The sequence below is a fragment of the Artemia franciscana genome, chromosome 21 (genome assembly GCF_032884065.1).
Source record: "Artemia franciscana chromosome 21, ASM3288406v1, whole genome shotgun sequence".
NCBI lineage: Eukaryota > Metazoa > Arthropoda > Branchiopoda > Anostraca > Artemiidae > Artemia > Artemia franciscana.
In genome coordinates this window covers 30,095,435-30,239,613 of record NC_088883.1, presented here as the reverse complement: position 1 = coordinate 30,239,613, position 144,179 = coordinate 30,095,435, and the positions used below count along the sequence as shown (strand labels likewise).

Below are 144,179 nucleotides of genomic sequence, written 5' to 3'. Positions count from 1 at the left end.
TACAACTACTCCTTCTATACAAAGTACCCTGGTCTAAAAAAATACATTATGCACACATTTCTCTTTACTCAGGTAGTACTAATTTCCTGCCCATGATTATAATCTATAATTGTCATAGCAAAAGTTCTATATTCTAACATTGTGTCCCAGACAAGGCAAAAATAGTACTGAGCAAAGAAAGGGTATGAAAGGGTTTTCACACAGCCTCTCAGTTAGAAGTATTGTTTCAGTTATTCATATGCAGTATTATATTTGTTTCCAGACTCAAATCCAGTCATAAGAACAAGGCAATATTCAGAGAGGGAGGGGATGGGGGTTAGCCCCCCCCCCAAAAAAAAATGCGATATGTAAAAACACAACAAACATATATAGACAACTTTGTATGTGTTTTTGAGAGATTTTGTGTAAATATACTACCTCCCAAACTAATCCTTTTGTAAAACCCCCCTTTGAAAAATCCTGGATACGGCCTTGCATACAAAAGAATCTTTATTATAGATAGCCTATAAAATAAAACTAACGACTACATATTATTTCATACTCTTACATTTTATATTAAGATCTTAGCCATTAGATCTACTCCATGTTTGTCAACGAAAATAAGTGTAGGGTTGTCCATTACTTCGGCAAAGTAGAACAAAGTTACCAATACCATCTTGCTGGACATTCAATCTTACCTGTTGAAAATGTCCGTAACCTTGGTGTTCATTTTGATTCTAGTCTTAGGTTTGACAAGCATGTCTCTGAAGTAACTCGTAAGGCAAACTATCAGCTATTATGTCTTAGACGGAATTTCCGTAAGTTTAATCTCCATTCATTCATTGCCATTTATAAATAAACAGTCTGACCTATACTCGAATACAATTCGTCAGTATGGTATCCATTGAATAAAAATGACAGAGCAAGGGTTGAAAAAATACAGCAAAGAGCAACTAAGCTTGTACCTTATTTGAAACATTTGCCGTATGAAAATAGACTGCACAGGCTAGGATTGTCAAGTCTTCAATTCCAAAGGGATAGGGCAGACATTATTAACACATTCCGTATAATCAAAGGCATTTATAATATAAGTACATCACAGTTCTTCACATTTAATGACACTAACAGGACCCGTTATCACCCACATAAATTGTACCCCTCACTTTCAAAAAGGAAAATAGGCCAACATTCATTTTACAGCAGGGTGTGGAAGCCATGGAATGACCTTCCACCTAAAACATTTCTAACAGATGACATAAATAAATTCAAAACAAGACTAGCAGAAACAAATTTTCAAAGTAAATCATTTTTAAATAATTTATAGTATTATTTGTCAGTGTTTGTTGTAGTCGTTATTTCCATCGATTTATATGTGTGTACTATGTTGTCAGTTGTATTATGTATTATGTTGTCATAACTTCTATTTATTATATTTATTGCGACAAGCTTGAAAGCTTACCATATTTGTTATCAATAAATAAATAAATTAACTTTAAAATGCTTGACATTATGTAAACATAACATTCACAAAGAAAATCCATTCACAAAATTTTACTTTTGTGCTCAGTTGCCAACCTGAGCAATTGCCCTAAATTTTTAAACCTTGCAAAATATTCACCAACCACCTCTTATGACCTATACTCTTGTCTGTACATCAACAATTCATTGAAAAGGAAGGACCTTACTGGCATTTCTTCCTTTGTACTTATATTTAATGGGTTTAAAAGAAAGCTTTTATGGCTAAGTCAGAAGCCCACTAAAGGATCAGGGGGTCCTTTAGCCAGGATGTGCAATAGAAAGCTAGGGGACAGTCATCCTATGCTTTTGCATGTCCTTCCTGCTTACTGACCCCAGATTTCTCTAGGTAACCTGTTAGGTTTGGGGCAATTCTGGCTGAACTTACAGAGTTACATCACTGACCTTTGTCCCAAACCAAATTAACTGCTAATGCCAGGAATTAATCCTGTTCCCTTTGGATAAAGGATTCTCAGCCTAGAGTGCCAGCCACTTAAGAAGGAACACAAATGTCACCAGAGAACAAAAATTATTTGGAAAAAGAAAATGTTAAAAAATCTTTGTATATATATTGAAAAATGAAGAATATTTGTTTTCCACCAGCCCATTTGAGAAAAAACATTTGTGATGACTAAAAATCAATGGTTGTCTCAGAATCTATCAAAAATGTTTTAAACAGAAGGGAGTTTAAAAACAATTATACAGATCAGCAAGAAGAATATTAACATAACTCTCTAAACTTGGCACTTTTTAAGACAATTTTTAGCAAAGCAAATGCAAACTTTAACAGTGTCCTATGTCATCTAAAAAAAAAAAAAAAACAAAAAAAAAACATTAAAATGTGTCAGATGTATTTTGATATAAGATGCCTCAAAGGCTTTTAGTTGAATCTATGAAATGAAGGGCCAAGTATTCCTTTACATTTTATACAACCTATAAAAAGAAAAACAGTTCAAATTTTTTCACAAAAGAAGAAGCTTGATGTAAAAAATGAATGTATTTTTAACAGAAAGCAACTGACATCAATGAAATCAAATAAAACAAAAATTCATTGAGAATAAATAATATAAGCAGGGCTTCCACTCTCGAATCTCAAAATTCGGGGACAAGTTTAAAAAATTCGGGGAGTTTTCGGGGACAAGTCTTCAAGATTGGGGGAATTTTCGGGGGCAAGTTCAAAATGGAATTTTGTTACAAAATTTAGGAGCCAAAATTGGTTATAGCTTCGTTTTCAGGCTCAAGTAGGGCTGGATCCGCGTACTAAATCAAGTTTTTAACAGATTAGGTTCTAGAGCTAGAGTACAGGATTGGAACCCATAGCTAAAAACGATTTTTGCTGGTATTATAGACAAAACCTCAGAACTATTTTAAATAAATTAAAAAATAATAGGCTGAATGACACTCTGGAACTTTGTTGCTTTAGGTTCTATATTATCTTTGCTGCTTTATTCCCATAGCCCGAAAACGAGATTTTCATGTCATTTATTTTCAGAAAGACGACGAAAATAAAGCAGCCTATAGAAAGGCAATAATCTCATACAAAGCAATAACATGTGCAATGATTTCTTGAAATTAACGAATATTCTTCAGCAAGCAAACATGAACTTACACCAGAAATTTAATTTTAAAAAATCACCTGAAAGCAAGGAACAGAATTAAAACTGAAAACGAATAGAAACGATTACATAGTAAGAGGACTGTCCCCTTCTAAACGCCCAACTATTTATGCTGAAGTTTTTCAGTACTTAAGCTTCTCATTTTTCAATTATTTTGGAAGTTGTTCTTATAGAATCGGGACTAAATCTGAACTTAAGCGCAAAGAAAAAGTGGGCTATCCCCTTCATATATATATTATTTTTTGTTCATTTTAACGTTGCTCCTTGGGCGTACTTTCAGACGGAAAAAATCTTTTATTTTATTTCAAACAGTTTTTTAAAAATGCCAGGAAATCCAGCTCCATCTCCACAGAAAAATTATTCCTCTCCCCAGAAAAATCGTCTAGAGCTCTAGACAATTCAATACCGTTAAAAAATTTTCCCGGACAAATACCATAAAGGTCTCCACGCGTAAGATTCGGTTTACAAAGATAAACTTAAAATAAATAAAAAGAATTTTGTTTAGGAATCCTGGCCAATCCGTTTTTTCTCTGATTGGTTGAAAATATATACAGGTTTTATTTTCTTGACTGGTGTTTCAAAAGCCTTTTCGGTCCGTAAGTTTTACCTAGCTTCAAACACTTAGGCCTGCTTAAATCCTAGAGTGGAAATCAGCTTTTTCAATTTCTTCTGCACCAAAAAGGCAGTATTTTGGGATAGGAAAGCCAAAAGAATTTTCGAATGATCTAGCATGTACTTGCAACAAACCTTTTTTGTATTATACTGTGCAGGAAAAAATAAAGCCTTCAAGTTTCAATTATATTCAATTATACAAAAAAAAACATGTCATTGAAAATTACCACGAAGAGGCTCAATACCAGCTAAACTAAGCACACTACCTACAACCTAGGGAGCCACAGAACTAGAAATAAGCTTAGCTGCTTCTTGAGCAGTTGCAGAAGCCTTAACATTTGACAGAAGCTTCGTCGTTTCACGGTCAAGCACAAGAGAAGAGGAACTGAGATTGAGTCTCTTCATTCCCATTTTAGTCTTAGCCCTATTACACGCAACCGATATTGTCGCCACACAGTTTCGTTTATCTGTTTTCAAATCTTTGAGGGTACTGAACAAGCGTTCTGCTGTAACGTTAGAAAATGGCAGTGCACATATGTAATTATTATTATTATTAATTTATTACACCTAAAAACAGAAAAGACGGAGTATATAAAAGAAAAAGAAAGAAAAGCACAACAATTTAAATACACTTCCACTACAAATATTATAAAATAACACTAGTCCAGGGGTGGTTGGCTCTTAAAACATTGGTACTGAAATGGAGATTCTTCTCTCTATGGCCATGGAAGGGTAGGTGACCTTATATTTCCTGGAGATGTTGCCATTGCTGTGCCACAAAGGGAGACGCAGGAGAAACTTAGCATATCTTTAAAATGCGATGCAAATGGCTTTCTTTTCGGTAGCTGTGAATATTTTCCAGAAGGGAACCAGAGCAAGCAGATTGGGGGTAGTAAAAGCATTGTATAGCCGGGCAAGGAAAGGACGGTTGAAACGATAGTTATTGGCAACAAGTAATCCGTAAGATGCTCGTAGACGGGAACAGAAGTGGTTTGTCAGTGCTGAGCGTGTGTCCTTCAATGTAGAAGAAATAGGAAGGCCAAGATACGTAAGGGACTCACAAGGCTTAATCAGAGTGTCGCCAATTTTAACGGAGAGGTTAATTGAAAGCTCATTTTTTGAACCATTGAAAAAAAGAAGTTCTGTTTTAGATTCGTTGAAGGAAAGTCCGATCTGCTTGTATGCCACTGCAAGTGAGTCGTAATTTTGTTGAAATAAAGATATCGAACGAGAAACATGAAGAATGTCATCAGCAAAGTTCAGCAGCGAAAGATTAATCCCACGAAAAACGTACGACGGCTTTATTACTTGCTGTGCTTCGATAATAGCGTTATTAAACAGTGATGGAGAAGTTTTGCCACCTTGACGTACGCCTTTCTTGACACTCAGCATTTCTTTAGAAGGGAAAATGCCGGACGGAGAGGGGATCAGGATGACAGCCGAGAGCTTGTTGTACATACTGTAAACAGGGGAAAGGATGCAAGAGGAAACACCTCGCTGAAGGGCTTTGAGCAGGATATGGCCATGGATGCAAGAATCGAAGGCTCTACTAACATCAAATGCTCCAAAGACGAGAAGATCACCATTTTTATCTGCATCAGTAAGAAGATTTGCAAGAACGCTGTGAACGTGTTCCCGTCCTGAGTGGTTTTTGAACCCGAACTGGTCGTCCGGAGTAGTGCATCGAAGTGCAATTTCATCAAAAATAAGGGATTCAAATAGCTTACAAAAAGTAGTTGAAACGGTGATCAGACGATATGAAGCACACTGGTCAGCTGGTTTACCTTTTTTGAGAATAGGCTGGACCAATCCAACACCAAAGCTGTCTGGAACGATGCCAGTAACGAAACTCATTTGAAATAGCAGAGAAAGTTGCTCTAGGACAAGATTGCTGGCAAAGCTTAAATGGGTACCAGATATACCATCGATGCCCTTAGATCTCTTTTTTTTTAGCTTATCAATTTTGGAACGCATCAAGGACGGAGTGACCAGGACACCAATATCCTTAACTGCAAACTGAAGCTCCTTATCGAGGGCTTGGAAAAGGTGTTATCTAGATAGGAATTAGTGGCTGAAAATTGGTCTCTGAAGTAGTCGCACCAGTCTTTTTCTGGCATGCAGGGCGGGCCATTGGAAGATTTGTTCTTAGCTCGAAGATGCCGTAAAGCAGGAGGCAAATTATCGACAATCTCGCTGGTAGGGGCAATTTCATTAGCCTTATGCTATGCGATGGCTTTGGAAAATTTACGTTTCGTGTAAATACGAACAGCGTTGACTACTCCGGAGCGCGGCTTCCCTCAATCTGCCCATAATTGTAGCCACAATTTTGCTGAATCACATGCTGCCAGGAGATTAGGATTATTCCGCAAGTTACACACTTCCGTGCCGTGGCGAATTTTCCGGACCGGAACAGCAGTTTTCTTTGCTGTATGGATAGCATGCGTTATCCCAGAACAGTAGATGTTTAGTAGGATGTTTTTTTCTGAGTCTACTGTCATGTTCGGACAACAGAGAAGTGTGAAAGGAATTCGGATCTTTGAGAGTATGTGGTCACATGAACTCTGGTAGGAATCGATGTTAGCAGCTTCCCAGTTGAGGCTGAACAACCATTTAGGTGGGAAATTTGTGGGTGAAGTTTGCGGCAAGGGCTTTATTTGAAAAGAATTACAGATCGGCATGTGGTCGGATATGGAGTAATCAAGAAGAACCGTAGTAGTAGAGGTAGGTTTAATCATAGAAGAACAATAGAAATAGTCCAACTGAGACGCGGAGCCAGATTGATGCAGAGGCGCCATTTGGACCAAATCTTGGGGTGGGCATGAACTCCATCTTGTCCCCCCTCCTCAGACTCACTTCGTGACGCGTAAACGTCTAGGAAATGGGCATTTGACAGAACTCGAGAATTTTATTATGTATCTTACCTACTTTCAAAGTTTACAATGATTAATAGTAAATAGCTTAATTACCCCATGGGTCGTTAAGTAATTACGCTCTTTGGTTAATAGGCGTGCAGTAATTTCAAATCAATTGGACAGAATGGATTATATTGGACATAATGGATTATTATGGGCGACAAAGGGCCCTTTGTGGTGGAAGCTTGGGCCCCCTGGTAAATCTGGGGTGGGCATTTGCCCCCCCCCCCAGATGGCGCCTCTCGATTAATGGATGTACGTAAAATCACGATCATTTCCAACATAGGTGAGACTTGGACAAGCATGGAGCAAGATCTGATATCTATTGTTTTCAGGGTCAGACAGTTCACAGTTAAAGTCACCAAACAGGAGACAACTTAGGCCTTCATCTTCCTATTTTGATACTAGCTTGGCAATAGAAGTACATGTGAGAGAGAAATTCCTCTCAGACATATCATTATGGTAATTAGTAGGAAAATAAACGACGAATATGACCGCATTCGAAACTTCAACCGCAAGGAAACTGTCAGACTCAGCAGCTAGGTTACCAAGTAGCTCTTTTCGTATCATCAGAGCCAAACCACCTGAAGGCCTACCGCGAGTGGACTTAGCATGGTGGAAAAACAGATTATGAGAAGACGTGAACTCCAACAGTTGACGACTATCGCTTCACAAGAAATGTACTTGAAGACCCACCACGTCAAACCACAAGCAAAGTTCAGACAGTAGGTGATGTTTCGGTAAAACTTTCCCATTGATTTTACACGATACAATTTTTAAGGTTTCTTCAGGCATTGGAATTCTTGAGAAGAGACTGAGCGACAGGACATTTAAAAGTGTAACATGGGTGGTTGGAGGAATTGCAAAGAGCACACTTAAGTGCCTTGGTACAAGGATTGTCTTTGGTTGTGGAGTGGCCAGCCTCACCACACCTGGAACATTTTCGGGTACCTGAGCACGCAGACGCAAATTTTTATTCAGATCTTCAGGAACATAACGGATAATACTGAAAAAGGAGGGGCATTGGAGTTTAGGCTCGACTTCAGGGTTATTCCCGGTTATGCGTCACATAATAGATTCGGCACCACTTTTATTCTTTGTGACTACTTTCCAGGCGTCTCTACTGGGACGAAGCTCGATTATATTCCCACTAACTTCTCCACAAACATGCTCCAGATAAGCTTTACGGGAGTCAGGCTTTTTAAGGTCTAAGGGGGGGCTTCTTGAGGATAACTGCATAGGAAGGCTTGGCCAGCGGAGACTAATTGATTCATAGATGTAGCAAGTTTCTCAGCTGCACGGGCTTTTTTCTCACTTTCAATAAAGTCCTTCAAATTATTGGAGATTTCTGTCACTTTTTGAGCAACAATAGTGTTACGGGGTGGTTTTGTTAATTAATGGGTCTGAGTTGTGATTTTATCTTGAAGGGGGTTTGCGTTGAGTTGCTAGGGACTTTTCTAAGTCTTAATAGCTTGATGTGGATATGGGAGCTAAATTATTAATAAAATAAAAAGGCTTCGTATATAATCCCCGGTAACCTGGGAGACAGAACCATCTCGGTGTTGTTCAAGGTCTCCTGAAACAAATATAGATTCCCTTGGGACCGTACCTGAAAGCTAGAGGAACTGTACCTTATGCCCTAATACATAGACAGAAGATGATTAAATACAATAAGGTTTATTTACTTACAATATACAACTATTGACAAAATAGCTTCAATGACTTATTGCATGAAAAGGAACATGAGCAATTGATCTAATGCATTCGACTCTCTCCATAAAACTGACTATTCGCCCTTGCGTTGGGTTCATATATCCAACGCGCGATTTCTCGGAAAAAACACCCGCCGGACAGGCTTGGTGACCTGTGCAAGTTGACCTCCACTACTATTGGTAATATTTAATCATGTGACTAGTCTCGCATCCAAAAGTTGTTTTTATGGCAAGGATTTCCCTTTTGATTTTGAGTTGAAAAACCCAGGGGTCAGAATAACTGGTTACTTAACTTGTTAAGTAACATTTAACTTATCTAAATGCACGTAGTCCAACTGCGTTGGATTATGCAGACTGTTAAATTTAGCAACTGTTAAATTCTAAATGATTTTATTCAAACCTTTTACTAATTGAAATTTACTAAAGGGGTGTGACTGAGAAATTTAGTCCTGAATTTAAGAATTCCTAGAAGAGTATGGATGAGAGATTTTTTTATAGAGGGGAGGGGGCTGGTCTATATGTTACATATCCCCTTTCCCGTTGCAGATTGATGTCCCCATCAATCAGCCTAATCTCATTCTTTAAATATTGCATTTATTCCTTATTGTCTATAAATATTTTATTATAATCCCATAACCTTGTAAATGATGATTTAAATTCAAGAAATATTTTCCTTCACCTTATATATATATGTCCTGCACCTAGCACTAAAAAAAATTATTTAACCATAACACTTGACAATAAATGTTATTAACACGAATACCTGGTTCCAATTGTTTTTTTTTTACTTGAAGTTTTAACTGTTATATTTGATTTTTAATTGATCCCAGGTATTTTAACAATAAAAATAAAAATACACGACGTAATATAAAAAGATTTCCACTGGCACTTTTATTTACTTAAATTTATAATTCACTATTTGGCACTTTTTAAATGTTCATCACTTATTAGTTCTGGATATTAGTTTCACACCAATCACAATTTTCGTGTCCTTGCCCTATTTACTGATTGAACAAATATAATGTCATTTTTTAATTTATCACCATTTAGCAAAAGTAAAGACTTTTTGTTTTTTACACTTCTACAAAATGGGAAGCGCGGGACTCAGAATCACCTATCCCCAGCAGTTTAAGTACAAAGGTACGGCCGGTACTACAGTTCTTCTGTCCTGCTCCCGCTCTCTTCTGCATTTAAGCGTTATCTTAATTGTCTTTGGCGTTATCTTAATTTAATTCAATAGACTGAAGTACTATCTAAGACCTTACTTGGTAGTTGATTCCTAAGTTAAAAAAATTAGGATTTAGGATCTCCTGTTCTAAATCTTCGTTAGGTCTGTGAGGGTTTCCATGTTGAATTGGGTTCACTAATGGTGTTTTTGTGGTGGGTATGTTGTGGTTGTACCCACTGGCTGGATATTTCGTCTTCTCTAGTCTACATTATTCAGTCAGAAATGAAAGATGATAGTAAGTAGTTGGTTTTATTTGGGATGTCGCTTGGGTGATAGTTGTACGGTTGAATCAGACGTGTCTTGGGCATTCTTCGGTGGTTGATAAATCATGATAGGTGTTTTGTAGTCTTTGACCATGATGTTTGTTGGCCAATGTTAGTAGTATGCCAAATTCTGTAATAAAAATTTCCAAGCAGAATCATGTTGTTAACATATAAAACGGTACTGGCGATACGATAATATAAAGCATTATTGTAATATGAAATTGCATAATAATAGCACATAATTGCATAACAGTAATATTATTTTCTTCAAACATTCAAAGGGAAATTGAATGTACGATTTCTTAAAAGAAGTTTTAAATTCTAATAATTTCCAGGTACATTTGAAGTAACGTGAGGTATGATTGGTCATATAGCAATTAAAAATAGTTTTATTGGTACTACACTATTACTATATTATTATGATTACATGTAAATATAAAATTACGGCACTAAAGAGGGTTATATATATCTATATAAGATTATATAGAGGTCTTAATTGTTCTGGATCATACTTTAATCAAAAAAAATTTGAACCTCCGACGCGTGATTAGTCGAAAAGTAATACATTTTGCATCATAGCCTTTCAATTATCACGCCTTGGAACGTTTTCCTTCTTGGAATAGATCAGCAAAATTACAAGAGATGACCTCTTAAATCTCTTGCACATAAAAAGATAGGAACGAATTTTTTCGTGCTTGTTAGAGGTCTATATTTACATAAAGATTTTCTGCCAAGAGTATTTTTGATGTATATGCCAAAAAGTAATACAGTATGTTGTATCATAGCCTTTTAGCTGTTATACACCAACAATATTTCTACAGTAGGGAAAGGATGTTACGTACGGAGAAAGACCTCTCAATTTCCCCGGATTATTACATCCTCCCTGTTAAAATGGCTTAAATATCATCAGGAGCAGTAGGGTTCAATTGATGCATCTCTTGTGCCTCGATTGCATCAGTATTTATCCTTTTTCTCTTCAGTAGTTTCCCATAGTTAATTGTTAGTAGCGCTCTTATTGTTAGTGAAATAAGAAATACCATGAATATAGTGATTATAATATTATACCATGAGTTTGGTGAGAACAAACCGTATTGGCTCTCCACGTATTTCAATCTTTGGTCTTCGTCAGTGAATAAGGGTATTTGCATATCTAACGCTTCCTTTATTTTTGTTAATTGCATTGTACCTTTAATCTTTTCTATTTTTGGCCATATGGATGTTTTAGATTGTTCATCATTTATATTCGGAATCGTGAAGGACAAGTTTATTCCTTGAAAATTTATTATTTTTGGGCTCATGACATTAGTGCTGGTTGTGATTAGAGGTGTTTGGACGGTTGTTTCTTTAGTTACAAGTCTGCAACCTTGTTTGTTTGTAATAGTTCCAACATCCTGTAATAATATTTCGGTTCGATAGCTGGGGTCAATTTTTTCTGTATTGTTATAGCAGGATAGGGTTCCTACCGTCTTTTTAGGCACTGTAAATAACCATAAGTCGTTCGGTAAGTTAATGAAAGTTTCTCTTTTGGTATTTCCTATTAAGGCTTCACAAGAATCAGGAATATTTTGTTGCTGCGATTCCTTTAGGAATAGATCTAGCATGCATGATCCTATCTTTACGTTATATATAGGTAACGTAAGTTGGCAGACCAAATTTTTAAATGACACGCATTCTTTTAATTCTTCGGTATTTGCTAGTGCGTATTTTCTTCTATCTTGATCTATTAACATATATTCCGCTTCTGGGATGATGCTCATGAAGGAGTTTGTCTCTTTAATGTTGATGGGAAATGTAGATATTTTGTGTAGGTCGTATATTGATTGTTGATTAATCAAAGGAATTGTGACTACAGCAAACAGTTGCTCATTGATCTCGGTGATATGCACCTTTAGTTTGGTATAATATAAAAACAAGTTAGCGACTTCTGGTTCAACTGGTAAGTGGAGACCAAATGTTAAGTGAGTTTTTATTTCGTTTAGGATGTTCTTAAGATCCGAGGGATCCACTAAGTCGTAAGAAAGAGTTCCTCCTGTTAATTCAAATAACGCGAATTCAAATTTACTGACGTCAGTGGCTAAGTTTAGCAAAGACATAATAACAATGTCGAGTGACACCATCGTTAGGCTGGAATCAGAGATTACTCTGTCTACTTCATTCTTTAAATAGTTCATTGTGCTGACTGTTCTTGATATTTTTTTGGATATAGCCTCGATTTTGTCTTTTTGATAATTGGCGATACTTGCTTGTATTTTTTGGACATGTAATGTTGTATTCATGGCTGTGTTGAGTCTTTTAACATTATCTCTTAGTATATTCAAATCTTCTTCGGTTGACAAACCGAATAGTCGGGAAGCAAGCTCCCCTACTATTGGGATTAGACTTGTTAATCGTTTATATTTACTTCTTCGGAAAAATACTTCGAATATACGTGTAGTGCTTTGTTTAAGTTTTTGTATTTCTGTATTGAATAGTTCAAATAACGCCTCTAACCTTTGTCTATATAAGATGAGGAATGCCTGATGAGTTGAGATTTTATGAGCATTTTCCATGGTTAATTCCGGGAGGGGTTCTAATTCATCCTTCGCTGGTTCGTCAGCCATGGCCAGTCGCGCGCAAGTTTTCTTACCATCTATTGTCCAACATTCTCTCCAGTGACCTTCATCTTGACATTTTTTGTCTCCATCCACACATCGTGTTCTACCATAGTCTGTCTCGACAAAAGGGATTTGCCATCTAACTTGTATTCTTCCCTTTTTCGAAGAAGTCCATATCCAGCTAGTTGATTGCCATGGTTGCCTTACTGTTATTAAAATTTCATCGTTTCTAATTGGCATTAGTACACCAGGGATAGTACTTGTAGTAATTTCTGATATTGAGGTGTCTAACTCTATTGGTTGTGGGTCAGTCGTCGTGGGGTTTGACGATGGGAATGTTTCTTCCACTTCTGTTATTGGGGTATGTTCAGTTTCAATTGTTGTTGGAGTAAAATCAGTTTCTGCTGTGGTTTCCTCGTTCTGAGTATCGTATTTCCAGAAAGTAGTCGTTTCGTATTTTTTTGAGGTGCTTTTGGGGATTTCCATTAATTCGTTTAATGGAAAGCTATGAATTTTTCTCCAGTTTCAAATGAGAAAATTTTTGATTTATGGTTTAAATTTGAATTTAGTTTAAATCCAATTATAGATGGCTTAATATAGTCTAAAGCTTAAAATGAGGGTTTGTTATTAAATAATAAGATTATAAGACCATAAGTAATTAATATATATATTATCTGTGTACAGACTTTGGCATGGGTTAGGACAATTTGTCTCTAAGAAAGACTTCTTGATGTATACATCGCCAAACAGTAGGTGTATATACTGCCTTGTTGGTTACAGGGCGGTAGGCAAAATTTTCAGATGCATAGTTGAGCAAAAAATAATTAAAGAATTTAATAGTATGTGTTTTTTACAGCGAATAATGTTAGGCTAAAAAAAATTAGTTCAATAAACCTTAATTTTTTTGTTTAAATTGGGGATATGTAGTTTTCAGAATCGTAATGGTCATATTACTATTAAACAAAAGAAATGAAATAAAACCTTAAATGATAACAAGTTATTAGCGATCTTGGTTGAAATTTCGTTTTGAGGTCTGGTGAAGGATTAACTTTTATTTCTGTTAGTTCTTCATTTCCATCTGTTAGCTAATATAAGGAATTAGGGCAAAGCGAGTAAACGTTACCATATCAGTTCATAAAAAAATTATTATATATATATTTTTTTTAATTTAATAAAATATGGGGTAGGGGAGTGGTAAATGCTATTAGGGTTATACTACTTGATAATTTAGTATTTTGGTTAAAAGTAGTATTCTTTTTTTTTCTTCTTTTTTTTATCAGATAAAATTATGAAATAATTATTTGTTTATTATGGCCTAAAGCTTAAGTTACTAATTTGTTATGGAGTAGAAATTTATTAGCCTATTTTGTTACAGAAAATTTTTGATTTATGGTTTAAATTTGAATTTAGTTTAAATCCAATTATAGATGGCTTAATATAGTCTAAAGCTTAAAATGAGGGTTTGTTATTAAATAATAAAATTATAAGGCCTAGTAACTATATCTCAAAGATACAGATCACAGCTTTCCTGGTATGCACTTTGGGAGATAATTATAGCTATGCCAAACTGGCACAAATTGGCTGAGGGTGTTATATTGAGGTATAAGGGTTTGAATTCCGACATGTTAGCGTTGTTTTGTGCTTGAACTCCTTTCCGCTGAAAGTTAAGTAGCCTAATTGGTAAAAAAAAAAAAAAAAATTTTAACCACTAATTTAAATTCGGTCGAATTTTAGCCTAGTTTAATTGAAAAGTCGTAGGTTATTAGTTGCTTTGTATTCATAAGCTTACATTGTCTCATAATTAAGAAGAGATTGTATCATAATCATTTAAGAAGAGTTAAATTATTAGAAAAAATTTAATTTTTTTTTTTTTTTTTTTTTTTTTTTTTTTTTTTTTTTACAACTTTCCCCCTTTTTTTTGCTTTCCAAAAATATTTGTTATAAATCACACTTTCCAAACCGAGTTTAAATGTTGTTCATCATGGCCTATAGTTTAAAGTAATAACATTTTTTTTCATTTAGGTTTCCTTGAGACAATTTTTGTGCTATAATTTTATGGAGAATTTCGTTTAGGCACTTATGAAAGGGGTGTTGAATCAATAATGTTGAGGGAAATATGTACCGACCATGAATTAAGTTCCCTAGGCCATTTATTTTAAAATGATAAAAATGTACTTTTCGTAATAGCATACAAATTATGCCAAATTATAGCATATACAAATTTGTACGTCGGTTTTAACTTCTAACCAAAAGTCATATTTCCTCAAATAAGACCTCTGCTAATGGGGCCTGCTATTGCTGGGTGACATTCTCTCCGTTGAAGATTATTGAGAAACATTATTGTATCAATTTGTTTAGGTTAAAAGGAAACCAATTTACCTTATTACTATATGCACAGTTCTTCAGCACAAAGTGTATTTTGGTAAACACAAATTTAAAAAAATAACTTGTTTTTGTTTTGCTAGCGCATCTAATTTTAGTCTTATGCGGCGCATAGCGCAGCGCGTAGCGGCACATTCTTATCTTAGTTAAATTTTACTAACTAACATAGCGCAATATGGCGTAATTTTATACGGTTTATTAAATGTTTCTCATTAAGTTTTTCCTTATATAAAATTTTCAGTTTAGTTAGGAAATAGATAAGTGTGTTATTTTCAACTTGATTGAATAAGGAAAAAAAATAAGTATTTTTTCATTAGGTAGAAATACTTTCCTATCCCAATTATCTTGTCGGTTGAAGATGTGCAGTATAATTATGGCTTTTTCGAAAAACCTTTAGATTTGAGGTATTTACTACCTCAAGTAGATGTAAGTAGATAATAATTGAGGGTTTTATTACAGCACTTTGCATTTGGAATGAGAGCTAGTCAAATTAAGAACAATGTATTACTTTGTAATCTGATGTAGCGATGTTTCAATAGGATGATGCGACTATGTTGGCCTTAATACTAAAGGTTGTTTTCGTTTATCGTTATATAAAAGTCTCGTCTTACAATACATTGTTCAGTTGTTTAGATGGGAAGACTATATTCTGTTATCTAAGCGGGATATATAAGTATACTTTGTGAACACATGCTTATCAAATATAGTTATTATGTTTTGATATATTTTCAAAGCTTGATATTTGAAGTATTTTTCAAAGTTCGGACCGTGTCATGAATCCATGTAGGTAAGAGATCGCATAAGGTAAGAGATTGAATTTTGTTAAATGCTTTTGGGACATTTTTTGTTAAAATTATGAGAAGAGAAAAAAAATTATATATTTTTTTTTTATTTATGACACGCTATAGTCACATATAGTCACTCCGATTCTCCAAAAAAATTTTTTTTTTTTTTATTAGCCAGTCTAATTTTATTGAATGTATATATTAATATTATAAGGGGTCAGTAGGCTAAGTGTTAAGTTTAGATTTTTCGTGTGGTATATGCTATTACACTTATTTATAATAGTTTGTAAAGTTCACAGGTCCGACGATTTTGGTAATTTTTAACATATTTGTCTTACTATAAGTATATGAATTAAGATAGTTATACGGAGGTTATATATATATATTTTTTTGCAATGTTAGTTTTGGTAAGCGTAATTTATTTTGAAAAATCGTTTCCTTACCGCCATATATTTCCTGTTTCGTTCTCCTTCCTGTTCCTGAAACGTTTTTACTTCATTTGTTTTACTTTTAGTTGCATTTAGGGGTGTTTTGTTCAAACGTTACTTCTGCTATTATCTCGTAATAGTTTTCTTGGCTTTTGGGTCCGAAAATTGATAGTAATTGTAACCCGTTTACAAGTTCTCTTCCAAATTTCATGTTTTTAAAATTTGAAGTTAACGAGGGGTGAAGTTTTCGTGCCTCTTTCCTTAGCTTTTTTACTTTTCTTAGGTCAACTAACGTTAAATGTGGCTTCCAGTTTTCTTGATTTACAATTTGTACTCCGCTTTTGGTAATTTCTTTCGAGATTTCTTCTATGATTGGATTTAAGCGTGTTTTAACTACCTCTTCGTTCTCTAATTTTGCATATATAATTTGCTTAAAGAAATCCCCGATGCCTTGAAAATCAAGATAAAGTTTTTCATTTGTGAAATTTTGTCTATATTTTTCTATGGTCTTGACAAAAGCACTTTTTACATGTTCAATTTCAGTATTATTTTTCAGATGCAATACTTTTAACGTTAGATGGAAAGAGTTTTGTTTGATTAAGGCTTTTGTTAACATAGGGTTTGTTTCAATTACGTGTTTTTGCATTAATGAAGCATTCATCCTTATCTGAGGGTTTTTAACTTGGATTGCGAGGAAGTAATGCGGCCGAGATTCCATTACTTCAAATCTTTAGACCAGTCCAATTTCTAAAAAAAATTAAATTGGGTTATATTAAGAGTTAGGCATGTTTTCATGGATAATTTCGCGGGATTAGCTGTTTGTTACTCGAAGGTTTAAAATTTTTGTAAAGTAGACAGTTGATGTCGAAATTATTTTGCACGTTGAAAATTGGTCCGCCTATATATGTTAAAAAATCTTTTGATCTAGGAATATGAGCTGACCAAAAGGTTAATTCAGATATTTGACCTTTATTTTCTGAATTGTCTTCCGCGAACATAAGATATTTTTGTAAATTTTTAGGTATTTGAAGGCTCCGCAGGGTATAATTTATATTTCTTTTCCGCATAAGAAGTCGGACGTGCCTTCTGCACTGTTCTTTTAAGGTTAAGGGTCCTGACACGTTATGGATTACTTTGAAAATTAATATTTTATGGAAAAATAGGGGGTCCCTACAGTTCATTAATTTTTCAAATACGATTATATCTGTTTGAGGTGCTATTTTTGACGCAAAGTTGTCATCGCATTCGTTACAGGTAAAGATTATTTGTTTCAGTTCATTGTAATCTGGTTCATAAATATGGAATTTTCGGCCGTTTCTTATCAAGTTACTAGCTGAATAATGGTTCTTGTAGTCTTTATAAATTTTGTTTAGTATGCTTGGTTTTTCCAACAAGACATTTGTATTTCTTTTTATCAACATTGACAAAAATCTGAGAGGCCATATGATTGTATAGCCTCCTTCATTATAGATTCTCCAGAAATTTTCGCTGATCAATGTTGCTACTAGAGGGTATTTCTTGAGGGGGATTTTGTTAAGTAATATCGTAAAAGTCCGAGACGCAAGTAGCTGTTTATATTGGAAGTTTTCTCTTCTTATCTTGCGTGTAAATGAACAAAATAACAAGATGAACAAAATTCTTGTTATTAGCTTATTAGTGATGCTTACAGGAATTTCGAGAAGGTTGTAGAGAGTTTGGTATTGTAATTCTCTTGTTGCTTTCTGAACGGCATTTTCTAAATCTTGGTCTGATAATTCGTGTTCACTTTCTGACAAATTTGGCAAACTTTGTGTTTTACACGGAAACCAAGCTGTTCGGTTTTTCAGGTATCTAGAGGGAGTTTTTATGGTTCTAGTTTTTATATCAAAACTTTCCCCATTCCTCAACCTGGTGAGGTTGGGATAACTTAAGGTTCTTTTTAATGGCATGATATTTCTTTTTCAATTTTTGTTAGTTATAAGCAGGTTAGTAAGTTAATTGGCGGTTACCTTGACACTGGTTTCTTCTAGAATCGCGTATGACGTGTTTATTAAGGTATTGATTTCTATTCTCTGCCAACCAAATTTTTCTTTTATTTTACACGGTTCTTCCTCGTCTACAAATTAGAAAAGTTACATAAGGGGGGAGGAGAAAAAAGGGTAAAGGGTAAAAAAGGACCGTCAATTTCATAATTTTCTGTTATTCTTAAAATTGGCCCACTATTGGCCAGTAAATTGTACTCTGACTTTAAAAGATAGGGGGTTTTAAATGTTAACTGGAAGTCCTTTTCGTTGATTTCGGGGCCGTTTTCCATGTACATTATATATTTCTTTAATAATTAATGTCCCTTTTCCTTAATACTTGTTGTATTTTCTTCCTGCATAGATCTTTTAGACTGAGTTTATCTGAGGTCGTGTGAATTATTTTATAAATCAATTCCTTACGAAAGCATAGCGGGCTAGCTGTGTCTAGGAATTTCTCATACACAATGATGTCTTTATCTGGCAAAATTTTTGATCCAAAATTTTCATCATTCATGTAGAATTTTGTCGTTACATTTATTAACTCCATATACTGTTCATCATAAATATAATGGGTTGAATTTTTTACAATTATTGGGTCAAAATTGGTACTGTATCTCAAATAGTGTTCATATATTCCCAACAATATATTTTCATCTTCCACTATTTTGTAATTCACATTTAGTAGTAAGTCCAGGAACTTTAAGGGCCATAGTATTTTGAAACCTGATTCTTGTTCTATGTGCCAAAAATTTTCGCGTATTAAAGATGCTATTAAAGGATACGCAACGGGGGGCATTGCTTGGAGTAGGGCTGCGAAGGTGTATGAAGCATTTTTGTGCCTATAATCGTAATCTTTGCTCAATATATCTAGTGAAAATGATCCGTATAATAGGATGATTATTCCGTGTATTATGAGATCCTCGTTAAAAATAACGGGAACTTGCAATAATGAATATAAGGTATTATATTCCAAGTTCCTTATTGCATTAGTTATTGCGGATTCGAAGATTATTTCCCGTAATTCATAGTCTATTACCGAGAGGTTTGGTAAACTTAGGGTTTTATTTGAAATCCAAAATTCTGGTCTCGCAAATATCAGGTCTTGGTCGGGTTCTAGGGTGTCGGTATTACTTAAGGATCTTTGTCGCGGCATTTTCCCGGTTAGTATTAGTCACACGTATAAGCAGGCTAATTATCTAATGAGTAATTACCTTTTTCCGCCTTGAGTCCTTCTGGTGTTTCGTCTAAAAAAATTGTAGATTTTGTTTATTGTTTGAATTTTCTTGATTTTAATTTACCTTTATATGCGTCTTTTTTTGCTTCTACCGATTTTTTTCTCTTTAAGAAAATGTTATTTCCCCTTACTGCGTAATCTTGGGACGTTGGATCATACATAAATTTGGCGTAATGTCGGATTTCATCTAAGGGGTGGTGAATTCCTTCGTACTTAATACAATTTTCATTTTCCTCGATCTTATAACAAATTTTCGGTGGTCTACATTTATCAATTAAAAGTAGATCAGTTTGGTTTGGGCCCTTGCAAAACCAATAGCTTATATTAAATTTTTGTTGTAGTTTTCTTATTAATAGTTGAAGGCTTGTCAAGTTTTTTCCTTTCTTATTTTTATTTGAATACTTTATTTTTACTTCTCCTCTCGCGGGTTGATATTTAGGAGTATTCGCTAATTTTAAGCCAAATCTATATGTATGAGGTTCAAATTTTGTTAAATCGTAATTGAGGTACCATGTTTCAGCATACACCTCTTTACCATTCTTATCCTGCACTAAAATCGCGGCCGCATATATAATGTTTTCCTTAGCATGGATAATTGAAATAAATTCTGTATCTATAATGGCTTTGGACATATTTTGGTGGTAAATGGGGTAGTTAATAATTTAAGAGGGATTTAATAACTTGGGGAAATCGGAAGCGAGAAATAAGAAATGTTTTGCAAGTTACAAATTAGAAACGTCAAGTAATAAGTGGAGAAATACAATGTACAAGGATTTTTACTTAAATTCGTTCAAAAACGGGCGAATATTCTATATAATGGGAAGAATTAATTGGTCTAACATGGGTTGAGGCAATGAAGAAATAGTAATGGGGAAATCGAATTAATGTTGTCAACGAACTCAGACGAAGTTCGTAAACAACACCAGCTCCAATTACCGATTATTGGCTTACGGGGACTTTGGGTTTGTCAAAATTCAATTTACAGTTTGTTGCGATTTACTTTTATTTGTTCACTTTACCGCTGGCTGTAGCAATGAAGAGGTAGCTTTTAAGGAGTCCTTTAAGGCTGTTTGTGGTCATGCAAGTTGAAACACGACAAGCCTTGCCACTACAACCCGCAAGGGCGCCTTGTTTTCTCTATTCAGGTTTCGTGTATAGTAGACTTCTTGTAATTTCGAATTTAATTTTAGTTTCCAAACCTAGTCTGTCTGTCTGTCTATGCCTCTCTGTCCAAGTCTGTCTATGCATAAGCTTTAGCAATATTAATAAGCTTTCTAATTAATGCTTTGTTACAGCTGAGTTATACTTGTGGTAAAATATGTTTACCAAGCAATGGGTTATATTATTAGAGAAATTAAAGTTCAAGAATCAGGAAGTGTCTCGCCTACTAATTTGGTGAAACGTTTAGTCGACGGGGCAGTTCTAATTTTAACCCTTAAGATAATCCTTAACTTAAAGGAATTATTTTAAGAAAAATGTTAATGAAGTAGTTGCACTCTTGCGATTAATCTTAGCAAAAATGTGATTTTGAACTTACTTAGAATAATGAGCACTCTTTGAAGATAGGCCAATTTTTCACTTGGAGTCTTTCAGTTTTCCTGAAAGGTACTTTCTTTTAAGGATGTTTTATTACGGGATGGTTTCTTAGGGTTACCAATTAACAATTAGCAAAAAAAAGACTATTTTATTTTTTTATATATATTTTTTTTTATTAAGGACTGGTAGATTCTTATTTTTCTTTTATTAATAATCTAATATATCTGGTTTTTTGACAACTCGGCCTGACCTTGTTGTTACCTTCTCTTCGGTAGACTCGGTTTTTTTCTTTGGCTTTGCTAGCGATATCAAGTCAAACTTTTTATATTGTTTTTTAAGAAATCTTTGACCTTTAATTTGTGCCTTTTTAGCCTGGGCAGTTGCACTCTGTGGTCTTGTTCTTTCCACATCTTTGGGCTCATTTGTGCCTGATTCACTCTCAGTATCTGAGGAACTAGTTGTAGATTTAGTATCTGGTTCTCTTGAAGTAGAAGTTTGAGATTTAGGTGTAGATCCAGCCTGACCTTCGTAAATTTCTTCTCCTCGTGAAGTGGAGGGTTTATTGATTGACTCGTCCTGTTGATCTCTGGGCTCGGGAGAATTGAACGATTCTTGGGAGCTTTGGGAGGATTCAAATGTCTTCTTGGGGTGTCTCCACTGCTTGAAAGCCATGTCTTCCGGGGGGTGAGGAATAGTTTGCATTAAGGTTTCCTTCCAAGATACCCAGTCCTTTGGTTTTGCCTTTGAGACTGTTATATCGTGATTCTGTTGCTCATCAGTAGATGGATTAGTATAAAATGTACTCTGTCTAGTCTTAATTGGGTAGTTAATGATATCCATTGCTTCTCTTAATGTTTGTATTTGGGGTCCTTTGTCCCTTTGTGACTCTATATCCCCAGGAGTTTGTATAGCCTTATTTAATTCATCATGTAACGATAAAGGTCTGTCTATTGGTGAAATAGGTTTCACCAAATTGTCGGGGAAACGTTTTGGGGGGTAAGGGGTTGACATTTTATCTGGGAAAAATTGTGACTTTGGAGAAATTGTATAGTCCAATTCTTCTGATTCCTCACTGGAAGATGAGTCGCTTTTTTTCCGTCTCCGCGCGACGGGGGTACTTTTTGGGGGGGTAACCATATTTGTCATGGTTAGAAATTCATTAAATTTTTCTTCGTCACTACTGTTTTCAAAATACCCTTGTTTAAAATTAAAAGGTTTAAGCTCACTTAATCTAGAGCGAGGTGGTTGATTTTCGTCCTCCGAGGTATTTGATGTTGAAGGTTGAGGGGTCCATGTTTCTGTGAATTTTGCCCTTTTTATACGACTAACATGGGTTTTATAAATTTTTCCTGTTTTTGGTTTTAATAGTTTAAATGTAACATTATTATCATACCTTTTAATTATTCTTAACGGTCCTAGGTACCGGTCCGAAAGTTTCTTGCCGTCTGATTTGTTTTCATTTTTTAAGTAAACGCAATCTCCTACTTGGAAATCGAGTTTACCTTTGACATTAGGAATATTCTTTGCTTCTTGCTTTCTTTTTGATCTTTCTATTTCTTGTTTTACAAGTTTATAAGTTTTCCTCATTCTATTGATAAATTCCTGTTTATAATCTTGAGAATCATTATAAAATTGTCGTGACTCTATAATTTCATTATAAGGGATTCTAAAGTCTCGTCCGAATAATATATAAAATGGGTTATCGCGAATGACATGGGAGTAAGCTGTATTTATTACATTTGTTAAATAAGGTAAGGTTTCATGCCAATCCCTGCGATTTTCTTTTGTATAAATACTTAAAATATTAGAGAATAGCTTGTGTCTGTTTTCGATTTTCCCATTGGCCTGTGGATGATAGGGGGTCGATACCAATTTATTTATTTGAAGGAAAGACGTTAAATCCTTGGTTACTTTCGATACAAAATTAGGGCCGTTGTCACTTAATACTGTAGTGGGGATACCGAAATTAAGGAATATTTTAGCGAGAGCTTTCGACGTTGTATAGGCGCTTTGATTTTTTAATGGTTTAGCAAAAGTGAAACCAGAAAAATGATCTATTACTGACAGTACACAGGTGTGTCCTTCATTAGACGTGGGTAGTCCTCCGCTAGTACCATATAAATCAAAAGAAACTATATCAAATGGAAACCGGGTCATAGGCGTTTTTCCTATCGTTGGATTCGGGTAGACTTGAGGATTTTTTCTTAAATTACAGGTTTCACAATTAATGACATAATTCTTTAACTTTGTTAAGGCTGAAGTAACGAAAAAGTATTGTTTTAATCTATGGAATGTCTTATCCAATCCCAAGTGACCTCCTACTTCAGAGTGAAAAAATTCAAAAGCGGGTTTTTCCAAAATTTGGGGTAAAACTGGTATAACGGAAGTTTAATTTCTTTTATCAGTATCGGTCATTATCCTACATAGTATTTTTTCGTCGAAATCAAAATAATAGTTATCAATTTCTTTTTTAAAAGATTTCATTCCATCAGGTAACTCTTTATCATATAAGAAATATTCTATTAGAGCAGCACAAGTATTATCTTTCTTTTGATATATTTTTATAGAATTCAAGGAAAGTGGGCTGTTTTTCTGTTCCTTCTCAACCGAATTATTCTCAACCGATTTCATTTTTAAACCTTTCTTTCTTGGAACATACTTTGCTTTTATTGTGTTGACTTCTTCATTTTCATTTTCTACTGGGGTATTATCTGGAAATCTACTTAGATAATCACATGGGGCATTTTGTTTTCCCTTAAGATGTTCAAATTCATAATCTAAGTCTTGGATTTTCAAAATCCATCTCGCGAGTATTCCCGTTGGCTTTTTGAAAGTTTGCAAATATTGCAGGCTTTTGTGGTCCGAACGCAGTTTAAATTTTCTGCCTACCAAATAATGTCTGAACTTGTCCAAATGGTGGATAATCGATAATAATTCAAGCTGTGTAGCAGAATAATTACTTTCTCCAGAAGTCAGGGTGCGAGAAGCGTACGCTATTACTCTTTCTTCCCCATTTATTATTTGGGAGAGGATCGCCCCAATTCCCTTGTTTGAGGCATCCGTTGTAACAACGAATTGTCCTGTTTGGAAGTCGGGTAGCGATAAAATAGGTTCTGAGGTTAGAGCCTTTTTTAAATGATTTAATGCATTCTGAGCTGTATTAGACCACACAATTTTTTGTGGGTTGCCTCTCGTGAGGTCCGTTAAAGGTTTTGCAACTTGTGCGTAATTTCTTATAAATTTTCGGAAATAGCTCATTAATCCTAAGATTCCTCGTAATTGTTTAATTGTTTGGGGGGGCTTTATATTTTTAACGGATTTTATTTTTTCAGGGTCTGGGGAAATTTGTCCTTGCGTTACAACTACTCCTAAAAATTTTAGTTTTGTTTGAAAAAGATTTACTTTTTCTGGTCTACATTTTAAATTGCCTTCTCTAAATTTCCCAAACACTTTTGCTAGGGTCACTAAATGGTCCTCCGCGTCTTTGTCCATAGCTATGACGTCATCAACAAAATGAATTATGTTATTTAGGCCTCTTAGTAAATGAAGGAGGGGTCTACACAATGCACTTGAACTGGTTTTTAGTCCAAATGGTACCCTTAAGTATTCATAAGAACCACATTCTGTTGTTGAAAAAGCTGTTTTAAAAACATCGCCCTCAGCTATTTTTACTTGATGATATCCTTGTGTCAAATCTAGGGAAGTAAATATTTTATTTTTATTTGATATTGAATCTAGAATTTCGTCTATTCTAGGTAGGGGAAATTTGTCATTTACTACTTGTTTATTTAAGGCTCTATAATCTACCACTAATCTAAGGTCATTGTTCTTCTTCGGGACTAGAATGACGGGGGCAGAGTATGGGCTTACGCTTGGCCTTATGATTTGATTTTTTTCGAGTTCATGTATTTTTTTTATTAGCCATTCTTTATGTTTATAAGGAATTCTGTATGGTTGTTTTGCAACTGGCGGCCCCGTGGTTTGTATTGCGTGTTCATAAAATGGGATAAGTCCTATGTCATCTTCAGATGTCGAAAAGACATCTCTATATTCCCATAATAAGTCGCATAATTTTTGTTTTAATGACACATCGGTTATGTGACTTAGTTCGAATTTTTCAAGGAATTGAGATCGCGTCAGTGGATATTCTGTGTCAACGTGAACATTAATATTATTCACGAAGTTTTTTTCCAAATTTTTCCAATTATTAATATCGGATTCCGATACTACTTGTATCTCTACTAAACATGTACCTTTACTTAGGGTAATTAGGTCGTTTTCGTGGGTGTTCGTTACCCAAATGTAACCTTCTCCCTTTTCGTAATTTATAATTTGTTCTTCACAAACTACATATTTCGGGAGATTTTCCGACGGCGATGCTACCCAAATTTCATTTTTATCATTAACTGGTTCTAACATTTGTGATATTTGGACCCTCTGCATTGATTTAGGGGGAATTTTTGTTTTACGCACTACAAATCCATAATATTTTTCGTTATTTTCTTCTTTTATTGAATTTAGAAGATTCTCCGCTGGTTTTTTTCCTGGAGTTTCTATTTTTTCAAGTTTTTTCCATAAATAACAAATTTCTTGAATTTGTTTGTTTCTATACTCTTTCATGTTACCTATATTTTCCCTTACTTTGTTTGCTTGTATGTTATTTATCATTGATATGGTATCCGTTGGGTAGATAAACTTTGAATTTGCTACATCTATATATATAAAAATAAGTTGTCTGTGGATCTGTTGATCTGTGGATCAGGTGACGTCATGTTTCGGCTGACGTCATGAAATTAGTTGCCACCATTTTTGTTATGACGATACTTAGTATATTGTAAAACACATTAATTTGGTTAATAATATACCATTTAAAACACCAAAATGAACATGCTGGAGTAGTCACTCGGTGAGAGAGGGTGTCAGAACGGAGAATGAAGGTCCCAGGTTCAAATCCTGGTTAGGCTAAAAAAGGTAAAAAACTAAAAACTAAAAAAAAAACTGAAAAAACTAAAAAAAGGCAAAAACTACAAAAAAAACTAAAAACTAATAAAAAAATAAAAAAGCCGAAAAACTAAAAAAACTAAAGAAACTAAAAAAAAGGAAAAAACTTAAAAAACTAAAAACTAAAAAAAACTAAAAAAAAGGAAAAATGAAAAATAGAAGAGAAAAAGAATACTAATAAAATTAAAAATAAAAATAAAAAAAATAAAAAAGATAAAAAGCTAAAAAAGGTAAAAACCAATAAAAACTAAAAAGAAAAAAAGGTAAAAAACTAAAAAAAAAAATTCATCTATTAATATCTATTTATTAATTAAAAATTCATTAGTTTTTAGTCAAAAACTAAAAAAAACTAAAAAACGTAAAAACTAAAAGAACTAAAAAACTAAAAAAAAACTGAAAAAAGGAAAAAACTGAAAAATAAATGGGATATAAAACAGGGGGATATAAATGACGACCGGGACACCGGGACATAAGGAATATAAATGAATCAGAAAATACAACTCATGTTTCCAAATGACGTCGTTTGGAGCCCAAATTGAAAATCCAGATCAATTTATGTCTACTTTCAAAGTAAAAGGGCAAATTTATCATAGAGCAGGGTCTGTTCTACCATTCTCAGGCGAGAATCATAAATTTTTACAATTGTACTTCATCAGTGATAGAAATTCTGAATTGAATGCACATTGCGAAATTTCTCCCAACATTGAAAGGACAATCGTTTCCCAATTACAACATCTTTTCCACGAAAATAATAATTTAGTGCGTCTGTTCAAAACAGCCATCGATTTGATGCCTACTTATACGCATAAAATTGTTATTTCCGCTGACAAAACGCCTCCTGGCCAACATGTGCGTAGATACAATGCTCCAACTATCGACGAAGTGGCCATCGTTATGGTCGGTGATCAGTTTTTACCTCGAGATATTATTCTCAGGGTTTCCACCACACGTGCTACAACTAAAAATAGGCCTACCAATAATACTTTTAAGAAATATAAACCCACCAAAGCTTTGCTATGGCACTCGACCTGCCGTAAAAAAAAACAATGGAAAACCTAATAGAGGCCACAATCTTGACAGGGCCTTTTGAGGGTGAGGCTGTTCTTATTCCTCGCATTCCCAAGATTCCAACGGATCTGCCTTTTCAATTTAAAAGATTGCAATTCCCAATTCGATTAGCATTTGCAATCACCATTAACAAAGCTCAAGGTCAATCATTAGAAAAATGTGGTATAGATCTTAATACTGATTGTTTTTACCATTGACAATTGTACGTTGCATGTTCGAGGGTCGGTAAACCTGACAATCTATTTATATGCAGCGACAATTGGACAGCGAAGAATGTTGTATATTCGCAAGTTTTACGCAGTTAATTTGTATTTTATCTATCTATCTATCTATCTATCTATATAAAAACGAGTTGTATGTATGCATGTTTGTTTGTTTGTAAAAAGAGCGTTTGCATATGATGTCATTATTAGTACATACGGCTTTGTATATGCAGAGACAATGGGAAAGCCAAGAATGTTGTATATTCGCAATTTTTACGTAGTTTAACTCCTGCAGACGAAATGAATGCTTGCCTAAAAAATTTTAATTTATAGGCAAACGTAAAAATATTAAAATTAACTACAAATATGCGTGTCCGATTGCAAAACGATGACTCTGGTCAAACAGTAGACTCAATTTCAGGACGTATACAACTACCTGCTGATTTCTGTAATTTAGTGACGTCCAAAAATGAATTGATTGAAAAAGTATTTCCGAATATTCTAAAAAATTATAAAAATAATAAATGGCTAAGTGAAAGAGCGATTCTCGCACCCAAAAATATAGACGTCCACGAAATCAACAATATTGTTTTGAACAAGATTCGAGACCAGGCAGTCCTTTACAAGTCAGTCGACACAGTTTTGGAACCAAATGAAGCGGTTAATTATCCATCTGAATTTTTAAATTCCATAGATCCTTCAGGGTTTCCACCACACGTGCTACAACTAAAAATAGGCGTACCAATAATACTTTTAAGAAATACCAACCCACCAAAGCTTTGCAATGGCACGCGACTTGCCGTAAAAAAAAAACAATGGAAAACCTAATAGAGGCCACAATCTTGACAGGGCCTTATGAGGGTGAGGCTGTTCTTATTCCTCGCATTCCCATGATTCCAACGGATCTGCTTTTTCAATTTAAAAGATTGCAATTCCCAATTCGATTAGTATTTGCAATCACCATTAACAAAGCTCAAGGTCAATCATTAGAAAAATGTGGTATAGATCTTAATCCTGATTGTTTTTCCCATGGACAATTGTACGTTGCATGTTCGAGGGTCGGTAAACCTGACAATGTATTTATATGCAGCGACAATTGGACAGCGAAGAATGTTGTTTATTCGCAAGTTTTACGCAGTTAATTTGTATTGTATCTATCTATATAAAAACGAGTTATGTGGATGCATGTTTGTTTGTTTGTAAAAAGAGCGTTTGTATATGACGTCATTATTAGTACATACGGCTTTGCATATGCACAGACAATGGGAAAGCCAAGAATGTTGTTTATTCGCAATTTTTGCGTAGTTTGAAACACATATATAAATCTATCTATATTCACAGGTGGGACACAGGGACACAACTACAATGGCGCATAACTAATATGGCGCGTAACGACTTACGCGCGCGGGGGGGCTTGGGGGGGCGCGAAGCGCCCCACCAACTAGGTGTTGGGGTGGCGCGAAGCGCCACCCCAACAGCTAGTCTAATAATATTTTATTTGATTTTAAAATATTTGCGCCTATTATCGCTTCGTATGGAAAATTCTTACAAACTATAAATCGAGTATAGAAATTTCTGTTATCCTTGCGCAAGGCTAGGTACACAGTGCCTTTCACATCCAGGTCGTGTCCGGTTACACTTGATAAATTGGGACAGATATTGCTCATTCGTCGTTTAATATAGTTTGGTAATTTATTAAATACGGATGTATTTATCACATTTACAGTTGCTCCTGAATCTATAAGGGCTGAGAAATAAATATTCCCTGCGTTAAAATTTTCAAATACTGGTAACATCTTTTATTATTTGCACTTAAAAATGGTATTATTACTGGGGGGACCTATAAATTATCTTGCCACCAAATTTTGGTCCTACGAATTTTGGAGGCTTATATCGTTTCCCTGGGACTCCCAGATGTTAGATGTAGAACTTCCATTTGTTCTGTTTTGGGTTCCTTGGTTATTATTTGAGATGGAGCTATTATATGGCTGCCGTCGGCTGATGTAATTTCCTCTTGTATTTCTGTTCCAACTATTACTGGGTTGATTTGTTCTTCCACGATACCCTCCTCGATATTGATACGTATTGCGTTGGAAATTTTGATTTTGGGTGGGATAATTATTTCTTGTTACAAAGGTGTTCCCTCGATTGCCTCTAGGGGCGTACCCACTATAGTTTGTCCCCCTGGACAAACGGTTACCCGTCCCCCTAATGTTTGGTCGATAATTATTGTTTGCGAAACAATTTCTTGCGATATGTCCTAACCGGCTACATGTGAAACACCTTAATGGTTCTTTGTTAGTTTGTGCCCTTAATAGGTTATTGGGGGCAAAACGTACTTGTCTTGGAGGTGTGGTGGTTCGAATTTGATTTCGAATAGGTTTGGGCGATGATTCTCGGGAGAAAAATCGCGGAGAGGAATCTCTTGACTTTACAGGGGCTTTGTTTTCTACAGCATTTATTGACAGTTTTTGATGCTGCAGGACAATCGAATCAATTTCTACGGCTCTTTCTATTTCCTGAACTGCTAGTTCTAGGTTATCAATATTTTTAGCTATCAAAAGGCGGTATAACTTTGGGTTTAGTCCCTGTTTAAATGCATTTAGTATGATTTTTTCATATAATTCCCCTTTTCCTGGACCGTATCGCGCTTCTGTTGCGATTCTAACCTTATGTAAGTACTCACGAACGTTTTGGGTCTGTTCGAAAGTAACTAGGCCATATTTCAGTTTATTCAATGAACTTGTGTCAATGAATCTTTTCTGGAAGGCCTGTTGCAATAATTCTATTGAGTTAATTGTTGAGGTTGCTTCTGTACCTATCGAGTTTTCGATTTGTTTTAGGAATGTTAGCGCCTGTCCTTTCAATCTTAAAAGTAACATATTTTTTAATACTTTTAGGTCAATTTTTGTCATTTCCACAAATTGTCCTAAATGGATGTTGAATTGATCAACGTCCGTATCTCCTTCATATTCTGGTAATGATTTTGCAATTTCTACTGAAGTTGCAATAATTTGTTGCGCTTTTAATATTTCATCTTGTTCCTGGTCCATATTTATTGTAGTCTTTTTTTTTACGTATGCGGTATAAAATAATCTCCAAATTTTTTAATTTTATTACTGTTTTATTTTAATTTCTTAAAGATTTTGATTTTTTTTGAATGGGATATACCTATAAAAAAAAATGCAAAAATAGAAATAAAATCGCACTGCACCTAAAAATTCAAAAAGCGAGATAAAATTGCACTGCACTTAAAAATCAAAAAATAAATGTAAGTAATCATACTTGTCTATGTTAGTAGGCATTTATTACGCAGGTACTTTCAGTTCCTTTTGCTGCTTTCTTTTCCCGACCGCGCCATATGTTACGGGGTGGTTTTGTTAAATAATAAGTTTGAGTTGTGATTTTATCTTGAAGGGGGTTTGCGTTGAGTTGCTAGGGACTTTTCTAAGTCTTAATAGCTTGATGTGGATATGGGAGCTAAATTATTAATAAAATAAAAAGGCTTCGTATATAATCCCCGGTAACCTGGGAGACAGAACCATCTCGGTGTTGTTCAAGGTCTCCTGAAACAAATATAGATTCCCTTGGGACCGTACCTGAAAGCTAGAGGAACTGTACCTTATGCCCTAATACATAGACAGAAGATGATTAAATACAATAAGGTTTATTTACTTACAATATACAACTATTGACAAAATAGCTTCAATGACTTATTGCATGAAAAGGTGAACATGAGCAATTGATCTAATGCATTCGACTCTCTCCATAAAACTGACTATTCGCCCTTGCGTTGGGTTCATATATCCAACGCGCGATTTCTCTGAAAAAACACCCGCCGGACAGGCTTGGTGACCTGTGGAAGTTGACCTCCACTACTATTGGTAATATTTAATCATGTGACTAGTCTCGCATCCAAAAGTTGTTTTTATGGCAAGGATTTCCCTTTTGGTTTTGAGTTGAAAAACCCAGGGGTCAGAATAACTGGTTACTTAACTTGTTAAGTAACATTTAACTTATCTAAATGCACGTAGTCCAACTGCGTTGGATTATGCAGACTGTTAAATTTAGCAACTGTTAAATTCTAAATGATTTTATTCAAACCTTTTACTAATTGAAATTTACTAAAGGGGTGTGACTGAGAAATTTAGTCCTGAATTTAAGAATTCCTAGAAGAGTATGGATGAGAGATTTTTTTATAGAGGGGAGGGGGCTGGTCTATATGTTACAATAGCACTTAATTCACCAGGCGTAGTTGGGACCTCCGTAGGATAAAAAATTACGAATTTCGGCACTTTGATCGGTTAGTCTCACATAACTGGATCAGTTTCAGCATATCTAACACATTATCGGCAATCTTTTGGCGAGCAACGTTGTGACTCGAAGTATTCGAATAGTGCCAAAGTGTATCCTTAGCTTTTACAATCGTATCCTTGTCATAAAATCCCACTGCCTTTTCGCAAATTTCATCAGTCTTATTTGCTTGGAGCGCTCGCGATAAATAATTTAGCAAAGCATTATGCACAAGTCTTTCTTTCTCATTCAACATTATGCTAATTTAGAAGTCCAGACACATTCAATAGGAAAAAATAGCTGGTTACTTTTTGGACGCGACAAGAGCTCATTAGTAATCTAGTACTATAGTCGGTAATCTAGTAATCAGTACTAAAATCAGTAATCTAAAACCTTTCTTAGGTTTTCAAACCTCGGCTTTCTACATGGGTATGTCTGCTTACAGATAAACTTCCAATACTCCTCCATGGACATCATACATATGTCTAAACCCGCCAAAGAAACAGTGCTCTGTTCACGCCCTTCCTGTCAATTAGAGCCTTGTCCCACAAAGTCAACCCACGACTTCTTAGAAAATTTGCTAAGCTAGGTGGGTTCAAGTTTCGAGCATTGACAGGATCAAGTAGACTTGTGAACTCCTAGAAGTCACATTCAAACGTAAAGCGTCTCTGTATCTGGATAATGGCCTCCTTGTAAAAGTCTCTTGCTGTTATGTAAATCTTCCTCACCTCCAACTGTGAGATATCTGGACTAGACGAGACCAAAGATGCCAACTCCTCTTCTGCAGTATACCCGAGATAGACCTTCTGAACGTCAACATAATGGCTCTCGTCTGTTATGTCAAGAGCCAAAAGATCAGTGCAGTTTCTGATGTAGGTTCCATCCATATAGTTTATAGCCAAGGTGGCAATAAGCTTAAGTATTTCCGTCTTCAGCTTATAGAAAATTAGTGACTTCGATTGAAACAATACATTAAAGTCGTTCAAAAGGCCTAGAGTGTAGTCAACAAACATCATTAGAACCTTGACAAAAGGATTTTTCAGATCACTAAGGGCAAGTTCGTTGCCATGGGTGGGGTCATCAAAATTGGCACTAGTGAAATAGAGGGACAATGCGCTCCACTGTTCAAGGATTCTTTGCACACATGCATGGAGGGACAGCCACCAGGCTGTCCTACAGTACTGCAAGTACTGAAACTCGCTTAGAGCTCATAGAGAAATGACTATATACATGGCGACATAAGCCTTCCAGAGTTTTGGTAAGCTTCTTGCAGGCATACAAAGCACAAAGATGAATGGAGTGGCAACTACACTTGACTACTACCACCCACGGATAATTGTCACTGATCAGCTTTGCTACCAAATTATGACATCTCATTATTGAGTTCATTGCGTCAGCACAGAAACCAGTCCAGTTTCGCAGAGGCACTTGGTTTTCTATTGTTTTCAATGGGCACTGGTCTGATTGGTGTTTCTCTGAGTACCTCAAACAGACTGACTGACTCTTTAGCTCTGCATTCTTTTGAGTGTGTTCATATTCCTGGGACTTATAACCCTGAAGGACTCTGCAATAGTACTGATATACAATATAGCTCCCTTTTTCTTCCAAAGCACCAAACATTTGGTGCTTGCATATATATTGTTGCACTTTGTCCTTTAGGGAGGATTCCAAATAGAGGTTGAGAGTAGGGGGGATGGAAATTTTGGGTGGGACCAGGTAGACCCTGGTTAGGTAACTGAAGCATTCAGCTGCAATCATATTTGTCTAAAGTTTAGGTATGGTAAAATAATCAAGGAAATACGAAGAATCACCAATACTCACGAGATAATTATAACTTGAAGCAGAAGATGTTATATCCAACTGGTTAATCTTGAACTCTCCAATGCTTAGATGATTTGAATTTCCAAACTATAAGCTCAATTGTGTTTTATATTTTTCAATATCATACGTTTGCCAGCATACCATAGTATAAAGGTGCAAAACAATATTAAAATTGTGGAGCGAACAGTGAGCCTTCCACTAACTCTATTTCAGGCAGATCATGGGAAACGAAAGATTTTCGGGGATTTGGGGAATGCCATTTCTTTTTGGGGATTTTTCTCGATTTTCGGGGAAATCCCCGAAAATTCGGGGACAATAGAAGCACTGAATATAAGCCATATATTTAACCTATAATGACATGGCATAAAAGATTATTTCTAAAATTAGAAAAAAACAGTGTTATGGCTTAAAGTTCATGCTCAATCAACAGGAATTGTCTTCTCAGAACTAAGGCAAGAGAAAAAGAAACTAATAACCAAAAATGAGGCACCCAAAAATTTCAGAGCCCTCAAGAGGGGAAAGAAGTAGAAGTAGGTACTTCAAAATACCTTTCTGGGACATATTTAAGCCTGTAGACATATCCCTGAAAGTTTAATTTTCCTAGCCTAACTTCTTTCAAAGATAGCCAAAAGTAGCTAAAGTAAAATTTTACCCCTACTTTACCTTGAAAATCTAGTTTAAATAGCAATCTTGACAAATATAGACTATATAAAAGGCTATAGGTATTGGCTTAATCATTCTAAATATTTTTAACTAAAAATTATAGGATGGTTTAGAAACTAGGCCTGTTAGAAACTGCCTTCCTAAGAACCAACCTTTTTAATAACCAGAAAACTTTTCTTCTGACTCCTTATGAAGCTTAGCCTATGCAAGACAGGCCTAGAACAATAAAACCCTTTAGATCCTAAGGAATATACAAAAGATTACTTACAGGTCACTGAAAAGCTAAGATTATTTCCACTATTTACAGTTTTCTTGTCTATTCTCTAGACTAAACGATTTCACATGTTTATCCATTTAAAAAAAATGTAACAATGACGTCACTTGTCCTCAATAATCTTTTTTTCGGGATTAGAAAATTGGCAAGCCTACGGACAAAAATTAAACACAACTCACTGAGCTTTCAAGGTCACTTTGAGCTTTCGGTCACTCACTGAGCTTTCGAGGATCACTGAGCTTTCTGAGCTTTCTGAGCTCACTTGATCCGAGTAACCTCTGACGTCATGTACGTCTTATATAACGATTGGATTAGTCAGATATGTAACCGCATAAGTAAAAGGAATACGGGGTTCACTTCTAGCTTTCTTTCCCAAATTGTTTGTGGAAGAAACGGAAGAAATGAATTCAGCAAAAGTGTGGGTATAATTTCTGATCAGAGAGCAACTCTAACTGATCTATAATCACTTCAATAGAAAGCTGTACAAAATGATCAGCCAAAATACTGTCAGTTAGAATGAATGGGAAGGGGCTTGAATCAGGATTTGGCTTGTAGCACATCCCTATTGATTCCTTCATATACTCCTAAAACATACCTGCCTACTGCTTCTACCATGTTAGGATTTAAATTAATAGGTGCAATAGCTCTAAATAACAACGGGGCTGCTTGTGTATTCATGCATCAACCATTTTAAAGCAAGGATGTAAGTCTAAGCAGGTTATTGCCTAGTGTGACTCTAACCCTCCTGGATAAAACCATATCTAGTTGTAAAATCTGCAATATAGTTTGAACTAAGGCTTAACAATAATTGAAATTAAGGGATAGGGTAGTCGTCTGTATCAATTTTCTAGCCTATATGAAAATAGCCTACCAAAAAGGCATTTCAATGAGAATTTCCAAAAAAGTTCAAAATATACAAGTACATGCATGTGTACATGCAATGTTAGTGCTTGGCTTGTATACCAAAAACCAAAAACCTAAATACCAAAAACCTGCATATGCAAAAAAATTATTGATGCAAGGCTTAGTATCATGGTAAATGTTTAGTTTTGTTCCAAGTGTCTATTATTGCATATAGCAAGGTTCTGATTATTGCATATTGTAGCTTTGTGATTATTAGAGTAGCAATCCATTTTTAGCTTTCTAAAATTCCCCTCCAACAAGACTAAAAATACTTAAAGTGGGCTTGCTTACAGGTAACAGTACCTATAGAGCAAAGTGTATTAGTCCATAAGCACTGCAGGCAGTGGGTTGAAGTCTGTGTTCTATATTTATTCAACAAAGAGTGATAAAAATTGAAAAAAAAAACCTCAAACAAGGCTTACTAAATAAATATAAAATACAGACCTTACCCTGCTGCTACAGGGCTCATGGACTAATACACTTGACTCTACAGGTAATTTTACCTGTAAACAAGTCCAGTTTACACCTTTTTAGTTAGCCCATTGGAGGGTAGGGTTAACCAGAAATGGATATGCTTCTAGAATTAGCATTTCTAAGGGCTCTAAACTGGAAACTATGCTACTTTGCATTATAGTTTTTAGTTTAGAGCACTTGGAAAAAAACTAAACATTTACCAGTCTCACTAAAAAACTCACCAGTACTTAGCAGTATAATAAAGAATTATCTTTCCCAAGTATAGCAAAAGGCCCTTATATTCAATCCAAGAATTTTTTTTTTTTGCTCCCTAAAAATATGGATAGTTTGATATGTGAGCCTAAAGTAGCTTTTTTATTACTTGAGTTTCCTCCCTAGAAAAAAATAGAAATCAAACACAAGGAATAAGGTTTTTGGGTAAATTTTTTGTTGTTTACATTACTGACTTATGAATAAAGTGAACATACCACTCAATGCCTTTTTTTAAGCTCTTTATAAATATAATATGACTTCTACTGCAAATACAAATTTAACCCTTCTTGGGGTCTTGAAAATGACCAAAATATTTCTAGTTTTTTTGGGTATAAAAAAGGCTTAAAACCATGGAAAATTCTTATACAGCCAATCAATTCAAAATTATCATTAACTGTATTCTAATAATGTGTTTGAACATCAGATAACCCTATTGCATAGTTTGTGATGGCTTCAGCTGCTTAGAAGATCAATAGTTACACATAATCTCCATCCATATAACAAAAACCTTCAACAGGAGATTTTAAGCACCCTATCTTGAAAAACAATCAAAATTACTTTTTTTGCATAGCCATCAAGCATTTCATTAATTATTTCTAGTTTTTTTTCCTTTCAAGGCTACTTAGGAGGCAACTGCAAAATCTGAGAGGTGTTTTGTAGTCCAGTTAAAAGTTACTGCCTCTCTCTAAATGCCTTTTATAATTTGTCTTAATAACTCCATTCTAAAATGCTAAACAGCATCTTTCAGAGTGGAAAGGCTTGGAAGCATAATAAGGGTAACCTAGCATAAGCATATGGGTAAAATAAGCATAATAAGGCAGAATTTTCATGGTTGAAATGTCTTATCTTGCAATCTTAACTTGAAATGAAATGTCTTAAATTAAAATATCTTAACTTGCTTGTAATTTTTAGTCTTGTTGGAGGGGAATTTTAGAAAGCTAAAAATGGATTGCTACTCTAATAATCACAAAGCAACAATATGCAATAATCAGAACCTTGCTATATGCAGTAATAGACACTTGGAACAAAACTAAACATTTACCATGATACTAAGCCTTGCATCAATAATTTTTTTGCATATGCAGGTTTTTGGTATATTTGTATACAAGCCAAGCACTAACATTGCATGTACACATGCATGTACTTGTATATTTTGAACTTTTTTGGAAATTCTCATTGAAAATGCCTTTTTGGTAGGCTATTTTCATATAGGCTAGAAAATTGATACAGACGACTAGCCTATCCCTTAATTTCAATTATTGTTAAGCCTTAGTTCAAACTATATTGCAGATTTTACTACTAGATATGGTTTTATCCAGGAGGGTTACAGTCACACTAGGCAATAACCTGCTTAGACTTACATCCTTGCTTTAAAATGGTTGATGCATGAATACACAAGCAGCCCCATTGTTATTTAGAGCTATTGCACCTATTAATTTAAATCCTAACATGGTAGAAGCAGTAGGCAGGTATGTTTTAGGAGTATATGAAGGAATCAATAGGGATGTGCTACAAGCCAAATCCTGATTCAAGCCCCTTCCCATTCATTCTAACTGACAGTATTTTGGCTGATCATTTTGTACAGCTTTCTATTGAAGTGATTATAGAAAAATATATGAAAAGGTGATAGGATCCAGGCTAACTGATTACGTTGAAAATTATAAAATTCTTATAAATACTCAATTTGGTTTTAGAAAAAAAATGTCTACAGAAATGGCAACCATTAAACTTGTTGAATGGGTAAATACATTGTTTGAAGCGGGTCTGATTCCAGCTGCTTTATTCCTGGATTTGAAAAAGGCTTTTGACACAATTGACCATAAACAGTTATTACCTGAGCTGGAAAAAATTGGTGTTACCGGAAAGAGTTTGTCTTGGTTGGAATCTTATTTAAGTGACCAAAAGCAGGTTGTGGTGAATGGGTGTTTTACTTTTGACGCTAGTACAATAACTTGCAGAGTACCCCAGGGCTCTATACTAGGTCCTCTTTTATTTTTAATATTTATAGATCAGATCAAGTATTATTTGTCAGAGGCTGGTATAATCCTTTTTGCAGACAATACTCATTTACTTGTAGCTGCTCCATCAGTTGATCTACTTTTTGATAAAACGATAAAGGCAATGACTGAGTTTATTGAGTGGGCAGATTTCAATCTTTTGACATTAAATTATAATAAAACTAACTAACTACATTCTATTTTCTCCGATATCTAGTATTGAAACTAATTTAGAATTAATAATAAATGGAAATCAAAGAAAAAGAGTTAAGGTAACAAAGTATTTAGGTTTTATGATTGATGAAAATCTATCATGGATAAAACATTCAAATATTATAGCTTCAAAGTTGTCCAGATCTCTGGGTGTGCTTCGCCGAGTTAAAAACCTAGTATCCTATAGAATTCTTCGGTTACTATATTTTGCTATCTTTTTCCCGTATATTTGCTATGGTTGCTCTTTATGGGCTAGTAATTTTGTATCATGTTATAAAAAAATCCAAAATAAAGCTGTTAAACTTTTATCACCTAAAACTTTATTTACTCATAATATTAATGAACTTTATATTAAGAATCAACTTTTGATATTTCAAAAACAAGAGACTACCAAGTTAGTATTTTCACATATAAATTTATTAATAATATACTTCGCTCTTCTTTCAAAAATTTTTTCTCCATTAATTGTGATCTTCATAGTCATGATACACAAGGGGCATCAAATGTGGTACACCCATTTAGAAATACGGCTAGAGCATCTTTCATGATTAGAAATTTTGCCCCCTCTGTATGGGATATTATTCCAATTGAAATAAGAAATTCGGGTCATTTGGCTTCCTTCAAGGCTGTTGTTAAGAGATTCTTCCTTGCAAAAGAATATTATGGTAATGATGCAAAAGTATAGTAACAATGCATGAGTGTCATAAGTAGAATCTTTGTATGTACTAATATGTAGAGTAGAGATGACTGCCACCTGCTGCCAACAAGCCCCTCGGGGCTTTCTTAGCAGGTGCAGCATAATGTTTTGTATACATGTTTCAAAATAAAATTCTATGTTCTAAAAATAAAATTTGCAATCTTTACTCTTTTTTTTTTTTAGAACATAGAATTTATTTTGAAACATGTATACAAAACATTATGCTGCACCTGCTAAGAAAGCCCCGAGGGGCTTGTTGGCAGCAGGTGGCAGTCATCTCTACTCTACATATTACTACATACAAAGATTCTACTTATGACACTCATGCATTATTACTATACTTTTGCATCATTACCATACTACTCTTTTGCAAGGAAGAATCTCTTAACAACAGCCTTGAAAGAAGCCAAATGACCCGAATTTCTTATTTCAATTGGAATAATATCCCATACAGAGGGGGCAAAATTTCTAATCATGAAAGAAGCTCTAGCCGTATTTCTAAATGGTTGTACCACATTTGATGCCCCTTGTGAATCATGGCTATGAAGATCACAATTAATGGAGAAAATATTTTCGAAAGAAGAGGGAAGTATATTATTATTAAATTTATATATGAAAATACTAACTTGGTAGTCTCTTGTTTTTGAAATATCAAAAAGTTGATTCTTAGTATAAAGTTCATTAATATTATGAGTAAATAAAGTTTTAGGTGATAAAAGTTTAACGGCTTTATTTTGGATTTTTTTATAACATGATACAAAATTACTAGCCCATAAAGAGCAACCATAGCAAATATACGGGTAAAAAATAGCAAAATATAGTAACCAAAGAATTTTATAGGATACTAGGTTTTTAACTCGGCGAAGCACACCCAGAGATCTGGACAACTTTGAAGCTATAATATTTGAATGTTTTATCCATGATAGATTTTCATCAATCATAAAACCTAAATACTTTGTTACCTTAACTCTTTTTCTTTGATTTCCATTTATTATTAATTCTAAATTAGTTTCAATACTAGATATCGAAGAAAATAGAATGTAGTTAGTTAGTTTTATTATAATTTAATGTCAAAAGATTGAAATCTGCCCACTCAATAAACTCGGTCATTGCCTTTATCATTTTATCAAAAAGTAGATCAACTGATGGAGCAGCTACAAGTAAAAGAGTATTGTCTGCAAAAAGGATTATACCAGCCTCTGACAAATAATACTTGATCTGATCTATAAATATTAAAAATAAAAGAGGACCTAGTATAGAGGCCTGGGGTACTCCGCAAGTTATTGTACTAGCTTCAAAAGTAAAACACCCATTCACCACAACCTGCTTTTGGTCACTTAAATAAGATTCAAACCAAGACAAAATCTTTCCGGTAACACCAATTTTTTCCAGCTCAGGTAATAACTATTTAAGGTCAATTGTGTCAAAAGCCTTTTCAAATCCAGGAATAAAGCAGCTGGAATCAGACCCGCTTCAAACAACGTATTTACCCAGTCAACAAGTTTAATGGTTGCCATTTCTGTGGACATTTTTTTTTCTAAGACCAAATTGAGTATTTATAAGAATTGTATTATTTTCAACGTAATCAGTTAGCCTGGATCCTATCACCTTTCATATATTTTTGAAAAAAAAGGGAGGATAGAAATGGGTCTTTTGTTTGAAGGGTCATCTCTCTTACCTCCTTTGTGCAATGGTATTATTTTAGCCACCTTCAAAACTTCTGGGAAAATTTCTTTTTCCATAGAATTATTAATCAGATTACATAAAACTGGTGTTATAACTGATTTAACTGATTTAGCAATCTTAAGAGAAATCCCGTCTATGCCACTTTAGTTTGATTGGATTCTACTGATAATTGTACTCACTTCACTTATGCTACAAGCATTAAAAACCAGCTGATTTTCTACTGGAATTTCCGACTGAACTATTTTGGGAGGCCGCTTAATTCTTTTCCGAGCATCGTCACAAAGTTTAGCTCCCTCACTAGAAAAATAATCACATAAATAATTCGCAACATCATTTGGGGTAGTCAAATTTCCCCTCTCTGTTTGTAATTTATTAATAACTTCTATTTTACCCTTTTGACCCAGGAGTGAATTTACTGTTTTCCATATTTTTTTCATATCACATTTATGCTTCATAAATTCATTTTGTAAATACATTTTTTCAGCTTTCCGTTTTAATCCGTTTAAAGTACTCTGGTAATTTTAACTGCTGAAAATTAATGACAGATGGTTCACCTAGGTATATTTTATACAATTCATTTTTCCGACTTATAGAATTTAGAATGCCCTGTGTAATCCATGGTTTCTTTGGGAATTTCGTACTACCTCTTTTAAGTCTTCTTAGAGGACACGTATCATTCAATATCTTTGTAAATATTGCAATATAAATATCATACACAACCAACGGGTTATCTTCTTCAAAAACTGGAGTAAAATCTGCATTTTCCATTTCTTTCTCAAATTTTTTTAAATTATCTTTTCTTAAATCACGAAAATATTTTTTATTTATTTGACCACTCTTATTTATAATCCTGTAAGATTTTTTTATTTTACTAAGAAGAAAAAGATGGTTGGATCCATCCATGTGTAGAACATCAGCATACGAACTTTCAAGCAGCTTTCCATCCACAAATATATTATCGATAAGAGTCGCAGACTTATCAGTTACTCGTGTAGGAATAGTTACCAGGGGGTACTGGAATGATGAAATCATAGAGTTAAGAAAATCTAGGCGGCTTGTACTTTTAAGGAGGTCATTATTGAAATCCCCCATTACTACTTTATATTTATGATCATTACTAAATTTCTCCATTAAATGCTCCATTTCCTCAATAAAAACTTCCTCATTAAATGATGGTGTCTTATAAACTAAACCAATAACTACATTTTTATCATATTTATCATCTATTTCAATAAAAAGAGTCTCAAGTCTTCCTTCAAGCCAAAGTGAGAGATCCTCCCTTACCCAATATGTAACTCCTTCCTTTATCAACAAAGCCAGACTGCCTCGCTCCATAACCTGTCATTCTTTTCTTTCACTAACATATCCTGGAAACTGGAAATCCCACACCGAAAAATTATCCCTGTTTGATACAAACGTCTCACATAGTCCTATTACTAACGGTGTTTCTTGCATATCACTTAATATGTTACACAGTGTAGGGTACGCAGTCCTAAGGCCTTGGTAATTCCAAAATGCAAAAATAGTATCTTCTTTGACTGACCGGTTCTTCAGCGACTGACTATCCAAAAATTACTAGCTTTCATTGCTTGAGTATTATTTCCTTCACTTAAACTATCATTTGCAATAGGGGTGGATAATAATTGGACAACAGACAGCCGATTACTTTCTAAGTCTGAAAGCCTGTCGGTCATACTATTCATGATAATACTCTAGTATGCTCAATAGTGCGAACTCTTTGATATCTTAATGACAAAACAAACAAAAAAGTTTTTGACACAAGATTAGCAAAACAAGCAGCCAACCCCAAATAAACGAAAGAACTGAGGATGGATTCAACATGTCAGTACTGGTCACTGATCAGGTCATTCAGTGACCTAATTTTCAAGATGGCTGAACTGTTTTCCGGTTTGGCTAGCACACGGCCACCATCAGTCCAAACATTCCGAGCTCCAAATTTGTCGCGTGCCAGATTCAGCAGTTGCTTACGTTTTGGCGTTAAATACTCAGATATAAATACTTTCGATCGGGCGAGCTTCTTTTTGTTCATGAACATGCGCCTTGTATACTCAGATGAATGAAAAGTGACGAGAACGGGCGGGATAACATTTTCCGCTGATCTAACTCGAGTACGTAAGCGCTCAGTTGACTCTATGTCACTAGCAAGCACACGGATCTCCATCTTAGCATTGAATAGCTCTAGAACGCTATTGGGCAGCGTTTCTCCACCTATCTGAGACTGTCCATGGATTTGAAGAACGTTCGATCTTCTTTCCTGTTCCAAATCGTCGTTGCGGTATTCTAGAATGTTGATGCGATTTTCTAGCGCCATTATTTGAGCTTGAAACCCCTTGAGCATCTTTTCAATATTTGCAAATTTTGAACTGTAATCGAGACTTATTGCATCATAGATCTCGGTAACAATAGTGTTAATTGCTTGTTCACTGATCACGCCTTTGTCGCCTGAACATTTCTCAGTCACCTGTTTGTGAATATCTTGAAGAAGATTAACTTTCAATTTGGCAATTTCACTCTGCGCATTTACTAGGGTAGACGAGAGTGAAGATACACTGCTTGTCGAAGCAGCACCAGCAATTCCCATTATTTCTTGATACACATCCGGAAATGTGGCTAGTTCAGTAAAAGCAACTTGAACTCCTTTCGACTTTTTCTTTGAAGCTTTGGGGAAATTTTCTTCGAACGGCAAAATGAATCCCTCACTCAGTGATGCTTTTTCGTGTGATCCGTAGCAAAATACTTGATAAGATTTTCCCTTCTTCAATGCAGTTATACCAACTATTCAAACAGGCAACAAAGGGTAGCCGTAGAATTTGCCAAACGCAACGTCATTAACACTGTAAGACATCGCAAACTTGATAATGTCTAATATCCTGAGCTTCCAACAAAATGGGAAGTGCAGTACACCTGTCCCCAGCAGTTTAAGTACAAAAGTACGGCTGGTACAAGTACGGCTCTTCTGTACCGTTCCCGCTCTCTTCTGCAGTTGGAGAGCTCTACAAATTAATTTTTTTTCGCCAAAATAGGTTGATGTGGCAACACTGCTGGCTGATTTGACGGGGTTGCCTGATTTTGATAAATTCTAAATGTCCAAACTTTTAATTAACAGATATTTGTTAAGGAAAAAATAATTTCAAATTACTTGTAAAGAATAAGAGTCCGTAAATATCCACTTGATTAAGCACAATTTATTTTATTTTCCTGTTCAGCTAATAAATTCAATGCTAAAATCAATGCTTAATTTTGAATTTCACTAAAGCAATTTCACTAAATTGTCGATAAATATCGGATAGTCTTAATTTAATTCGCACTGCTTTATCCCAACCTATATTATATAGGTCACTGATCATGAAAATATCTATAAGAAAATCCACAGCTCCCAAGGGAATTTTCACTCAGTAACAAAATAATCCGCTTATTCAAATTATAATCCTTTGGTCACTGAATTAATTTATCAAAATCTTAGCTGTAGGTTAGGTAGAGACAATAATCCTTTTGCAATAAGTTATATCCAAAAAAGGTCCTCACACCATGAACTCTGAATCAAGACTGCCTGAATGAACTCTGAATCAAGATCTCCTAGCCCTTCTAGTAAGCAAAACCTAGAAAATTTGTTCCAAAAGAAATTGCCTTATGTAAAAGTGTGTCATTTATTTATTTTGAATTTCATGATAACAATTGAATTTTGTGTATAAAAATTCTCCATTACACAATGATAGCATATTGTATGGACTTTTATTGTATTAAAGAATATAAACAAGTGTTTTCAACTGAAATTAAAGAGCAATATTAAAACTTAAGACAGACAGAAGTTATTACATATGTGAGGGTGGTTTGCTCCTCCTCAAAACCTTGGTCTTTACACTAAATTTTTTTTTAGTACTTTTATAGAATGCTTCTTATTGTTCTAATGAAACAAAAAGTGTTTCAGGAGTCAAGATTTGAGACAGAATTCAAAACTTAGATGAGACAGAATAAAGATTTGAGACTTGAAACAAAGTATTTTTGTTTTGCAGGTCTGTCTGATAAGTATGCCTGAGAGTATTGCGTGGCCTGCCTCTTCTTCTTCTTCCTTTGGGTTTTCTCTGGAATGTTGCTTTTGGGATCCAGGATTCATCCATACAGAGTACATGCCCCAGATGTTTCCACAGACATGTCCTGATGACATCTGTCACCATAGGTTGTATGGTCATCTGTCTCACCTTCTCATTAGAGATTTTTTGTAACCAATGGATGTTTAATGTTCTCTGGAGACATGCCTTCACAAAGGCTAGAATATGCCTTTCTTGTGTGTTATTCAGATGCCAGGTTTCAGAAGCATATAACAGGACAGGTATGATGTTGCTATTCAATAGATGATGTTTGAGTTGGAGGAAGAAACTCTGCAACCTCCATATTGGTTTCAGGTGTGCCTCTTCTTCTTCTTCCTTTGGGTTTTCTCTGGAACGTTGCTTTTGGGATCTGGGATTCATCCATACAAAGTTCATGCCCCAGATGTTTCCACAGACATGTCCTGATGACATCTCTAACTATGGGTTGTCTGTTCATCCGTGTCACCTTCTCATTAGCGTTTTTTCGAAACCAATGGATGTTTAATGTTCTCTGGAGACATGCATTCTTGAAAGCTAGAATTTGCCTTTCCTGTGCATTATTCAGATGCCAGGTTTCAGAAGTATATAACAGGACATGGATGATGTTGCTATTGAATAGATAAAGTTTAAGTTGGATTAAGAAACTCTGCAACCTCTATACTGGTTTTGGGTCTGCCTCTTCTTCTTCTTCCTTCAGATTTTTTCTGGAATGTTGCTTTTGGGATCCAGAATTCATCCATACAAAGTTCATGTCCCAGATGTGTCCTGATGTGTCCACAGACGTGTTCTGATGACATCTGTCGCTATGGGTTGTCTGTTCATCTGTCTCACCTTCTCATTAGAGATTTTTTGTAACCAATGGATGTTTAATGTTCTCCAGAGACATGCATTCTTGAAAGCTAGAATTTGCCTTTCTTGTGTGCTATTCAGATGCCAGGTTTCAGAAGCATGCAACAGGACAGGGATGACGGTGCTATTGAATAGACGAAGTTTGAGTTGTAGGATGAAACTCTGTAACCTCCATACCGGTTTCAGTCTATTGAGTATACCAGAGGCCTGCCCAATGCAGTGTGATATATTTTTTTCAGTAGAAACCATATTTAACACTGTGCTCCCGAGGTATTTAAAATCAAGAACCTGCTCAATGTTCTGGTTATTGCATCTCAGGTGTAAAGATGAATCTGTCACTGACATACTTGTTGTCTTATTAGCATTGATTCTTACTCCAATTCGAATAAACCCACAAGCATGATTTACCTACATTATATTCTGAAAGTTACTTCAAAACTGAAAAATTTTGTTTAAAAAACAATTTACGTGTTCTATTCACAAGTAATTTAAGCATAATGAATCTTCTCAATTCTGGTAAGGATAAAACCCCAGTGACTCGTCTAAGAGGGGTGTATCAAATACTATGTAGTTGTGGAAACTATTACATTGGCTGAACCTACCAAAATTTAGGAACAAGATGACAGCAACGTAAAGAAAGTATTGAAAAAACATTAAAAACTAGAAAAAACTCCATATCATTTGATTCAGCTTTAAGCAATCATATTCTTGAAAATCCAAATCATTATGTTCTATTTGACAAAACAATTCTAATTAGCAATGACCTAGAAATCAAACAAACTGTCTGCAAGGCAATCAAAATAAAATAATACTTAAATAATAATACATCCCTAAATAGAGACTTGGGTGAATCCACACTCAACCCTATATGCACAAAATTAATTATAGAAAATAATATAATTCAAAATAAGACAAAAATAGGAATGAAGAAAACAAGCCTAATCCCAAAAGAACTTTAAGATTAGCTGCAGAGAAGGCAAATATCATTATAAGAAATTATTCCAATTTTTAATAAGTACAGTTAGTTCAATGAAGGAAACTTTTTAACTTGTAAAATGTTAGCTTTTATCTCACAGTCTTGGCTGAACTTTTCTTTAAGAAGTAATGATGCCAAGGCTATTTTAAAAAAATGGATTTTTAGCTGATAGCTTTTATTGTAAGTGTTTTATTGTTTATTATTTTCTTTGCTAAAACCAGCCCTTGGATATAGGGCCAAAATATTCAAATAGGTTTTGTTGGTTTACTGTCTTGGGAAAGAAGTCCTCATTATTCTCTCTTCTGTAGTTGTATTCTTAGTCCCATAAGTCAGCCTCTATCATGTACAGCCTCTAGTAATTATTGTAGTCTGTGTTTACAGGACTCAATGAGCATGATATTGTCAGCAAGGTCTAAATCATTAATTTCGTGTTCTACATCTAATTTTATGCATTTGGTTCTGGTTTTATGGATCAAATGGTCAATGGCTAGGGCAAATTGGAAAGGTGACCAGACACAACCCTGTTTAACACCAGAAAGGACCCGAAAGTATCTTTTCCTTCCTTCTGATGATGATATTCTACATTTGGTGAAAACTGTCATTTATTTATTCAAATTTTGTGAAAACAATTGAGTTTTATGTATAAAAATTCTCTATGACACCATGATAGTATATCGTCCAGACTCTATATTAAGTAAGAAAAACAAGTTTTTTCAACTGAGAGTAAGAAGCAACATTAAAATGTAAAACGAACAGAAGTTATGATGTATGTGAGGGGTTTGCTCCTCCTCAAAACCTCGCTATTTACGCTAAAGTTGTTTTAGTACTTTTATAAAAAGCTTCCTGTTGTTCTAATTAAACAAACAGTTTTTCGGGAGTCGCTGTTAAAAAATTGAGACAAAATTCAAACTTGAGCGTAAAGAGCTAGGAGCCACCTTCCTCATATACGTAATAATTTTTGTTCCTTTTAAGTTTTAATGTTGTTCCTTAGCAATGACCTAGAAATCAAACAAATTGTCTGCAAGGCAATCGAAATAAAATAATACTTAAATAATAATACATCCCTAAATAGAGACTTGGGTGAATACACACTCAACCCTATATGCACAAAATAATTATAGAAAATAATATAGTTCAAAATAAGACAAAAATAGGAATGAAGAAAAACAAGCCCAATCCCAAAAGAACTTTAAGATTAGCTGCAGAGAAGGCAAATATCATTATAAGAAATTATTCCAATTTTTAATGAGTACAGTTAGTTCAATTAAGGAAACTTTTTAACTTGTAAAATGTTAGCTTTTATCACTTTATCTTTAGCTTTTATCTTTATTTATTTTCTGATTGTTTTTGGGAATGCCAGTAAATCTGGCTACACATCCACGGATAAATCCCTGCTCCTTACGGATTCTCTAGAAAATTGAATCCTACTGAAAATTTACCCTGGGCAATTACCCTTAATATCTCCACAAGTAAAATTGAATCAACAATGAGAAAGCAAGATATAAAAAGAATTTTGTTTAGGGATTCTGGTGAATTCCTCTAGAGTAAAATTTCATGTGAAAGATTCATCCCCTGGAAACTCCCCTCCCATGGCAAAATTATCCCCGTGAAAAATCCAAACGGTAGATATTCCCCCCCCCCCCGAAAAATGTATGCATACTTCCCAGTAACACATACTATACGTAAACAATAGGCCAATTTTGTAACTTAGACCTTTCCCCATGGACTGTTGGGATCACAGTATATGCATAGGCATAGTTATTTGGCATTTCAACTATGTTTAGCAAAGTAGCTCTTTCAAAATTTGGTCGGGATCATTTTGAGAAAAAATGGGCGTGGGGGGTCTAGTTATCCTCCAATTGTTTGGTCTCTTTAAAAGAGCATTAGAAATTTTAATTTCCATTTGAATGAGCCTTCTCATGATATTCTAGAACCTCTGGGTCGAAACGATCTCTTCTGAAAAAAAAAACAATTAAACATGCATCTGGGATCTTTCTTCTGGAAAAAAAATACAAAATTCCTCATTTCTTCAGATAGGAACTTGAAACCTTTACTGTAGGGTTTTTTGATACGGTGAATCTGATGTATGATTTTCATGAAGATTTTATGACTTAGAGGTATTTTTGTCTTTTTTCGAAAATCTGGCAAATTTTCTCTGGCTTGTAACCGTTGGTAACTAAACTAAATTAGCCTTATATATTTGAAATCAGCATGCAAGGTTGATTCTTTTGATGTATCTACTGGTATCAAAACTGTTTTTTTAGTTTCGGTTACTATTGAGCCAGGTCGCTCCATACTTACAGTTTGTTAGAACGAACTGTATGATGTGACAAAGTTGCGTATATTATTTGAGAAAGTTTAAGGAAGGTAGGAACTAACATATATATGTCCTATTTTAGGAGAAAAAATCATAATAATATTTGAAATCTCATTAAACAAAGATCTTTTTCCAAGGTTCTTTGTTTATAATATTAGAAATTGCTTATATTATTATATTATTGTTTTGACAAGCACTGAGTGCTTACCGTTTTGGCTGGAACAAATAAATATGATACGCTAGCAAGTCGAACGTTTAAAATGTTTATTAAAAAGTCGGAGATGTAAGAAAAGGATTTTTTTTTAGGCTTTGATACTACTAACAAGTTTGATGGCGGATACTAGAATTCGAGATAGCTTAACATGGGTTTTACTAAAGTCTGAGAGGGATGAGGTGAATTTTGTTTCCAAAATTTCTTAGCGTGGAGCCCCATATGAAGTAAGCCTAAATGAACCTAACTTCAATGAAGTTATTGAAAAAAGAAGCGGTTGTATGTTGGCTGCAGGTACCCGGAATAGAGCTAAAAAATCAGTTGTGTATTCTCACTTTATGTGTCTCTAGCTCTAAAAAGAATTTAATTCATCTCTCTCAGACTTTTGTAAACACCTAATTCATCTATTTCAGATTCTTGTATACCACTTAGGGGGCTGATAATAGTGTTTGTATCTGACTGAATCTTGATAAATTTCCATTTTGTATGTCTCTAACTCTAAAAATAATTCGATATGGGTCTCTAAGACTTTGGTGAAAACATGATTCATCTATTTCAGACTCCAGAATACCACTTATCAGCTGATAATATGGTCTCTGTTTGACTGAATCTTGATAAAGTTCCACTTCATATGTCTCTAACTCTAAAAAGGATTGGATTAATCACTTTTTGACTTTGTTAAGAACCTAATTCATCCATTTCATACTCTAGTATAGCACTTGTTACCTGATAATAGTGTCTGTGTTTGACTGAATCTTGCTAAATTTCCATTTCACATCTCTGTAAGACTTAAAAGAATTCGATTCATCTCTCTCAGACTCTGGCGAAAACCTAATTCATCTATTTCAGACTTTATTATACCACTTGTGAGCTGATAATATTGTCTGTGTTTGATTGAATTTTGATAAATTTCTACTTTTGTATGTCTCTAGCTCAAATGATTTCGATTCATCTCTCTCAGACTCTGGTAAAAACCTAATTCATCTATTTCTGACTCTAGTATACCACTAGTGAGCTGATAATAGTGTCTGTGTTTGACTGAATCTTGCTAAATTCCCACTTCATATGTCTCTTAACTCTAAAAAGAATTCGATTCATCTCTCTCAGCCTTTGGTAAAAACCTAATTCATCTGTCTCAGTATACCACTTGTGAGCTGATATTAGTGTCTGTGTTTGACTGAATCTTGATTAGTTCACACTTTATATGTCTCTAATTTCGAAAAAGAATTTGATTCATCTCTCTCTGACTTTGGTAAAAACCTTATTCATCTATTTCAGACTCTAGTAAATCAATTTTGAGCTGATAATTGTGTCTGTGTTAGACTGAATCTTGAAGAATCTTTACTTCACATGCCTCTAACTCTGAACAAATTCGATTCTTCTCTCAGACTTTGGTAAAAAAAAAACTAATTTATCGATTTCAGACTCCAGTATACCATTTATGAGCTGATAATAGTGTCTGTTTTTGACTGAATCTTGACAAAGTCACACTTCACATGTCCCTAATTTCTAAAAATGATTTCATTCATCTCTCTCTGACTTTGGTAAAAACCTAGTTCATCTATTTGAGACTCTAGTATACCACTTTTGACTGATAATAATGTCTCTGTCTTGTGAGCTGTTTATTATGTCCGTATTTGACTGAATCTTGATAAATTCCCACTTCATTGGTCTTCAACTCTAATAAGAATTCGATTTATCTCTCTCAGCCTTTGGTAAAACCTAATTCCTCTATTTCATACTGTAGTATGCCAGTTGTGAGCTGATAATAGTGTTCGTGTTTGACTGGATCTTGATAATTCCCCACTTCATATGTCTCCAGCTCTAAAAAGAATTTTATTCATCCCTCTCAGCCTTTGGTAAAAACCTAATTCATCTATTTCAAGCTCTAGTATAACACTTGTTAGCGGATAATAGGATATATGTTTGACTGAATCTTGATAAACTTCCACTTTATATGTCTGCAACTCTACAAAGAACTCGATTCATCTCGCAGACTTTGGTAAAAACCTAATTCATCTATTTCACACTCTAGTTTACAATTTGTGAGCTTATAATAGTGTCTGTGCTTGGCTAAATCTTGATCAATTCCCACTTTATGTGTCTCCAACTCTAGAAGAATTTGATTCATTGCTCTCAGACTTTGGTATAAACCTAATTCATCTATTTAATACCGTATATTACTTGCGACCTTATGATAGTTTCTATGTTTGACTGAATCTTGATAGATTCTCACTTCATGTCTTTAACTCGTAAAAGAATTCGATTCATCATTCTCAGACTCTGGTAAAAACCTAATTCATCTATTTCAGACTCTAGTATAACACTTGTGAACTTATAATAGTGTCTGTGCTTGGCTAAATCTTGATCAATTCCCTCTTTATATGTCTCCAACTCTAGAAGAATTCGACTCATCGCTTTCAAACTCTGGTATAAACCCAATTCATGTATTTCAAACTGTAGTATACCACTTGTGACCTTATAAGAATGTATATGTTTGACTGAATCTTGATAAATTCCCACTTCCTATGTCTCTAACTCTAAAAAGAATTCGATTCATCTCTCTTAGTCTGAGGCGCCATTTGGACCAAATCTTGTGGTGAGCATGAACTCCATCTGCCCCCCCCCCCGATTCACTTTGTGTCGCGTAAGAAAAATCCAGGTTTTGGCAGGATATTGATCGAATATTCTAAGTAAAAATGCATTTTCAGCACCTGTGTGTTGATGTACTGTAACCAAATGTGGAACTCAGCCTCACTGACCTCTAAGATTAATTATTACAACGAAGAATACAATCAACGAGGTAAAGTGATTAAACTGAAAGTGGAAAATTCAACCAGACTACAGGCTGGCATTCCTCAGCGAGAAACTTTCTTATTTAAGTAAACAATATATCGGTGAAAGTTACCTTCATGGTTATGTTGAGGGTTGTAACCAGAATCTCAGTGTCCCTTCAACAGAAATTTTCCAGATCAAAAATATTTACAAAAAGAAAAGCATAACAAGAAAAAAAATATAACAACATTTAAGGTAACAAGGGGAACCACCGAGCTTTCATCTTTGCAAAATCGTCAACAAGCTGGTTGTAGTTCAAATTTTTTACTAAATCCTTCTCTGCAAATATCAAAAGGAGGTGACTGTCACCTCCTGTTGTAAACCGCAGGTAGTTTTCCACTATTTCTAGGCTAGAAAACAAACGCTCATTGCTCGCTGTTGTCTCTGGAAGTGTGACGCAGTACGAAGTACTTGAATTACTTCTGAGTAAGCCACTGGTAATGCCTGAAGATGGTCGACAATGTCTAGGAAGTTTTCCGGCTTTTTCTCCTCATTGAGCAAGAAATGCTTGGCAATACCAGCTTGAGATTCGAGAAGAAAGCTGTCGATATCCAGCTCGCCGTAAAGAGAAGAGAAAAGCTTGAGCGGCTCTGTGTCCATAAACTTAGTTGACCTAGGATCCAAGGCTTCGAGCGTACTCAGCACTGGCAAGTTATCTGTGAACCTTCTGTCAAATTCGGCTAGTAGACGGTCAAAAGTTCTGAAGTATTCTTGCTTCATTTCATCCGCCAAAGTAGTAGTCCAATTTCCAGATTCGATGAAATTCTTTCCTAGTGTCAAAGCTGTCACAAATTGTGTCCGATGCTTGGTGATCTTTTGAATTCTTCAAGGTCGTCCTTTCTGACCAACAGAGGAGGGTCTAGTCGTGGGTCCATTCACAGCAGATACTTCAATTTCGAGTTCTGCTGCAAACTCTAGCCTTCTTGAAAAGCGATACAAATGAAGCACCTGAATGCAGGTCAGTGAGTTAGCTTCTTGTGGCCTGAATCAGGGTGTGTGATCGAGAAATAACCAAGTCGATGGCGACGGCATGGAGTTGGTGAGAAAGCGATTTCGTTGCTCGCGTCATTGCTTCTATGTAGTACAATTGGAAGATAATAAGGAACGATTCCATCAAGAAATGATAGGCCAGGAACTGACCTATTTTAGTCTATCAACTTAGAGGAATTACTGCAAATATTCAGAATTTATAATATTAGTATATTCATCTAGGAAAAGGGCATTTGACAGAACTTGAGAATTATATTATGTATTTAACCTGCTTTCAAAGTTTACAATGATTAATAGCAAATAGTGTTATTATTATGGCCGGCAAAGGACCCTTTTTGGTGGAAGCTTGGGCCCCCTGGAAAATCCGGGGTGGGCATTTGGCCCCTCCCCCAAATGGCGCTTCTGCTCTTAGACTTTGGCAAAAACCTCATTCATTTATTTCAGGCTCTAGTATAACACTTTTGATCTGATAATAGTGTCTGTGTTTGACCGAATCTTGATAAATTCCCACTTCATGTATTTAACTCTAAAAAGAATTCAATCCATCTCTCTCATACTTTGGTAAAACCTAGTTCAACTATTTAAGAGTCTAGTAGAAGAATTAAATTTGTAACTCTCAAACTCATTGTCTGATTTTTAATACTTCTGCACGACATGATAGCCTCAATGTTCGAATATCTACAGAAAAATCAACAACGGCGTAAGCGGTTTCTAAATTGCGAAAATAATTCGTTAAAGATATTCTGTGAAACTCACTTTCATGCAAAATAAGTTAAAACCTAGCTCTGTTCACTATGAATGCTTGACTGCATTTTTGGGGATTGTTTTACAGAAGATTCGTTTATGTTTGCAAGTTCTGAAAAGAAATGGTACATAGTTTAAAATTTAATAATGCGGTTAGCAGAGCTGATGTCTGGTCCTGCCTCTGTGATGGACCTGCCCCCTTCTCCTCTGTTAAGTAGTATTTAACAGTGAGGTTGTCACTTGTTTTCTTGGTTACTACCCCAGCCCCTGTCTCCTCTGCCCTCTTGTGACGTTTCGGGTCAGGTACGTAATTATGAATTTATCTTTTAAGGACCTGAGATTTAGAAAGAGAAGGTAAAAGCTCGAAATATTGGCAAAAAAGTCGAAAAAGCCATTTCAGGATATATCGCGGGAACAGATAGATAGGAGACGGATAGATTTATTCACACGAAAGCCCAATTGGGCCATGGTAATATACAAAAAACAAGTGAAAAAATAAAACAACAAAGCTTAGACTGAAATAATTATCTAACTATCTATCCTGTTATTATCTAATTATCAAAGAAAGTAATTATGATACCTCATACCTTGTGTTTTTTCTTCCTATCACTATTAGCCCCTAGTTTCTTAGAACCAACCAACTCAAAAGTAGCCTTAACAGCCAAGTGATCCGAACCTACCACTACCATTACCTCGAAATCCACACATAGACGCCAAAGTGGATTATCCACCAAAATATAATCAATCACACTTGGAGATGCCCCAGAAAAACAAGGGAAATTTCTCACACCTCCATCATTTCCAACTCTTCTATTCAAGATAACAAAATTTTCCTTGCCACAAAAATCCAAAATTTAACGGCCCCAATTATTCTTTCGTCTACTATGGTCCTTACTTGCCCTCAAGGGAGATGGATAACTAATTCATCCCTAACCTCCCAAGTAGCTTCATCCGTACTGTTTTGGGGGGAGGGTTGATGAAATAAAATTTACGAGGGAAGTTGTTGGGAAGTTGCCTAAGGGGGACTTTTGCTATGCGGTACTTGTGGCTTTTCTGAGTCTTGGTAACTTAATGTTGATATGAGACGTGGGAGCTAAATTGCTAACAGAATAAGAAGCCTCTGTAGATAATCCCTGGTAACCTGGGAGATAGAATCATCTCAATGGTGTTCGAGTCTCCTAGACAGTGTATATTCCCTTGGGACCGTACCCGAAGACTAAAGGAACTGTACCTGATGCCCTAGTACATAGACGTAAAAATGATTAAAGACAATAATGTTTTATTTGCTTACTTGTATACAGCTTGGGATAAAGCACTTCCAATAATTTATAACATGAAAGGTTGCACATGAACACTGGAACTCGACTAACATGAAACTGTACTCCCAACTGCCTTCGTGGGTATGTTGTGGTTGTACCCGCTGGCTGGATGATACGTCTATTCTACGGTGTTCAGTCAGCAAGATGAGAATGGTTGTAGTACAATAGATGGCGCTATTTGAGGTGTCACTTGGGTGATAGCTGTCTGGTTGAATCAGATGTGTTTTTCGGGCATTCTTCGGCGGTTGATAAATCATGATAGGTGTTTTCCGGTTTTTGACCATGACGTATTGTCGGCCAATGTCAAGAGTATGCCAAAATCTGTAACAAAAATTTTCAAGCAGAACCATGTTGTTCACACATAAAATGATGCTAACGATACGATACTATGAAGCATTATTATAACATAAAATTGCATAATAATAACATAAAATTGCATAATAGTAATATTATTTAAAATTTCAAAGGGAAATTGAATGTATAATAATTTTTGAGGTACATTCGAAGTAACGTGAGGTATATGAGGTTATATAGTAATTAAGAATATTTTTGTATGTATTACATTAAAACTATATTATTATGGTTACATGCGAATATAAAAACACTGAATAAAAGGGGGTGGTTAAATACAAGATTACATAGAGGTCTTAATTTACTTCGGATCACACTTTAATCGGATCATGCCTTGGAATATTTTTAGTTTGGAAATAGAGTAGTAAAATTGCAAGAGACGACCTTTTAAGTCTCTTGCACATAAGAAAAGAAAGGAACGAATTTTCGTGCTTGTTGGAGGTCTATATTTACATAAGATTTTCTGCCAAGAGTATTTTTGATGTATATGCCAAAAAGAAGTACAGTATATTGCATCATAGCCTTTTAGCTGTTATACATCAACAATATTTCCTACAGTAGGGAAAGGATGTTAACGTACGGGAAAAGACCTCTCAATTTTCCTGTATTCTTACATCTTCCCTGTTAAAATGGCTTAAATATCATCAGGAGCAGTAGGGTTTAATTGATGCATCTCTTGTGCCTCAGTTATATCATTATGTATCTTTCTTCGCTTCAAGAGCTCTCCATAGTTAAATGTTAGTAGCGCTCTTATTGTTAGTGAAATAAGAAATACCATGAATATAGTGATCATAATATTATACCATGAGTTTGGTGAGAACAATCCGTATTGACTCTCCACGTATTTCAACCTTAGGTCTTCGCATATCTGACGCTTCGTTTATTTTTATTAATTGCAGTGTTCCTTTAATCTTTTCTATTTTTGGCCATATGGATGTTTTAGATTCCTCATCATTTATATTCGGAATTGTGAAGGACAAGTTTATCATTTTTGGGATCATGACGTTGGTGCTGGTTGTGATTAGAGGTGTTTGAACAGTTGTTTCTTTAGTTACAAGTCTGCAACCTTGTTTGATTGTAATAGTTCCAACGTCCTGTAACAGTATTTCGGTTCGATAACTGGGGTCAATTTTTTCTGTATTGTTGTAGCAGGATAGGGTTCCTACCGTCTTTTTAGGTACTGTAAATAACCATAAATCGTTCCGTAAATTAATGAAAGTTTCTCTTTTGGTATTTCCTATTAAGGCTTCACAAGAGTCGGGAATATTTTGTTGCTGTGATTCCTTTAGGAACAGATCTAGCATGCATGATCCTATCTTTACGTTATATATAGGTAATGTTAGTTGGCAGACCAAATTTTTAAATGACACGCATTCTTTTAATTCTTCAGCATTTGCTAGTGCGTATTTTCTCCTGTCTTGATCTATTAACATATATTCCGCTTCTGGGATGATGCTCATGAAGGAGTTTGTCTCTTTTATGTTAATGGGGAAGGTAGATATTTTGTATAGGTCATATATGGATTGTTGATTAATTAATGGAATTGTGACCACTGCAAATAGTTGCTCATTAATCTCGGTAATATGCACCTTTAGTTTGGTATAATATAAAAATAAGTTAGCTACTTCTGGTTCTACTGGTAAGTGGAGACCAAATGTTAGGTGAGTTTTTATTTCCTTTAGGATGTTCTTAAGGCCCGAGGGATCTACTAAGTCGTAAGAAAGGGATCCTCCTGTTAATTCAAATAACGGGAATTCAAATTTACTGACATCAGTAGCCAAGTTCAACAAAGACATAATAACAATGTCGAGTGACACCATTGTTAGACTGGAATCAGAGATTATTCTGTCTACTTCATTTTTTAAATAGTTCATTGTGTTGACTGTTCTTCAGATTTTTTTTTTGGATATGGTCTCAATTTTGTCTTTTTGATAGTTGGCAATACTTGCTTGTATTTTTTGTACATGTAGTGTTGTATTCATGGCTGTGTTGAGTCTTTTAACCTTATATCTTAATATATTTAAATCTTCTTCGGTGGACAAACCGAATAGTCGAGAAGCAAGCTCCCCTACCATTGGGATTAAACTTGTTGATCTTTTATATTTACTTCTCCGGAAAAATATACGTGTTGTGCTCTGTTTAAGTTTTTGTATTTCTGTATTGAATAGTTCAAATAACGCTTCCAACCTTTGTCTATATAATATGAGGAATGCCTGATGAGTTGATATTTTATGAGCATTTTCCTTGGTTAATTCCGGGAGGGGTTCTAATTCATTCTTTGCTGGTTCGTCGGCCATGGCTAGTCGTGCGCAAGTTTTTTTTACCGTCTATAGGACAACATTTTCTCCAATGATTTTTATCTTGGCAATTTTTGTCTCCATCCATACATTGTGTTCTACCATGGTCGGTGTGGACAAAAGGGATTTGCCATCTAACTTGTATTCTTCCTTTCTTCGTTGAAGTCCATACCCAGCTAGTAGACCGCTATGGTTTTCTTACCGTTATTAAAATTTTATCGTTGTTATTTGGCATTAGTACACTAGGGATAGTTTCTGTAGTAACTTCTGACATTGAGGTGTCTAACTCTATTGGTTGTGGGTCAGTAGTCGTGGGGTTTGACATGGGGAATGTTTCTTCTTCTTCAACCGTTGGGAATTCAGTTTCGATTGTTGTTGGTGCAAATTCAGTTTCGGATGTAGTTTCCTCGTTTTCAGTATTGTATTTCCAGAAGGTAGTCGTTTCATATTTCCTTGAGGTACTTCTTCAGGTTTCTATTAATTTGTTTTCTGTGGTTCTTTCGGTATCGGTAGTAAGATGTGGGATGCGGGAGGTCGTGTTGATTTTGGTTACTTCCGTTGTAACGTTTATGACTCTACAGAAGTATTGACATTTGAATTTATATTTTGGTTTGGTAGTACTGTTGCTAGAATTTGATGATATTTCTATATTTTCTATGCCCTTTATTATTTGTGGTATTTTATTTGTTTGTGTGGCAAGGCCAGATTCAATTTTGGTTGTTTGGGTTTCAGTAGGAGCGGTTTCTTGTGTGTTTAGGGGAATGTCTGTTACATCTTTTGTTTTAACTTCTGTTGGCTTTATTTCAGAGAAATTTATTTCGTCTTGTACGGGTTTCTTCTCAGCCGTGTTAGCTGGTTTTGGTCTATTCCATAGTTCTTTGAAGAAACTCCACACTCTGGGCAATTCGTTTAATAATGCATATTGTCCATCATGGAATTTTCTTTGTCTTAGCTGTGTCTTAATTGGGTTAATTATGTTTTGGGTTTCTTTATTGGCATCTGGGTTTTGGTTTTCATTAATTGATCTCTTTTTTCTTTTTTCAATGGTTTTTCTGAATCCTATAGCTTTATCAATTTCGGCCATTTTTGCATCAAAATCATCAACTATTTTCTTTATTTTGATTCTGGGATAGGTAGGGGATGGTATATCTTTCTTCTCTTTATGGTTGTTTTTGCTTGCCTGTAGTCCCTTGTCTGATTTTAGCAATTGAAAAATTGATTCTTTCAGGTCATACATATTTTTCTCCAGTCTTATAACTTGTTGAAACAACGTTTCAAATGGTTTAGGGTCTATCTTCATAAATATTTTCCAAGCGTTGTTACTAGTTAGGAGTGAATTTTCGTGTTTGAATATTATCCCATGTTTTACGACATCTTCTGTACGGGCACTTATACACATCGTCATCAAAAATGTTAAGATCATCATTTTTTATCTGTAATGAACATTAAATAAATTATTTTTTGAATAAATATGGTAAAAAAATGAGTTGCGTGATGGTGAGATTGATTCAATATTATTTGAACTGTTGAGCATAGATTAATCTAAAGGGTCAATAACCTTATAGTTTAATTACCAACAAATAATGTTAAATTAGTTGATTTAAAAATATTAACAAATATCAATTGGGGCTAAGAACGGAAGTGATCATTTTTCATGAAATCAAACAATAATCACATGGTTCGTGGTAACGAACTGTAATAAGGAGCGACCGGATCAATAGTAAATGAAAAAAAATGGAATTTTGATGCTAAAAGACACAGTAAAAGAATTGAATTTTCAATTTAATTCTAAATATATAAGTTTCATTAGATTTAGTCTTTGTCATCAAAAGTTACGAGCCTGAGAAAAGGTGCCTCATTTTGGAAAATAGGGGGAAACATTCCCTAAAAGTCATATAATCTTACTGAAAATCACATCATCGCATTCGGCGTATCAGAGAACTTTATGGCAAAAATTTCAAGCTCCTATCTACAACAATGTGGGATTTTTTTGTCAGAAGACTAATCGCGGGTGCGGGTTTTATAAGATAAGACAATAATACCTTAAGGGTGTTGTACTAGGTATTTTAATATGTATTTGTGAACAAATTAAAGAAAAAACTTGAGACTTACTAATAATTTATTAGTGACTTTCTTGAAAATTTTTGTTTTTGGGCCTGCGATGGGGTTAACTCAAGACCTATTTTATGCTCATTCCTTGCTACTAAAAGAGAGCTTAGGGGGAGATGGATAGACATTTGCAACATTTACGTTGAAGTTATTTTATTGTTTATAAGGATACCTGGATATTGAAGAAAATAATAGGACTTGCGTTTTGAGAGAATCGCCGTTAAACTACTTCATGTTTTAAGCAATTAAGAACTAAAACTATCTAAAATTTTGCTAACTAAGAGGAAATTCCTCTAACAACACATCTCGATAAATTAATGAAATAATTTATTGGTTTATTATGGCCTGAAGCTTATATTATTGATTATGTAGGTATAATAGAAGGGTTAGCCTATTCTATTATCAAAATTTTGATTTATTGTTTAATTTTGAATTAGGTTAAAATCTAATATGAGCTTAAAATGAGGGATTGTTATTATATTAAAAGATTTTTAGGCCTAGTAACTATGTTTTAAAGATCACAGCTTTTTTGGTATGCACTTTGAGAAATAATTATAGTCCTTCCAAAACTGGCACCAATAGGCTGAGGGTGTCATATTGAGGTATAAGGGTTTTTCTTTCGACAAGTTAGTGTTATTTTGTACTTGAAGTCCTTCCAGCTCAAAATTAAGTAGTCTTATTGGTAAAGAAAAATAAAAATAGAAAAATAAATAAATTTTGACTTATAATTTAAATTTAATAGAATTTCAGCCTAACTTAAATAATAAGTCGTAGGTTATTGGTTTCTATATATATATATATATATATATATATATATATATATATATATATATATATATATATATATATATATATATATATATATATATATATATATATATATATATAGCTTATGTTGTCTCATAACTAGGAAGAGATTGTATTATAATCATTTTAGGAATAGTTAAATTATTAAATTGAAAATTTCAGAAAATTTTTACAACTTTCCCCATTTTTTCTTGCTAAAAAAAATATTTGTTATAAACTACACTTTTCCAGCCGAGTCAAACAGTTCGTGGAACTGTAGTAAGGAGCGACCCTGCTCAATAGTAACCAAAACTCTAAAAAATGGAATTTTGATACCAATACCTACATCAAAAGAATCGTATTTTAATGCTGATTTTAAATATATAAGTTTAATCAAGTTTAGTCTTACCCATCAAAAGTTACGAGCCTGAGAAAATTTGCGTTATTTTAGAAAACAGGGGGAAACGCCCCCTAGAAGTCATAGAATCTTAACGAAAATCACACCATCAGATTCAGCGTATCAGAGAACCCTCCTGTAGAAGTTTCAAGCTCCTATCTAAAAAAAATGTGGAATTTTGTATTTTTTGCCAGAAGGCAGATCAAGGATGCGTGTTTATTTGTTTTTTTTTTTTTTTTTTTTTTTTTTTTCCAGGGGTGATCGTATCGACCCAGTTGTCCTAGAATGTTGCAAGAGTGCTCATTCTAACGGAAATGAAAAGTTCTAGTGCCCTTTTTAAGTGACCAAAAAACTTGGAGGGCACCTAGGCCCCCTCCCACGCTAATTATTTTACCAAAGTCAGCGGATCAAAATTCTGAGATAGCCATTTTGTTCAGCATAGTCGAAAAACCTTATAACTATGTCTTTGGGGACGACTTACTCCCCCACAGTCCCCGTGGGAGGGGCAACAAGTTACAAACTTTGACCAGTGCTTACATATAGTAATGGCTATTGGGAAGTGTACAGGCGTTTTTAGGAGGATTTTTTTGGTTGGGGGAGGGGTTGAGAAGAGGGGCATATGCTGGGGGAACTTTCCATCAATAGTTTGTCATGGGGGAAGAAAATCTCCATGAAGGGAGCGCAGTATTTACTAGCATTATTTAAAAAAACAATGAAAAAATAAATATGAAAAAGTTCTTTCAGCTGGAAGTAAGGAGCAGCATTAAAACTTAAACAGAAATTGTTACCCATTTGAGGGGCTCACCTCCTCCTAATACCTCGCTCTTTACGCTAAAGTATTTTTAGTAATTTCAACTATTTTTTCTACGGCTTTTGTGATTCTGGGGTCATTCTTAATGAATTGGGACAAAATTTAAGCTTTAGTGTAAAGAGCGAGGATCTGACAAGGGGGCGAACCCCCTCATATATGTAATAAAAATATGAGGATACAAAAGTTCTTTACGTAAGCTAATTTATAAGTTACGTAAATCTTTTACTAATAAAAATATTCGTAAAAAATTAAAAATTCTAGTTGCCTTTTTAATTAACCAAAAAAATGGAGGGCAACTAGGCTTCCTCCCCCGCTCTTTTTTTCTCAAAATCATTCGATCAAAATTATGGGAAAGCCATTTAGCCAAAAAAAAAAAAAATGCAAATTTTGTTTTAATTATTCCTCTGCGGAGAGCCAAAATCAAAACATGCATTGATTCAAAAACGTCCAGAAATTAAATAAAAAAACAAGTTTTTTTAACTGAAAGTAAGGAGCGACATTAAAACTTAAAACGACCAGAAATTACTTCGTATATGAAAGAGGCTGCTTCCTCATCAACGCCCCGCTCTTTACGCTAAAGTTTTTTACTGTTTTAAAAAAAGGAATTGAGAGAAAGAGTCAAACTTTAGCGTAAAGAGCGGGGCGTTGATGAGGAAGCAGCCTCTTTCATGTACGAATTAATTTCAGACAAAGAGCTATTTAAACTACCCTGTTTTGTGAAATATTTTAGGAGAAGGAAAATTATTATATTTAAATTTATACACATACGCACATATGTATTAAGCATGTTGTTTAATATAGCCTACAGTTTAAAATAATAGCATTTATGTTTAATTAAAAATTCTTTTAATTTTTAACCAACTGAGTTGGTTAAGGGATTAATATAACCCCAAGGGGATGGTTTATATATTAATTAACAATTAATTGATTTCCTATAAACAATTTTGACCTATAATCTTAAGGAGAATTAAGTTCTTTAGGCTATTTATTTTTAAGTGAAAAAAATGTATTTTTTGAAATAGCATATAAATTAGCTAAATTATAAGCATATACAAGTTTTACGTCGGTTTAACTTCTAATCACAAGTCATGCTTTCTTCAATAAGACTTTTGCTATAGTATTAATTTGTTTAGGTTAAAAGGAAATTGAATTACTTTATTAATATATATACAGTTTTTCAGCACGTAGTGTAGTTTGGTAAACACAAACTTATTAAGAATCTTATTTTTTTTATGCAGCACACCTAATTTTAGTTCTATGCGGCACGTAGTGCAGCGCTTAGCGGCACATTTTAGTCTTAGTTAAGTTTTCCCTTTTACGGGACATAGCACAGCGCAATATGGCGCATTTTTATGTGGTTCTTTAAATGTTTTTCCTATTAAGTTTTTCCTTATATAAAACCTTTAGGTTAGTCAGGAAATAGGTAAGTGTGTTATTTTCAACTTGATTGAATAAACATTACAAAGGTTTATTATACCCAAGGTTATGACTTGTCATTATGCTCATTAATACGTTTCTCTTGACTCTTCAGATCCTTATTATTGAAAGTTTTATTAGACTACATTAGGGGGAACATAACAAGATCTCCTTTTATTGTTTTTGGACTGAGTGCTATTTAAATTAAGGACAATGTACTACATTGTAAGCAGTAATATGCAATTTCTTAATAGGACAAGGCAACAAGATGTTGACCTTAATCTTAAGGGTTCATCTTGTTTGGGATTTGTCGTCATTCTGAAAGTCCTTTTCTTTTCCATTCCTTGTTCGGTCATTAAGTTGGAAACACCATATTTTGTTTATCTAAGCGTGGTATATAAGTATATTTCGTGAACAAAATGCTTACCAATTCTAGTTACTGTGGAGTGTGCTCAAAGTTTTGATCTTTCTATGAATCTATGTAGATTTTGAACAAGGTAAGAGGTTTTTATTTTGTTAAATGTATTTGGTACTTTTAAAATTAACGAAAAAAAAATTTATTTTATTTTTATGACGCGCTATAGTAACAGCAATAGTCTAGAGCTCCGCCTTTTTTTTCTCAATCTCCAATAGTCACCGCCAGAGCTCCGCTTTCTTTTTTCCTAAGCCAATCAAATCTTATCCATAATTAGGATGTATTGTCGAGAAAAAAAAATTTGAAATCCAATGGGGTTTGAATGAGAAATTTAGTCCTGAATTTAAGAATTTCCAAGGGGGTATGAATTTTATGAAGGAGGGGGGGGGGTGCTGGCCTATATGTTGCAGTACAGGTATGAGGTGACGTCAAAACTACTGGAGTAACCCCAACATAACCATTAAAGTCTCCCTAAGGCAAAACGAATCAGAAGGGAACTGAATAGAAATTTTACTTTTTTCACCCTCTTCTTTCACCCTAATCCTTATATCGCTCCAAGCTGCGATTTAAGGTAATTTAAGGTAGTATACACCATGCATCCACCTCCCTGTACGAGCTCGACTCTGGAGGGATATAAACTGCACAAAAATGATAAACCGTCCATCAGCCCCGACTCTTAATCATTTCAAATTTCAAGAAACATTCTTCAGCCGTTGGACCGGATACAAAAATTGCTATTCCATTGGCAATACCCGGCAATTCCATTGGCATGACCCGGCTCAATAGTAAACGAAACTCTAAAAAAACGGAATTTTGATACTAAAAGATACATCAAACGAATCAGATTTTCATGCTAATTTTAAATTTATAAGTTTCATCAAATTTAGTCTCTGTCATCAAAAGTTACGAGCCTGAGAAAATTTGTCTTATTTCGGAAAATAAGGGGAAACAGCCCCTAAAAGTCTACGAATCTTACCGAAAATCACACCATAGCATTCAGCGTATCAGAGAACCCTTTTGCAAAAATTTCAAGCTCCTATCTAAATTTTCGCATTTTGTGCCAAAACACAGATCACAGGTACGTGCTTATTGTTTTCCCAGGGATCATCGTATCGACCAAGTGGTCCTAGAATGTCACAAAAGGGCTCATTCTAACAGAAATGAAAAGTTCTAGTGCCCTTTTTAAGTGACTAAAAACATTGGAAGGCACCTAGGCCTCCTCCCACGCTCATTTTTTCGCCAAAGTCAACGGATCAAAGTTTTGAGATATCCATTTTGTTCAGCATAGTCGAAAATCATAATAACTATGTCTTTGGGGATGACTTACTCCCCCACAGTCCTCGGGGGAGGTGCTGCACGTTACAAACTTTGACCAGTGTTTACATACAGTAGTGGTTATTGGGAAGTGTACTGACGTTTTCAGGAGGTTTTTTGTTTTGTTTTGGGGGATTGAGGGGAGAGGGCTATGTGGAGGATCTTTCCTTGTAGGAATATGCCATGGGGGAAGAGAAATTCAATGAAAAGGGGACAGGATTTTCTACCATTACTATAAAAATAAACATGAAAAAGTTATTTCAATTGAAAGTAAGGAATAGCATTAAAACTTTAAACAAACAGAGATTATTACGCATATGAGAGGTTCTTCTCCTCCTAAATACCTCACTTTTTATGCTAAAGTGCTTTTAGTAATTACAACTATTTATTCTACGGCCTTTCTGATTCAGGTGTCATTCTTAAAGAATTGGGACAAAACTTTAGCTTTAGTATAAAGAGCGAGGTATTAAGGAGGGGACAAACCCCCTAATATACATAATAAAAATATAAGAATATAGAAGTTTGTTATGTAAGTTAATTCTTAAGTTACGTTTATTTTTACTAATAAAAACGTTCGTTAAAAATTAAAAGTTCTAGTTGTCTTTTTAAGTAATCGGAAAATTGGAGGGCAACTAAGCCTTCTTCCCCATCCCTTATTTCTCAAAATCATATGATCAAAACTAAGAGAAAGCCATTTAGCAAAAAAAAGAATTAATATGCAAATATCATTTGAATAGTTTATGTGCGGAGAGCCAAAATCAAACATGCATTAATTAAAAAATGTTCAGAAATTAAATTAAAAAAAATAGTTTTTTAACCGAAAGTAAGGAGCGACATTAAAACTTTAAATAAACAGAAATTACTCCGTGTATGAAAAGAACTGTTCCCTTTTCAACGCCCCGCTCTTTACACTAAAGTTTGATTCTTTCTCTCAATTCTACTTTATTAAACAGTTAAAAAAACTTTAGCGTAAAGAGCGGGGCGTTGACAAGGGAACAGTCCCTTTCATACACGGAGTAATTTCTGTTCGTTTTAAGTTTTAATGTCGCTCCTTACTTTCAGTTAAAAAAACTAGTTTTTTTATTTAATTATACAATTAGGCTAGTAGTTAATAAGGCAGTATTAGTAAGTAAGTAAGTTTTAGTAATACAGTAAGGTAGCTTTAGTAAGAATGTCAATGATAATTGTGACCTATACACTGTTATACATATTAATAATTACATATTAATATTAATTATATGTAATATTTAATATTACATATTAATATTACATATTAATATTAATTCTAGTTTTGCTAACGCTTTGTCATCTTTTTTTGTTTGTGAAAAAGAAACATTGTTGTTGTTGCAATTAATATATTTTGTTTGTCATTTTATGTATTGGTTATCTTTGAACTTCTAGTTATTAATTTCGTAGGCTTATGTGAAATTGGCAAGTATAATATTAATAATTATTTTTAGCATTTAATGCTGAATTTAAATATATAAGTTTCATTAAATTTAAACTTACCCACCAAAAGTTATGAGCCTGAGAAAATTTGCCTTATTTTAGAAAATAGGGGAAAACACCCCTTAAAAGTCATAGAATCTTCACGAAAATCACACCATCAGATTCAGCGTAATAGAGAACCCTACAATAGGAGTTTCAAACTCCTATCTACAAAAATGTGGAATTTTGCATTTTTTGCCACAAGACAGATCACGGAGCGTGTTTATTTGTTGTTGTTTTTTTTTTTTTTGTTTTTTCAGGGGTGATCGTATAGATCCAGTGGTCCAAGAATTTCGTGTGAGGGTCCATTCTAACGGAAATTAGAAGTTCTAGTGCTCTTTTAAAGTGACCAAAAAATTGGAGGGCATTTAGGCCCCCTCCCACGCTCATGTTTTCCCAAAGTCACCGAATCAAAATGCTGAGATAGCCATTTTTTTTTAAAATAGTCGATAAGCCAAAATGTATGTTTTTGGAACCCCTTACTCCCCCACAGTCCCCGTGGGAGGGGCTGCAAGTTACAAACTTTGACCGGTGTTTACACATAGTAATGGTTATTGGGAAGTATACAGACGCTTTAAGGAGGATTTTTTGATTGGGGGAGGTGTTGAGGGGAGGGGGTTATGCGGGGATAATTTTCCATGGTGGATTTGTCATAGGGGAAGAAATTTTCCATGAAGGGGGCGCAGGATTTTTTAGCATTTTTTTAAAGAACAATGAAAAAATAAATATGAAACAGTTTTTTTTTCAACTGAAAGTAAGGAGCAGCATTAAAAATTAAAACGAACAGAAAATATTACGTATATAAGGGGTTCACCTCCTAATACCTCGCTGTTTACGCTAAAGTACTAAAATTTTACGCTAAAGTAAATTTTTTTTTTACTGTTTTAAAAAGTAGAGTTGAGAGAAAGAGTCAAACTTTAGCTTCAAGAGTGGGGCGTTGAGGAGGGAACAGCCCCTTTCATATACGGAGTAATTTTTGTTCGTTTTAAGTTTTAATCTCGCTGCTTACTTAAAGTTAAAAAACTTGTTTTTTTCTTATTACTAGGGATAGAGCAGTCTCTGGTAGCCTGTTTCAGTGCTCGCAAGAGCTTTCTTGGTAATTTATCAATATTAAGCCTGCACAACATGAAACTTAATATACTAGGAAAATATATATGTATATGTGGGTACTTTTATTTTTGCAGGCATTGGGAGGTAAAAAAAAAACAACAATTTCCTTGCTAGCCAGAACTATATTTGATTTCAATCATTAGATTTAAATATGGCGTTATGGTTTTAAGTGATAATTGATAATTTCTGTTTGTTGAGTTGCTTATTAGTTCCTACCTGCTTTCTGGTTTATTCTTTAATACAATATTTGTTCCAAGTTTCAGCCAGTATTTAGTTTGAAATTATATAAATATTAACCTTGACTTGACTTAAGTTTAAGTTTAAACCAAGTTTAAGTTTTCATAATCTGACGGGTAAAAGAAAATTGGGTACTTATCGGTTATGTAATAGACACTTGAGAAGTGAATTTTGATTAATGCTAATGAAATGAAACAAAATATGATGAATATATAATAGCTTAGGGTCAATGTTGATATTACCTGAACAATTGTTTAGGGTCATGAAACTATTGTTAATAGATACATTTTGACTTTGCAAAACTACAGCAAATTCACCGTTATGGAGTTATTATATATTTGCATATTATTGGGGGGGGATAAACCATAGCATATATTAAATGCAGCAATGGTTAGTTTACGTCTTTAATATATGCTATGCTTTACCCCCACCCCTCTAATGTGCAAATATATAGCCCAAATATGTTTCAAAACTATTACAGATTCGCGATTTCAAATATCCTATCAACAAAAACGGAAATTGATATTACCTGAACAATTGTTTAGGGTCATGAAACTATTGTTAATAGATACATTTTGACTTTGCAAAACTACAGCAAATTCACCGTTATGGAGTTATTATATATTTGCATATTATTGGGGGGGGGGATAAACCATAGCATATATTAAATGCAGCAATGGTTAGTTTACGTATTTAATATATGCTATGCTTTACCCCCACCCCTCTAATGTGCAAATATATAGCCCAAATATGTTTCAAAACTATTACAGATTCGCGATTTCAAATATCCGATCAACAAAAACGGAAATGATTGCAATTCTATATGTATAAATACAAGAATATTTGGGTCGGAATAACTCCATAACGGTAAGTTTTCGGTAGTTTTGCAAGAGAAAAAAGATTTTCCAAAAAGTCAAAATGCATCTATTAACAATAGTTTCATGACCCTAAACAATTGTTCAGGTAATATCAACATTGACCTAGTTTAGAAACAAATTTGGGCTATATATTTGCACTTTAGGGGGGTGGAGAAAAGCATAGCATATATTAAATGCGTAAACTAACCATTGCTGTATTTAATATATGCTATGCTTTTGAGGAACAACCCCTTATTTTGGAGAAATATAATTGCCTGTTCTTCGGTCTTTGGCAAATGCCAAATCTTAACTTGAATATCCATGGTGAGATAGTATTTTTTGTTACTAGTCAAAGCAAATTAACCGGTTATTATCCCATCTGATATTTGCCATCTAAATTGACAGCATAAAGAAGTTACTTGACCAAGTTCTTGTGTCGAAATTTTATAATGTCTATCATATATCTGATAATAACCGAAAAATGTACTATAGCAGGCATGCCAGGCAAGAGAAAAAACAAATTTGGCCTCTTTTGAGAGTTAAGTATCATTACAAAATTACCTCCATATTCCTGTCTTCATAAAGCTCTCATTTTGTTGGTCTAGTACATTATAAGTTTAAACCCATATAAGATATCAATTATATCAAAAGGTGTAAATCTCAGATGTCAAATATTAACATAATTATTATTGAAATTTTTTGCTTTAAATTTTTTTTTTTTTTTTTTTTTTTTTTTTTTTTTTTTCTTGCCAACATGTTTTAATAGTTGGTTCTATTCTTGAAAATATGTTTTATTCTATTAAGGGTTTGGGCAGATATATTTTTTTTTTAATTTGAAATATCAATATAGCTTTTTTAAGGTCTCACAGTGACCTATGTTTTTTTTAACTTTTTTTCTAAAATTGCTGTTTTATAGATAATTTCTTGGAAATTATTTCTTTTAATTTTAATGACATTTTTCTTTGAATATTAGGATGAATTGATAAGGAATAACCATCTAAAGTATAACATTGGAAATACATATTACAGTAGGGTGAATAAAGTATGCATTTGTTCTGTTTTTCATTACTTGTATCAACAATTATTGATTGGGTTGTTCAAGGATCTTCCCATTGCAGTATTAAATTTAATATATGTAGAGTTAAATTAGTAAATCTAGAATTCTATAGTATAGGCCATAGTTAAGAGGATTTGTCTTAGGATATTCTTTTTCATGATAGGCCTTTCTTTATTTTAAACTAATTCAAATAACTAACTTTCACTTTCTGTCACTAGCTGTGCTTTTCATCTTATAATTAACTAACACAGCCCTTCTCGTGACATTTAAAATTATTGCCATTGATGGCCTTAGGGATAAGCGTTTCTCCTTTTTTTCTTCAGACTGGTTACGTGATTTCTCTTTCACTTTATAGTTATAAATAGTGATCTTTTAAGCTACTAAGAGGATACATTGTATTACAATGTGTAAAATATCTTTGGATGTATAGTGTATTTGGCCCTATTGTCACTCTTTGTGAGTTGTTGTTTTTTTGTTTTTTTTAAGAAGGATTTTTCAAACAGTTCGTGGTAACGAACTGTAGCAAGGAGCGACCCGGCTCAACACTAACCAAAACTCTAAAAATCGGACTTTGATACCACTAGTTACGTCAAAAGAATTGCATTTTAATGCTGCTTTTAAATATATAACTCATCAAGTTTAGTCTTACCCATCATAAGTTACGAGCCTGAGAAAATTTGCCCTATTTTAGAAAATAGGGGGAAACACCCCCTCCCAAATCATATAATCATAACAAAAATCACATCATCAGATTCAGCGTATCAGAAAACCCTACTGCACAAGTTCCTACAAAAATCTACAAAAATGTGGAATTTGTATTTTTTGCCCGAAGACAAATCACGGTTGCGTGTTTTTTTTTTGTTTTCTTCCAGGGGTGATCGTATCGACCCAGTGGTCCTAGAATTTTGCGAGAGGGCTCATTTGAACGATAATGAAAAGTTCTAGTGCCCTTTATAAGTGACCAAAAAAACTGAAGGGCATTTAGGCCCCCTCCCACGCTCATTTTTTCCCAAAGTCGTCGGATCAAAAGTCTGAGATTGCCGTCTTATTCAGCATAGTCGAAAAACCATATAACTATGCCTTTGGGGACGACTTACTCCCCCACAGTCCCCATGGGATGGGCTGCAAGTTACAAACTTTGACCATTGTTTGCATATAGCAATGGTTATTGGGAAGTGTACAGACGTTTTCAGGGGGATTTGTTAGTTGGAAGGAGGGGTTGAGAAGAAGGGATTATGTGAGGGAAACTTTCCGTGGAGAAATTTGTCATGGGGGAAGAAGATTTCCATGGAGGGGGCGCAGTATTTTCTAGCATTATTTAAAAAACAATGAAAAAATAAATATGAAATTTTTTTCAACTGGAAGTAAGGAGTAGCATTAAAACTTAAAACGAAGAGAAAATATTACGCAGATAAGGGGTTCACCTCCTAATACCTTGCACTTTACGCTAAAGTATTTTTAGTAATTTCAACTATGTATTCTACGGCCTTTGTGATTCAGGGGACAGAATCTAAGCTTTAGTGTAAAGAGCGAGTTATTGACGAGTGGGCGAACCCTCTTATATACGTAATAAAAACATACGAATATAGAAGTTTGTTACGTAAGCTAATTCTTAAGTTACGTATATCTTTTACTAATGAAAACTTTCGTAAAAAACTAAAAGTTCTACTTGCCTCTTAAGTATCCAAGGAATTGGAGGGCAACTGGTCCTCCTCCCCCCTCCTTTATTCTCAAAATCATTCGATCAAAATTATGGGAAAGCCATTTAGCCAAATAAATAAATATGCAAATTTTGCTTTAATTATTCATCTGCGGAGAGCCGAAATCACATGGATTAACTAAAAAACGTTCAGAATTTAAATATAAAAAAAACAAGTTTTTTTTTTAACTGAAGGTAAGGAGCGACTTTAAAAATTAAAACAAAGATAAATTACCCCTTATATGAAAGGGGCTGTTCCATCTTCAATGCCCTGCTCTTTAAGCTAAAGTTTTTGCTGTTTTAAGAAGTAGAGTTGAGACAAAGATTCACTTTAGCGCAAAGAGCGAGGCGTTGAAGAGGGAATAGCCCCTTTCATATACGGCGTAATTTCTGTTAGTTTTGATTTTTAATGTCGCTCCTTACTTTCAGTTTAAAAAAACGTCTTTTTATGTAATATCATCAAGGTTTGCTATTTTATTGCTGGGTGTTATTGTATGGGTATCTTGTTTGTACTGTTTAAATAAGGTGGTCGTTAAATTTTTACCTCCTCCTTGTCTTTTTTCCTTTATTTCAGTCTTATTGCATAAAATTTAAGTTGTATGCCTACTTTAAAGGAGTGACCTAGGGTGAAAGTATTGTACTTTAATGCTTTGCATTAATTCAATTTATATTGATTTTTTTTGCTTATCCAGGTTTTGACTAGTCAAATACTCGTGGTCTATTGATTTTATAATTTTCTGTCAATCTTGACTCAATCATCAAGGAGATCCCTAAGGGTAATTTGACATCATGTGAGCTTTAAAGGCTTGAAATTGGGCCCATTCACTGGCTTCTTGCTTGTCTTGGACACTGGATCGTATTCACGCATACTAATTTATTTTATATTTTTGATTTATTTGAGGACAAACAGTGATACTGGCCAAAACTAAAATAGGCGGCCTCCACCTCCTGCTGAAGAACATGTACCCTTCTAGTTGCGACTGAAAATGATGAATTTTGCCTATAGATCTCATGTATCCCACTTACTTTGGGGTTTGTGTTTTCATATCTATCCTCGACTCTCTTAGGTCCTTAGTCACCAAGCGTTAGTATCTACTTCAGCGGGCGTCCTTCTCGACGCCTCGTTCTTTACACTATTAAATAAAAAAAAACTAGTTTTTTTTTAACTGAAAGTAAGGAGCGACACTAAAGCTTAAAACTAACAGAAATTACTCCGTATATGAAATGGGTTGTCCCCTCCGCAATCCCTCGCTCTTTACGCTAAAGTTTTAATTGTTTTAAAAAGTAGAATTGTGGCAGAGTCAAACTTTAGCGTAAAGAGCGAGGGATTGCGGAGGGGACAACCCATTTCATACACGGAGTAATTTCTGTTTGTTTTAAGTTTTATTGTCGCTCCTTACTTTCAGTTAAAAAAATTAGTTTTTTTTTATTTAATTTCTGAACGTTTTTGAATTGATGCATGTTTGATTTTGGCTCTCCGTACATAAATTATTAAAATGAAATTTGCATATTAATTCTTTTTTTGATAAATGGCTTTCTCTTAGTTTTGATCGGACGGTTTTGAGAAATAAGGGGTGGGGAAGGAGGCCTAGTTGCCCTCCAATTTTTCGGTTACTTAAACAGGCAACTAGAGCTTTTAATTTTTAACGAACGTTTTTATTAGTAAAAAATATACGTAACTTAAGAATTAACTTACGTAACAAACTTTTATATTCTTAAATTTTTGATTATATATATGAGGGGGTTTGTCCCCTCGTTAATACCTCGTTCTTCACACTAAATCTTAAGTTTTGTCCCAATTCTTTAAGAATGAAATTCTTCCTGAATTTCAGGAAGAACTTCAAGGAAGAAGAAGAAGAATTCAGGAAGAAGAATTTCAGGAAGAAATTTTGAAATTCTCTCAATTCTTCCTGAATCAGAAAGTGCTACTCCTTACTTTTTCATGTTTTTCATGTTTATATTTTCATGTTTATATTTTCAAAAAACTTTTTCATGTTTTTATTTTCATTTTTTTTTTAATAGTAATGCTAGAAAATCCTGCGCCCTTTTCATTGATTTTGTCTTCCTCCATGAAATATTCCTCCAAGGAAAGATCCTCCCACTCAGCCCCCTCCCCTCAACCCCACACCCAAACCAAAAAAATCCCCTGAAAACGTCGGTACACTTCCCAATAACCATTACTGTATGTAAACATACATACAACTTACTTACATTGCATTACTGTATGGTCAAAGTTTGTAACTTGCAGGCCCTCCCCCAGGGACTGTGGGGGAGTAAGTCATTCCCAAATACATAGTTATTATAGTTTTTGTCTATGCGGAACAAAATGGCTATCTCAAAATTTTGATCTGTTGACTTTGGAGGAAAAATGAGCGTGGGGGGGGGCCTGGGTGCCCTCCAATTTTTTGGTCACTTAAAAAGGGCACTATAACTTTGCATTTCCGTTAGAATGAGCCCTTTTGCGACATTCTAGGACCACTTGGTCGATACGATGACACATGGGAAAAGGAAAAAAAAAACAACAAACAAACAAATAAACACACACCCGTGATTTGTCTTCTGGCAAAAAATATGAAATTCCACATTTTTGTAGATAGGAGCTTGAAAATTTTGCTATAGGGTTCTCTGATGCGCCGAATGCGATGGTATGACTTTCGTTAAGATTCTGTGACTTTTAGGGGGTGTTTTCCTCTATTTTCTAAAATAAGGCAAATTTTTTCAGGCTCGTAACTTTTGATGACAAAGACTAAATTTGATGAAACTTTTATATTTAAAATCAACATGAAAATCTGATTTTTTTTATGTATATTTTAGCATCAAAATTCCGTTTTTTAGAGTTTCGTTTACTATTGAGCCAGGTCTCTCCTTACTACAGTTCGTTACCACGAACTGTTTGAAAGTTTGAATCCTTGTCACAAGTCCGCTTTTTAAAACAATAAAAATTTAGTGTAAAGAGCGGGGCATTGAGGAGGCCACAACCCCTTTAATATACGAAATAATTTCTGCTCGTATAGCAAGTTTTAATGTCGCTCCCTACTTTCAGTTAAAATACCTTTTTATTTAATTTGTATAAGTTGCTTGTAAATAAATGAAAGTCATTACAGGCTACTATCTTACACCTAAGTGCGCCTGAGAACCTTTCGCCAACGTGGAACAACTGTCTTGCTGCCCGCTGCTCTGCTGCTTGTTGGAAAGTGAGAAATGCTGACTGGAAGGAGAAGAAAAAGTCCAAAAGATGATGATTCTCTTGATGATTGTAAGTAGCCTATTTGAAAATACTATAAAGAATGTGACAAGGAAGTAAGCAGTAGCGGGTCGCCTCTTGTGCCCGGGGCAAAATTTTGATTAGTACCCCTCCCCTGCCCCTTAGAAGCTTTAGGCCAAATTTTAACAAAAGTTTTCATTTATTAACGAACCTTGAATACAAAATTTTATTAAAATTTATTAAATTTCTGTGTGCAATCTTTTATTTTCAAGGAATGATGAAATATGGGAAAAAATGAAAATTACCAATTCAATTTGCTGATACTTACTGCCAATGGTGCCTTCTACTTTATTTTTATAAAAATAACATTTAAGAATTGCAAAATTATTATAACCGTTAGATTGTTTATTTTAAACTTTGAAGCCATAAAGTTCTTGCATCCAGGGAAAGTGCCCTATCTCCCCCTCCGAAATAAAACGCCTCTAAAATTAAGGTTAGGCATTAGCTGTTTGTAGTTTATTTTTCCTTGGAATGAATTAATAAGGTTTTCCAAAAATTTAAAATTGTCTCTAAAATCATTAGTAAATTTTCAGACGAAGCTGGGAATTGTGAAAATATTTTAAATTATAGAGTAGAAAAATCAAAAGATTATCATGATTGGTCTTATAAATAAGGAGCGGGAATATAGGAGCCAGGACCAAATGAAGAGTCAAATACCTTCAATTATTATTGATTATTTTATTCAAAATTCTTTTGAACTACAAATTATTTTATTTCAACTCAGCCGCTTCGTATTGAAAGGGGGGTCATAGAAGCTTCGGAAACTTTTTGAGTCTCGATTATAATACGGGTATAACCATTAGTATACACAGAATTGTAGACCAATTAGCCAATTAATAATTATAATAATCAATTATATTAGCAATAAAATAATAAATGGTAATTATAAAAACAATAGTAATGATAAAAATAAAGTTATATGTTATAATAAAATATCTATGTAATATAACAATAGGATATCATATGTAATATAATTATAATAAGTATGATATGATAGAAATATAATAAAATAATAAATAATTAAAATAATAATAAATAAATAAATAATAAAAAAGTAAATAAATATTTAATTGCCTGCGTGGTGCTCAGATGCATGCAACATTACACATATGTTACACACAACATTACACATATAGACTCATGGCTATCGAGACAACTTCTGTTTAAAAACGAAATTCCGTTTTTGCCTGCTTGTGAACGATGCTTTGGCATATAAGTAGTCTTACATAACTCAAATCAGCTATTTATGAAAATTCCAGTGGAATTTATTTTATGACTTGAAGTATATTATTCTTTGTTGGAACTTCTCTTACTTGCCGGCTAAAATGAAAATTGCTGGGATATGCTATGGACTGTATTTCAGCTCTTGCATCATGCATTGTAAGAGTAAAATGTTATTTTGCTGCCCAGTTGCATTTTCGTATAAAGTTTGTTTTCCTTTTTTTTTCTTTTTTTTTGGCGTTCAAGACTCAGACGAGACCATTTAACGTAGAAAGTTCTGAGCGTGACTTACTACTACTTCTGCTACTACTAAGCACTACAAATGCTATTACTACTAAGGCGTGTTGTTAAGATGCTGGGATAATTAACTATTTCTTCCCGCTGAATTGAATTGGTGTTACTCCAAATTATATTTAGCTCGTTATTATAATTTATAGCTGTCAACTAAAATTGTTGTTGTCATTTAATTATTGACATTTATGTCAATATTGTCAATATGTCAATTGTCAATATATCATTTAATAATAAACTGTAGCAGTTATAAGGGGGGAACAAGGGGTTTTTGGACCTCACAGAGCATGAGAGGATATATTTTTGAGGTAGGCTACTTGCTATGGATTACTTTAGCTCAGATAAATTGATCATTAAAAGCTTCGTTTTGATTGTTGATTCTTTTATGTTTGGTTTAGGAACTTCCAAGTTTAAAAATTGTGAATTTAGCTACTCACTACTGTGACTTTATGGTATGATATCGACATGCAGTAGCATTTATCTTGTTATTTTCTAAAATGTTTGGTTTTTTTTATTGTTGTCTTGTTGATTCGTATATCTATTTTTGAAATCCATTGAACTTTAGCTCCCCCAAAAAATAAATTCCTGAATATGTACCCTGTGATGCAAGTTAAAAAGGGAACCATGTTTTGAAAGGAAAAATAGTTTTGAATCCCCTTGTTTGTTGGAAGAATAGAGCACATATACATATGAGACATATGTCATATGACATATAAGAGCACTGCCTTGAGTCGACTGCATGACCCTTTCAGTGAAAAATACGAGAGTAACCGAGTCGAATTTCATTCTGGAATATTGTTTTGATCACCAAGATATGTTGGTATCTGTAAGTTCAGTATAGCTGCTGTTATTACTACTACTTCCACTAGCAACTAACTGTAGCACCAAGATGTTCGAGCATAGCTGCACAGTGTGCACAGCTATGCACAGCTGCTGTATAGCTGCACAGCTATGCACAGCTGCACACAGCATAGCGTGTGCATAGCTGCACACGCTTCTGTTCAATCCCAATGCATTCAAATCTTCAGTCTCTACATGCTTCCATGAAGTTTCAGTCTCCTTTAAATCCTTACCTCATGCAGTAAGAGTCTGTACACTACTTGAGAATGACTTGCTTTTTGTTTGGCACCAGATCGTAGGTCAAAAAGATGTGAAATCTGTTACCCATCATGCGGAAAACTTGTCCCATCCATCTCAGCCTTTCTTCCATTATAGCTCTTGAAAGTGGGATAGAACCAAGTTTTTTGCATAGCCTAATGTTTGACCTACGATCAGTTGAAGGATACCTAAAACTAACAGTAGACTATTTCTCTCGGAAAGATTTAACAAATCTTCCTATGTCTGTCGAAGCATGTACGTTTCAGAACCATACTTGGCTACTGCCATCACCTTAGTTTCCAATATTCTATTATTAATTCACAGACGTATCTTTCTGCTTCTCCTTTTCAACTTTTTTCAACAGTGGAAAAATACCCTAGGCCTTAGCTTTTCTACTTTTCTTACCATTCTTGCATCCACTGTCTTCACTAATAATGTTACCAGGTAAGTGAAGCTATCTACCTGATCGATATAGCCCCAACATTACCTTTGCTTTGTTCTGATTTTGTCAGGACTTCTCAGAATGGTGCAATATAAGATATAGGGGAGGGTTAGTGCATTTTAAAGGTTAACTAGTATGAGACTGTTAAAACAGAATTTGCTAGTGACAATAAAGGTATAAGAAGCTGGAGTTCGAAGTTTAAGATGGTTAATGAGAAGCCGACTTGTAAGTTGTGATGAGGCCTAAATATGTAATTGGGTCGGAGGTCATTTTGAGTTGATCATTTGAAGTTTTTTCATTTTTTGAAAAGATTTTATTGAGTTTTTTTTTCATTTTTTGAGTATTTTTTTTCATTTGAAGGTCTAACTTAGGGTTTTTATAGCCAGGTAGGTAATGTGGTCAACAGAACTGCCATCTATTTTTAAATTTGAATTATTCGAAATTCTGCTCATAGATTATTAAACGGTTTACATAAGAAAAACGGCGAGTATGCTTAAATTTTTGTTGCCCTGATTGAAATAAAGTTTTTTTTCATCAACGTTATTTGGTTTAAGCTGGTAGGTCTTCCTATATAAAAATAAAATCAATAAGTATAACAGAAAATTTGCCAATTTTCACAAATATTATGATCAGAACAAAAGTTAAATCATAGATGTCGTAGCAGAGTTATTGTAATGGGGAAGAAAGATTTTCCCATAGCCTAGGTTCCAGCCGTGTTATAAGTCCCCCATTTCAAACCCACGTTTCATAACTAAGATGCTATAATGTATATGGCTGGCAAAAGCATGTAACACTAAAAAGTCATTCTAACTAAAGCGTGCCTTTTCTTATGATATCATAAAAAGAGATTCATCTGATTATTATAATGAAAAAGTGTTTCAGAAAATCAAGGCCATCGATTCATGTAAATGAAGTTGAATTAATTTTTTCTAATTTTGGATACAGAATACCGTATTTTTCATAATTTAGAAGGGGGGCAAAAATTACAAAAATTGCAGCAAGTTTTCGTAGGTAACATCGTTACTAACCATTATTGATATGCTTTTTATGTTTTAGATTCCGGATTAATTTTGGGTTAAAAATTTTTTTATTGTTATTAATTACTTATTACTAAGCTGTAATTATTTCTATTTATTAATTAATTTGAAACTTAACATGGACTTAAAATTTTTGTCTGAATTTCGTATTTAACTAAATACGTGCAGGGAACTTATCTGTTTTAGCCTTGCCTTGCCTGTTTTAGGGTCAAACAACAAGACAGTATATTTTTCGGTTGTATTTTTGAGCCCTGGTGCAGTTCATCCTGCCAATATTGATGGGGAAGGACCTTTCATTACTCTCACTACTTGGGAGCAAGTGTACTTTTTAAAATGTGGGATGGGAGTAATTTGTTTCAATTTTTTCGATTAAAGTTTTTTGTTTCGAATAAAGTTTTTTTAAACTTTAGGGTAGGGTACAACCCCCAACTTTACCCTATCCTACCCCTCTCCCATTGGACGTGCCAGCTTTCAATATCCCTGGTACTTAGAGTTTTCATGCTTTTTTATTCAAGCTATCTCGTTTTGACTTTCAAAAAATACATTAGTTTAGAAAAGTGATCTTTTTTAGTAGCTGAACTGAAAAAGAGGATTGCAAGCTGTGCCCGATGTAGGAACCACAATATAACAGTACCCTTGAAAGGGCACAAACGATACTGTAAATATAAAAATTGTGTCTGTTCCCGATGTATGCTAACATTCGAGAAACAAAAGATTATGGCGCAAGCCATTGCTCTGAGGAGACAGCAAAAACTGGATGAAGAAATGAGTAAGTCCTTCCCTCTCTTTGCTTGTTTGCTTTATTTTCAATTTTATTTTCAATTTTCAATTATTAATTCAATTTTCAATTATCAATTTTAATTCAATTCAAATTTTATTTCAAAATTCAATTATTTCAAAATTATTTCAAATTTTTCAAAATTAATAATAAAATTATTATTATAATAATTATAATTTATAATTATAAATTATAATGTAATTTATAATAATTATAATAATAATATTATTATTATTATTAAAATTATAAAAAAATAATAACATAAAAAATACTATTTCAAAATTATTTCAATTATTTCAAAATTTCAAAATTATTTCAAAATTTAATTCAATTTTTAATTTCAATTTTCAATTATTTCAATAAATTTCAATTTATTTCAATTTAATTTCAATCAAAATAAATTTTATTTTCAGTCTTCAATTTGAAACAGTGTTGCCAGACGGGTTGTGTGTTTTATTATTTTTTTTAAGGTGGCTTTGAGTTGGATTCTTCCCAATCAGTTCATTCAGTTATTTTTCGAAAGGTTGCTCGTTTGGTCCAAATGAGATGTGCATATCCTTTCATGGATGAAAAAAAAAAAAAAAATCTAAAACTACTTAGATCGTATATACTCTCTCTTTTTTCTGTAGCTTATTTTGTAATTTTGTTATACAACGCATATTACATATATCTCTGACATATACATCTTCATATATTCTTCTTCTTTGGTTATCAGGAGACGCTAAAGACTCAATTCCAGATCGAAAATTCTCAGTAATTTTTTGGAAATTCTTGCGTAATTTTGGTTCATAAAAGGTGCAAATGTCTATTTTTTTATGCCGTGTCTCTGCGTAGTCCGGACTTTGATCATTTTTACACCGAGTCAGGACGTACTTTCTTTTTGCACCGAGCCAGGAGTCCCTTTTGCTTAGGACGTCAAGTCAGGGAAAGTCCTGGGGGAAAGTGCTGCAAGCTATTAACTTTGCCCCTTGTCTAAATACAGTGTTGGTTTTTGGGCAGTATACAAACAATTCGGTGGGAAGTTACGCGGGAGTGTTTCCATGGAGGATTGTTTCCTGAAAAAAAAAAGGGGGGGGAGCTAATTTTCCGGCAATATTTGAAAAACGATCGGAACTTAAACGAATTGAAATTAATGAATAACATTAAAGCTTAAAATGAACGAAATGAGGGGCGTTGCCCCCTCTCAAGACCTTGCTGTTTATGCTAAGAACTTTTAAAAAAGCATATTATTTTAATTAAAGGGCCCCTGTGTTTCAGGAGTCATTCTTAAATAATTGGAGCGAAAAGTCCAACTCTAGCGTAAAGAGCGAGGTATTGAGGAGGGGGCAACTCCATCGTTTAAGTAATAATTTTTGTTCGTTTTTAAGTTTTGTTGGTGCCCCTTACTTTCAGTTGAAAAAAAAGAAGCATAAAGAGCAAAATACCCTGCTCTTTACGCTTGAACTTCTAAAAACACTCATTATGAGTGAGTTTCAGGTTGTTTTCTTATTTAATACAATTGTAAAAGGACTATTCTTTCGGAAATCTTTCATATAAAGGACTGAACAAAAGTTTTGGTTTTAATTAATAGCTAAAAATGTCAAATAACGTAGATAACTTCGAAGACCACACTGCCTTTCCATGACGAAAGTAAATCAGTTCAAAATAGGGATGAAACCTTTTAACTGACAGTGGATATATATATAAATTATTTAACTGGATATTTCGAACACATATACAGTGTTCATCATCAGAGGTAAAACTCTGATTTAAAAAAGGAGTTTTACTGCTGATGATGAACACTGTATATTTGTTCGAAATATCCAGTTAAATAATTTTTATATATACTCACTGTCAATCAAAAGGTTTCATCCCTATTTTGAACTGTTTTACTTAAAAATGTCAAATAATTTGTTTTTAATCCCCGTGGCAGGAAAATACATACATTCGTTTTTCACATATATATGGGACATGAATCGTCACTTACTCTCCCTCCCAATTCAAGAGTCAAATATATTCCTAAATATATTTATTATCCCAACTACCAGTTTTGCTCAACCTAAATTGTTACATAATTTGAACCACACAAATTTAATTTCAAATATTTTATTATTTTGAACGAACTTTTTCTCAAATCCAGGCCCAAGTCCAAATACAAGCGCTCCTGTGCCACCGAAACTGCTCCGAATACACGCTCCGAATACAAGTGTCACTGAAACTCCTGGTGTAGTCAATGAAACTCCGGTTGCGCAAGATTTTCATGATATAGGAATTTCAACTAGTTCAGGTATATATGTACAGCATGTACAAATACAGCCAGTATATGTACATTCTACTGAAACCTCCACTGTTAGCTCATCGACTATTCAACCTCCATCTGCACCAACCCCAGCTCTTGATTTGTCCGTTGCAAAAGTAAGATTATTTTATATTCATAATATGCTTTGATGTATGTATGTTTTTGATATATGTTTAAGATTTATTTGCTTAACATATGTCTTTTTTATGTTTGTTCATATTTCAGCATTGACCACATGCCTTCAGTCAGGTATACGGGACCTACGGAGTTTTTATTTAGATCGACTTCGTCATATTTTCAATTTCTGTATTATGTTATAGCCATTAAACTACCAAAATGAAATCTGACCACTGAAACTGGTTAAACGGAAACTCGCACAACCATATATATATATATATATATATATAATATATATATATATATATATATATATATATATATATATATATATATATATATATATATATATATATATATATATAATATATATATATATATATATATATATATATATATATATATATATATATATATATATATATATATATATATATATGTATATATCGAAAAAAGCTGTGAAAAAAACAGAAATTAAGTTTACAATGAAAAAACCTCATTATGCAGTTTTTGGTAGTAGCAGGTACCAACTTAAAAAAAAAACGGAGAAAAATCAGCGAAATAAGCTAAAAAATTACGGCACTAAACAGGTAAAGAAAAATGTTGCTTTCATTTTGAGGTGGCGGTGTTTTCGGGAATAAACAGATCAATGGTTCATTTACATATTGCGCGAACTCATCCGTATCCTCCGTATCTTTTCGAATAATGGCTCAGAAAACGCTACGTTTTAAGGCAAAGTTTTAAATAAATATATCAGCTTGATCTAAGTTTTAAAGATGAAAACAAGTTATAAAAGAATAAAATTGGCTAATTTGACTCTCGCTTAGTCCTTATACTGACAGGGAGGCGCACACGAGAAAAAAGAGAAACAAATTTAGTCTGAAACAATAAAGTTCAACTAGCTTGTCTGGGCGTAAGAGTCAAACTGTTCTATACCCAGTCAGGAACAGTAACTTTAGAAACCGTCTCATATAGAGAAGGTAGTGCTGCTACTCAGTGATAAAACTTGGAGGTACCTTATCCAATTACAATGCATATGGGCTCACACTGTTGCTGCGCCTCCTTTAGAGCCGGCACCACAGAGTTTTTGTCACTGCTGACAGCAATACGTGCCTCATATAGAGACGATAGTGCTGCTATTCAGTTATAAAACTTGGAGGTATCTTATCCGATTACAATGCATAGGGGCTCACACTGTTGCTGCGCCTCCTTTAGAGCCGGCACCACAGAGTTTTTGCCACTGCTGACAGTAATGCGTGCCTCATATAGAGACGATAGTGCTGCTACTCAGTGAAAAAACTTGGAGGCACCTTATCTGATTACAATGCCTAGGGGCTCACACTGTTGCTGCGCCTCCTTTAGAGCCGGCACCACAGAGTTTTTGCCACTGCTGACAGCAATACGTGCCTCATATAGAGACGATAGTGCTGCTATTCAGTTATAAAACTTGGAGGTACCTTATCGGATTACAATGCCTAGGGGCTCACACTGTTGCTGCGCCTCCTATAGAGCCGGCACCACAGAGTTTTTGCCACTGCTGACAGCAATATGTGCCTCATATAGAGACGATAGTGCTGCTATTCAGTTATAAAACTTGGAGGTACCTTATCTGATTACAATGCCTAGGGGCTCACACTGTTGCTTCGCCTCCTTTAGAGCCGGCACCACAGAGTTTTTGCCACTGCTGACAGCAATACGTGCCTCATATAGAGACGATAGTGCTGCTATTCAGTTATAAAACTTGGAGGTATCTTATCCGATTACAATGCATATGGGCTCACACTGTTGCTGCGCCTCCTTTAGAGCCGGTACCACAGAGTTTTTTCCACTGCTGACAGCAATACGTGCCTCATATAGAGACGATAGTGCTGCTATTCAGTTATAAAACTTGGAGTTACCTTATCTGATTGCAATGCCTAAGGATGCACACTGTTGCTGCGCCTCCTTTAGAGCCAGCACCACGGAGTTTTTGCCACTACTGACAGCAATACGTGCCTCATATAGAGACGATAGTGCTGCTATTCAGTTGTAAAACTTGGAGGCACCTTATCCGATTACAATGCATAGGGGCTAACACTGTTGCTGCGCCTCCTTTAGAGCCGGCACCACAGAGTTTTTGCCACTGCTGACAGCAATACGTGCCTCATATAGAGACGATAGTGCTGCTATTCAGTTATAAAACTTGGAGGCACCTTATCCGATTACAATGCATAGGGGCTAATACTGTTGCTACGCCTCCTTTAGAGCCGGCACCACAGAGTTTTTGCCACTGCTGACAGCAATACGTGCCTCATATAGAGACGATAGTGCTGCTATTCAGTTATAAAACTTGGAGGTACCTTATCTGATTGCAATGCCTAAGGATGCACACTGTTGCTGCGCCTCCTTTAGAGCCGGCACCACAGAGTTTTGGCCACTGCTGACAGCAATACGTGCCTCATATAGAGACGATAGTGCTGCTATTCAGTTATAAAACTTGGAGGTATCTTATCTGATTGCAATGCCTATGGACGCACGCTGTTGCTGCGCCTCCTTTAGAGCCGGCACCACAAAGTTTTTGCCACTGCTGACAGCAATACGTGCCTCATATAGAGACGATAGTGCTGCTATTCAGTTATAAAACTTGGAGGTACCTTATCTGATTGCAATGCCTAAGGATGCACACTGTTGCTGCGCCTCCTTTAGAGCCGGCACCACAGAGTTTTTGCCACTGCTGACAGCAATACGTGCCTCATATAGAGACGATAGTGCTGCTATTCAGTTATAAAGCTTGGAGTTACCTTATCTGATTGCAATGCCTAAGGATGCACACTGTTGCTGCGCCTCCTTTAGAGCCAGCACCACGGAGTTTTTGCCACTGCTGACAGCAATACGTGCCTCATATAGAGACGATAGTGCTGCTATTCAGTTATTAAACTTGGAGGCACCTTATCCAATTACAATGCATAGGGGCTAACACTGTTGCTGCGCCTCCTTTAGAGCCGGCACCACAGAGTTTTTGCCACTGCTGACAGCAATACGTGCCTCATATAGAGACGATAGTGCTGCTATTCAGTTGTAAAACTTGGAGTTACCTTATCTGATTGCAATGCCTAAGGATGCACACTGTTGCTGCGCCTCCTTTAGAGCCAGCACCACGGAGTTTTTGCCACTGCTGACAGCAATACGTGCCTCATATAGAGACGATAGTGCTGCTATTCAGTTATAAAACTTGGAGGTACCTTATCTGATTGCAATGCCTAAGGATGCACACTGTTGATGCGCCTCCTGTAGAGCCAGCACCACGGAGTTTTTGCCACTGCTGACAGCAATACGTGCCTCATATAGAGACGATAGTGCTGCTATTCAGTTATAAAACTTGGAGGTACCTTATCTGATTGCAATGCCTAAGGATGTACACTGTTGCTACGCCTCCTTTAGAGCCGGCACCACAGAGTTTTTGCCACTGCTGACAGCAATACGTGCCTCATATAGAGACGATAGTGCTGCTATTCAGTTATAAAACATGGAGGTACCTTATCTGATTGCAATGCCTAAGGATGCACACTGTTGCTGCACCTCTTTTAGAGCCAGCACCACGGAGTTTTTGCCACTGCTGACAGCAATACGTGCCTCATATAGAGACGATAGTGCTGCTATTCAGTTATAAAACTTGGAGGTACCTTATCTGATTGCAATGCCTAAGGATGCACAGTGTTGCTGCGCCTCCTTTAGAGCCGGCACCACAGAGTTTTTGCCACTGCTGACAGCAATACGTGCCTCATATAGAGACGATAGTGCTACTATTCAGTTATAAAACTTGGAGGTACCTTATCTGATTGCAATGCCTAAGGATGCACACTGTTGCTGCGCCTCTTTTAGAGCCGGCACCACAGAATTTTTGCCACTGCTGACAGCAATACGTGCCTCAAATAGAGACGATAGTGCTACTATTCAGTTATAAAACTTGGAGGTACCTTATCTGATTGCAATGCCTAAGGATGCACACTGTTGCTGCGCCTCCTTTAGAGCCGGCACCACAGAGTTTTTGCCACTGCTGATAGCAATACGTGCCTCATATAGAGACGATAGTGCTGCTATTCAGTTATAAAACTTGGAGTTACCTTATCTGATTGCAATGCCTAAGGATGCACACTGTTGCTGCGCCTCCTTTAGAGCCAGCACCACGGAGTTTTTGCCACTGCTGACAGCAATACGTGCCTCATATAGAGACGATAGTGCTGCTATTCAGTTATAAAACTTGGAGGCACCTTAATCGATTACAATGCTTAGGGGCTAACACTGTTGCTGCGCCTCCTTTAGAGCCGGCACCACAGAGTTTTTGCCACTGCTGACAGCAATACGTGCCTCATATAGAGACGATAGTGCTGCTATTCAGTTATAAAACTTGGAGGTACCTAATCTGATTGCAATGTCTAAGGATGCACACTGTTGCTGCGCCTCCTTTAGAGCCGGCACCACAGAGTTTTTGCCACTGCTGACAGCAATACGTGCCTCATATAGAGATGATAGTGCTGCTATTCAGTTATAAAACTTGGAGGTACCTTATCTGATTGCAATGCCTAAGGATGCACATTGTTGCTGCGCCTCCTTTAGAGCCAGCACCACGGAGTTTTTGCCACTGCTGACAGCAATACGTGCCTCATATAGAGACGATAGTGCTGCTATTCAGTTATAAAACTTGGAGGTACCTTATCTGATTGCAATGCCTAAGGATGCACACTGTTGCTGCGCCTCCTTTAGAGCCGGCACCACAGAGTTTTTGCCACTGCTGACAGAAATACGTGCCTCATATAGAGACGATAGTGCTGCTATTCAGTTATAAACCTTGGAGGTACCTTATCTGATTGCAATGCCTAAGGATGCACACTGTTGCTGCGCCTCCTTTAGAGCCAGCACCACGGAGTTTTTGCCACTGCTGACAGCAATACGTGCCTCATATAGAGACGATAGTGCTGCTATTCAGTTATAAAACTTGGAGTTACCTTATCTGATTGCAATGCCTAAGGATGCACACTGTTGCTGCGCCTCATTTAGAGCCAGCACCACGGAGTCTTTGCCACTGCTGACAGCAATACGTGCCTCATATAGAGACGATAGTGCTGCTATTCAGTTATAAAACTTGGAGGCACCTTATCCGATTACAATGCATAGGGGCTAACACTGTTGCTGCGCCTCCTTTAGAGCCGGCACCACAGAGTTTTTGCCACTGCTGACAGCAATGCGTGCCTCATATAGAGACAATAGTGCTGCTATTCAGTCATAAAACTTGGAGGTACCTTATCTGATTGCAATGCCTAAGGATGCACACTGTTGCTGCGCCTCCTTTTGAGCCGGCACCACAGAGTTTTTGCCACTGCTGACAGCAATACGTGCCTCATATAGAGACGATAGTGCTGCTATTCAGTTATAAAACTTGGAGGTACCTTATCTGATTGCAATGCCTAAGGATGCACACTGTTGCTGCGCCTCCTTTAGAGCCAGCACCACGGAGTTTTTGCCACTGCTGACAGCAATACGTGCCTCATATAGAGACGATAGTGCTGCTATTCAGTTATAAAACTTGGAGTTACCTTATATGATTGCAATGCCTAAGGATGCACACTGTTGCTGCGCCTCCTTTAGAGCCAGCACCACGGAGTTTTTGCCACTGCTGACAGCAATACGTGCCTCATATAGAGACGATAGTGCTGCTATTCAGTTATAAAACTTGGAGGCACCTTATCCGATTACAATGCATAGGGGCTAACACTGTTGCTGCGCCTCCTTTAGAGCCGGCACCACAGAGTTTTTGCCACTGCTGACAGCAATACGTGCCTCATATAGAGACGATAGTGCTGCTATTCAGTTATAAAACTTGGAGGTACCTTATCTGATTGCAATGCCTAAGGATGCACACTGTTGCTGCGCCTCCTTTAGAGCCAGCATCACGGAGTTTTTGCCACTGCTGACAGCAATACGTGCCTCATATAGAGACGATAGTGCTGCTATTCAGTTATAAAACTTGGAGTTACCTTATCTGATTGCAATGCCTAAGGATGCACACTGTTGCTGCGCCTCCTTTAGAGCCGGCACCACAGAGTTTTTGCCACTGCTGACAGCAATACGTGCCTCATATAGAGACGATAGTGCTGCTATTCAGTTATAAAACTTGGAGGTACCTTATCTGATTGCAATGCCTAAGGATGCACACTGTTGCTGCGCCTCCTTTAGAGCCAGCACCACCGAGTTTTTGCCACTGCTGACAGCAATACGTGCCTCATATAGAGACGATAGTGCTGCTATTCAGTTATAAAACTTGGAGGTACCTTATCTGATTGCAATGCCTAAGGATGCACACTGTTGCTGCGCCTCCTTTAGAGCCAGCACCGCGGAGTTTTTGCCACTGCTGACAGCAATATGTGCCTCATATAGAGACGATAGTGCTGCTATTCAGTTATAAAACTTGGAGGTACCTTATCTGATTGCAATGCCTAAGGATGCACACTGTTGCTGCGCCTCCTTTAGAGCCGGCACTACAGAGTTTTTGCCACTGCTGACAGCAATACGTGCCTCATATAGAGACGATAGTGCTGCTATTCAGTTATAAAACTTGGAGGTACCTTATCTGATTGCAATGCCTAAGGATGCACACTGTTGCTGCGCCTCCTTTAGAGCCAGCACCACGGAGTTTTTGCCACTGCTGACAGCAATACGTGCCTCATATAGAGACGATAGTGCTGCTATTCAGTTATAAAACTTGGAGGCACCTTATCCGATTACAATGCATAGGGGCTAACACTGTTGCTGCGCCTTTATTAGAGCCGGCACCACAGAGTTTTTGCCACTGCTGACAGCAATACGTGCCTCATATAGAGACGATAGTGCTGCTATTCAGTTATAAAACTTGGAGTTACCTTATCTGATTGCAAAGCCTAAGTATGCACACTGTTGCTGCGCCTCCTTTAGAGCCAGCACCACGGAGTTTTTGCCACTGCTGACAGCAATACGTGCCTCATATAGAGACGATAGTGCTGCTATTCAGTTATAAAACTTGGAGTTACCTTATCTGATTGCAATGCCTAAGGATGCACACTGTTGCTGCGCCTCCTTTAGAGCCAGCACCACGGAGTTTTTGCCACTGCTGACAGCAATACGTGCCTCATATAGAGACGATAGTGCTGCTATTCAGTTATAAAACTTGGAGGCACCTTATCTGATTACAATGCATAGGGGCTAACACTGTTGCTGCGCCTCCTTTAGAGCCGGCACCACAGAGTTTTTGCCACTGCTGACAGCAATACGTGCCTCATATAGAGACGATGGTGCTGCTATTCAGTTATAAAACTTGGAGGTACCTTATCTGATTGCAATGCCTAAGGATGCACACTGTTGCTGCGCCTCCTTTAGAGCCAGCACCACGGAGATTTTGCCACTGCTGACAGCAATACGTGCCATATAGAGAAGATAGTGCTAGATAACTTCGAAGACCACACTGCCTTTCCATGACGAAAGTAAAACAGTTCCAAATAGGGTTGATACCTTTTTATTGACAGTGAAATATAAAATTATTCAACTTGATATTTCGAACACATATACAGTGTTCATCATCAGCAGTATAACTAAAACTCAACTCTTACTGCTGATGATGAACACTGTATATGTGTTCGAAATATCCAGTTAAATAATTTTATATTTCACTGTCAATAAAAAGGTATCGTCCCTATTTGGAACTGTTTTACTTTCGAAAATAGTGCTGCTACTCAGTGATAAAACTTGGAGGTACCTTGTCTAGTTACAATGCCTAGGGATGCACACTGTTGCTGCGCCTCCTTTAGAGTCGGCACCACTGAGTTTTTGCCACTGCTGACAGCAATACGTGCCTCATATAGAGACGATAGTGCTGCTATTCAATTCTAAAACTTGGAGGTACCTTATCTGATTGCAATGCCTAAGGATGCACACTGTTGCTGCGCCTCCTTTAGAGCCGGCACCACCGAGTTTTTGCCACTGCTGACAGCAATACGTGCCTCATATAGAGACGATAGTGCTGCTATTCAGTTATAAAACTTGGAGGTACCTTATCTGATTGCAATGCCTAAGGATGCACATTGTTGCTGCGCCTCCTTTAGAGCCAGCACCACGGAGTTTTTGCCACTGCTGACAGCAATACGTGCCTCCTATAGTGACGATAGTGCTGCTATTCAGTTATAAAACTTGGAGGTACCTTATCTGATTGTAATGCCTAAGGATGCACACTGTTGCTGCGCCTCCTTTAGAGCCGGCACCACAGAGTTTTTGCCACTTCTGACAGCAATACGTGCCTCATATAGAGACGATAGTGCTGCTATTCAGTTATAAAACTTGGAGGTACCTTATCTGATTGCAATGCCTAAGGATGCACACTGTTGCTGCGCCTCCTTTAGAGCCAGCACCTCGGAGTTTTTGCCACTGCTGACAGCAATACGTGCCTCATATAGAGAAGATAGTGCTAGATAACTTCGAAGACCACACTGCCTTTCCATGACGAAAGTAAAACAGTTCCAAATAGGGTTGATACCTTTTTATTGACAGTGAAATATAAAATTATTCAACTGGATATTTCGAACACATATACAGTGTTCATCATCAGCAGTATAACTAAAACTCAACTCTTACTGCTGATGATGAACACTGTATATGTGTTCGAAATATCCAGTTAAATAATTTTATATTTCACTGTCAATAAAAAGGTATCGTCCCTATTTGGAACTGTTTTACTTTCGAAAATAGTGCTGCTACTCAGTGATAAAACTTGGAGGTACCTTGTCTAGTTACAATGCCTAGGGATGCACACTGTTGCTGCGCCACCTTTAGTGTCGGCACCACTGAGTTTTTGCCACTGCTAACAGCAATGCCTGGTGTTAATGAGACGCCTTCTAAGCTAGTGCTCCTAACTGTCTATACCCTATATAATAGCTAGAAGAAACGCTATTTTTCCTGAACAATTGATTACTAAGCTGTATGAAAATTAAGTTTTTGATATAAAAAAAATATAAAAACAGGCTATTAAAACAAATTGAGGTTTTTTTATAGCCTGGGTGAGCAGTATCATACAAGCTGGGATAACCTTGGACCAATTTTATAAGATCATGAACTTTTTAATGATCCATAGTCATGGTTTTATTCATTTGAAAACCAAGAATCCATCCTGATTAACCGAATCGTTGCGGAAATCTGAAGAGTTTTTCAAGCACGAAAACGGACGGAATATCCGCACGGAATCGTAAATTCGGACTGTTTTCCGCAATGTGTAAATGCACTATAGTACTGTTAATTTTTGCGGACGGTAAACGTTAATGCGTGATCCTGTCCTTAAGTTTTGAACAACCCCAAAGAAACGTGTGTGAAAATCCACTGTTTTTTGGTGTGAACACAAATAAACCTGAAAGGGGTCCAGTTGGTCCATTTTTTTTTTACTTTATTAATAGTTGAAATTTTGATGGTATTTCTTCATCAAATTTTCAACTTCCTAATTACCACAGAGCCCGATTGTCAACTTTTTTATGGCAAAATTCTCTGACGTAAAGAGGAGGTTTCAACATTCAACATACAAGGCCAAAAATTCGGAACTCCGCTCCAATAACTGTATGTACAGCGAAAATGATGTCCGGATGCTTCGATTGGCCGATTGGAAACTCAAAAAACTAAAAATCATAAAAAATTAGAAAAATAGGGTGTTCAATTTTTAATGAAAAAAAAATCAATATGGAATAATCCAGATTAGTAATAGTGGGTGCAAATTTTAACACTTAAAACAAAAAAAAAGGATGGGGAGAAAATATCAACTAAAACGCGACAAAACAACTTAAGCAGCTTTAGTTTAAAGCTATAATTGTCAGGGATAATCAACAGATTGTTAATGCCTGTAGACAAAGTTTTAAGAGAAGAAAAGTGTGGTTTTAAAAAAAGTTCTAGGATGTTTCTACCAAATTTTCTCTCTCAGGTGAATAATTGAGAAGTGCCTGAGTTATCAAACACCTTTGGTCCTCATTTTTATAGATAATGAGCAAGCGTTCGATCCTGTTGAGAAAAGGGCTTTAGTGAAGGTCTTATCCTTGTTTTGTATACCAGACAAATGTATTAAAGTAATAATTGCTATATACGAGAATAACGCTACTGCGGTTAAGTTAGGAAATGAGGTTAGCAGCTGTTTTCGTACTGAGTCAGGATTTAAGTAGGGGTGTGTTCTATCTCCTTTTATATTGTTCGTTTTCATGGACTTTGTCTTAAGGAGCACAGGAAAGGCAATGGAAGACCACAGAATCAAATGGGTAGGAAAACCCTTATGGACTTCGATTATACTGAGGATCTAAGCACCCTGGATACAAGTGTGAGCAAAATGAATGAATTTTTAGAGTTTTTGCGAGTTTTGGGTGCTAGAATAGGGTCATAAATTAATGTTATGAAGACTAAGTCACTAAGGCTTGGAATAAGTGAAGGAAACGTTGAATAAGGAAAGGATTGGCCAGGCGGTTAGCTTCACTTACCTCGGTAGCGTTACTAGCATTAATTAAAAAAAAAAACTTTCCGAAAAAGAAGTTTTCTACAGGAAATTAAAGCCATATTAAACTTAAGATCAGAAGAAATAGAAACCTACATTAACTCAATCTCAAAACAACCAGAAATTACTATTAAGGGATAAATGAAACCCAAAAACGAACAGAAATTAAAAAACAATCATTGCAAAAAAACATATAACATGTTCTAGCATAAATGAATCAATAAATCTCAAAAAAGTAAAGCTTAAGTTGAATATGCAAATCAAGCTGAAAATGATCAAAAATATTTTGCTATTGAGAATTAAATGAAACCCAAAACGAATAGGAACGAAATAAACAGTCATAGCAAACAGACAAACAATAGTTACTAATATAAATTAGTAAATAAATCTTAAAACGAGTGGAACTTAATTTGAATATGCAAATCCAGCTTGAAACGAAAACAAATTTACAAAGAAGAGTTTGGGTAAAAAAATAAAATGTTTTGGGTATTGAGTTTGGGTAAATAAAAATACAAGAGCTGGGTAAAAAAAAAATAAAAAAAAAAAATAGTTTGGATTTTGCCTCCTTTCAATGTAAAAGTGTAAATCCTACTGCGTCATTGGCACTTTACCAAAAGTTATAACAGTCTTGAAAAGTAAAAATAAAATCAAGCTGAATTTTTATACATACTGCTGTTGATTGTTGAAAGATCAAGATTTTCAGATTTTATCAAGATTGATCAAAATTGATCAGATTTTTCAAGAGTTCAAGATTTTATTTCACTGTAGTTTTAATTTCATTTTCAATGCTGCAATAACTGGAAAAGAAAATATTTGTAATTGAATTGAATTTATTCATAACCCGTTATAATACACATGAAAATAGCATAATGTGAATAAAATAAAAGAGGAAAAAGAAAATGACCTAACAAACTAAACAACACTTCACCTTACTTAAGAACAATTAAAACGTACAAAAGCAAAACATTTATTGAATCAAAATAGCCCTCCATGGATGCCGACCAATTTTACTATTATAAGCTTCTATGCTCTTTCAGGTAGAAGCATTCGGGTCTATGATGCCGTATCTTTTAATGACCCAGAAATTGCTTGACCATGGTGGAAGGGCAAGCAGGTATTTGGCATACCGGAAATAGATTCGCCGAAGCTCCTTCGGCGAATTTATATAATATAATTCGAATCTATATAATATAATTCTATGTAATATAATCTATATATATAAAAATAAGTTGTTTGTCTGTCTGTTGACTGACGTCTTGTTTGTGTGTCGACTGACGTCATTATAAGGATTGAGCATTATGCCGTCATGAAGTTGTTGTTGACTCACGTCATGTTTGTCGACTGACGAAAGTACAGACCGGGATACCAATAACGACCGGGACACGGGGAATATAAATGACCACCAGGACACTCAAAGAGAAATTACAGACTGGGACACCGGGACACAAAGGACGGCCGGGACACAGGGAATATAAATAATGACCGGGACACAGGAACGCCGGGGGCACAGGGGGATATATGAATGACGACAGGGACACAGAGAATGTTCGATTAGCAATCACCATCAGCAAAGCTCAAGGGCAATCATTAGAATAATCAGGTATAGATCTGGATACGGATTGTTTTTCCCATGGACAATTATATGTTGCATGTTCAAGAGTCGGTAAACCTGACAATCTCTTTATATGCACAGACAATGGGACAGCGAAGAATGTTGTATATTCGCAAGTTTACGTAGTTAAAAACATATATTTATCTATCTATATTCACAGGTGGGACACAGGCACACAACTATAATGGGCGTAACTAATATTTGCGCGTAACGACTTACGCGCGCGGGGGCTTAAGGGGGGGGCGCGAAGTCCCCTCACCAATTATGTGTTGGGATGGCGCCGTGCCACCCAAACAGCTAGTATTATACAAAATCTGTATTATGTAATATAATTCGTTTTCAGTGAAGCACCAATGACGTCGTAGGCTTTAGACTTTTACATTTAGGGGCTAGTATCCAAACTCTTGTTTGTGATGACGCTATATTTGTCTTAAAATGGTTTGGAAACAACTAAAAACATTAAACTAAATATTGTATATATAATGATATTAACCGCTGATAGCTCACCAGTTCAGAATTTAATATTACTGTTATTTCCATGTTTATTTTCAACGTTGTAATAAGTAAAAAGAAAATATTTGTAATATAATTCGTTTTCAGTGAAGCGCCAATGACGCAGTAAGTTTATACTTACAGTGAAAGAAGGAGGCAAAACCCAAACTCTTATTTGTAGAGATTTTTGTTCGATTCAAGCTGGATCAATTTAAGTTGCATTCGTTTTAAGATTTGTTTACTCATTTATATTAGTAACTGTTGTTTGTTTATTTGCTGTGATTATTTGTTTAATTTTTTTCGTTTGGGTTTCATTTATGCTTCAATCACAAAATACTTTTGTTTGTTTTAAGCTTGATTTGCATATTCAACTTAATTTTACTCTTTCTGAAATTTATCTATTCATTTATATTAGTACCTGATTGTTTATTTAATTTCGATTCGTTTTGGGTTTCATCTATTCTTTAATAATAATTTCTGGTTGATTTGAAATTGAGCTATTGTAAGTTTCTATTTCTTCTGATCTTAAGTTTAATATGGCCTTTACTCTTCTTTAGAAAACTTTTTTCGGAAAGGTTTTTTTAATTAATTTCTGTTCGTTTTTTATTGCCAAAGTTTCAAGTTTTTTAAAATTCCCTTATTTCAAATTTTTTTTTATTCTAAATAAAGTAACAGTTTTGGTAAGAATTAATAAATTAAACTGAATAATGGGTATGTAATGATATTTATTGCTGAAAGTTTACCAGCACAAGATCTTTTTTTACACAGGCCAGATTTAAAGCTGTGACGCCTTTAGGCACAAGCGTTTTTACCGCTCCGTTTTTGCAAGATTTTCGGTAAAATCTCTAAAACTTCAGGAATAGTCAAAGCTACAGGGCCTAGTGAGCCTATTGGTCTGATCTGGTTTCACTGCAATTTTCATTTTATTTTCAATGTTGTAATAAGAAAAGAGAAAATATTTGTAATATAATTCCTTTTAATAAAGTGCTAAATACAATGTAGGCCTTATACTTTTACCGTTAGAGAAACGAACAGTAGCCATATTCTTGTTTGTAGTGAAGACACCGTTCAGTAGAAGTATATAACCTCTACTCCCTGAAAATGACCGTGGTCTAACCCCAATTATTACAGTAAAAAAGCGTAAGCAGTAAGTTTAGTCCTAGGTGGTTGACCGAAAAGGACATTCTTTGGCAATCTCTCACGCTTCATCTGCAGAACGTGCCTTAGCCACCTCAACTTTTCTCTCATTATTGTCCTCGAAAGTGGGATTGAACCTCACGTACAACCTACTGTTTGAGACACGGTTAGTCAGTCGGGTACCCAAAACAAACCTTACGCATTTTTTCTTGGAAACATCTTGCTTATTTTCCTTTATTCTTCGGAGCTCCTATGCTTCAGAACCATACTTAACCATTGTCATCACTGTAGCTTCTAATATTCTTATCTTGGTCTGCAGACTAATCTTTCTATTCTTCTAAACTTTTTTCAGCTGTGAAAAAAAACACCCTGGGCGTTGGCTATTCTACTTTTAGCATATTCACTGCACCTACCATTTTTACTAATAATACTACCAAGATAAGTGAAGCTGTCCACTTGATCGATCTTCTCGTTACCCAGCAGTACCTTTTCACCTTCACTTATTCCTACCCTTACCGACTTAGCCTTTTTAATATTAATTTTGAAACCTTTTCGTGCACCCTGCACTCGTAAAACCTCTAAAAGTTCATTCATTATGCTAACAGTTTCATCTAGGATTCTTAAAAACTACTACTACTACTACCAACAACTCACCTCAGCACCATGCCGCCTAAGACCAAAACACCTACGCATGATTCTCCTCCTTCCCAATATATTCAACTTCCCCCTCTTTGCGCCCTCCGAGTAGGTTTCTATTTACCTTAAATCTTTCTTTATGAAATCCTTTCACACCAACCAGGGACGACTTGCTTTTTGCTTGGCCCTAGACGCTTGGCCGAAAAGGACAATCTTTTGTCATCGTTCATCCGTAGAACGTGCCCAATTCATTTTAACTTTTCTCTCGTATCAAACAGTTCGTGGTAACGAACTGTAGTAAGGAGCGACCCGGCTCAATAGTAAACGAAACTCTAAAAAACGGAATTTCGATGCTAAAGGATATATCAAAAGAATCGGATTTTTATGCTGATTTCAAATATATAAGTTTCATCAAGTTTAGTTATTTTCATCAAGAGTTACGAGCCTGAGAAAAATTGCCTTATTTTGGAAAATAGGGGGTAACACCCCCTAAAAGTCATAGGATCTTAACGAAAATTACATCATCGCATTCAGCGTATCAGAGAACCCTATAGAAAAAATTTCAAGGTCTAATCTACAAAAATGTGGAATTTCGTACTTTTTGCCAGAAGACAAATCACGGGTGCGGGTTTATTTGTTTTTTGTTTTTTTTTTGTTTTTTTTTTCCCAGGGGTCATCGTATCGACCAAGTGGTCCTAGAGTGTTGCAAGAGGGCTCATTCTAACGGAAATGAAAAGTTCTAGTGCCCTTTTTAAGTGACCAAAAAAATTGGAGGGCACCTAGGCCCCCTCCCACGCTCATTTTTTTCCCAAAGTCAACGGATCAAAATTTTGAGATAGCCATTTTGTTCCGCATAGTCGAAAACCATAATAACTATGTCTTTGGGGATGACTTACCCCCCACAGTCCCTGGGGGAGGGGCTGCAAGTTACAAACTTTGACCAATGTTTACATACAGTAATGGTTACTGGGAAGTGTACCGACGTTATCAGGGGGATTTTCTTGGTTTGGGTGTGGGGTTCAGGGGAGGGGGCTATATGGGAGGATCTTTCCTTGGAGGAATATTTCATGGGGGAAGAGAAATTCAATGAAAAGGGCGCAGGACTTTCTAGCATTACTATAAAAAAAAAACAATGAAAATATAAACATGAAAAAGTTTTTTCAATTGAAAGTAAGGAGAAGCACTAAAACTTAAAAAAGAACAGAGATTATTACGCATATGAGGGGTTCTAAAAATACTTTAGCATAAAGAGCGAGGTATTTAGGAGGAGATAAACACTTCACTCTTTATGCTAAAATTTTTTTAAATAATTTCAACTATTTATTCTACGGCCTTTCTGATTCAGGGGTCATTCTTAAAGAATTGGGATAAAACAAGATTTAGTGTGAAGAGCGAGGTATTAACGAGGGGACCAACCCCCTCATATATATAATCAAAAATATAAGAATATAAAAGTTTGTTACGTAAGTTAATTCTTAAGTTACGTATTTTTTTTTTACCAATAAAAACGTTCGCTAAAAATAAAAGATCTAGTTGCCTTTTTAAGTAACCGAAAAATTGGAGGGCAACAAGACCTCCTTCCCCACCCCTTATTTCTCAAAATCGTCTGATCAAAACTAAGAGAAAGCCATTTAGACAAAAAAAGAATTAATATGCAAATTTCATTTTAATAATTTATGTACGGAGAGACAAAATCAGTCATGCATTAATTAAAAAACTTTCAGAAATTAAATAAAAAAAACAAGTTTTTTTAAATGAAAGTAAGGAGCGACATTAAAACTTAAAACGAACAGAAATTACTCCGTATATGATAGGGGCTTTTCCTCCTCGACACCCCGCTCCTTGCGCTAAAGTTTGATTCTTTCTCGCCACTCTACTTTTTAAAACAATAAAAAACTTTAGCGTAAGGAGCGGGGTGTCGAGGAGGAAAAGCCCCTTTCATATACGGAGTAATTTCTGTTCGTTTTAAGTTTTAATGTCGCTCCTTACTTTCATTTAAAAAAAAACTTGTTTTTTTTATTTAATAGCCCTAGAAAGCGGGATTGAACCGCACTTTGCGTACAGCCGATTTGTGATACAGTCAGTCAGTCTGGTAAGCAAAACAATCCGTAGGCAATTTCTCTGAAATTATCTAGTAAATCTTCCAGCGTTTTTCGGAGCATCCATTTTTGTTAGCAATGAAATTCTCGTACATAGCACTAATCACTTAAATGCATTTGTCTGATATACCATTCAAGAATTAGACTTTGGCAAAAGCTCTCTTATCAGCTGAATTCCATTCAAATCAAATAACCAGCGTCACCAAGACTCGAACCCCTGTCCTCACGGACAAAGGGTCTCAAGTGTAGCTTATTAACCTACTCGGATAGGGCGGCTAATAAAAGAGAAAAATAAAAGAAAAACAATATCCAGATTATAAGGAAAAGATTAGATATAAGGAAAGTATAAAAGACAAATAGTTCTATTGTCCCTGTGCACTCAACCCTGACGTGGCGTACTTTGCATGAGAGCTGGCTGATAACTTTGTCATATTTTGATACTCTAAACGGAAAAAATCAGTTTTCACTGATGACTTAATTAATTTGATATTGTAAACATATCTCATAAGAATATACAAGCATACTCTGGAATGGCCGAATGACTGCAGGAGATTTTTGTATATTTCAAAATTATGTGATGATAAATAAAAAAAAGAAAAAAGATTAAGATCCTCCAGAGCGATTGAGACGTTTCTGTTAATGAGTCTTTTTTACAGAGACAGTTGACACGCCTTTCGTCCAACCTTACACAGTGGAGATCGAACCTTAGACACAGTATTGCCAAACTGAAGACCGATCCACAGTACTACCATTATTATTATAAATATTTTTTTTCTTACTATAGTATTATTGTAAATATCATTATAAATAAGAATAAATAAATAATATAATAAACAAATATAATAATATATGATAATATAGTAATATATAAATAATATAATATAATATATGAATAATATATATATATATATATATATATATATATATATATATATATATATATATATATATATATATATATATATATATATTAAAATATAATATAATAAAATTATTATATATTATATATATACTAATATATACATATACTAATATGTGAATAATTATTAAAAAATCCAATTATATATACTAATATATAATAATATGTACTATTAATGTAATATAAACGTGCCATAGCAATATTGAAAAATAGCACAATATAATTACTGAAAATTTTTACACTGACAAGTGAATCCTCAGAGTAGACTGGGGGGGGGGTACACCATCCTAAGGGATTCCATCGGGATTGGACATAGAATTGCACTCTGAGTAAAATAAATAATAAAATAAACATGAAAACTTTTTTTCTAGGACTACAGACATGAGCGGGATTTAGTTCTTTATTTCAAAGAATTTTTGAATATCACAGATGCGGCATTGCCTCTTCTTGTTCTGGTTGGTAAGAACTGCGACTGGAATAGAGACCGCATATTGAGGGCACTTGGATATGGTAAGTGTGTGGGGTTTTTACAGTATTTTTATACTTCGTCTGTACAGAGGATCAAATTTCAAAGTTCAAATCTTCAATAAACTGAACGTCCACGTAGAGGCATGGCATTTGCTGAAGTATTTTAAAGCAATTCTATTCCTATCGGTTGTTTTAAAGGAGACGTAGGTTTGGTCTTTGCTTGGAGTTCTGCATGCGACATCAGTTAGCATAAAGTATGAATATTTGTGTTGATATAAAGTTTCTTATTTATCAGAATATAGAAAAAAAGCACTACTGTTAATAACAAAAAGCAAAATAGCAAAACAAAAAGCAAAAAACAAAAGCAAAAAACAAAAACAAAATAAAAAAAGCACTACTGTTAAAAACAAAAAGCAAAATAGCACTATCTAATAAATTCTGAGAGATCAGAATGATTTTCTGATTCCAAATGATAATTCAGAACGTCGTAGTTCACAGGAGAATTTCTGACCGCGCCATACGTAGCATATTAATACGCAGATTTAGGGCTTGCTATTTAAAAAATCAAGTATCCAGAAATATATTTAAAGTAACGAAATGGTCTGATTACAATTCAATTATTAAGCCTCTAGCCATTGAAAAAACTTCAAAATACAAAAGCTGTTTTTGAGAATACAAATAAAATAGCCTCATTATAGTAAGTTTTGAGGAATCAGATAGATGTTCTGATTATAACACCGGGATCAGATCCTCATCTGATCCATCTGATCAGATGAGGTCTGATCAGATCTGATCCATCTGATCTGATCAGATCTCATCTGATCATCTGATCAATGATGATTGTTCAGGAGAGTGTGATTGTGCATATACAGGAGTTACTTTGAAAAGAAGGAAATAAATTTAGAAGAATGATTTACATCTTATGATTACAGCAATTAGAACCTGTGATTAGAAGAGTGATTAGAATCTCTTGTTACTATGCAAAATATGGCAGTTACTATTGGAAATAACATGAAAAAAGGAATTTTGAAGAATGAGATAGAAATTTTAGCTACAAGGGATTAGAAATTGTTTTAGTTAGTTTTAATTCACATAGTTGTTCCTATTTTTTTGAATTTGTGCTACTACTAATAGCAGCTCACTGCAGAACCAAGCCGCTTGAGGCCAAAAGCTGTGCACGCTCCTCCTACATCCAAATATGTTTAAAGCCTCCCTCTTTGCACCCTCCCAAGAAGTTTCCATTTCCCTTAAATCTTTCATTGCGAGATCCTTCCACCCCATTTGGGGAAAACCTGCTTTTCGTTTTGTCCTAGACCGTTGCCCGACAAGGACGATCCACAAAATAAGTTTTTCAGGGAAAGGTAAAAAAAACTCAATTAAACCAAAAATGAGCAGAAGTAGAATCAAATAATCTACCAAGTGCGAAACTGCCACAAATCAACATCAATAAATAAATGAAACCCAAAACGAACAGAAATTACAATAAATAACCGAGTCAAACTCAAAACGAGCAGAAATTAACATAATTAGAGCTTAGAACCCATATACCTTCTCAAGACCAGAACATAATTTGCACTTTACTGGAAAAAATACAAATAAATGTGCATTGTCAATTTAATGTACATATGCTCATATTTATTCCTTAAAAGCCAAATAATTTATTATTTATTGAAGCTATAAAAGTGAAAACATTTAAAATTTATTTATGTCCCCAGGGCATAACTTACAACCCGTGCCCTGAGGGCTATGGGGTGGGTCATTCTCAAAACATAATTTATGGACCTTTCAACTACGCTGAACAAAATGGCTCTCTCAAAATTTCAATTTGATGTGTTAAGGGAAATGATGGGATTGGGGATGGCTGCCTATGATATCAAGTAAAAAAAACAATGACACTATGGTTTTTTGTCATTATTTGTGTAAATTAGACAAGCAATGTAGGCTTATTTAAAGATTTTTAAACAATTTATTCGTTAGGATGGAAATTGAATAACCAGATAACAAATTGTTTTAAAAGAGTCAAACAAAAGAGAGAAAGAGAGATATTTCCTGTTCAGATTACTGTCAGTAAACTGTTCAGTTTACTGACCAGGTACTTTACCGAGAAAGTCTAATGTTCAGTAGACCAAAAAGAAAGAGAGAGGAAAGAACAGGGAAATTAAGGCAAAGGATAAATTATAAACACAAATCTCAAATTTGTACATTAAAAAATGTGTGAGAACTACAAATTTAAACGATAGAATTGCAACTGATGAAATGGGCTAAGCAAAGAATTTAAAAGAGATAAAAATTAAAAATAAAATAAATTTGGCAGATACAGCCATATACTGTACCGTTTTCAATATTGTGAATGCATGATGCCACGGTTAACGAGGTATAAACTATGAATGTAAAAACTCAAATTGGTACATTAATTATGTGTCAGAATTAGTACTTTAAATGATACAATAATAATTTATAAAACGGACTGAACAGAGAACGTAAAAGAGATTGAAAAAAACAGAAAAAAACGGTGTTGACATATACTACGGAATACTGTTCAGTTCAAAAATTTACCCAAAGGGAAAAAGTGAGACTGTCTCCTGTTCAGGCTACTGTCCTGTTCGTCCGTTTTAAAAAGTTCGTTTCAATCTGTTAGTTTGTTTTAATAATGTATTTTTGCAAACCAATCCCATTGTTTCTTATTTCTGGAGACAAATAATCCTACATTTTTAAAACCGGGGTAATTTATACTGAATGAGAAATCTTGGTAGACAAGGAAGTGCAGTTTATGGAGAGACAAATAGTTCCGCCTTTTCAATCTGTGATTGGTTCTTCTGCGAGAAAAAAAAACGGGAGATAATGTTGGCAGTTACTTCCACTTAAGAACTGATTGTCAAACCCAGATTACCGAAGTCTTCTGAAAGAAAGGGATTTGTATAAACCTTAAGAAGCTGCAATGTTAGACCACCCTAGAAGGGGTTGAAGGTTCTTTTTTAAAATCGTCAAAATTTAACGCTCTGGTGCTGCTCAATTTTTCAATTGAAAAAAAAAATGAATTGAATTTTTCCTTGAATTGAATTTTTCAGTTCAATTCAAATTTTTTCAGTTGAAAAGTGAACAAGTGTTAGTAGCCTGATAAAGAAGTTGCATTAGTTGCAAGCAGGCAAAAAAGTATAGTCATTTGTACGGGTGGGTGAAGGGCATTAGGATGTGAGAGGGGTATTCAAATTTATGGACGCAACTATTTTTTTTTATACAGGCTTCGCGGCTCCATCACAGGTGAAGATTTGCCGCTAGTCCGGGTAACTGAGGACTAGTTACCAGGTAACTGAGGACTAGTTACCAGGTAACTGAGGACTTTTCCAACACTGAGGCATTTGTTATACCTTCTCTTGAACGCATCAAGGAAAGGATTTTCTGGGATTACCTGTGCCGGCGACCATGTGGCGACCAATCGTTGGGCGAAACTTGTTTTTAGATATTCTTTGCAAGGAATACCCTGCTCAAGGTAGACTTGACGAGCTGTACTTCGATGAATTGATCGCAAGGGCGTTGCTCTGTGAGGATTGAGCTTTGATAACTCCTTTGATGAGGTCTTACGCATGTACTTGTAAGAAACAGACATAGACGTCACTTCGAAGCGTTCCTGGATCAACTGTGGGGTTTTAGCCAGAGGTGCCAGAGGTGCTGCACGAACTGCTCGATTTTGAATCTCTTGGAGCGGAGCGATGCGGCTTTTTGGTCCACCAACAAAGAGAGGACATGCATATTCCAAGACAGGTCTGATGCACGAAATGAATAGTATATTTTGACACATTTGTTATAGTATGAAGTAAAAGTATAAAGTAAGGCTACGGATGCAATAGTTGTCATTTTGGCTAATTTTATTTTGAGACGCGCTTAAAAATAATGTAAGGTAACGTTTTTTCCTTTTCTGGAGGGGGGGGGTAATTCTTTCCTTTCCTTTTGGATACGCACCTGAAGTCAAAGGGGGAATATTGTAGACTGAATAACAATAGTAGGATCAAGTTTCATGTGAGAAATTTAATGCAGCCCATAACGGTTCATATTTTCCAGATCAATATGATTGTGCGATTTCTTAAATACATATTTAATAGTATTAAGAATAAGATGACCAGTTTCACAATCTATGTCATTTCCTGTTAATTGTTTCCGTACAATTAATCCTTCTTACCGTCATTATATTTTAAGATAGTTGGTGAATTTTCGCTTTTGAATGTTACCGTTGGTTTCTAAAAATTTTGTACTATTGTTTTCACTATGGCTTTGACTATATCTAATTGTATTTTGTTTCAGCTGAAAAGATGATCGAAGATCTTGCTCTGTAGCTGTAAATATTTTGTAACGTGATGCAATTATAATTTGTATTATTTTTTTTGTATGCTTTCGATAGTTGAATTCTAAATTTAATAAATTTTATGATCCTTTCCCATTTCTCTTCAATCGTTGCTAACATGATGGACAATTTTTTTTTACTACTATCAAGTACGTACACATAGAGGAGGGCCTTCAGGCCAGTGCCCTCTGTCCCTCCTCCAGTGAAACATTGGGAGTTGTACAGTTTTTATTAACTTCTTATGTGTGTCATATAATGTATTTTTTCTAATATATGCCCTTACCCTAAATGCCTTCCGGCCTATGTGCCTGCTTACCTGTCTCTTTCAGTAAAGTGTGTAGGAAAACGGGAAGAAAAAATAGTACCTAAGTAAAAGCAGAGGGATATTTCACTTAAGATAAATGGTCAGGGTTTTTCTAGGGAGCTGGATAAAATAAAAAAAATCAACCATTTAAAATAGATTCTTATGTAGTCTCAGTGTCCTTTTCATTTTCATTTTGTGGTTTTAGTTGGAAATTTTTTTTATATATTTGAGATATTATTTTGAGTTTTTGAGTTTTTTTTAGAGTTTTGAGTTTAGTTTTTCGAGTTTTTAGTTTTTTTTGTTTTTGATTTATTAATTCTTTTTCCTTTGTTTTATATTAAATTTCGCTAAAGACGGTTGTTGATTATATAGCAGAAATATTCGCTTAGGTTTTACTCACTTTCTTCAGAAAATTCCTCCTATCTTTTTATTCTGAGGGAGCGGGACAAAACTGAGGATCTCTTATCTAGTAAATTTACTTATTTACAATTGAGTTTGAAATATTTAGCTTTGAGGCAATATGACTCCTTCATTCTGTGTTCCCCAGTTACTTTTATTTACATTAACCTAGCTTTAGAAGAACATTTTTTTATTAATGTTTAATGATGGACTGTCCGAAATTACGATTGTTTCCTCTGTAAAACATAACCTTTAAATTTTAAGCTTAACAGCCCTTCAGAAAATAAAATCGAACTGTGTTTTCTATCTTTTTAATAACATCGAACCGTAAATTCTTTTTTTATTTATATCAAACCGCATAAAAAGAAAATATATCGACCCGTCTTGGATCGTCTTGGTCAACTGCAGTGGAAAACATCTAGCATATTTTGCAACTTTTAGAATCCTCTGAGTTTCAGAGCTATACCTGAAACTGTCATTTCCTTTATTTCTAGCAGTTTATATCAGTCCAAAGCCCAATCTTCCTGCTTTTCCGAACTTTTTATGCTGAAAATTCTGATTTGTACTTCTTCCTTGCATCCCCCATCTACCCAGAATAATACTACCCGTATAAGTGAAGTGATCCACTTCATCAATTTTCTTGTTACCTAGCATCACCGTCCGTCTTCATTTATTCTTAGCTCAAGCAACTTAGTCTTCGTAACAGTAATTTTCAAACTTATTATTGCACACATAACTCTCAAAGTCTCCAAGCATTTCCGCTGATGTTTTATCTAGGAAACTCAATTTAGTTTGAATCAATATGGTTTTAATTATCCAGAGTTTATAAAAAGTTACCCGATTTTTTTTTATCTTGAATAGTTTTTAATGGAAAGCTCACAGGACAAAATTTTTTTAGTCTTTACAATTTTTTTTACTGTTGCATTATTGGAATTCTTCCATCGCTATTGCCGAATTTTTCGAAAAAAGTTAGCCGAAAAAAGTTAGCCGAATTTTTCATCTTAAATACTTTTAAAATCGAAACTTCATAGAACAAAACTCCCATCAGTCTTGACAGTGTTTTTATTGTTGTATTATTGAAATTCTTCCATCACTATTGGCAGGTGGTTGGTGTAAATCAACTTTAAATAGAAGGCTGCCATTGGTTGACATTTTCGATTTCACATCATCATGAACATTGCTAGGAAGAATCCATTCTCCTTTTGCTGATCTATCCGTAAATCCATCTCTCCATTGAGCTTCAACAATAAGCTTCTTGTCATCAGAGACACGAACGGACAAGCTCTATACTGGGCAACCAGCAACGTCGAGGGCGACTTTGAACTCATTCGCTGTAATATTATTTGCTTTGACAGTCATATTGATTTCATTAAAATTTGATCGTAGGATTCTTGAATCTTCAAAAATATTTAGCCAGTGAAAGTTTTGGGCAAATTCATTTTGGAGGTTTTTTTTTCGAGACCTCATGAAACATCTTCATGGCGTTCAAGGCTTTCCCTTAACTACCGTATTAGAGGAACAGGAATTAAGGGAAGGCTTTCACTTTACTGCCGCTCCTCCTTCGTTATCTCGTTCCACTTTTATTTCTTGAGAACCATCTGATTGAAGATTTTGCTTTTTCTCAACGGGCTGAAAGTTGTTTTCTCTGCCTACTCTTAGAGAGAGAGAGAGAGAAAAACTATAACCCTATTGTTGTGTTTAATGCGTCTATTTTTTATTATTTTATCAATGAATTTAACCGGGTAGCTATTACAAAATAAAACATCCCTCAAATACAACAATTCAGAATATAAAAACTCGTGGGAACAAATTCGGAAAGCTCTATCCACCAGTGCATTCACAACCTTTCGTTTCACTGAAATAGGGTGGCACGAGTGAAAGTTCAAATACCTATCACTGTGTGTAGGCTTTCTATATACTGAAAAAAGTAAATGGAAATCACTTTTAATCAATAAGATATCAAGAAAAGGTAGAACAGGGTTTCACAGTGCACAGAATTAAACTTACCGAAAAGGTTCATTTCGTTGCCTTATGTACCTACTTTGGGGGGGATGCTTAAACGAATTTTAGGTAAACATAACATTGATACTTGTTTCCAATCAGTGAGACCATTAGGTAGTTTTCTTAATTCTGGGAAAGATTTAACCCGGGGAGATTTAGTTAATGGGGTGCATAAAATTCCTTGTTCCTGTGGAAAGTTTTATATTGGTAGAACTCACCAACAACTTACTGAAAGATTTATTGAGCATCGCAACTCAATAGAAAAAACCCTACAAATAAGAAAGCCTCCGGAAACTTTTGTTTCGGCTCTAGCTGAACATACATTCTTTCATCCCGAACATTTTGTACAATTTGATGAGGCTACAGCTATTTCTAATGATAGAGGTTTTTCTCAGTGGGCGAGGGAGGCTATAGAAATTAAAAAACATATATTTGCTAATCTTTCAATAAATAGAGACACAGGGAATTTAAATATTGACCCAATTTATGATTTTCTTTGAAAAATGAACCAATAATCAATAAGGGAATTAACATTTTACACAATCACCAGGCCTCTCTACTGGCCGTCGTCTCGTTTGAGGTTTTTTTTTGTAGAATTTTATCTCTCTTTGCTGTTTATTGTCATGTCTGGCCAGTTCGGCTTAAGAACTTAAAAAAAAAAAAAAAAAAAACAATGACAAAACAAACATAAAGAAGTTTTTTTCAATTGAAAGTAAGGAGTAGCATTAAAACTTAAAACGAACAGAGATTATTACGCATATAAGGGGTTCTGAAAATACTTTACCATAAAGAGTGAGGTATTAAAGAGGAGATAAATACCTCGCTCTTTATGCTAAAGTATTTTTAGTAATTTCAACTATTTATTCTAAGGCCTTTCTGAGTCAGGGGTCATTCTCAAAGAATTGGGACAGAACTTAGAATTTAGTGTAAAGAGCGAGGTATTAACGAGGGGACAAACCCCCTTATATACATAATAAAAATACAAGAATGTGAAAGTTTGTTACGTTAGTTAATTCTCAAGTTACGCATATTTTTTACTAATAAAAATGTTCGTTAGAAATTAAAAGTTCTAGTTGTCTTTTTAAGCAACCAAAAAATTGGAGGGCAGCTAGGTCTCCTTCCCCACCCCTTTGTTCTCAAAATCGTCTGATCAAAACTAAGAGAAAGCCATTTAGCCCAAAAAAAGAATTAATATGCAAATTTCATTTTAATAATTTATGTGCGGAGAGCCGAAATCAAACATGCATTAATTCAAAAACGTTCAGAAATTAAATAAAAAACAACTTATTTTTATAACTGAAGGTAAGGAGCGACTTTAAAACTTAAAACGAGCAGAAATTACTCCGTCTATATAATGGGTTGTTCCCTCCGCAATCCCTCGCTCTTTACGCTAAAGTTTGCCTCTTTGCCTCAATTCTACTTTTTAAAACAATTAAAACCTTTAGCGTAAAGAGCGAGGCGTTGAGGAGGGGACAACCCATTTCATATACGGAGTAATTTCTGTTCGTTTTAAGTTTTAATGTCGCTCCTTACTTTCAGTTAAATTTTTTTTTTTTTTTTTACTTAATTTCACTGAAGACGGCTGTTGACTATATATCTGAACTATTCGCTTAGGTTGTATTCACTGTCTTCACTAAAAGCAGATGAAAATTTACTAGATGTTTTCCAGAGAAATTGCCTACGGATTGTTCTGGGTACCCGGCTGACTGACCGTATTTCAAACACTAGGTTGTACGAAAAATGTGGTTCAATCCCGCTTTCTAGGGCTATAATGAAAGAAAGGTTGAGATGGCTAGGCCACGTTCTACGGACGAAGGATGACAGATTACCAAAGATCGTCCTTTTTGGCCAACCATCTGGGGCTACACGGAAAGCAGGTCGTCCTTGTCTGGGTTGGGAGGATGTCATTAATAAAGATTTAAAGGAAATGGGAACTTCCTGGGAGGGTGTAAAGAGGGAGGCTTTAAATAGATTAGGTTGGAGGAGGAGCGTGCGTAGCTGTGTTGGCCTCAGGCGGCTTGGTGCTGCAGTGAGTTATTAGTAGTAGTAGGAGTGGGATAAAACTGTGGACGTCTTGTTTAGTAGATTTGCTCATTTACAATCGAGTGTGAAGTATCTGGCTTTTAAGCAATATGACCCCCTCATTCTTTGTCCCCCCAGTTACTTTTATTTACAATAGCCTAACCTTAGAAGAATAGTTTTTTATTAATGTTTAATGATGGATTTTCCAAATTTGCTATTGCTTCCTCTGTAAAACTTAACCTTCAAATTTTAAGCTTTACAGCCCCTCAGAAGAACCGCATATTGTTTTGATGTTTTTATATTAAACCGTATTAAAAAAAAATATGCAGTCATTCAAATGACTACTTATGGACTACCTTTGGACCAGGGCTAAATTTGAAGCTTTATAGCCTCAGAAAATAGGATCGAACCGAATTTTTCGTATTTTCTTAATAACATCGGACTGCATATATATATATATATATATATATATATATATATATATATATATATATATATATATATATATATATATATATATATACACATATATATATATATATATATATATACATATATATATATATACATATATATATATATATATATATATATATATATATATATATATATATATATATATATATATATATCGAATCACATTCAATAAAAATTATAGAGTCATTCGAATGACAACCTATTCCCGTCCTTGGATAACTCCACTTGAAAACATCTAGTATATGTTTTGACTTTTAGAAGCTTGTGGATTTCAGAGCTAAACTTGATACTGTCATTTCTATAGTCCAAAGCCTAATCTTCCTGTTTTTCTGAACTTTGTATGCTGAAAACCTCCTGCATCCTGCATCTTGGCTATTCTGATTATGACTTCTTCGTTACATTCCCCATCCTTACTACTAATGCTACCCAGATAAGTGAAGGGATCCACTTCGTCGATTTTCTTGTTACCTAGCATCATTGTTTCATCTTCATTTATTCTTAGCTCAAGCAACTTAGTCTCTCTAACAGTAATTTTCAAACCTATTCTCGCTCACTGAACTCTCAAAGTCTCTAACCATTTTCCCTGACGTTTTATCTAAGACACTCAATTTAGTTTGAATGAATACAGTTTTAATAATCCAGAGTTTATAAAAAGTTAGCCGAATTTTTCATCTTAAATATTTTTAAAATCGAAAGTTCACGGAATAAAGTTTTCGTCAGTCTTGACAGTTTTTTTATTGTTGCATTATTGGAATTTTTCTGTCATTATTGACAGCTGGTTGTTGTAAATTAACTTTAATTACAAGGATGCCATCTGTTGACATTGTGCATTTCACATCATCATCATGAACAGTGCTAGGAAGAATCCATTCTCGTCTTGCTAATCTATCTGTAAATCCATCTCTCCACTGAGCTTCAACAACAAGTTTTTTGTCATCAGAGACGCGAACGGACAAGTTCTCCACTGGGCAACCAGCAACGTCGAGGGCGACTTGGAACTCCTTCGCTGTAATATTATTTTCTTTGACAGTCATAGTTTTATTGATTTCGTTAAAATTTGACCGTAGGATTCTTGAATCTTCAAAAATATTTGGCCAGTGAAAGTTTTGGGCCAATTCATTTTGGAGGTTTTTCGAGACCTCATGAAACATTTTCATGGCATTCATCCGTTGCTCCCAGAATTTGCGTTCAAAGCTCAACAGACTATCGTCAAAAAGACTCAGGCTGTTGAACTGATCAGCACTAACTGAAGAAGTGTTTTTATATACTTTAGTTGGAATTACCGTCTCAGTCGAAGGCTGTCCCTTAACTACCACTCCTCCATCGTGGGCACGTTCCACTTTTATTTCTTGAGAACCATCTGACTGAAGACTTTGCTTTTTCTCAACGGGCTGAAAGTTGTTTTCTCTGCTGGCTCTTAGTTTATGCTCAGAAATGTTGGCATCTATCTTATTTATATTCACTGATTTTTCCTTTTCTGAAACATTCTCAAAGAGTCGTCTAGCATTTGCAACTGACCCTGTATGAACTTTTGAAAAATTTGCTTCAGTTTTAGATTCCTCTTTCACTTCTTTTCTGCTATTTGCTTCTACGTTTGTTTTTATCATAGTCTCTTCTTTATTTATGTTTGGGATTGCTGTAGATCCATTCCTAGCGTCTCTGTTCAGGTTGTCAACTTTAATGTGTATGACTTGTGATGATGGTGAGGAATTAAGTGCCACATTTTCTTTTGCTTTGATCATTAGGGCACCATCTTTGATAAAACAGTTAAGGTCGTTGGCATCTACCCCTCCTGACCATGCCCATCTTTTGCTGATAGCTCGGCTGATTTTCCCGCCATCCTTTGTAGTTTGTTCAGTCTTTGCGTCGAGACTGATTGACTTGCCTGAAAAAAAAGAAGATTATATTAAAAAAAAAATAATACTAAAGAACTGGTTCTATGAGGAGGAGTTGGTGGGACGGGTCAGATATCTTTACAATCAGTATTTTTAAGGAAGGCGTTTTAATATTGTTTTGGTACCGTTTCTGGTGTAGAATCTTCTCGGAAGGACTTTGGATGGAGGATTCGGTTCAGATACGTACGAAGGATTTATTTAAGGGGAAGTGGGAGTCTGAACCTCTTTTTCTGAACTAATCAAAAACATTTCTGCTAATAATTTTTATGAATAAATTCAAAATCAATTAATTTTGGAAAAATAGATTCTATTGATGGGTATATTGTGATAATTTTATTTTTTGTATTTTTGATTTCTGTTGATAGGAGTCACTCTTTACTCACAGTTTTCCTGCGAACCATTTCAAAAAGGGCTTTCTTAAGCCATAGGTAAGATGCTAGTCTCCTTTCCCTTTAGGCCCCTCACTGTTTACGTTTTATTCTATGATTTCATAACTTTACATCGAGAATGATTACAATTATCCATGAGATAACGCATCCCTTGGAGAATTTTTCGGGCTGAAGGGATCTCCAAGAATTAAAAACGTGTTGAAGGTGATCATTCTCAAGGAATTTTTTACAATTAATCGTTTTTATGGAGATACTATTGAGCGACTTGCTTACCCTCCCACACGCCTTTTCGCTCATTTTAGCATGCAAAAATGGTCTTTTATGTTCCACTTAAAATATTTCTGCAATAAAAGGAAAGCTGTCAAACCCCTGACAAGATTATATTAAAAAAAAAATAATACTAAAGAACTGGTTCTATGAGGAGGAGTTGGTGGGACGGGTCAGATATCTTTACAATCAGTATTTTTAAGAAAGGCGTTTTAATATTGTTTTGGTACCGTTTCTGGTGTAGAATCTTCTCGGAAGGACTTTGGATGGAGGATTCGGTTCAGATACGTACGAAGGATTTATTTAAGGGGAAGTGGGAGTCTGAACCTCTTTTTCTGAACTAACCAAAAACATTTCTGCTAATAATTTTTATGAATAAATTCAAAATCAATTAATTTTGGAAAAATAGATTCTATTGATGGGTATATTGTGATAATTTTATTTTTTGTATTTTTGATTTCTGTTGATAGGAGTCACTCTTTACTCACAGTTTTCCTGCGAACCATTTCAAAAAGGGCTTTCTTAAGCCATAGGTAAGATGCTAGTCTACTTTCCCTTTAGGCCCCTCACTGTTTACGTTTTATTCTATGATTTCATAACTTTACATCGAGAATGATTACAATTATCCATGAGATAACGCATCCCTTGGAGAATTTTTCGGGCTGAAGGGATCTCCAAGAATTAAAAACGTGTTGAAGGTGATCATTCTCAAGGAATTTTTTACAATTAATCGTTTTTATGGAGATACTATTGAGTGACTTGCTTACCCTCCCACACGCCTTTCCGCTCATTTTAGCATGCAAAAATGGTCTTTTATGTTCCACTTAAAATATTTCTGCAATAAAAGGAAAGCTGTCAAACCCCTGACAAGATTATATTAAAAAAAAAATAATACTAAAGAACTGGTTCTATGAGGAGGAGTTGGTGGGACGGGTCAGATATCTTTACAATCAGTATTTTTAAGAAAGGCGTTTTAATATTGTTTTGGTACCGTTTCTGGCGTAGAATCTTCTCGGAAGGACTTTGGATGGAGGATTCGGTTCAGATACGTACGAAGGATTTATTTAAGGGGAAGTGGGAGTCTGAACCTCTTTTTCTGAACTAACCATAAACATTTCTGCTAATAATTTTTATGAATAAATTCAAAATCAATTAATTTTGGAAAAATAGATTCTATTGATGGGTATATTGTGATAATTTTATTTTTTGTATTTTTGATTTCTGTTGATAGGAGTCACTCTTTACTCACAGTTTTCCTGCGAACCATTTCAAAAAGGGCTTTCTTAAGCCATAGGTAAGATGCTAGTCTCCTTTCCCTTTAGGCCCCTCACTGTTTACGTTTTATTCTATGATTTCATAACTTTACATCGAGAATGATTACAATTATCCATGAGATAACGCATCCCTTGGAGAATTTTTCGGGCTGAAGGGATCTCCAAGAATTAAAAACGTGTTGAAGGTGATCATTCTCAAGGAATTTTTTACAATTAATCGTTTTTATGGAGATACTATTGAGCGACTTGCTTACCCTCCCACACGCCTTTCCGCTCATTTTAGCATGCAAAAATGGTCTTTTATGTTCCACTTAAAATATTTCTGCAATAAAAGGAAAGCTGTCAAACCCCTGACACACATTTTGCAAACTTGGTTCAAAAAATTTCCCAGAGTGAAGACAAGCTAATGGGTATTTCCCTCCTTGTTTCATATTTATCTGAAACTTAGAAAATTTGGGCCAAAATCCACTTTTCAGGTGTCAGGCACCCCTCGCCTTAAACTTAGAAAGATCCACTGACCTTCCTACACAATTATTGAACAATCACGACGGAAAAATGTAGAAAGGTGATATTATTATCTATCACTAGAGGCCTACTGCTTAGCCCTTGGGCTATGGGGCACTCAGGTTGAAAACAAGGGTCCATAGAATTAATGCTATTTTCACATAGAAGTTGCTTAATTCGTATTTTTTACTTTGAAAAGGTGGTTCCCCTATTAAATTTGATATTATTACAAAAAACTCGTTTTAGTACAAAGCTGTCTGAGGTCAACACAGTAGAAAGCCTTTTCAAGTTGCATTTCTCTTATTGCGATCTCTTAACAATTCTGACGCTTAAAATCGAAGAAAGAGGAGACAAAATAGCAGAGAATTGATCTGCTATAAATTAATCAGTTATTGACGTGTTAAATTGATCAGAAACTGATCGGTTATAAATAGCAGAAAATTTCTAGACATGAACTATATTAATGCAGGCACATAACCAGGCTTTATTGAAAGAGGGTCCGACATTTCCAGTTATGGTTCCTTAGATCGTAGTATATCCTGCTTCGATAACTGCAGTAACTCTAGGGCTAATACATGCACAATAGCCCCGACTTCACGAAAGGAGTGTTTTTATTAGATCAAGACAAATCGGGCTTCAGCTCGTCTCTTGGTGACTCTGAATAAGCCGATTGCACGGTCCGGTAACGTGTCTTTCAAATGTCTGCTTTATCAAATTCGATGTTAGGCTATGCACCTACCATGGTTGCAACGGGTAACGGGGAATTGGGGTTCGATTCTGGAGAGCCCGAGAAACGGCTACCAGATCCTAGGAAGGTAGCAGGTGCGCAAATTACCCACACCCAGCACGGGGAGGTAATGACGATTTTCTTTTTTTTTGACGGAGGAGAAACAACTTGGAAAAAACGAAAATTGGCGAGCTGCATGGGAAATATAAGAAATAGTAGCAAAAACAATAATATTTCTGAGGTATGATCCCAAAGGCCCTGTTTATGGACCTGCATTTGCATTACAAAATCATAGCATGGCTCAATGCTACCTCGTAGATATTGCATGCAGTCGGTAGGTTTTATCAACAGATAGCGACTTTTACATGTAGTTCGATTAATACATACCCCTGACACCGACAGTAAGGTCAGAGTTTTCTCCTAGAATTGCGTCTGCTAGGAAGAGGAATGCAATTCCGAAAGAGCGGAAATCATATAGGTCTCTTAGCTCCTTTAAAAAGAAAGTTAAAAAAAATATCTAAAGGGTTAAATGTTTATTTCTTATACTTATTTTATTATTCTTTTTTTGAATATTTTGATACTATAATTAATATACTTTTGTTTGATACTTCAAGGGGTGTGAGCGGAGGAAGAGTCGTATTAAATTTATTGGTGATTGATGACAGTTAGGGATGGCACTTTGAGGAGACAGGAGGTCGCACTGTATATTTAGGGCATGTATTATCTAAAGGATCAAACGTGCATAAATACCCGATGAATTGTTTTAAATGTATTATTATATCTTTGTTTTGAAATTGAACCCATATTGAACCTGAAAAACCCCTGTTTTGTCTTATGACTCGAAGAAGGAGTTGTAATCCTCAGGAATATTTTTTGTAGAGGAAAGGGACTTATGGGGTAAGAGGACAAACTATTTTTCCTCTGTGTCTTTTTTTTCTATGAAAAGAAATTTTTCATTTTCTTTTTCGTCTGAAAGACCATTTAGCTAGTACACAAACTATAAATCAAAAAACTTACCATCACCATCAATTTTCACTTGAACATCCTCTGGTTTAAATGGACTTATGTCATCAAGAAGTTTCCAAGTAGTATTTGTTTCTCCAGTGGCAAGCTGAAGTGGCATCTCGAGGCCACAGTCGCTGTATGATCTCTTGAAAAATGACTGCTGGATATTTTGCATGTGTTTTTCAATATCTTCAAACCATCTACTATGAGTAGGAAATCTTGACTGCTCAATAAGTGCCATTGCGCTAATTCTAAAATGTGAACTGATCAGTTAATTAAAATGCCTCAACTTTACTTTTTAAACAATAGAAACTTTAGCGTAACTTTTGATGAGTGAAACTAAACTTGATAAAACTTATATATTTAGAATCAGCGTCAAAATGCGATGCTTTTGATGTAACTATTGGTATCAAAATTCCATTTTTTAGAGTTTCGGTTACTATTAAGCCGGGTCACTCCTTACTACAGTTCGTTACCACGAACCGTTTGATTGTAATGTTTACATTGTAATTCTGCTGCATCAGAATTCTTGGTCTCTATCGGGTCCTCCAATAACAATGACTAAAAATGTTTCCATGATTCTAATTTTGTTCAGGTGAAATTTCTCCAGATTCTTAACCCAAAATGTAGTCTCTGAACCCTCTGTCCTAAAAAAATTTTTGAACAGTTCGAGCTCCCTCGTCCCAGAGCACTGGCACAGATGGTATTTTCCAGGAGAAATAATTCTTTTTACTTGAGAATTTGCCTCTTGAAATTTTGAGCCGATGGCGTGGGACGGTTGGAACACAAAGGGGGTCTTAAATGACGGTTTTTCAGTTAAAAGGGAGAGGGGGGTGAGACTTATAAATTGTGATTTTTAAACTCTTACTGTCTTATTTTCAAAATTTCGGTAAGCAGTTGTGCTAATAGTACTAGTGCAGCCAACGGTATGAACCCATCCCTCCTCTCCAATTGGTAAAATTGAATGTTTATATTCCCTTTTTTAATGGCAGATATTCCTTATCAAAACGGGTTGGGTGTTTTTTGAATGAAAATCCGGCTACAACCCTGAATAAACAAAAAAAAACATAAAGTGAAAACCATAACTACACAAAGAAGGGTTTGAAAGCGAAAATGACATTTCACATTATACCATTATAGTATTAAAGAAGTATTTATGATATAAATAAGCAAAACTTCATGAATTATTGAAAACTTTATTTAAACTTCATGATCGTGATATTTTAATCAAGATTAGTAAAAAGATTTTTAACCCAAATTAGAGCCTAGAGTGGCTTCTCTAAGCTCTTACTTTCATATCTTCCCTACTTGTAAGGCCTTAAGAAAAAATCAAACCTGGTTTCAAGTGTGCTTTCTCTGGAACTTTTTTATTGGCAAGATAGTTCCCACTTTTTGAGCTGGATTTCAAAAACTAACTTTAATTTTTAAACAAACTCTTGAATATTTCACGTCTTGAAAGACTAGAAGTATGAGGTTGAAAAGATTTTCCCCAGGATAATATTTGGTCGGTAGATACATTTCTAAAGATTATATTAACTTAGTGAAAAAAAAAATTAAGCTGGTAAAAATTTAGTGACCGAGAAAGGATAAAGGAGGGCACTGGACAACACACCTTTTTGGGCCCTAACTCGTGATACTACTACTTAGTATAGTAGCTTTCTTACTATTTAGCTCAGTAGCTTTCTGAGATAGTGGAAATACCTTAAAATAGAGATCTGTACGTAAAGGGTGTTAAATTCCAAATTCATGTAGGAAAAAGTTTTGGAAGAGACAAATTTCTGTAACTTAGCTTTCCAAATTCCACTGTGTATTTAGATCAGAAGTACAAAATTCTAGAAAAACGAAAGTTTGAGAAAAAAAGAAACTGAAACCAGGGAGTTGCAGTGGATATTGAAAAGAATATATGTATATATATATATATATATATATATATATATATATATATATATATATATATATATATATATATATATATATGTATGTAAACTTACTAGAATGCTTAGAAACCTTTCTACTCCTTAGTTCGAAGTTGCTTGATTCACTCCTTCGTATCAACTCATACTCTTAATCAAGATACACGTATATTTATCGGAACTGGATTGCAAAGCTTGAGATTTTTCTAGATTATTTATCATCGCACCAAATTTAGACCAGAAATTTGGCAAAACATTTCAAGAAAAAACATGTGACGTCAACCACATTTTTAGATCTGAATCATTATTGCATGGCGAAACTCCGGTGTAAATATTATTGTTTTATGAAAGTATTGGAATGCTCTTAAAAGAAAGCGCTCGTTAATTTGATTTAAGTAATTACTAATTTTATTTAACTTTTTAATTTAAATATGGAAACATTTGTCCTTACTATGTAATTCAATGTTCACTTAGAAGTTTTTCTTCTTCCATTTTCTCCAATGAGTTTCCCTATTTCCTGTGTCTTTTTAACATTATTATATAATAAAAAAAACAAGTTTTTTCAACTGAAAGTAAGGATCGACATTAAAACTTAAAACGAACAGAAATTACTTCATATATGAAAGGGGCTGCTTCCTCATCAACGCCCCGCTCTTTACGCTAAAGTTTGACTCTTTCTCTCAACTCTCCTTTTTAAACTTTAAAAAAAACTTTAGCGTAAAGAGCGGGGCGTTGATGAGGAAGCAGCCCCTTTCATATACGAAGTAAATTCTCTTCGTTTTAAGTTTTAATGTCGCTCCTTACTTTCAGTTGTAAAAACTTGTTTTTTATATAATTTCTGAACGTTTTTGAATCAATGCATGTTTTGATTTTGGCTCTCCGCAGAGGAATAATTAAAACGAAATTTGCATATTTTTTTTTTTTTTTTTGGCTAAATGGCTTTCTCATAATTTTGATCGAATGATTTTGGGAAAAAAGAGCGGGGGAGGAAGCCTAATTGCCCTCCAATTTTTGGTTAATTAAAAAGGCAACTAGAACTTTTAATTTTTTACGAATCTTTATATTAGTAAAAGATATACGTAACTTATAAATTAGCTTACGTAAAGAACTTTTTATTCTCATGTTTTTATTACACATATGAGAGGGTTCACCCCTCGTCAGTACCTCTCTCTTTACTCTAAATCTTAAATTTTGTCCCAATTCATTAAGAATGACCCCTGAATCACAAAAGCCGTAGAATAAATAGTTGGCATTACTAAATATACTTTAGCGTAAAGAGCAAGGTATTAGGAGGAGGTGAGCCCCTTATATGGGTAATAATTTCTGTTCGTTTTAAGTTTTAATGCTGCTCCTTACTTCCAGCTGAAAAAACTTTTTCATGTTTATTTTTTCATTGTTTTTTTTAAATAACGCTAGTAAATCCTGCGCTCCTTTATGGAAATTTTCTTTCCCCATGACAAATTCCTCGATGAAGAGTTCCCCCAGCATATCCCCCTCTTCTCACCCCTTCCCCCAACCAAAAATCCTCCTGAAAACGCCTGTACACTTCCCAATAACCATTACTATATGTGAGCACTGTTCAAAGTTTGTAACTTGTAGCCCCTCCCATGGGGACTGTGGGGGAGTAAGTCATCCCCAAAGACATAGTTATAAAGTTTTTCGACTACGCTGAATAAAATGGCTATATCAGAATTTTGATCCGTTGACCTTGGAAAAATAATTGGCGTGGGACGGGGCCTAGGTGCCCTCCAAATTTTTTGGTCACTTAAAAAGGGCACTAGAACTTTTCATTTCCATTAGAATGAGCCCTCTCGGAACGTTCTAGGACAACTGGGTCGATAGGATCACCCCTGGGGAAAAAACAAACAAATAAACACGCATCCGTGATCTGTCTTCTGGCAAAAAATACAAAATTCCACATTTTTGTAGATAGGAGCTTGAAACTTCTACGATAGGGTCCTCTAATACGCTGAATCTGATGGTGTGATTTTCGTTAAGATTCTATGACTTCTAGGGGGCGTTTCCCCCTATTTTCCAAAATAACGCAAATTTTCTCATGCTCGTAACTTTTGATGGGTAAGACTAAACTTGATTAGACTTATATATTTAAAATCAGCATTAAAATGCGATTCTTTTGATGTAGCTCTTGGTATCAAAATTCCATTTTTAGAGTTTTGGTTACTATTGAGCCGGGTCGCTCCTTACTACAGTTCGTTACCACGAACTGTTTGATTGGCGTAAGTCCAAGCTATAAAACAAAAATGTTTTTGAATAACTCAAGCCTTTTTTGGGGAGAGGGGAGGGTACAAAACACCAGACACTGAGGAATTATATCAATCCTTGCGCATTCCAGTACTCTTATAAAACAATAATATTTACACAGGAGTTTCACCATGCAATAATGATTCAGATCTAAAAACGTGGTTGACGTCACATATTTTTTCTTGAAATGTTTTGTCAAATTTCTGGTCATAAAATAGATGAATGATCTTCTTTTGAAATTTGAGTAGTCCATGAATTTCTAGAAATTTTATTGGATACAGAAATTACAATTCAGTATTTTTTAGGAATGGAAGGTAATTAATTCGAAACACTGTTTTAAAAACAAATACCGTGGAATAAAAATGATTTTTTTTAAATAAGAATTAAAATAATACGTTTTAAAGGGAAAATGCATCATTTCATTTTCTTATATATTGAAGGAATATAATACATACCGGACAGACAAAATATCAATATTTTTCGCCACCCCAATACCTAGTTGGTGGAGGCGCTTCGCGCCACCCCAATACCTAGTTTGTGGGGGCGATTCGCGCCCCCACCCCCAAGCCCCCCCTCGCGCGCATAAGTCGTTACGCGCCATATTGGTTACGCGCCATTGTAGTTGTGTCCCTGTGTCCCACCTGTAAATATAGATAGATATATATATATATATATATATATATATATATATATATATATATATATATATATATATATATATATATATATATATATGTTTTTAACTACTACTACTACTACTACTACTACTACTACTACTGCTACTACTACTACTACTACTACTATTACTACTAATACTAATACTACTACTACTACTACTACTACTACTACTACTACTACTACTACTACTAATACTACTACTACTACTACTACTACTACTACTACTACTACTACTACTACTACTACTACTACTACTACTACTACTACTACAACTCACCGCAGCACCAAGCCACCTGAGGCCAACACAGCTACGCACGCTCTTCCTCTATCTCAATCTATTCAAAGCCTCCCATTTACACTATCCAAGGATGTTCCCATTTCCTTCAAATCTTTCTTTATGACATCCCCCCACCCCAGACAAGGACGACCTGATTTCCGTTTAACCCTAAACAGTTGACCGAAAAGGACAATCTTTGGCAATCTGTCATCCTTCCTCTGCACAATTTGCCCTAGCCATCTCAACCTTTCTTTCATTATAGCCCTAAAAAGCGGGATCGAACAGGTTTGAAATAAGGTCACTCACCCAGAACTATCCGATGGCAATTTCTCTGGAAAACATCTAGCAAATCTTTTCGGTTTTTCCGAGCACCCAAGCTTCAAAGCCGTATATGACCACTGTCATAAACTGTAGCTTCGAACATTCTAATCTTGGTTTGTGGACCTATCTTTCTAATCTTCCTAACTTTTTTTTTACTGTGAAAACCACCCTGGTCCTTAGCTATTGTACTTTTAATATCTTCACTGTTCCCACCTTCTTTACTCATAATACTATCAAGGTAAGTGAAGCTGCCATCCTGATTAATCTTTTCATTACCCAGCATCACCTTTTCATCTTCACTTATTCCTAGCCTTAGTGTCTTAGTTTTCTTAAAATTAATTTTCAAGCCTATTCTAGCACCCTGAACTCGTAAAACCTCTAAAAGTCCATTCAATTTACGCACACTTTTATCTAGGATGCTTAAACTATCAGTATAATCTAAGTCCAGGAGAGTTTTTCCTCCCCATTTAGTTATATGGTCTCCCATTGCCTTTCCTGAGCTCCTTCAGACAAAGTCCATCAAATAAATCATATAAAGGCGGGTAGAATACAACTCTTCTTAACTCCTGATTTAATACGAAACCAACTGCTAACGTCATTTCCTACCTTAATTGCAGCCGTTTTATTCTCATACATAGCACTAATCACTTTAATGTATTTGTCGGGTTCACGATACAAGAATAAGACCATTGTTAAAGATTTTTATCGAAAGAATCGAACACTTGTTCATAATCTATAAGACTAAGGATCAGAGGTCTTTGACAACTCGGGCGCTTTTCAATTATTAACTTAAGGGTGAAAATTTCGTTGACACATCCTCTACCTTTTCTAAAACCGCACTGTTCTTCTCTTAAAAATTTGTAACTCATATTGCTGTGTGATTTACCACCTACGGAGACCATACTAATGTCTCGATAATTACCACACTCACTCTTATCACCTTACAGTGATTTAATTAAGGCTTTCCCAAAATCGTTACGTACTTCCTCTTTTTCAAAAAAGAAGCCTTATTATTTTTAATCCTTTTAGTATCCTTGCTAATTCTTCCTCACAAAACAAATCTTCCTTCCTATCCAAGGTATCACAAACTTCATTTTGCTCAATGTATTTTCTTGCAACTCTGTCTCAGTTTTGCACATTCTCTAGATATTCTACCCATCTCTTTTTAACTCTTTCCTTACCACTAATTTTGGCCCCATTCCTATCTTTAACTGGGACAAGTCCGGACTAAGGACTTGTCCCTGTTTTTACTATAAAATAGTATGAGAGCTTTTAGTAGATTATTCTGTATCGACATATAGGATATAAAATATCAGAAGATTAAAGATTCAGCATCTTCAGAATTGTCAGGGTATGCTTCACTTAAGTATAAAATTAAAGTTTTTTTCAATCACTTCAACAGGTTCTGTCCATGATGTTTCAGTCCATAGATGCTCTTCTATGTGCTCTCTGTATAGTGATACTCTATGATGTATAGTGATATAGTGATGTATAGTCTCTGTATAGTGACGTATGTATGATACTCTTCTGTATAACATGCTCTTCTGTATTTTTTTATATATAATCTTCAATATTAAACGGGAAAAATACGAATGAAATCAAAGAGCTATATTAAGCTTACACGAACACAAATCATTGTGTATATGAGGGGGACTGCCCCCTCCTTGACCCAGCCCTTTACACTAAAGTTCTACATTTTGTCCCAGTTGCTTAAGAACAACTACTAAAATACAGGGGCCTTGGAATTGGAATAAGCAGCATTATAAGACTAGCGTAAAGAGCGGAGGTGAGGAGGAGTAGCCTCTCTATTATATGGAATTATTCAATTCGTTTTAAGTTTTAACATCGCTCTCTGCTTAAATTTGAGAAAGCTTTTTTTCTGTTCTTTTTTTCACAATATGCCTAGGACTACCCTAAATCCCTAAATGCGAGGAGGGATATATATATATATATATATATACAAATCTGGTTAATGTCAACATTGACCGGTGAATGTCTGAAATCCAGCTTTTTTTCTGTTTGGGTTCAATTAATTTTGTGAGTCAGCTTTTTCACCCTTACGCAAGCTATGCTGATAAAAGTTAAAGTTAGATTATGTTAATTTAGGTTAGGTTAGATTAAATTAGGTTTTAAATATCAGAAATGATTAAACACCAAGCCTAACTAACCTAATCTGTTATCATCAAACATTGAATTAAACTGGAATAGTTGACTGGCAACGCTGACTAAATTCAAGGAGAAAAAAAGGCATTTCGGACATTCAACGGTGAACGTCGACATAAGAAAAGGGAAACTCCATATCTTTCAGATAGCGCTTTAAGATTCCTCCTGCATGTGGGATTTTATCGCATAGTTTTATTCATGATGACACCAAATTTTTCGGGAGGTATAATTTATATTTCTAAAACTATTCAAATGTCTATATGCTTACAGTGAATAACTTTGATTTTGATACACATTGCATATTCTAAATAAGCATGAACAATTTCTTTTTTTGCCCATGCTGGATTCGAATATTTTAGAGTTAGAGTTTCTATGGACAAAGGTTGCTCTTTACTCATAGTTTGTTACTAGAAGCTGCATTACCAAAGGCTCTCTTAAATGTGAATGAAGGTTACTACTCCCTATTTCAGTTCTGATTTCTTACATTGAAGTTTAATTGAACAAATTGTCGGGAATGACATATATCCCTGAAAAACATATGCTCCTTGAATGTTTGTTAGGAGGGTTTGGGTTGTAGGGTTATCATTACCATTGTTTTAAAGGTAAATTCTTCAAACAAACCTGATTTACAAGAATTATCTCCATGGAAATCAATAGGGGTGACTCCCCCAAGGAAACCAAAAAATATTTTGGATGATTTTAACTTACGTAGTGTACATCGGTGCTTGCGCTCTACCAGTAAATAACCTTTTTACAAATTATTCCTTTTTTCCATCTTGTTTTTTTAAATAAGAAGCACAAATCTTTACAAAATTTAGCTAGGATGTGCTTGAACATTCAAACTAATCTTCCTTTTTAATTAAGTTGAATGCTCTTGAAATAAATTTTTGAATAATAGCACTCACATTATCGTATTAAAGATTTCCTAATATTTTCAAAGTCTAGAGAATAATGAACTATGCTCCTTCAGTAAAACAACGAAAATTTCAAAGGTATTCGAAATTTGTGAAACAAAATCAGTATGTTCTGCAATAGCTACACGTACGTACAGCTATTCAAACTGAGCGATACATGCTAATCATACTGAACATGCTAAACATACTGATACAAAATCAGTATGTTCTACAATAGCTGCGTGTATTTACAGCTCTACAAACTGACTGATACAAACTAAACATACTGAACATACTGATACAAAATCAGGATGTTCTACAATAGCTGCATGTATGTACAGCTATACAAAGTGATTGCTACATGATAATCATATTGAGCATACTGACCCGGACTAAACATACTGAACATACTGATAAAAAATCAGTGTGTTCTGTAATAGCTGCATGTATGTATAGCAATACAAACTGACTAATACATGTTAAACTTACTGAACATACTGATATATAATCAGTAATATATGCATGTATGTGCCGCTATAAAAACTGACTGATACATGCTAAACATACTGAACATAGTGATACAAAATCAGTATGTTCTACAATAGCTGCATGTATGCACTGCTCTACAAACTGATCGATACACACTAAACATACTGAACATACTGATACAAAATCAGAATGTTCTACAATAGCTGCACGTATGTACAGCTATACAAACTGACTGATACACGCTAAACATATTGAACATACTGATACAAAATCAGTATGTTCTACAGCACCTTTTGTCAATAATCTCAAAGTATTTTGACAGGTAGTGTTGTTACTAGCAAAAAAACTGGGGGAGGGGGAGGCAAGGGATTTTACTGACTGACTGATAATTTTTTCCGACTGGTTTTTGTCAATAATTAGCATAATGTCCGTTTCGAATACAATGCTTAAAGTCACTGCACGGGTCGATAGAACCGCTGTATTTACCGACCGAGATTCAGATTTCAGTACATACAATGTCACTATTTTAACGTTCTTTATTTAACCAAATGGAAAATTGTGGCACCTTCTGCAAACTCACGGCAGGAGTCAGAAACTGCTGCGCTTACCAACCAGGTTCGAACTTTCTGCACATCATATGTCTGTATTTTCGTGGTCTTCGTTTAACCGAACAAAGAATTTTAGTGGCGTCGGAAAAATCATGACGCTTCGCTTCACAATTTTACAGATTTTTTTTTTACCAAATGACCAAAAAGTCGGGAGGGGGGGGGGGGGGTTCCCCGTCCCTCTGCATTAATTGACAGCCCTGTTGAAAGAAATAGTCTAAAATGCACAAGCAAAGCAAAGATCTTGTAATTCCCAAGTTTTGAGTCTATCTCAGATTTCTGGCGATTCTACCTTTCGCTTCCTTATAGACGGGGTAATGACTTCTCAAGTTCTTTTAATAAGGTGTCAATACTTCTGTTAGTAAAAAAAAGAAAAGAAAAATACTCCTTACAATGAAGAAAAAAATCACTAATTGAATGAAAGGATCCAATGAAGATCAATGATCATTGAAGGATCAATGAAGGATCCAGGGGTGGAGGGTGCATGGAACCCCTAGAAATTTTTCTGACTGGTCTTGTTTCTGTTTTGGCTCTTTTTTAAAAAATCATGTCAATTTGGTCAATTATTGGTGTCCTTGTTATATTTGCCCCTCCCCCAATATTTTGCTCTAGATCTGCCCTTATAATCCATCACTGATACCATATATAGGTAAACTCAAGAGATGATACCTTATGAAAATGATTTTAGCTTATTTTTAGTGATTTTTAGTACCAGATATCATATTGTGCTATTTTATTTCTTATGAATGATTTTACCCTTGATTATTCAGTGTTCCACAAAGATTTGTGCAGATAACGCTAAACTATTCTTACCAATACAAAGCAGAGGTGATAGACATCTACAACAAAATGATCTCGAAGCCTTCCGGCAGTGTCTGGATCTAAGTTCATTAATAAAAAAAAACAAGTTTTTTTTAACGGGAAGTAAGGAGCGACATTAAAACTTAAAACGAACAGAAATTACTTCGTATATGAAAGGGCTGCTTTCTCATCAACACCCCGCTCTTTACGCTAAAGTTTGACTCTTCCTCTTATTTCTACTTTTAAAACAGTAAAAAACTTTAGCGTAAAGAGCGGGGCGTTGATGAGGAAGCAGCCCTTTCACATATGAAATAATTTCTGTTCGTTTTAACTTTTAATGTCGCCCCTTACTTCCCGTTAAAAAAACTTGTTTTTTTTATTTAATTTCTGAACGTTTTGAATCAATGCATGTTTTGATTTTGGCTCTCCGCAGAGGAATAATTAAAACGAAATTTACATTTTTTTTTGGCTAAATGGCTTTCTCATAATTTTGATTGAATGATTTTGCGAAAAAAAGAGCGGGAGAGGAAGCCTAGTTGCCCTCCGATTTTTTGGTTACTTAAAAGGCAACTAGAACTTTTAATATTTTATGAATCTTTTTATTAGTAAAAGATATACGTAACTCATAAATTAGCTTACGTAAAGAAATTTTGTAATCTCATGTTTTTATTACATATATTAAGGGGTTCGCCCCCTCGTCAGTACCTCGCTCTTTACATTAAAGCTTAAATTTTGTCCCAATTCATTAAGAATGACCTCTGAATCACAAAAGCCGTAGAATAAATAGTTGAAATTACTAAAAATACTTTAGCGTAAAGAACGAGGTATTAGGAGGAGGTGAGCCTCTCATATGGGTAATAATTTCTGTTTGTTTTGAGTTTTAATGCTGCTCCTTACTTCCCGCTGAAAAAAACTTTTTCATATTTATTTTTTCATTGTTTTTTTTTTTTAATAATGCTAGTAAATCCTACGCTCCCTTCATGGAAATTTTCTTCTCCCATGACAAATTCCTCGATGAAAAGTTCCCCCAGAATACCCCACTCCTCTCAACCCCTCCCACCAACCAAAAATCCTCCTGAAAATGCCTATACACTTCCCAATAACCATTACTATATGTGAGCACTGGTCAAAGTTTGTAACTTGTTTCCCCTCCCACTGGGACTGTGGGGGAGTAAGTTGTCCCCAAAGACATAGTTATAATGTTTTTGGACTACGCTAAATAAAATGGCTATCTCAGAATTTTGATCCGTTGACTTTGGGAAAATAATTAGCGTGGGAGGGTGCCTAGGTGCCCTCCAATTTTTTAGTCACTTAAAAAGGGCACTATAACTTTTCATTTCCGTTGGAATGAGCCCTCTCGCAACATTCTAGGACAACTGGGTCGATATGATCGCCCCTGGGAAAAAAACAAACAAACAAACAAATAAACACGCATCCGTGATCTGCCTTCTGGCAAAAAATACAAAATTCCACATTTTTTTAGATAGGAGGTTGAAACTTCTACAGTAGGGTTCTCTGATACGCTGAATCTAATGGTGTGATTTTTGTTAAGATTCTATGACTTTTAGGTGTTTCCCCCTATTTTCTAAAATAACGCAAATTTTCGCAGGCTCGTAACTTTTGATGGGTAAGACTAAACTTGATGAAACTTTTATATTTAAAATCAGTATTAAAATGCAATTCTTTTGATGTAGCTAATGATATCAAAATTCCATTTTTTAGAGTTTTGGTTACTACTGAGCTGGGTCGCTCCTTACTACAGTTCGTTACCACGATCTGTTTGATAATCCTAACTTTAACCCTAAGTTTATCCAGGAGTGTTCTTGTTCTGTATTATGATCGTAATTATCCCAATGAATTTCACTTTAGTTCAGTAGTAATCGGTCTCTATTTCCGAGCCCTCCCATAGCCGCCACTACGCTTTTCTTCTTTACAACTGCAGCCAGAAGAAGTTGCCAACCCCTCGTATCCTATGAATAGGTCCTATCAATACATAGGGTGTCTTTTTGTCCGTCTGTCTTTTCATAAGCAAATCTTTGACCTTCTCGGTTCCGGTTCATTAGATTTATCTGACATATTACGTGGACAGAGGTCATAGCTCTTAGGTGAGGTGATATTTACTTTATTTGACCTCATTAAATCCAATTTATGATAATTTGACGATAGCTCATCTAAGTCCAAGAACCAAAGACAACCGTTAAAGTCCTTTGCCTATTTATACCTCTTGAAGGAGGGGTCGAGTTTTTTTTGGCCCTCTATATCAATATTGTTACAGATGGTTCAGATTTCGCAAATAATTTAAAATACGAATGCATTAGCTACTGAATTGGAACTAAGCAAAATTTTGTTAAATTCATACCCTCACATCTTGTCAACAAAAAGGTAAATAAAAGGGTGGGGTCTCGTCACTATCCTACCTTCACATTTCATCATGGTATAGCAAAATATAGTCAGTCCAAAAACCCATCTGGATTTTACTGGAATGCCAAAAAAGTAGATATCCTACTCTTAGGGCCAGATTTAAAGCTTAGATGCTTCTAGACCCAAATGACACTCCATATTCATACTATAGAAGAGAGAGTCAGTTCTTGCTAAGAAAATAATTCTTATTATAAGAATTTTTATTTTGTCACAAAATAATATAAGTGGTGATAATTATTTGAAGATCAAATTTTTATGTATTGAGAGTATTAAGAAAATCAAAAACAACATCAGTAAACTTCTAGTTAATTGACTTCTTGTTATCTCAGAAAGGGTTTAGGTTGAGAAAATGAAACTTTCAGGGATGGGTCTACAGGCTCTAGAGTGCCCTGAAATTTGACTACATGACAGGTTAGGTTGTGACTACTATTGAAATTTTGACAAAACAACACTTTACCTTAATCTTCAGTTACTAGTTGCTTTTTCCTGTCTCTAGTTCTGAGAAATGCAATTCCTGTTATTTGAGTAGAATTTTGAGCCATATCAATGTTGTTTTTTTTTTTCAAAATTTAGGAAATGAATTTGCATATCTTTAAAACCTTATAAAATGGAATTGAGCAAAGTTATGAAGCTGAAAAGAATTTTGTTGTGCTTCGTTTAAGCAGAAGATCTATTTTGCAAGGTTTCACTTTTATATACACACATATTTATAAAGGTCAGGGCCCTCTAGAGGGAGAAGGAGTAGAGGTAGTTGCTTCAAAATACCTTCCTGGAACATACTTCAGTCTGTAGATTCATCCCTGAAAGTTCCATTTTCCTAACCTAAACCCTTTCTGAGATAGCAAGAATTTTACCACAGTAACATTCTAGTATAGTGACTTCTTGCTATCTCAGAAAGGGGTTAGGTTAGGAAAATGAAACTTTCAGGGATGGATCTACAGGCTATAGTATATCATGGGAAGGTATTTTAAAGTACCCATCTCCACTCCTTCTTCCTCTAGAGGACCCTGAAATTTGCCTACATGACATATACTTTTTGAAATTTTGATAAAACAACATTTTACCTTAATTTTCAGTTACCAGTTGCTTTTTCTCTGCCTTTAGTTCTGAAAATGCAATTTCTGTTATTTGAGTAGAATTCTTAGCCATATCAATGTTTTTTTTTTCAAAGTATAGGAGATGTATTTGCACACCTTTGAAACTTTATAAATTGGGATTGAGCAAAGTTGTGAAGCTGAAAACATTTTTGTTGTACTTCATTCTTTCAGATGATCTATTTTGTAAGGTTTCACTTTTATAACACACATACCTTTAAAGATCATCAAAGGTCAGGACCCTCTAGAGGGGGAGGGAGTGGAGGTTGGTACTTCAAAATACCTTTCTGGGACATACTTTAGCCCGTAGACCCATTTCTGAAAGTTCCATTTTCCTAACCTAGCCCCTTTTTGAGATATCAAGAAGTACACTAAGAACCATTGTTAAGACAATGTCAATGCTTGGATAGATGTCAATTGCATCAAAATGATACAAAACTTTGCTAATGTCAGTTAGTCTTGTTTTTTTTTTGTTCTTTATCAGTATTTTGCATCAAACAAGCCTAAACAAGCCTTGTTTCAAAGTAAGCCTAACAGCCATAGGCTAAAAATTGTCATAAAAGCTCCATAACTTGCTTGCATGGCTTGTGATTTCTGAGGTGGTACTTTTGTAGCAGTAGAGTATAAATAGCATTTTGATGATAAGTCACATCTGTCCAATTTTTGTTAAGAAGAAAATTTGCTCAGTCATAATTCATTTCACCCCTAGGCTGGGCCTATTGGGAAATCTTGGCCTAGTGGTAAATCCTGGCCTAGTGGGTCTAATAGTAAATCCTAGCCTAGTGAGCCTACTGTTAAATACTGGCCTAGTGGGCCTATTGGTAAATCTAGGCCTGACAACTCTTCCATATATATCCTTTTGTTTTATCTTTAGTTGTGTTTTTTTGGTTTTCCTAGGTTAAAGAAAAAGGATCCTGGAGCATAGAGAGCAAATTCTGGAAGCTCCATTCAATTACACCAACAACATTTTGTTGTTGGTTTTTTTGGTTTTCCTAGGTTAAAGAAAAAGGATCCTGGAGCATAGAGAGCAAATTCTGGAAGCTCCATTCAATTACACCAACAACATTTTGTTGTTGGTTTTTTTGGTTTTCCTAGGTTAAAGAAAAAGGATCCTGGAGCATAGAGAGCAAATTCTGGAAGCTCCATTCAATTACACCAACAACATTTTGTTGTTGGTTTTTTTGGTTTTCCTAGGTTAAAGAAAAAGGATCCTGGAGCATAGAGAGCAAATTCTGGAAGCTCCATTCAATTACACCAACAACATTTTGTTGTTGGTTTTTTTGGTTTTCCTAGGTTAAAGAAAAAGGATCCTGGAGCATAGAGAGCAAATTCTGGAAGCTCCATTCAATTACACCAACAACATTTTGTTGTTGTTTTTTTTTGGTTTTCCTAGGTTAAAGAAAAAGGATCCTGGAGCATAGAGAGCAAATTCTGGAAGCTCCATTCAATTACACCAACAACATTTTGTTGTTGGTTTTTTTGGTTTTCCTAGGTTAAAGAAAAAGGATCCTGGAGCATAGAGAGCAAATTCTGGAAGCTCCATTCAATTACACCAACAACATTTTGTTGTTGGTTTTTTGTTGTTGGCTATTTTGTAATTATCACTACTGTTACATTGGTGCAAGATTTCTTAGATAATCTTACTAAAATAACAATAATACCATTTGATTTCCCTTTTAATACTTTTCCTAAGTAGACTTAAACTATAATATTTACTAACATAACAATTGAATCCTGGCCCCCCTTCTAAATGCCACAATCTTGCCCCAGACTATATAAAAACTTGCTGTTTTTGTTGGCTAATGAACTGTTATTATCCTTGTAATCCAAATTAGTAATTTTGGAAAAGGTATAGCCTATATCTATTATATGCCAAGGACAGAATTCTGTTAGGAACAAAAAAAATATATCAGTTGGTTCTTTGTTCAAGGATCCTTCCAGTAGAATTCTGGTTGAGGGACTTTTCACTATTGGGGAAAGTGGTTGCATTAAGAGATTAGAACTTCCAGGAATGAATTCAGAGCCCAAGTTTTGCTATGAGGTGGTATTTTCAAGCTCCTATCTCTACTTTTTTTCAATTTTACTCTTAGAAAATTATATAAAAGACATGTCTGTACCTGTCTTAGCTTTGGAAATTAGGGCCTGTATTTTTCTCTCTGTATTTTAACTACCTACATAAGATGCCTAGGCTAGAACTGCCCATTTTTTTGTCTCCAGATTTTAATGATGCAAGTAGCATAACCTAGGTCTTTAGGCCACATCAGGATTTTCTTATGCATAAGTAATACCCCAAAATTCTTTAAATCCTTGTAAATAAGGATTTAGTAGAGCTATAATAATAATTTATTTTTGACCCGCTACAAAAAATCAAAGTGGAGTATCAATAAAAGAAACAAAACAAACACTACACAAAACAGAAAAAACAAGAAACTAAAGCAAACGAGTAAGGCCTCTGTGAGTGGGCAAATACTTTTAAGCTATGAGGCTTAAAACACTTTCTTCTTGCCTTGTGTGCACTATGTGTCTGTTCCTGAAAGTTTTAATAAAAAAAGTTTAGAAAAGCTTATCTTTTTTAAACTTGTTTTGCCCACTCAAGTATTTTCTAAGATTAGTTATATATGAAACTTTTGTCACCTGTAAAGACTATGCAAAAGGTATGGATTACTTTCAATCTCATTTTAAAGTTCTTGCTCAAATTCCAAAGTTTTTTTTATCCTCTTTGAGGACACAAGGAAGATTTTGTATTCCATTTGCAGTATTTGCCAAAAGATTGGGTACTGATTCTTCTTTTAAGAAGTATTAATAATAATTTATTTTTGACGCGCTACAAAAAATCAAAGCAGAGTATCAATAAAAGAAACAAAACAAACACTACACAAAACAGAAAAAACAAGAAACTAAAGCAAACGAGTAAGGCCTCCGTGGGCGGGCAGATACTTATAAGTAGACTGGGGTATTTTGCCAGCAAGCTCTGTGAGCTTCGACCCAATATCCGGGAAACTATAAATAGATATGAGGCTCCTATTCCTATACCATGGAGGCAGATACAATAGAAAACGGAAATAATAAGAACGAATTGAACTGATATCTTTTTTATGAAAAATAGGGTAAATACCAGAAAGAAACAAAACTGAATGATCTGTAAAAACCGAGTATAATTTAGCAAGAGACTTTCTATTGTATCTACCTCGGTTAGCAACAATTTTAGAGTAACTTAATTGGATTTTCTTCTTGCAATCAGCAACAGTGAGATTCCGTAAGGATTTTAGAGTTTTACTAACGTTAATTCCCAGCCACCGAAATGAAGAAACCAACAGGATAGAAAAAGATCCACAGATTAGAGGAGTAGTGATATTGCTATTAAATGAAATATATTCACACTTTGAAAGATTAAGAGAAAGTCCAATCGCATGAAGTTTAGATGCTACTGTTGAAGCAGACAAAGAGAACCCTTTTTTAGTCCTACTGATCAAAAGAATATCATCCGCATAGGCAAGATAAGAAATATTTACAGAATTGAGGATGCTAGTAGGTGGGATAGAGGAAAGGACAGATGATATACAAAGTTTGAAAATAGAGGGGGAGAGGACAGCACCTTGCCAGACCCCACGTCGTATTGGAATTCTACTATCTGAAACCCTCATATCCGTTTAAATCCGCAAAAAGGAATTTGAATACCAATATCTAAGAAGAAAAATTACCGATATGTTGATACCATGACTAAAAAGGGAAAAGATAGCTTGGGAATGCGTAACAGTGTCAAAGGCTTTGGAGAGATCCAAAGCACATAAATGTAACTCGAATCCCTTTTTAGTAGCCTCAGTAAGAACATTAGCCAAAACTCGATGAGTCTGCTGGCAACCTACCCCAGCTGAAAACCCAATAGGGTATTGCAAGTTTCTCAGAATAAAGTTAATAAAAAATAAGAATAATACAAACCTGGACCCTTAGTAGTGCTTGCAATATTTTCTTCTCCATGGTTGAAATAAAGTGTTTGACTCATTAATAGTATTTACTATTTTGATTAGAGTTTAAGTTAAACTTTGTCGTAGAAAAGTAGGACACTAAGTGGGGTGGTCACTTCCATAATATTTACAGTAGTTTGTGTTGTTTTTAGCTTTGATCTTTACTTGATTGAAGACAAAAGTGTAATTTTTTAATCTAGTAGCATTACATTCACAGTAATTATGACATCTTTTCCACCCAAAGTTGTAATGCTGTTTTTCTATTTACAAATCTGTATATATTAGTCATTAAAATTGACTGGAGTTTTTTTTTTTTTGAATTTTGTGCTAAAAAGCTATTAATGTTTCCCTCTTAATTTTGTTTCAAGTTGCTACAAAAACTAATTGATAATTATTAATGACAATTCTTTGTTCAAGTTGCCAGTAAAAATCATAGCTGAGGCAAATTGTAACCCTTCCTCTCATACTTAGGGTAATTTATATTTATTTTAAGTTCAACTATTGCACATTACTTTCACTTCAAAAATGATTTTTTTTTAAATTTTATCTTGTATCAAGCCATTCAATGTAATTACATAAGCTGATTAATTTTTATTTGTTAGAAAAATAACAATAAATAAATTGGAAGAAGACCCTATTTTGACAAAAAAATGGCAGTGCCTGTACCAAGTAAAAACAAGAGAGAAACTATTGGTGCATTTTGGTTATTTTTTCTATAATGTTTGAGACAAAGTTTTTTTCATGTCTGGAGGCATATCAGCAAATAGGCGACAAGGTAGGAGCAGGCTGGGGAAGGAGAGCAGAATCTAAGTGGGAGTGTCTTTTTGGAAAAATGTGCTCCATAATGAGGAAATATTCTTTCTATGTTTTAACATCCTCTCCTGAATCCCTGGTTAATCAGGTGCCTATTTATGTCTAACTGAGTACACAAACCCCATAGTTCCACCAAGAGGTTTACTGAACCCTGGGAATCAAATTTAAAGTACTATTGTCATAATTTACTCTGTACCATCCAGACTGCTTTACTTTCCATTGACTTCCTTACCACCACTGTATCCAACACGTACAGGCTGGTTGCCAAAGTATTTCACACTTGGCAACATGATCATTACTGTTGTTGGTTCTTTGTATTTTCTTGAAGGTCATACCTACTGGAACATCCATTATAAATTGAAGCTTGCGTTGCTTTTAGGAAGATTTTGACTCTTACCTAGCACATTTGAGCCACCCGCATCCCTTCTTACTCAAAAATTCAAAGTCAGTCAATGTCATTTACATTGACTTACAATTTGACTGCCATCTCTGGCTTTCTTTATTCTGCTTTGTGTGTCTACAATATTACTAGTTTTCTTTCTTATTCTTTTATTTTCGACAATAAAAACTCTTTACCACATCTCATAAGGTCCAAATTTCCTTTAGATTCCTTTCAGTCACCCCCCCCCCTGTTGTCCAAAAGAGCCTTGAATTATGTAAAGAAGATTTTCAAACAAACAATCTTAGTTTGTTACTTGTTTTTGCCCAGAATTCTGTACTCCCATGATTTTATTCATGATGCCTTTTTTCTGATTATTGATCGTGATTTGTATTTTTACACTGGTTATTGATATATCTGTACATTGGATAATATTACTACTACTACTAGCTACTAAATGCAGTACCCAGCCGCCTAAGGCAAACAAAGCTACACACGCTCCTCCTCCAAGAGACTGTAAAGTAAAAAGAAATCATCTGAATTTTTTGAATTGGAATTATCCCTCAACAGCAAGAAGTAAGCAAAAGGAGAAAGGTGTTAGCATTTTAAACTACATCTAGTCCTGAACTGTAAAAGTCCCTAATTGTTATCTGATAATGATGATTGTCTTGAGAGGGTGGGACTTGCAGTTGAATATTCAATTTTGCTTGGAAGCATGACTGGGGCTATTTATTTGGTTGTAAAATACATATATTGTGTGAAAAGCCATTTTCCAAAGTGGAAATCTCAGGCACAGATGACTATTGACAATCATAGTGCAAAAAAAACTAAAACATGGCTTTACCTGAGGTGTGAACACTAGGTTAAATTTACTCCTAATAAAATTATTTAGTGCCTTAATTTACTAGTAATTAATGCCCCTATGGTCATTGGCAGGGTTGTTACTTTCCAAATTCTGGGGAGGAAGGGATTTTACCAGCTGGCTTGTCAATTTTATCGACTGTTTTTTATTAATAGCTAGCATATTGTCTGTTGGGAATATGATGCGTAAAATCATTGCACGAGTCGGTAGAACTGCTACATTTACCAACCATGATTGAGATTTTGGTATATGCCATGTCACTATTTTCATGCTCTTTATGTCACCAAATAGAAAATTATGGCATCATCTGTAAAATCACAACAGGAGTTAATAAAACTGCTGTGTTAACTGACCAAGCTTGATGTGTTTGTAGATGACATGTCAGTATTCTCATGGTCTTTATGTAACCGAACAGAAAATTTTGGCAGCATCAGGAAAATAGTGGCGCTTCACGCCACAATTATACAATCTCATTTTTATATTGAGTGTCCAAAAAACATTAGGAGGGGGATCCTTCCTGACAGCCCTGTTTCTTGGTAAAACTGACCTACTTTTAAGGGGATTGCTATTTCAAGTGGCATGATGAAGTCACCATCAAGGTTGTTTCTAAAAGCCATTTCCCAATCTTAGAAATCCTACCTTCATCAAAGATATCGAACTCCTATCTAATTCACAGAGATTGTGGTGGAGAATTGAATTGTTCAAAGAATGATGATTATGAAAATGGAAGCTGCTAAATTAGAAAATAATGTTATTGTATGGAATGCTGTCTGTGAGGACAATGATAACGCTAGAGTTATATTCAAAGAGATAGTTCGCCTTGGATTAGAAATGCCGAAGGTAAATTTCATGATCGCATAGTATGATAGAAATCGTTAATTTTTTAAGGTGACACTGAATAAAAGAGATGATAAGTTAGCTATGATAAAAAACGCTAGCAAGCTTATGGGTAAGACATACCACGGAAACAATTGGAATAGTGATGATGTTCCAGCCGAAATTTGTAAAATACTTAAGCTGTTATTGGTGAAATGTGGAATTACGAAAATTTCACAGATATGATGTATGGTTATCCAAGGGTATTGAGGCATATATGTTTGTGAAAAGACCTGATGGTTTGACTACTGAATACTCATTTAGTGATTTTATACCAGAGATCGACGACTTTTCGAGAGTCCGAGGAGAAGCACATCAAAGTTTATGAGTGGTTATCTCTGGCATAAAATTAGTACATATGATAGTTGAAGTGCTCTGTTGTTATTATTTAATTCATATAAGTATGTAATGTTCAATCTTGTTTGACTTAGCATGTTTGTATCTATAGAAATGGGGCCACAATTAGTTATAAGGAAAAAGTTAAAGAAAGATGGGTGGAAAATTTTGAGAATGTGCTAAACCGAGATACTGTTGCAGGAAAAGATATAGATGAAAATGAAAAAGTTTGTGATACATTGGATGTGAAGGAAGATTTGTTTAGTGAGGAAGAATTAGCGACAGTACTAAAAGGATTAAAAAATAATAAGGCCCCAGGTGTTGATAGTATGATTAATGAGTTTCTTAAATATGGTGGCTCTGAGGTTAGGAATAAGCTACTGAAGATTATGAACATGATTTTTGAAAAAGGGGAAGTACCCAATGATTTTAGGAAAACCTTAATTAAACCACTGTATAAGAAAGGTGACAAGAGTGAGTGTCGTAATTATCGAGGCATTAGTCTGGTCTCTGTAGGTAGCAAATTACTGAGTAATATGATGCTTTTTAGACTGAGACATGCTGTAGACAAAGTTTTAAGGGAAGAACAATGCGGTTTTAGAAAAGGTAGAGGATGTGTCGACCATGTTTTCACTCTTAGGTTAATAATTGAGAAGCCCCTTCGTTGTCAAACACCTTTGGTCCTTAGTTTTATCGATTATGAGCAAGAATTCGATTCTGTTGATAGAACAGCGTTAACAAAGGTCTTATCGTTATATGGTATACCAGAAAAATACATTAAAGTGATTTGCGCTATGTACGAGAATAATACTGCTGCGGTTAAGGTAGGAAATGAGGTTAGCAACTGGTGTTGTATTAAATCAGGAGTTAAGCAGGGTTGTGTTCTATCCCCCTTTATATGGATCATTTTCATGGACTTCGTCTTAAGGAGCACAGGAAAGGCAATTGGAGACCATGGAATCAAATGGGGAGGAAGAGCGCTCCTGGACTTGATTATGCTGATGATTTAAGCATATTAGATGAGAGTGTGAGCGAAATGAATGAATTTTTAGAGGTTTTACGAGTTCAGGGTGCTAAAATAGGCTTGAAAATTAATGTTAAGAAGACTAAGTCACTAAGGCTAGGAATAAGTGAAGATGAACAGGTGACATTAGGTAACGAAAAGATTGATCAGGTTGGGAGCTTCAGTTACCTTGGTAGTATTATTAGTAAAGATGCTGGGAGCAGTGAAGATGTTAAAAGTAGAATAGCTAAAGCTCAGGGTGTTTTTTCACAGTTAAAAAAAGTTTGGAAGAATAGAAAGATAAGTCTACAAACCAAGATTAGAATATTGGAAGCTACAGTGATGACAGTGGTCAAATATGGCTCTGAAGCATGGGCACTCCGAAAAGCAGATGAAAATTTACTAGATGTTTTCCAGAGAAATTGCCTACGGATTGTTCTGGGTACCCGGCTGACTGACCGTATTTCAAACAGTAGGTTGTACGAAAAGTGTGGTTCAATCCCGCTTTCTGGGGCTATAATGAAAGAAAGGTTGAGATGGCTTGGCCACGTTCTACGGATGAAGGATGACAGATTGCCGAAGATTGTCCTTTCTGGCCAACCGTCTGGGGCTACACGGAAAGCTGGTCGTCCTTGTCTGGATTGGGAGGATATAATAAATAAAGATTTGAAGGAAATGGGAACTTCCTGGGAGGGTGTAAAGAGGGAGGCTTTAAATAGATTAGGTTGGAGGAGGAGCGTGCGTGGCTGTGTTGGCCTCAGGTGGCTTGGTGCTGCAGTGAGTTATTAGTAGTAGTAGTAGTAGTAGTATTTATTGTTAATATGCCTTCTTCTAAATTCTTAATTATTTTTCTATATTTACTTATTTTTTTGTTTTTGTTTGATTATTTGAACCCCCAAAAAAGTCTTTCCGATTAGCAGTATTAAAAGAAATCAACCTGGAATGAAGACATTTTTCTTTTCTTTTCATAATTGTTCCCATTTGTGTTACCTTTTTTCTTTCGTTTGTTTGCTGGGGCTTTTGTTTGTTTGGTGGGGCGCGATATGTTTGTCCTTGACGTGGTGGCAATATTTGATAATGGATAGAGGAAATAGTGGAATTTCATCATTAAGGTAAAATTAATTTGAGTGTGATTCTCTTTTGTTTCTTTCAGTTTTCCAAAATATTGTAGGTAATGATAATGAAGATAATTGCATGTTAGGTATTCCAAAAAATTAATATTTATTTTTGAATGATTTGCAAAGAATAATGTTAATACAAAGAGGATATCGTTTTAGAATTGTCAAGGGTGAAGGAATGCACAAGATACGATTGAAACTTTTTTATCGTCATCTAATACGGATACTTTTCATATGTATTTATTGCAACAAAAGCCTTGTTGGTCCATGGATAAAACATTGACGCATAAAATAATAACCCGAAAATAACGAAATATTGTCATTTCTTTTAATTAAAAATAGAAAAGCACTTGTAATATTGTCAAAGAAATTATTCACCCAATGTGTATTGATTCTGGGCCAATGATGATGGATATGAACCCGGAATACTCCCTTCCATTACAATATACCACCTATGAAGTCTATGAAAAAAATTGTCTGTAATTATCCAAGGCAATTAACTAAACAATAAGTTCTAACACGGATCTCAGTTTGAGCTAAATGTTCAAAGTGCACGATTTAAATAAGTATTTCGATTAATATATTTCTATCGTCCGCATTGACTACCGTTTAACTGCAGTGTAAATTACCATTTAGTCTGGTATTGATTATGTTGGGATCGCACGTTTCAGACCCGGATTTGCATCCAATCGACCTTACTCAGATTTGCTAATTGTCCTATGTACAGGTTGGTAGTATCATTGTTTTTACTATGCATGTGGTGCAGAATTACTATCAAATATTTTGGCACTAGTCACGCTTTGAATCATTTTGTTGTTTGTTTACATCTAACTATGGGCTATTTTTCAAAGTTGTCAGGACCTTTCGGGGTAAAATTGCAGTTGAACGGCTCTTCTGAAGAAGAAAGTAGTACCGCTAGACAGGGGCGGATCTAGAGCAAAATCTTGGGGGGGGGGGGAGCAATATGACGGGCGCCAATGAGATATATCTTATAGGGAATAATGTGACAAAGGTGTCAATAACTGACCAAACTGACAAATTAATTCGAAAAAAAGAGTGAAAAAAAACAGGGAAAGAACGCGCCAGAAATCTTGAGGGCCCTCTGGATCTACCGGTGTCATTAGATTCCTTTTATATGCTTTTTCCTAATATCATTTTCGTTTTTCTGACAAATCACTCTACTCCTCTCCCCCCTTCATCATTCCTGATTTAGCCCTAAAATTAAAAAAAACAACATTAAAATTATGAAACTCTTGCTTTATAAGATGCAGTATTTTTCCGTCATTCGGATTATCATGTTTCCTTCCATTGTCTAATTATTTGTAAGGTCGTTTCAAGGAGGGGAGGGGTAACCTGGTTTTAACTTCCCCCGATTCTTAGTCAAAAACTCAAGAAAAACGCATATAAACAAATTCTGATGCGTTTTTAGAACAAAATCCAGGATACACCCTTGATCATTTTTAATAATAGTTTTATCCAATATTCCCCTCAGTCACTCAGGCAAAACGGTATTTCATCGGTTCAAGAATGCGAGGAAACTGGTTAACAAATAAGATATGATATATCACTAGATGCAAAACAATGTAATAATATATTTTTAAGGCTATATCTAGGACCATCAGGGGGGGGGGGGGGTGGATTTTCAGAAAAATGACCATGACATTTATAAAGAGCATAAAACAAAGACTCTCATCATACTACTCTTTTTGTGTCCTAATTAATTTTTTTTGAAGAGCCGCTAAGCTGCAATTTTACCCCTCTCTTTTAGCTGAACTCCTGGGAAGTTTCTAGCTGCTGAAGGGAAATACGTCTGGAATTTCTTACTTTCGGAGAGAAATAAATCCTGTTTAGAGTGGATACATACTGGCAAAATGGGTCTAAACCCAAAGGTGTAGTCGGAAATGGGTCTAGCCGGAAATAGGTCTAGACCACTATGGGACCAGAAATGGGTCTAGAACGAAATATCCAGAAATTATTGGTTCTGATCACTCTCTAATACAAGGATTTTCTCTATTGAATTGTTATGTATGTTATGTTATGTTATGTAATGTAATATTATGTTATGTTATGTTATATGTTATGTATATGTTATGTTATGTAATGAATTGTTAGGTAGAAAACTATGACAGTAGTTGATAATGGATGTGGCGCAGAATTACATCCAAATATTTTTGTGGTTTTCATGTTATAAACAGTATTATGTTTTTTTCCGTTTTTGCGTCCAACCGTAGGTTATTATTACATGCATTTTTTCTAAGTATTCAATCATGATTTTTTCGTAGCCGCACTGAAAGTTTCGATACTTAAAGTTTCGATACTAGTAGTTTCGATCTTGTAAAGTTTCGATACTAGACTTGTAAAGTTTCGATACACTTGTAAAGTTTCGATACTAAAGTTTCGATCTTGTAAAGTTCTAAGTATTCAATCATGATTTTTTCGTAGCCGCACTGATCTTGTAAAGTTTCGATACTTAAAGTTTCGATACTAGTAGTTTCGATCTTGTAAAGTTTCGATACTAGACATGTAAAGTTTCGATACTAAAGTTTCGATACACTTGTAAAGTTTCGATACTAAAGTTTCAATCTTGTAAAGTTCTAAGTATTCAATCATGATTTTTTCGTTGCCGCACTGATCTTGTAAAGTTTCGATACTTAAAGTTTCGATACTAGTAGTTTCGATCTTGTAAAGTTTCGATACTAGACTTGTAAAGTTTCGATACACTTGTAAAGTTTCGATACTAAAGTTTCGATCTTGTAAAGTTCTAAGTATTCAATCATGATTTTTTCGTAGCCGCACTGATCTTGTAAAGTTTCGATACTTAAAGTTTCGATACTAGTAGTTTCGATCTTGTAAAGTTTCGATACTAGACATGTAAAGTTTCGATACTAAAGTTTCGATACACTTGTAAAGTTTCGATACTAAAGTTTCAATCTTGTAAAGTTCTAAGTATTCAATCATGATTTTTTCGTAGCCGCACTGATCTTGTAAAGTTTCGATACTTAAAGTTTCGATACTAGTAGTTTCGATCTTGTAAAGTTTCGATACTAGACTTGTAAAGTTTCGATACACTTGTAAAGTTTCGATACTAAAGTTTCGATCTTGTAAAGTTCTAAGTATTCAATCATGATTTTTTCGTAGCCGCACTGATCTTGTAAAGTTTCGATACTTAAAGTTTCGATACTAGTAGTTTCGATTTTAGGTTTTAGTAGTTCGGTTTTCTTGTAAAGTTGTAAAGATCTTGTAAAGTTTCTTGTTTGTGTACAATTAAGTCTGTAATATATTAAGAAATCAGTTCTTACTTCAGAAAAATTGTAGTTAATTGTTTCTAAAAGCGCTTCACTTTACTTTACCCCCCCCCCCCCCCAATATGTGAATAGCCCGTGTACTGAAACTTAAATTTTTCCATTCATTTTTCCGTTTCCTAACTTTGACAGCGCTACTTCAATTTATGGGAATTAAAACACGTGGAAAATATATTATTTAAATTAAAAATTTGCACATTAGGGGGGGGGGGATAAAGTAAAGTAACGAAAAAAATCCATGAAATAAGGAAAACAAACTACTGCAATATACCAGAGATCCTGCAATATCAGGAAAGCTGTTATTAAGTGGCAAAAAAGATTGTGTCGAAGCAATTTGTTTTTTTTCTGTCATTTTGTAGTGGAAAAATGACAATTTTGGAAAATTTGACAGAAAACCATTTTGGAAAATTTGACAAAATCTAGACCTTGCTCTTGTCTAGAGACCAGAACGCCATTTGTGATTTAGTGAAAGCAATTTTTGTTTCGAGCTGAGTGTTTTAATTGTCGTAATATCAACAACGAAAGAAAAAGAAAGAAAGGAAATCGTCATAATAGCCTACCCAAGATTGCTGAAAAGAACCGATGAAATGCATTGACATTTTAATATATATTGATACTTATTCCTGAAAGTCTCAGCAGTTTTAAATTTATCAACGTTATAAGAGAGACAACATTTAAAATGAATTTTGTTCTTAATAAAGCGCAAATGACGTTCTGGTCTATAGAAGGCATAGGTGACGTTAGCCCTACTACTGCTTGTGATATTTTCGGTTTTTCCTAAGTTTGACTTGATTATTTATTGCAATTTCTGTTCGTTTTGAGTTTCATTTTTTGATGATATTTATGTTCGTTTTACGCATGAATTAGAATTTGACTTTATTTCTGCTCGTCTTAGGCCTTATGTATCTCTTTACTTTTCTTTGGAAAGCTATTGTGGAAAAAAATTTGGCAATTTCCTGTTCGTTTTTATTTGACATAGTTTTTTTATTGGTTTATTGTATAAACGTTAAAATGGGGATCCATTTAATAGACATTAAATGGACATTCTGTAAAAACAGATTAAAAGTGTGGCTATTTCGCCCACATATACTGTGGGCGTATTCAGGATTATGATTGTTTGTTTTTTTTTGGGGGGGGGGGAGGGTAAAAGATTTTTTTTAAATCAAATTAAAACTTGTTGATATGTGCTTTTGTCGCGTCATATAATGGGGGTTTATATCATGTACATTCTGGGGATGGCCTTGGCTGCGAGTGAGCTTAAACACCTTTTTATAATAACGTAAAGTATGAGTTAGAAAAACAACCCTTTCTCCTAACATTTTCTACCCAGAATTAGCGAAAGTATGTGATTAATCAGGGAACCAAATATAAATACTTATATTTAATTAATGTAAGAACCTAAAGGAATTTGAAATTTTTAGCTTTGTCGCGAGACGATCCGATCAAGATACATAGATAGGACGGCAGGCGCCAAGCGCATGTTTGAAAGACAGACAATACTCGGTTTCATGATGCTATAAATTTGCGCCCCAAACATTGCTTTTGTAGTAAGAACATTGATTTAAGTTATTTATTACTTAACACCTGCCGAACTGGGAATCGATGACAGTCACTTGGTAATGACTACCTGTCAAAAGGGAATGAATTCTAATGGTGCAAGAATTGAATTTTATATTCAACGTGGGATATTATTTTCTTCTGTTCTAGCATTCGAGGATGGAACAAATAAACATAACTTGGAAACTAACTTACGCAAAGAGCTGCTATATTCGCATATTTTTATTACGTATATGATGGGGTTCGCCCCCTCGTTAATACTTTGCTCTTTATGCTAAAGTTCAAATTTTGTTCCAATTCTTTAAGAATGACCCCCTGAATAGATAAAAGTTTAATAAGAATAAGAAGATCTTAAGAAATTACTAAAAAAACTTTAGCAAAAAGAGCATATATGTAATAGTTTCTGTTTGTTTTAAATTTTAATGTTGCTCCTTACTTCCACTTGAATTTTTTTCTGATCGTTTTTAAAATAATGCTGGATGATGGAATCAACAAGTGAAATGAAATCATTTTTATACAATCCTAAAAAGGGCTTATGCCACATTTGCCTCTGACTCATTCGGACTATTTGTCTTGGCTTTTTCTGCAATTAGCCATGGATTGATGCCCCCAACTACTTGATTTTAATTCAAAATCCCCCCTTGAAAAATTTTTCCATGGAAAAATTCTCCCACGTTACCTTGTCCCCCAACCCCCACACCAGAAAAAATCCCCCCCCCCCCTGAAAACGTCCGTATACTTCCCAGTAACCAATACTATATGTAAATAATGGCCAGAGTTCAAAATTGCAGCCCTTCCCCCGAGGACTGTGGGGGAGCAAATCACCCTCAATGATAAAGCTATTAGATTTTTTGACTATGTTGAACAAAATGGCTATCTCAACATAATGATCGGATGATTTTGAAAAAAATGAGCTTGGGATGGGCCTAGTTGCCCGCCAATCTTTTTGATCACTTAAAAAGTTAACTAGAAGTTTTAATCTCCATTCGAATGAGCCC

At 35.0% G+C, this 144,179-nt stretch overlaps 2 protein-coding genes across 7 annotated transcripts; one reads left to right on the top strand and one right to left on the bottom strand.

The window, feature by feature from the left end:
- The first annotated feature begins 34,438 nt into the window (after nt 1-34,438).
- On the top strand, nt 34,439-103,885 carry LOC136040845 (doublesex- and mab-3-related transcription factor 1-like). Of its 4 annotated transcripts, none has more exons than XM_065725209.1 (6): nt 34,439-34,540; nt 74,143-74,294; nt 78,967-79,161; nt 81,290-81,564; nt 99,354-99,492; nt 103,750-103,885. In XM_065725209.1, exons 2-6 carry the CDS (start codon nt 74,240-74,242, stop codon nt 103,779-103,781), a joined length of 696 nt encoding a protein of 231 aa, XP_065581281.1. In that variant the 5' UTR covers nt 34,439-34,540; nt 74,143-74,239; the 3' UTR covers nt 103,782-103,885. The 4 variants fall into 4 exon arrangements, with proteins under 4 accessions (XP_065581281.1, XP_065581277.1, XP_065581280.1 ...); XM_065725205.1 differs by having other exon boundaries at nt 78,964-79,161; XM_065725208.1 differs by lacking the exon at nt 34,439-34,540 and adding an exon at nt 63,340-63,358 and having other exon boundaries at nt 78,964-79,161.
- A 5,715-nt stretch (nt 103,886-109,600) lies between these two features.
- Nucleotides 109,601-117,166, bottom strand: LOC136040841 (uncharacterized). 3 transcript variants are annotated; one of them, XM_065725193.1, is made up of 3 exons: nt 117,045-117,166; nt 115,066-115,304; nt 109,601-110,877 (listed from the first exon to the last, which is right to left on the bottom strand). In XM_065725193.1, the coding sequence occupies exons 2-3, from the start codon at nt 115,292-115,294 to the stop codon at nt 109,727-109,729; spliced, it is 1,380 nt and encodes a 459-aa protein (XP_065581265.1). In that variant the 5' UTR covers nt 115,295-115,304; nt 117,045-117,166; the 3' UTR covers nt 109,601-109,726. The 3 variants fall into 3 exon arrangements, with proteins under 3 accessions (XP_065581265.1, XP_065581267.1, XP_065581266.1); XM_065725195.1 differs by having other exon boundaries at nt 117,061-117,160; XM_065725194.1 differs by having other exon boundaries at nt 115,066-115,316; nt 117,045-117,152.
- Nucleotides 117,167-144,179: the final 27,013 nt, after the last annotated feature.

Coding starts and splice junctions, on each gene's coding strand:
- LOC136040845 (XM_065725205.1), top strand. CDS start 74,240: ATGCTGACTGGAAGGAGAAGAAAAAGTCCAAAAGATGATGATTCTCTT. Junction 79,162..81,289: donor AAAACTGGATGAAGAAATGA/GTAAGTCCTTCC, acceptor TCTCAAATCCAG/GCCCAAGTCCAAATACAAGC. Junction 99,493..103,749: donor ATTGAGGGCACTTGGATATG/GTAAGTGTGTGG, acceptor ATTTTGTTTCAG/CTGAAAAGATGATCGAAGAT.
- LOC136040841 (XM_065725193.1), bottom strand. CDS start 115,294: ATGGCACTTATTGAGCAGTCAAGATTTCCTACTCATAGTAGATGGTTT. Junction 110,878..115,065: donor AGTGAAAATTGATGGTGATG/GTAAGTTTTTTG, acceptor CTTTTTTTTCAG/GCAAGTCAATCAGTCTCGAC.